Genomic DNA, 144179 nt, shown 5'->3' with positions numbered 1-144179 from the left:
AGAGTTCTATTATTATCCCCATTTTATAGATGGGGAGACTAAGGCAGTCAGTGATAAAGTGAGTTGCCCAAAGTCATATAGCAAGGTCACACATGAACTCAGATCTTCCTTACTTTAGGACACATGCCTAGCCACTGAGCCACCTAACTGCCCGTGAAGGAGTCCAAATTGGACAGCCTAGATCTCAGTGAAAAGGAGAATGAGTTATCTACTTTAAGGGGAGGTGACAGTGGCAGGGTTGACTGCTTGAGGAACAAGGAGGAAGTTGGGAACAGGGAAGGCACAGAATAATATTTTTAAAAATCAATAAATGCTAACTGTGTGACCATGGGCAAGTCATTTGCAAAAAAAAAAATCAATAAATGTTGAATAGAAGGATTGCTGAGGAACAGTGTAGACCTAAATCTAGAGTGGGTATCTTCAACATAGTTTTCAGACTCTGTCCAGCAACTTTTGGCAGCCAAAGAATAGAAGCAGAGAAATCAGTTAGTGGGAGTTACCTTGGGTTGAAGATGAGTAGGGTAACTGTGATGGAAGGTCAAGAAGGGACCAAATTCCGGTAGCAGTTGACTGGATGGAGTTAAGCCTGGAAAAGAGGTAAGTGGAGTACCAGGAAGAATCTGAAATAATGGGAAAAGATCTCAGAAGCAGCCTTTAGAAGATCCAAGGTCTTGGCATTCTTGTTCTCGATCCACTGCTTTTAAAGGGTGATTCATAGGAGACAGGTGAAGGTGACAAGTAGCTGGGGTCAGTGAGCAAATGCCCACGTCTGGGATCTTGGAGGTGGGACAGTTCTGGGAGCCGTCCACTATAAGGCGCAGTTGAAGCAAATGGATGTAGGGGTAGAACATTTGGTCTCTAAACTGACACAATCTAAGCAATGATATACCCCTTTCCACAAAAATGTAATATGGGTCACATTATGAATCATCAAATTTGAAACATGGGAAGTCCTTAGAAATCCCCTAGCCACTCAATTTATATTTTATATAGTATTATATATATATATGTATATATATATATATATATATATATATATATATATATATATGTGTGTGTGTTTGTGTATATATAGTATAAATGTATAATATATACTATAGTATTTTATATAGTATAATATTTCAACAGTTTTTTTTTTTTTGGGAGAGGCAATTGGGATTAGGTGACTTGTGCAGGGTCACAGTGTTAAGTCTCTGAGGTCTAATATGGACTCAGCTCCTCCTGACTACAAGGCAGGTGCACTATCCACTGTGCCATCTAGCTGCCCCCATAGATTTAAGTACATACTACATAGGGGTCACACACTGAGCCTAGTACCCTGGGGGAACAATAACAAATGTAAAAATGAAAAATGGCCCCTGTTCTCAAGGTGCTCATATGTTACTAGAGGAAAATAAAAATACACAAATTAGTATAAAATGGATGCAAAATTCTTACAGAACACCATCAACTAACAACTGAGAGGAAAGGCCACAAAAATACACAAATTTGTATAAAATGGATACAAAATTATTACAGAACACCATCAACTAACAACTGAGAGGAAAGGCCACAAAAATACACAAATTAGTATAAAATGGATACAAAATTCTTACAGAACACCATCAACTAACAACTGAGAGGAAAGGCCACAAAAATACACAAATTAGTATAAAATGGATACAAAATTCTTACAGAACACCATCAACTAACAACTGAGAGGAAAGGCCACAAAAATACACAAATTAGTATAAAATGGATACAAAATTCTTACAGAACACCATCAACTAACAACTGAGAGGAAAGGCCACAAAAATACACAAATTAGTATAAAATGGATGCAAAATTCTTACAGAACACCATCAACTAACAACTGAGAGGAAAGGCCACAAAAATACACAAATTAGTATAAAATGGATGCAAAATTCTTACAGAACACCATCAACTAACAACTGAGAGGAAAGGCCACAAAAATACACAAATTAGTATAAAATGGATGCAAAATTCTTACAGAACACCATCAACTAACAACTGAGAGGAAAGGCCACAAAAATACACAAATTAGTATAAAATGGATGCAAAATTCTTACAGAACACCATCAACTAACAACTGAGAGGAAAGGCCACAAAAATACACAAATTAGTATAAAATGGATACAAAATTCTTACAGAACACCATCAACTAACAACTGAGAGGAAAGGCCACAAAAATACACAAATTAGTATAAAATGGATACAAAATTCTTACAGAACACCATCAACTAACAACTGAGAGGAAAGGCCACAAAAATACACAAATTAGTATAAAATGGATACAAAATTCTTACAGAACACCATCAACTAACAACTGAGAGGAAAGGCCACAAAAATACACAAATTAGTATAAAATGGATGCAAAATTCTTACAGAACACCATCAACTAACAACTGAGAGGAAAGGCCACAAAAATACACAAATTAGTATAAAATGGATGCAAAATTCTTACAGAACACCATCAACTAACAACTGAGAGGAAAGGCCACAAAAATACACAAATTAGTATAAAATGGATACAAAATTCTTACAGAACACCATCAACTAACAACTGAGAGGAAAGGCCACAAAAATACACAAATTAGTATAAAATGGATACAAAATTCTTACAGAACACCATCAACTAACAACTGAGAGGAAAGGCCACAAAAATACACAAATTAGTATAAAATGGATACAAAATTCTTACAGAACACCATCAACTAACAACTGAGAGGAAAGGCCACAAAAATACACAAATTAGTATAAAATGGATGCAAAATTCTTACAGAACACCATCAACTAACAACTGAGAGGAAAGGCCACAAAAATACACAAATTAGTATAAAATGGATACAAAATTCTTACAGAACACCATCAACTAACAACTGAGAGGAAAGGCCACAAAAATACACAAATTAGTATAAAATGGATACAAAATTCTTACAGAACACCATCAACTAACAACTGAGAGGAAAGGCCACAAAAATACACAAATTAGTATAAAATGGATACAAAATTCTTACAGAACACCATCAACTAACAACTGAGAGGAAAGGCCACAAAAATACACAAATTAGTATAAAATGGATACAAAATTCTTACAGAACACCATCAACTAACAACTGAGAGGAAAGGCCACAAAAATACACAAATTAGTATAAAATGGATACAAAATTCTTACAGAACACCATCAACTAACAACTGAGAGGAAAGGCCACAAAAATACACAAATTAGTATAAAATGGATGCAAAATTCTTACAGAACACCATCAACTAACAACTGAGAGGAAAGGCCACAAAAATACACAAATTAGTATAAAATGGATGCAAAATTCTTACAGAACACCATCAACTAACAACTGAGAGGAAAGGCCACAAAAATACACAAATTAGTATAAAATGGATACAAAATTCTTACAGAACACCATCAACTAACAACTGAGAGGAAAGGCCACAAAAATACACAAATTAATATAAAATGGATACAAAATTCTTACAGAACACCATCAACTAACAACTGAGAGGAAAGGCCACAAAAATACACAAATTAGTATAAAATGGATGCAAAATTCTTACAGAACACCATCAACTAACAACTGAGAGGAAAGGCCACAAAAATACACAAATTAGTATAAAATGGATGCAAAATTCTTACAGAACACCATCAACTAACAACTGAGAGGAAAGGCCACAAAAATACACAAATTAGTATAAAATGGATACAAAATTCTTACAGAACACCATCAACTAACAACTGAGAGGAAAGGCCACAAAAATACACAAATTAGTATAAAATGGATACAAAATTCTTACAGAACACCATCAACTAACAACTGAGAGGAAAGGCCACAAAAATACACAAATTAGTATAAAATGGATGCAAAATTCTTACAGAACACCATCAACTAACAACTGAGAGGAAAGGCCACAAAAATACACAAATTAGTATAAAATGGATGCAAAATTCTTACAGAACACCATCAACTAACAACTGAGAGGAAAGGCCACAAAAATACACAAATTAGTATAAAATGGATACAAAATTCTTACAGAACACCATCAACTAACAACTGAGAGGAAAGGCCACAAAAATACACAAATTAGTATAAAATGGATGCAAAATTCTTACAGAACACCATCAACTAACAACTGAGAGGAAAGGCCACAAAAATACACAAATTAGTATAAAATGGATACAAAATTCTTACAGAACACCATCAACTAACAACTGAGAGGAAAGGCCACAAAAATACACAAATTAGTATAAAATGGATACAAAATTCTTACAGAACACCATCAACTAACAACTGAGAGGAAAGGCCACAAAAATACACAAATTAGTATAAAATGGATGCAAAATTCTTACAGAACACCATCAACTAACAACTGAGAGGAAAGGCCACAAAAATACACAAATTAGTATAAAATGGATGCAAAATTCTTACAGAACACCATCAACTAACAACTGAGACGAAAGGCCACAAAAATACACAAATTAGTATAAAATGGATACAAAATTCTTACAGAACACCATCAACTAACAACTGAGAGGAAAGGCCACAAAAATACACAAAATTAGTATAAAATGGATACAAAATTCTTACAGAACACCATCAACTAACAACTGAGAGGAAAGGCCACAAAAATACACAAATTAGTATAAAATGGATACAAAATTCTTACAGAACACCATCAACTAACAACTGAGACGAAAGGCCACAAAAATACACAAATTAGTATAAAATGGATACGAAATTCTTACAGAACACCATCAACTAACAACTGAGAGGAAAGGCCACAAAAATACACAAATTAGTATAAAATGGATGCAAAATTCTTACAGAACACCATCAACTAACAACTGACAGGAAAGGCCACAAAAATACACAAATTAGTATAAAATGGATGCAAAATTCTTACAGAACACCATCAACTAACAACTGAGAGGAAAGGCCACAAAAATACACAAATTAGTATAAAATGGATACAAAATTCTTACAGAACACCATCAACTAACAACTGAGATGAAAGGCCACAAAAATACACAAATTAGTATAAAATGGATGCAAAATTCTTACAGAACACCATCAACTAACAACTGAGAAGAAAGGCCACAAGGGGGAGGTGAAGGGGAGCACTCCAGGCATGAGACTCAGCCTGTGCAAAAGAACAGAGGTGGGAGATGGAATATTGAATGTGGGAACTAGCACGCAAATTCATTTACCCAACATGTAGAATGCGTGAAGAGAGTTATATGCTGAAGCCCTTGAGAAGTATATTGGAGCCAGATAGTAAAGGGCTTTGAATGCCAAACAAAGAAGCTTTTCTTTTATTCATAGAAGTACTAGGGAGTCACACAAGCCTGTTGAGCAAGGTAGTGACACAGTCATACCTTAGCAATATCAAAGTGTCAACTGTATGGAAGATGAGTTAGACACTGAAGAATCTAGATAAGGAAGGTTTGTTAAGATATAGCTCACACAAATCTGTACTATATGTTCTGTAAAAGGCTAACAAGTCAATCACAAATTAAATGTACAAATCTTATATATATATATGTATATATATATATATCATGTGTATGAAATGCTTTGAAAAGGTTTAAATATCATATAAAGAAGTAACAGTTCTTAATATGATTTTTGCAGCAAGATTAGCTCCCTACAATTATTATTATTATCAAAAGGAAAAATCGATCCCTCATGAATTTTGCTCTTAGAGATCACCCAGTAAACACGTGTCATTTCCCAGTTGCCATCAACTTGAAATTACTCCGAATTACTGATGGAAGCAAGGGATGCGATTGGTATTAGCCATACCAGAGACGTGGTTTTGAAACAGGCAAACTGACAAGGGAGAAGAAAGTCGTCAGCAGTAGAGAAAGTATCACCTGTTGCTGCCTCCTCCTGTCACTGAATGGTCACATTTGGGATGTGTCCTTGTGGTAAACAACAAGGAGACCCCCCAAATTAAATACAATTGGCCCAGGAGGCCCTAAATGAATTGCTCCAGTCCTGTAGACTGATGCTTAGAGTACAGTGGGGCGCTCCAATCTCAAGCTCTCCTTTTGCAGCCTTATTCAGGATAGTATTTTTCCTTTTATCACAAAATCTCCCAGGTAAAAGCCCCCAGGGACCAGTTCACAGCTCTTGATGACATCCCCTACAAGTGGCCATGCAGCCTTGGGTGATGTCCAGTTCCAGGGAAATCAGCCCTTCTTATAGAGGCTCATTAAACTTCAAGATACTTTTATATTAGGAAGTTTTTCCTTATATTGAGTTCCAGTTCTTCCTTCCAGGAACCAGGGAAAATAAGGTTGACTGATCCCTCTCCTGTTACCACAATCTGGAAGGCAGTAGGGAATGCTGGGAAACCTAGCAAGGGTGCTGGCCTTCCCCATCCACTCAGGTTGCTTAAAGCCCACCTGTCTAAAATGGCCTAGCCAAGACTTCTGGGTCACTTTTTCTAAACTGCCCTTCGTAGTCTAGAGCTTCCTGTGCGGTCAGAAAGGAGAGTAAGAGAACAAGGTGAAATCTCTGCAGCAGAGCACAGGAGCTCTGGGGAGTCTGGTTACCTGGGTAGCTTTCATTATGTCTCTTTGTCTGTGTCATATTTCCCTTGTTCCGTGTCTCTGGGGAGAAACTCCAAAGTTCGACCTCCTGGAAGGGGCCGCTGGTCTTTAACAACAAAGCCGACAACAAAGGGCTTGGACGGTCAACGCTGGATCACGAGCTCGGAAACTCCCGGGCCTCCAACACCTGACTTCTAAAGGGCTCTTTCCAATTTGGAAAACACCTAACAGACTTCACCTAAATGCATCCTCATGCAGTCCTGTGAGATAGATGCTACTATTGTTTTTATTCTCCTCTCAACCACCAGAGGGCAGTGCTGACCAGGTATCTGATACTATCCAGTTAAAAAATGCTAGAAATGACAGGGATTAGGTACCCATTAATCTCCTGATGGCTTTTTGGAGGGGTAGTTCTTTCCATTCTCTACCTCCATCCCCTTGTGGAGTGGTCACCCTCCTGCTTTTAGTCCAGGGGTATTGTGTATAGGATAATCTTGGTTCGTGGTTAGCTCCCCTCCACCATGGGAGGTTGGGGGGGGGTTAAGAGAGGAAGGTTACCTTCCCTCCATTTCCCTGGAACTCAAATAAATCCATGTCTTTATGGAGTTAATCACATAAATACAGCAGAACTGTAACCCCAGAAGAAAAAGAAAGGAAGAAAAAACCAAAAACCAAAAGAGAATCAGAAGGAAGTCAGACAAGAAAGGAGAATCCAGGAAAAGAAGGTTACATTTACTCCAAATATCCAGAAGCACCTCACTGACTGGGCCCCTGGGGAGATCTGGATCTCCTATATTTACTGATAACAGGAGAAATGGAACAGAGGAACAAAATGGGATCCAGGGAGGACTTACCCAGAATACGTCAGTGCTTGGGCCAGAGCTGATTAGCTAACACTCTCTACTTTCTGCAGCAACAGGAAGGAAAGATCTAAATTTAAGGCCCCAAGCTATTAGCTCTTCAAATTCCTGGATTGTCTTGGGGCTTCCTTACAAACAAGAGGGACTTATTCATTTAAGTCCCAGAACCATGGTCCTGAAAGTAATGGGCTTTTGGACTTGCCCATAGATTAAAAGATTGGGGTTTGAAGGAACCTTGTCTCTCAGTCCTGTCTAGCTATCAGAAGGCAGGGGGAAAGGCACCCAGAAAACCTCTCTCTATTCTCTATTTCTTCTCTATTCTAAATCCTTCTTGTTAGTCTTATCCTAGGTCATTTCTGCCCCAAAGCCATGCCAGCTCCCCCATTCTTTAGCTCTCAGACTCTTTCTGTGTTGTGTGTTTTAGCAGCCAAAACTTTGTGTGTGGACCCACCTTAAGCTTCCTCTGAATCTTTATGGGCAAGGTCAACAGGAAACATGAGATCAAAAGGTTATTAGTTATAATCTATATCTATATCTATATTATAATAATCTATATAATCATCTATAGATGAGGAAACTGAGGCTCCAGTTATATATAGAGATGAGGAAACTGAGGCTCCTATAGGTTTATTTATTTACTCATGGCAATCAAATTGATAAAGGTCAGAAGTGGGATATGAGCACAGTTTTCTTCTGGCTCCAAGGTCTTCTCTCTTTCAATTGGCCCATGTTGCCACTCCAAAAAAAAAAAAAAAGGACATTTGCATAATATTTTAAGAGTTATCAAGCATCTTTCCTTTGATTGCTTGAATATTATAACAACTCTGAGACCCATTTTTCAAATGAGACAATTTGGATTCAGAAAAAATAAATGATTTATTTGCCCCTTCCCTATTCTCTTAATTGGACCTATCCCTGAGGTCAGAGGACCTTTTCAACCTAAGAATGGGGAAATCGGGCATAGCCCTTCAAATATTTGGAAACATAGTGCTGGTCCTGGAGTCTGGAAGACCTGACTTCAGAAGTGACTTCAGATATTTACTAGCCATGTGACCCTGGGCGAGTCCCTTTACCCTGTTTGCCTCCATTTTCTCATCCGCAAAATGAGCTGAAGAAGGAAATGGCCAACCACTTCAATATTTCTGTCAAGAACACCCCAATGAGATCATGAAGAATCAGATACAACTAAAAGACTTAACAACAAGAAAGCTATAATGAGTTATATATGTGTATATGCACACACTTTATGTATGTAATTGAACTGAATAATGCCTACTCTTCCCCCACCCTTCTTCCCAGCATTCTTTTCTACAGAATAAATATCCCAAGTCCCTTCGCTTGTCTTTGTGATATCTGGTCACAGATTTCCTCACTGTTCTCGCGGCATTCCTCTTAAAGCACTTTGGTTTGTCCCTCCTAAAACATGAGGCACCTGATGGCATAATGGCTTTGGAGTTAGGAGGACCTGAGTTCAGATCTCATCTCTGATACCTACTGGCCATGTGACCCTCGGTTTAAGTCCCTCTGAACTTCAGTTTTCCCTTCTATAAAAAGAGGGGCTAAATAATACCTATAGTTCCCACGTCAGATCTGTGCATCTAAAACAAGATACTATATATAAAACATCTTACTGAGGGCACCAAATGCCAGCCATGTGTTCTGACCATTTTGATTCTGAAACCTAGCCATTTAATGCCCCACAGAGTGTCCAAAGAAGCCCATGCTCCATTCTATTTTCACTGGCAACTCTACCTGACACCTTACCTGTGATGTAACACCCATCTAGGCAAGAATCAAGAATAGTTTAAGAAGTCCTAATTGCTGTGTCTGGCACAAATGCAGAAGCCTTGGGTAGCGCAGGATGGTCAGTCATCATATAAGCCACAGCGAACTTTTATGGAATGAAGCCATTACGCATCCGAAAAATTAATTGAGAATCATAAGAATCAAAGAATCTTGGACTCGGAAGAGAATTCAGAGTTTATCTAGTTCAGCCTTCTGCCTCATCTAGGAATCTAGGATCCTAATGATGAAGAGGTACTACCTACACAATCGCCCGATTCCATCGTTGAATAGCACAAATATCTACCTTCCTGGAAATAGGCTTGTAGAACCACGCCATTTTCAAATCTTTTTCTTGGATACAGGCCTTACCTTCAGTATTTTGCACAGATTCTTTTAAAATCTGAATTCCTCCAAAGAGCTCCCTTTGTGGCCACAATTGGCCAGTGAGAAGAGAGGAAATGGAGGCATTGATTGTATGTGGCTTTCTAAAGGAATTCAAGATAAAGGGTATTACCTAATAGAGATGTTCAGATCAAGTGGTTCGTTTCTGGGTTTGTTTTTTATAGGGTAGACAAGATCTGGGGGTGTTTGCAGACGGTGGGGAAGGTGCCTGACGATAGGAGAAATCCAAGTCTGGTAGAGTGGGGAGGATAGAAGGGACAATCTGCTGGAGAAGTCAGGATAAATTGGGATCAACGATGCACGTAGAACAGTTTAAGAGTTTGCCTGAGTGAGAAGAAGGCCCCCCTCTTCGTGAGAGAGTGAAGTGAAGGGAGAAATAGTAGTGATAGATACTGTTAGAGACCATATCTAAGTGTGAAGGGGCAGGTCAATTCTCAGAAAACCCCCACATCTGGGACTCATAACACACTTGAAGGAATTGCAAAGCAGCCCATACTGACACAGATGTTGCTTGTGAGTTGGGAATGAAATAATTCAGAGGCAAGGGGGAAGAGGAGAGAGGACAGAGAATGCAACTATCTCTCGGTCTCGTATCGTTATCATCCTCTCACATGAAGGGATCTATTCTGCTGGTCAGGATCTGATCCCCAGCAGCCACTAGCAGGTTATTCCCATAACAGATAGCTAAATGGTATGTGACAAAGAGGGAAGATAAGAGAACTCTGTGAATGGCCTTCATTTTTTTCTTTTTTCCCCTTTTTACTGTTTTCTTTGTTTTACATGTACATTAAATTTTTAAATACACATTTATTTATGGATCATGTTAAGAGAGAAAAATTAGAACAAAAAGGAAAAACCATGAGAGAAAAAAAAACAGAAGAAAAAGAAAAAGTAAAGTGAACATAGCATGTGTTGATTTATATTCAGTCTCCATAGTTCTCTGGACCTGGACACAGTTGGCCACCTGCATATGGAACTATCTTTCACAGTTGATCATCACACAATCTCACTGTTACTGTGTGCAATGTTCTCTTAGCTCTGCTCACTTCACTCAGCATCAGTTCATCTAAGTGTCGCCAGGCTTTTCTGAAATCAGCTTTTTCATCACTTCTTATAGAACAGTAATATTCCATTACTTTCATATACCATAACTTGTTCAGCCATTCCCCAATTCCTGAGCATCTCCTCATTTTCCAATTCTTTGCCACCACAAAAAGAGGTGCTACAAACATTTTTGTACACGTGGGTCCTTTTCCCTCCTGTATGATTTCCTTGGGATATAGACTCAGTAGAAACACTGCTGGATCAAAGGGTATGTGCTTAGCATTGAGCTTGAGCAGACCATGGGACCGACCCAGTGGGGTCATTCTAATATTTTTACTGGGGCAGCTAGGGGGCGTCGCAGTGAATAGAGGACCAGGTTGGAGTCAAGAGGACTTGAGTCCAATTCCAGCCTTAGATACTTACTAGCTGTGAGACCCTGGGCAAGTCACTTACGGAATCATAAAATTTTAGAGTAAGAAGTATCTTATTGTGAGTCAATCTATTCCAGCCTCCTCTTTTTTACAGATTAAAAAAAACCCAGATTCAAATGGGTAAGGGATTTACCTAAGGTCACACAGCTAAGCCACGTTAGAAGCAGGACTAGAATCCAGGTTTCCTAATACCTAGTCCACCATTCTTGACACTATTTTCTACTATCCTCTTTCTCTAGCTAAGACTGGAAAAGAAGTAAGTCAAAGGAAACTGGATTTGAATCTATTTCAAGGAGAGATATAGTGTGAGAAGGTCAGTGTCTTAGCTTTCACACTGATTCCATGAGATGGATAAGAAACATTTTTGTATTAAAAAAAAAAAAAGAGGATGGAATCTAGCCACTACATGTGCTTAAAAACAAAGTATATTATGCCTCAAGACTTTAGTTCTAATCAGAACAGCCTGTTCTTGCTCTGTTTATCCATCTTTGTTGGGCCGTCGTCTCTGGGGCTGCCCGTCATTCTGCGAGGAATGCTATCAATAATGGGGGGGTTTGATGTCCAGCCCTTTGTTCATCAGGTCATCCTGTGAATACCATTCCTCGGATCCTCCGGGAGGACAGATCCAAATATGCATGACACAGGGCCAAGGTCTTACTGTACTCCACCTAATCACCTCCACCACCACCCCCAACTCCCACCAAGATGGCTTAGACTCAGACATGAGGAAGAAACCCACACTTGAGTTATGACCCTGGCCTCTCACGCCTAAGGCTACCCTGGCCTCCGCCTGTTGGGTGGCCATGAAATGTTACATTTCTGGAGAGGGATTGTAGCATGATACAAAGAATGTCGGCCCAGTGGGCAGGAGAGAGAGAGACTTGGCTCTGAACGTTTGTTCTGCCTCTTGCTAGTCTTGTGTTCCCAGACAAGTCAGGGAATCTCTCTGAGCCTTCATTTTCCCTATTTGTAAAATGGAGCCTTAAATTATTATAAGGAGAGTGTTTGTGAAATCTTAAGACACTAGAGAAATGGGAAGCATTATTCGGCTTGTAGCTTTGGAAGTTGAAGCTTCTGATGGCAGGATGCTGGTGGTCATTTTGATGGATCTTTCTGGTTTGAATGTGCTCAAGCCTTGCTCCATTCAGAGCTGTCCCCAAAGAGCTAGTCTTGTCTGTTTGCTAATGGAAAAACCCACTCACAGAGTACCTCTGTCCCAACACCCCCCTTCCCCAGATTTAGCAGAAATCCTGTTTCTGTCCTTTTAGGCCCAGCAGAGACTTTTTGGAGGAAGGGAGACTGCTGTAATGCGCCCACCTGTCTTTGTTAGCTTGAAAGCTCCTTGAGGTTTAGAGTACACCCTACTCTATACAGATAATTTTAAATTTTTTTTCATTTCCATTCATTTTTATTTCATTTAGTCTATTTTATACACTGGGGGGGGGGGAACATCTCTGGAGATGAACTTGGCCATCTTTGCTTTCTAGGGGACAAATATGACCTTTCCATGAGAACATGGTTCTGAAACATAGCAGCTTTTAGATCTTTTCCTCCATTTCTCCTACTCCCACCCCCTTCAAGCCTCAGCCTCTCAGCTGAGCCCCCAGCCCAACCCTTTCCAGAGGGGCCATCTAAGGGAATTCACCATAGTTTACAAAGTACACTGGGAGACAATGATTTGCAATGAGACGCAAATTCAGGATGGGGACTCCCTCACCCCCATACACTGCTGCACCATTTCCTCCCACCTGAAAGGGTCCCCTTGCTTGGAACTCTGGGATCAAGGTACAGGCCATTAAGAGGATCCACTGCAGCATCTGTCTTGCTTGGACTCTAGCCGCTCACTAGATGCGGAATGCTCTGCAGTTCGCTGGTGGAGGGCTCCTTCTCGGGGCAGAGTTTTGGGGACAAAGACCCAGAAGCAGGGTTGTGGTAGAAGATTCGGCTGTTGAGTTCAGAGGCCGAGTCAGAAGCTAAGGTGGCTGCTTTGCTCTCCAACACAGTGCCCCACTTCAGTGAAGGGAGACCCGGGGCCAGCAGGCCGTTGCTGTCAGAAAGGGGCCTAGGGATAGAGTACGGGCTGTAGCAAAATCTGGGTCTCACTGTGTTCAGGAAAGGGTGCCGGTGGACTGAGCTGGAAGCAGCCACAACAATGGAGGCAGCCATAGCTGCTGTCACATACGAATAAGGGTAGGGGAAGAGGCTTCCCAAGGGCGACATGGCCAGGCCCAGAGGCTAGGATGTGCTGCTGCAGAGGCCCCTAATAGTCCCTGGGCCACAGTTGCCATGGCCATGCTGGTGATTCCTGTGGAAGCTCCAGACACAGTGACCAACAGGGAACCCATATCAGCAGCCATGCTGGAGGAAGCACCCCCCCAATAGAAAACTGGCTGGGGTACAGGAGGAGGGGACGGCCATTGCCCAGGGGGCTAAAGAACTGTTGGCTAGCCAGACCTGGGGGGAATGCCAGGTTTGGAAGGTGAGCTGGACTCGAGTGCGATGAGCTGTCCATCTACACTGTGATGGGTTAAAGTCTCCTTCCCTGGGAGCACTCCTCAGGGACCTTTGGGACCCCTTTCTGGCCAGGGCTCTTTTGATCCTCACAGCCTGAGCTTCAGGTTCTGAGGAGATGGCAGCTGGGCTATGATGCGAATGTGGGGCGTTCTTTTCCAGCCAAACCCCTTCCCTGGCCCGATCCCAATCTCAATCCCAGTCCCGGTCCCAATCTCTATCTCGCTCTCTCTCTGATAAGAAGAGGTGGGCTTTAGAGAGTGAGGTGCCCTTGTCTTTAGAAAGCTCCTCCGATGTGGTGGTGGCTATTTCCCCCTTGTCGCTGGTCTGTCACTTCCTTGCTTTCAGCATTGCTCTCACCCTCGCTAGGGCACAGATCTTTGAGATTAGAGGTTCCAACTGTGGAGACAGTGGTTGGAGAAAAGGATTTTCCAAAGATTTGAAAGCTGTTTGCTCCCTGGAGGATTCCAGAGAATTTCTAATTAACCAACACCCAGTTTTCCAAGGTCACTTAAAAATTAGTAGTTTGTTACCCAAATATAAGGTATTGGATCAAAGGATATGAGTAGGCAGTTTTCTTTACTTATTTATTTATTTATTTATTAGTTTTAAACACTTACATTTATATGATACTGATTTCCACTTTCTCCTTCCCTCTTTCCTCTCCCCATGACAGCAATCAATCTGATATAGATTATACATGTACAGTCATATTAAACCTATTTCTGTCATATTATGAAAGAAGAATCAACAAAAGGGAAAAACCATGACAAAGGAAAAAAGTGAAAATAGTATGCATCAATCTGCTGGATACAGACAGCATTTTTCATCATTAGTTGTGTTGTTTTTCATCACGAGTTTTTTTGGAATTGTCTTAGATCATTGTATTGCTGAGAAGAGCAAAGTCCATCAAAGTTGATCATCACAATATTACTGTTACTATGTACAATGTTCTCCTGGTTCTGCTTGTTTCACTCAACATCAGTTCACATAAGTCTTTCCAGGATTTTCAAAATTTTCCTGTTTGTAATTTTTTACAAAACAATAATAATATTCCACCAATTTATATATCTCCATTTGTTCAGCCATTCCTCAATTAATGGGCATCCCCTCACCTTTCAACTCTGCCATCGAAAAGAGAGCTGCTATAAACATTTTTGTCCATGGGGGTCCTTATCCATTTTTATGATCTCTTTGTGATACAGGCCTAGCAGTGATGTTGTTGGATCAAAGGATATGCACTTTGGGTAGAGTTCCAAATTGGTCTCCACAATGGTTGTATCATGAACTGTTTCTTTTTTTTTTTTAATTAATTTTATAATTATAATTTTTTGACATTATATATGCATGAGTAATTTTCTTATAACATTATCCCTTGTATATTTTGTGTATTTTTCCAGATTTTCCTCTCTCTCCCTCTACTCCCTCCCCTAGATGACAGGCAATCTCATACATTTTACATGTGTTACAGTATAACCTAGATACAATACATATGTGTAAATACCATTTTCTTATTGCACATTAAGTATTGGATTCCGAAGGTATAAGTAACCTGGGTAGATAGACAGTAGTGTTAATATTTTACATTCACTTCCCAGTGTTCCTTCTCTGGGTGTAGTTATTTCTGTCCATCATTGATCAGCTGGAAGTGAGTTGGATCTTCTTTATGTGAACTGTTTTTTTTAAATGGAATATTAGTGTTAGGTTTAGAGTGTATGAGTGGGAGGGTGTTTTATGGTGATGAATTCATGTCTTGGATACAGCTGGGGAGAGAAAGAAGAAGTCAAAGCTAGGGGAAAAGAATTGGGGAGATGATTCAAGATAATAACTATAAGGACAACTGGATAGAGCATCAGCCATGGAGTCAAGAGGACCTGAGTTCAAATCCGATCTCAGACTAGCTGTGTGATCTTGAGTAAGTCACTTAACCCTAATTGCCTCCAACAAACAACCAAACAAACAAAAAGAGAAAAGAACAAGAGCTCAGTGCCACAGAGTCATTGAAGCTGATATAAGTTTTTCCCCTCAAAGCAGATGCTCAAGTGGAGCTCCTGCCAAGAAATACCTATCAGTGCTGACTCCCTGGCACCCTCTGATCTGAGAAGGCCTAGCTAACCCACCACTCTGCTTCTGAAGATCACATTACCCACAAATCTTTCCTGCGACTTTGCACATTCCCTTATCAGAGACCCTAGTGCCAAGGCATCCTGCTGATCCCAGCATTCAGATCAGCAATCCACATAGCAGATGTCAGCCAGGCTCCCTGGTGCAACAGGGACTTGAGGCCATGCCTGCCCTTTAAGAAAAGAAAAACAATTTTCACATGCACCTGTTCCAGTCTTCTTGAACCCACCCAACTTCCTGTGTTAACCCACCCTACATCTTCCTCTTATTTTACATTTCTCATGAAAGATTCAGAGATGCATACCAGATTAAAATGTGATGGGGAAATATTTCAGAAAACAAATAAAAATAGATTTAACATTAATTTGTAGTTTTCTAAGCCAAAACGTGGCCCACGGGGGATCTTTATGTATGGTTTGGTGGCCCCAGTTTCTATCTGAGTTTGACAGTGCCTTTCCAAAGAATGCTGGCATTAGAGAACAATACAAATATCCAACTTCTCAGCTAACCACATTGGGTCAGGCTTTTACTATAACAACTTTTTTTCAGGAGATATGTTTTGACTCCATAAAAAACCTTTTGAATAACAGATATTTAATCTATATCAGATTCCTACTATCTTGAGAAGGAGGGACATGAGAGAAAGGGCATGGAGAGAAAATTTTGGAACAGAGAGTTTATAAAGGTGAATATTGAAAACTCTTTGGAATAGGGGCAGCTGTGTGGCGCAGTGGATAGAGCACCAGCCCTGAAGTCAGGAGGACCTGAGTTCAAATTTGGTCTCAGGCATTTAACACTTCCTAGCTGTGTGACCTTGGGCAAGTCACTTAACTCCAATTGCCTCAAAAAAAATTTAAAAAAAAAACTCTTTGGAAAAGTAAACTACAAGTGAGGGAAAATAGAGATTAAAAAGTTTTTTTAAAAAACCCAAATAAAACTTTTGAAGAAACTATGGGCATGGTAAGGGGAGATGAGACTAGTTAGTTGGGAGAAGGAAAGGCTTAAGGAAGCCATGATTGCTCTCTTCAAGTATCTGAATGACTAGCACATGGAAAAAGGAATAGGCTTGTTCTGGAATATGATTGTCTAGTTCTTGCTTCCAAATTTCTAGTTAGATGAGGCTGATTTACTTCAGGGATGGACGGGTTCCCTCCTAGGAATGAGAATAGACTAGGGGACCATTAAGATCATTAATTTCCAAAGTTCTCTGGAACAGAATGCTTATCAGAAGAAGAATGGATAGGATCCCCTAGGTTAAAATGCTTCAGGGGAAGTTGGCTCAGGAAGGAAGGATAGGAATTATTTTCTTTTAATGCAGCAACCACTCACAGGCCCAATACTGATTGCAAATTTTTTTTAAAAAGTTTTAATTTGTTGCAATTTTCCAATCTAGTCCAGTTTGACCTTCCTTAAGCAGCCTGGTAGCCCTTCACTCCTGGCAGCGTATCATTTTAGTGCCAGATTTAATACGGGCATTGGATCAACTTTAACCCTACAGCTCACAACTCCCAAATTCTTTTTTTTTTATTATTAATTTTATAATTATAACATTTTTGACAGTACATATGCATGGGTAACTTTTTACAACATTATCCCTTACACTCCCTTCTGTTCTGAATTTCCTCTCCTTCCCTCTACCCCCTCCCCTAGATGACAGGCAGTCCCATACATGTTCAATGTGTTATAGTATATCCTAGATACAATATATGTATGCAGAACCTAATTTGTTGTTGTTGTTGCAAAGGAAGAATTGGATTCAGAAAGTAAAAATAACCTGGGAAGAAAAACAAAAATGTAAGTAGTCCACATTCATTTCCCAGTGTTCCTTCTCTAGGCGTAGCTGGTTCTGTCCATCATTGATCTATTGGATCTGCACAACTCCCAAATTCAAGTGATCCACTAGTCTCAGCTTCCTCCAAGAATAGGGATTACAAGCATATATCACTTTATCTGTCAAGGATACTCACAAGAAGATAAAAGATACAATTTTGATGAAGGAGAAGGGAAATTATCTAAAAAGAATACTGGATGCAGAGAGAGCTCACCAACTGATGAATTTAAATAAGAGTTCTACAGAAAGTGAAATTGAGAGCAGGAAAACAGACATGGTCTTTTAAAAATACTATTGGGTATGCTAAAGCTCAGAATGAATTGAGGCTGGTGAAGAAAGCCAAGGATAACATTTCATATCTACATTGAATCAAAAATGGAGATTCAAACACAGGATACTACCACTGCTCAGGTGGATGGAAGGAATAGTGATGAATAAGTCCAGAAGAAAAGAAGAGCTAAGTTTTCTCTGACAAGGAAAATGGTCTTTGGACTAGAAAGGGTAGAACAGAATGGGTGAGAAGGTGTTGGTAACCCGGTAGGGAAACTGTCAGATAGCACTTCGCTGTCCCTGATAAGTTCAAGTCACCTGGTCCAGATGGACTCCATCCTTGGGCCCTGAAACAAATGGCAAGTGTAACTGCTAAGACCTTTACAGGCATATTCGGTAGATCGTATTGAATGGGAGGAATGTCATAGGACTAAAGAAAGACGAGTAAATGCTATACCAATTTTTAAAAAAGGGAAGAGATGGAGACTTTGCATTATAGGCCTATGAACTTGACTTTGATTCTTGGCAAAATCATAGAATATCATATTAAAGATAGAATATTCTTTAACAGATGGTTGGTAAGCATCTAGAAAAGAAAGCAGTGAGCAAAAAGACCTAGTAGAACTTTATTAGAATCTGTCAGGTCCAGTCAAGCCAGATTTAGTTTATCTTCTTTTTTTGACATTGTCATTTCACATAGTCATTGGGACAATGCTAAAGCTTTAGTCAGCCTAGACTTTAGCAAAGCATTTTATAAAGTATCTCATATTAGTCTGTTTCAAGCATGGATAATGGGTCAAAATGCATGGAAGCAGAAAAGGTAGAGAGATGTGGGTTACAGAAAATCAAGATGGCTGAACTCATGCATGAATGGTTCAACATCAACTTTTTTTTTCTTTTAAATCTATATATTTTATGAGTTTTATTTTCAGTTCCAAATTCTCTCCCTCCTTCCATCTTCTCTCCCATCACTGGAAAAGAAGCAATATAATACCCATTATGCATATGAAGTCTTGCAAAAAAAAAAAAAAATCCAACTTTGAGAGAGATCCCCAGCGAAATTCCCTAAAAATCTGTACTTGGCCCTGTGTTGTTGAACATTCTTATCAGTAACTTAGATAAAAGCAGATGTGGCACGCTTATCAGATCTACAGCTGGCATCAAACTGGGAGGGATGGCTGACGTGCTGAACCACTGAGACAGGATCCAAAAAGATCTTGACTGATTGGAATTTGTAGCTGAATCCAGGAAAATGAAATTTAATAGGGATGAATAGAGTCTTATATGGGGGTTCAAAAATATCAATATCACAAATTCAATATGGGGGAAATGTGGCTAAAGAGCCATTTGAATGGAAAGGATCTAGGAGTCTCAGTAACCTTCAAGTTCAATATGAATCCACAATGGGATATGATAGCAAAGTGATTAAACCTTGAATTACATAAGAGAACTTTAGCAATAAGGAAGCAACAGATCCTCTGTGTTCTGTCCCAGTCAGACCTTACCTGGATCATCCTGTGCATTTCTGGATACTGCAGTCTGAGAAAGATAAGAATAAGCCACAAAACTTCCAGAAGAGGGCAATCTGAATAGTGACATTCTTTGAATCTTATGCCATAAGGCCTGTTGATGGAACATGGGATGCTTAGCTTGGGAAAAGAGAAGAATCAGAGGGCCAATGATATACACATATATCTATGTATACATGTGCATGTATGAAGGAAATGGTAAACCATTCCAATATCTTTGTCAAGAGATCTCAAAAGGGGTTACAAAGAGTTGGATATGATTAAAAATGACTACACAGGGAGGGAGGGAGGGAGGGAGGGAGGGAGGGAGAGAGAGAGAGAGAGAGAGAGAGAGAGAGAGAGAGAGAGAGAGAGAGAGAGAGAGAGAGAGAGAGAGAGAGAGAGAAAGAGAGAGAGAGAGAGAGAGAGAGAGAGAGAGAGAAAATAAGTGTGCATTTATTCAGAGCTCACTATGTGTCAATAACTATATTAAAGAAAGCAATATGGTCTTGCCCTCAAGGACCTTACATTCTAATGGGGGAAGACCTCTCACAAAGAAGAGTTGAAACTGGTAGAGGCAGAGTGCAAGGTTCCAATAGGGGAAAAATGGAAATGACGGACAGAGTTCAAGCAGGATTTTATTGAGGCAAGGTTGTGGTGTGAAGTCCTGTTTCCAGGTGATTATCTTCTAGTACTTGAAAGGCAGTCAGGTGAAGGAAGAATTAGAGATAGAGAATTACCCAAAAAGCAAGTTAAGACTGAGAAAGCACACAGGTCTTGAAGTAAAATAAGACTTGAGTTAAAATCCAATCTCAGATACTTCCTAGCTGCATGACCCTAATCAAGGCACTCTAATGTCTGTTTGCCTCGGTTTCCTCATCTGTAAAATGGGGATAATAATCGCACCTATCCCCCCATTGTTGTCTTTGGAAATAGTAGGTTCTCTCCCACTAGAGATCTTTAAGCAAGCTCTGAATGGCCATTTAATGGTGATCTTGTAGAGATTCTTTTTCACATATGGGTTGGAGTAGATGGTCACTAAGGTCTCTTCCAACTCTGAGCTTCCTTTGGAAGATTAGATCAAGTAAGAATCAAAACCCCCAAAGTATACAAAAATGGAAAATCAATCACAAAGTAGCGCCTAAGGCATTAAACAGAAAGATGCAGTGGGTGAAACATTTCTTTAGGGAATGTTCTTTATAATGATACTGTGTATTTTTTATTATCCTCTGCACTGGATCTGATGGGATCATTAATTGGTCAAAAACCATGGAGCTGACCAGGACCCACCAAGGACCGCTGCTCTCTCTGACTTTCAAATGACCTAATGCTATGGAAAGTGCTTGTGGGACTACAGTATTTTTCTTCTTTTTTCCAGAAATGTAATATTTTCCTGATGAAGTCAGGAGATGGTGAACTTTATCTAATCACAAGCTACAGTACATGAAGGGGAGTAGTCTGAAACAAGGCCAGGAAAATGAGTTGGGAGATTATGGAATATCTTCAATGTCAAGGTCTAGTCAAGTGCCATTCCACTTATAAATAGAAGACTGCCCTTGACTAGTTTCCATGTTGGTAGAAATGATTCTCCAGCTATCAATTTCTCTCTTTAACTCACATTCATGTTCAAGGAACAAGCAGCTTAATTGCCATTCAAAATAGTTTGTCCAATTACCAAAGTATTTGTATAAAATAATGACATTCAGTTCTTTGCATCTTATGCTTGTTAAATCCCTGCTAAAGTGCTTAAGATGTGTAAAGTTCTTTCATCAAAAGAAGGCAATGAAAGGTAGTAGATAGAGTCTTAGGGTTGGTGTAAAAAAAGACTGGTCTCAATTCTTGCTTCTGATGCTGTGTGACTCTAGGTGACCTCTCTGCACCTTGGACAAACCACTAGGCTTTACCTACTATGTCACGGACTGTCCTTCTCATAGCAACAGAGAATATACATCTTGTTATTCTCATTTATGAGGAAAATGAGGTTTAGAGAAGGTTAGATTTGACCTCATTCTTTCTTTCTACCATAATGGAGGGTGGGGAGCTAAGAAGTTTACACAAATAACTCTATTCCCAGTTAGGTGAGATTAAACAAGATTGGTAGATGTTAAAGGGAAGAATTATTACTAACTGGAACAGCCAGGGAAGATTTTGCTAAGGAAATTGGCCTGAACTAGGTCTTGAAGGAAGAACACTATTTCTATGGGCAGAGATGGAGAGGGAAGTCTATTTCAGATTTGGATAACTGGTTCGAATGCATGGAATCAGAAAAATCCAGGATTAAGCCAGAAGATGGTGAATTTCGTTTAATCAGAGGAGAGAGTACATGAAGAGGCATAGTCTGAAACAAGACTAGAAAAGTAAACTGGCAGCCAGATTATTAAATACCTTGAATGTCAATTCAAATGTCAAATGTCAAAAAAAAATCAAAATGTCAAATATCAAAATACCAAGAATGTTACACCAGCAAGCAAGGTACTTGTTTGATATTCAAGGTATTCCAGGATTTGGCTCCCAACTTATGTGGCTTGTTTGTTTGTTTGTTTGTTGCTTTTTGTGAAAGTCTAATAGAGCTTTCTACAAGTTGCCTCTATTCCATTGTGATCAAACCACTGACTTTTTGGGTAGCAGGGTTTTTGATTTCCGAGTAGGGTGCTACTGGAAATTGGATTGAGTTTCTGATCAAGGGACTCACTGTTAGAAGTGTAAATAAATCAACAAACAAGGAAGTAAAAAGGTCAGAGAGGTCCAGTCTTCTTGCACCATATATCACCATCCCTCCACGTATTCCCCAGGGGCATTGGTCTACTTACTGTTTGTCCCCCAAGAAACTATCTCCCAAGTCCAGATATTCTCATTGGTTGTCCCACCCGCCTGGATTACTCTGCCTCTTCATCTCCTTGTCCCAGTTTCTTTTAAGTCCCAGATAAAATCTCTCTTCCTTCAGGAAGCTGTTCTATCCTCCCTATTTCTAATGCCTTTCCTCTGTTGATATATTGTATAAATCCTCCAATATATTGTATTTGTTTGTATATAGTTGTTTGTCCGCTGTTTCTGCCTTGAGACTTTGAGCTCCCTCACAACAGGAATTGGGTATTTTTTTTGCCTTTTTCTGTATCCCTGATGTTTAGCACAGTACTAGGCACATAGTTGGTGCTTAATGAATGTTTACTGACTGACTAGCTGCCTGCTAAAGGGTCGATGATGCAACAAAGGTGCCTTAAAACAATAAATAAAGAGGCTCATTCCTTGTGCCCATCCTTATACTATGAACACATAGCTGAGTGGAGACAGGAAGGAGAGCAAGAGTCAGAAGAGAAGTCTTTGTACAAAAGTAGTGAGTGAGTCCTTGGAGATGCTGCTTACCTGGGATAGGTGTACCTAGAAGGTGCAGTGGATGGAGCATGGGGAGGGAGTCAAGAACACCTGAGTTCAAATCTGGCCAAAGATACTTAATAACTCTGTGACACTGGCAAAGTTAATGAACCCCTTTGCTTTATTTCCTCACCTGTAAAATGAGGATAATAATAGCACCTACCTTTCAGGGTTATTGTTAAGCATCAAACGAGATAAAAATTGTAAAAACAAACAAACAAACAAAAATTAGCACAGAGTTAGCATTCTATAAAAGTTAGCTATTATTTATTTTGGGGTTATGTGTCCATATTTGTTTCCCCTATTTTCTGTGTCTCTAAAGAGAATCTCCCATACTGGAACAATCTTACAAGCTTCTTGTCTGAAAATACCCAGAATATTCTTTAAAAAAAACAAATTAATTCTGATATTATGTAAACTATTTGGAAAAAATAAGTAAAGAATGCTAAAAAAAAAAAACTTAAAAATTAGTTGAAATAATTAACAACTTTAGTAAAGTTGCATGATATAAAACAAACCCACATAAATCATCAGCATTTCCATATATTACCAGCAAAGTCCAGCAGCAAGAGAGAAAGAAAAATTCTATTTAAAATAACTGTAACCAATATAAATACTTAGGTGTCTACTTGCCAAGACAAACCCAATTACAAAAAAACTTTTCTTTTTTTTATTATAACTTTTTATTGACAGTACATATTTTTTTACATACGTTATTTTTTACAACATTATCCCTTGCACTCCCTTCTGTTCTGACTTTTCCCTTCCCTCCCTCCACCCCCTCCCCTAGATGGCAGGCAGTCTTACACATGTTAAATATGTTATAGTATATCTTAGAGGCATTATATGTGTGCAGAACCGAACAGTTCTCTTCAAAACACTTTTCATCCAAATAAAGTCACATCTAAACAACTGGAAAAATATTAATTGTTCATAAGTAGACCAAGCCAATATAACAAAATGACAAATCTATCTAAATTATTCTACTTATTTAGTGTCATGCTAATCAAACTACCAAAAATTATTATATGGAGCTAAAAATAATTATAAAATTCATCTGGAAGAACAAAAGGTTAAGACTATTAAGGAATCAAAAAAGGAAGGTGGCCTAATAGTATCAGATCTCAAACTATATTACAAAGCAGTAATATCAGAACAATGTGGTACTGACTAAGAAATAGAGTGGCAAATCAGTGGAATAGATTAGGTACATATTGCCCATCTGTAAAAGACCATAGTCATCTAGTGTACAATAAAGGCAAAGATCCAAGCTCTTAGGACAAGAACTCACTACCTGACAAAAGCTGCTGGGAAAATTGCAAATCATTTTGGCAGAAAGTAGTTCTAGACCAACATTTCACACCGTATACTGAGATAAGATCAAAATGGGTACATGATTTAGCAATATAGGGTGATATGATAAGTAGATTGGGAGAGCATAGAATACTTTACCTGTCAGATATCTATGAATAAAGGAAACATTTATGATCAAATAAGAGATAACATTAAGGGATATAAAATGGATAATTTTGATTATCTTAAATTTAAAAGGTTTTGAGCAAACAAAAGCAAATGCAACGAAGATTAGAAGGAAAGCAGGAAACTGGGGAGGAGGAGATAGATTTTACAGCAAATTTCTCTGATAAATGCCTCATTCCTCAAATATATAGAGGACTGAATCAAATTTATAAGTCATCCCCATAATAGATAAGTGGTCAAAGGATGTGAACAGGAGGTTTTCATTAGAAATCGAAGCTGTATATAGTTATATGAGTAAAAAAATTGCTTCACATCACTCGATTAGAAAAATACAAATTAAAACAATTTGAAGGTACCATATCATACCAACACGACAGAAAACAAAAATATTAGATGATGAAGGGAGTGTGGAAAAATTGGGAGGCTAGTGCAACTGATTCTGGAGAACAATTAAACTATGCCCAAAGAGCTATAAAACTGTACAATTTGGCCCAGTAATGCCACTACTAGGTCTTTCTATTTCTATAAGAACTCAAAAGCAGACAGGAAAAGGATCAATGTGTACAAAAATATTTCTAACAGCTCTTTCTGTGGTGGTAAAGAATTGGAAATGGAGACGATGGCCATCAATTGAGGAAAGGCATGGTATATGATTGTGGTGGATTACAATTGTGCTATAAGAAATGATGAGCAGGGTGCTTTCAGAAAAACCTGGAAAGACTTACAAGAACTAATGCCAAGTTAAGTGAACAAAACCAGAAAAATAGTGTACACTGCACTGACAATATTGCATGATGACCAACTGCATTCCTAGGTATTCTCAGCAATACAATGATCCAAGACAATTTCAAAAGACTCACGATGAAAAAATTCAACTAGTATCCAGAGAAAGAAGTGATGAAGCCTGAATCAGAATTGAAGTATACTTTTTAAATTATAGCTTTTTATTTTCAAAATATATACATTGATCATTTTTGACATTCACCCCTACAAAACCCTGTGTTCTAATTTTTTTCCTCCCTCCCTCCACCCTCACCCCCAGTCAGCAAGTGACCATTGCAATATATGTTAAACGTGCAATTCCTCTATACATATTTCCACAAATATCATGCTGCTCCAGAAAAAATCAGATCAAAAAGGAAAAAAAAGAAATGAGACAAAATGCAAGCAAACAACAACAAAAAGAGTGAAATATTGCAAGCAGCCAGAAAGAAAACAATTCGTAAATCATGAAGGCACAGTCAGGATCACAGATTTAACAGCTTCTCCATTAAAGGATTATAGGGCTTAGAATATGATATTATAAAAGGCAAAGAAACTAAGATTACAACCAAGAATAACCTATGTAACAAAAATGAGTACAATTCTTCAGAGGGAAAGAGGGATATTTGATGAAATAGAGGAATTTCAAGCATTCCTGATGAAAAGACCAAAGCTGAATAAAAAATTTGGCTTGCAAATACAAAGCTCAAAAGAAGCATAAAAATGGTAAACATGAAAGAAATCATAAGGGATTCAATAAGGTTAAACTGTTTACTTTTCTATATGGGAAAATGATAATTGCAACTCCTAAGAATTATATAATTATTAGGACAATTAGAAGGTGTATGCATAGAAAGAGGGCATGGGCGTGAGTTGATTATAATGGGTTGATATTCAAAAAAATAAAAGTAAGGGGTAAGAAAAAGGAATGCACTAGGAGAAGGGAAGAAGGAAAAATACAGCAGGGTAAATTATCTCACAAAAAAAAGAGGCACAAAAGGAAGAGTTTTTTCTAGGACATTTATTTTAATACACATCACTTTATGAATCATGTTGGGAGAAAAAAATCAGAGCAAAAGGGAAAAAACCATGGGAGAGATTAAAAAAAAAAACATAAAAAAGAAGTGACTATAGCATGTGTTGATTTACATTCAGTCTTAGTTCTTTTTCTGGTTGCAGATGGCATTTTCTGTCCAAAGTCTATTAGGATTATTTTGGATCTCTGAACCACTGAGAAGAACCAAGTCTTTCAAAGTTGATCATCGCACGTTTTTGCTGTTATTGTGTACAATATTTTCCTGATTCTGTTTGTTTCTCTCAGCGTCAGTTCATGTAAATATTTCCAGGCCTTTCTAAAATCAGTTTGTTCATCATTTTTAATAGAATAATAATATTTACCACGACTTGTTCAGCCATTCCCCAACTGATGGGCATCTACTAATTTTCCAATTCTTTGCTATCACAAAAAGAGTTGCTACAAACATTTTTACACATGTAGGAAAAGGAAGAGTTTTTACAGTGGAGGAGAAGATGGGGGTAGGTGGGTAATGCTTAAACCTTACTCTCATTGAAACTGGTTCAAAAAAGGAATAACATACACCTCAGAAATAGAAATCTATCTTACCCTACAGGGAAGAATGAAGGGAAGGGGATAGAAGAAGAGGATGGGAACTGATAGAAGGTAGGGTGAATTAAGGAAGGTAGTAATTAGAAATAAAACAAACTTCTGAGGAAGGACAAGGTTAAAAAGAGAAAAAAGGATAAACAGGTGAGAATAAGATGGAGGAAAATATATAGTTAATAAAAATCATTGTGAATGTGAAGGGAATGAACTTATCCATAAAATAGAAATAAATAGCAGAATGGATTAAAAATTTTTAAAAGAATCCAAAAATATGCTTGTTTACAAGAAACGCGCTTGAAATAGAGAGACACACACACAGAGTAAAAATAAGGGTCTGGAGAAGAATCTATGCCTCAGCTGAGGTAAAACAAAACAAAACAAAACAAAACAAAACAGGGGTAGCAAACATTACTGACAAAGCAAAAGCAAAAATTGAACTAACTAAAAGAGATAAGCAGGAAAACAATATTTTGCTAAAAGCACAATGAAGTTATATAAATACTAAAGATTATAGCAACTAAATTCTTTTTTTTTTATTATTATATATATATATATATATATTTTATAATATTATCCCTTGTATTCATTTTTCCAAATTACCCCCCCTCCCTTTATTCCCTCCCCCCGACGACAGGCAATACCATACATTTTACATGTGTTACAATATAGTCTAAGTACAATACATGTGTGTGAATATCATTTTCTTGTTGCACAATAAACATTAGAATCCGAAGGTACATGCAACCTGGGCAGACAGATATTAGAGCTAACAATTTACATTCCCCTCCCAGTGTTTCTTCTCTGGGTGTATCTACCTCTGTCCATCATTGATCAACTGGAAGTGAGTTGGATCTTCTTTATGTTGAAGATTTCCACTTCCATCAGAATACATCCTCATACAGTATTGTTGTTGAAGTATACAGTGATCTTCTGGTTCTGCTCATTTCACTCAGCATCACTTGATTTAAGTCTCTCCAGGCCTCTCTGTATTCCTCCTGTTGGTCATTTCTTACAGAGCAATAATATTCCATAACCTTCATATACCACAATTTACCCAACCATTCTCCAACTGATGGACATCCATTCATCTTCCAGTTTCTAGCTACAACAAACAGAGCTGCCACAAACATTTTGGCACATATATGTCTCTTTCCGCTCTTTAGTATTTCTTTGGGATATAATCCCAGTAGTAGCGCTGCTGGGTCAAAGGGTATGCACAGTTTGATAACTTTTTGGGCATAATTCCAGATTGCTCTCCAGAATGGCTGGATTCTTTCACAACTCCACCAGCAATGTATTAGTGTCCCAATTTCCCCACATCCCCTCCAACATTTGTCATTATTTGTTCCTGTCATCTTAGCCAATCTGACAGGTGTGTAGTGGTATCTCAGAGTGGTCTTAATTTGCATTTCTCTGATCAGTAGTGATTTGGAACACTCTTTCATGTGAGTGGATATAGTTTCAATTTCTTCCTCTGAGAATTGTCTGCAACTAAATTCTTAAAGGAAATTTTAAGTGAGTTATTAGAGGAACTAGACAGTGGGGGACCTCAACTTTTCTCTCTCAGAACTAGATCTATCTAACCTGAAATAAATAAGAAAGAAGTTAAGGAGATGAGTAGAATTGGAGAAAACTGAACAGGAATAGAAAGGAGTATACTTTTTTCTCAGCTGTACATGACGCCTTCACAAAAATTGATCATGTATTTAGGGCAAAAAAACCTCATGAACAAATGAAGAAAAGCAGAAATATCAAATGTATCATTTTCAAATCACAATGCAATAAAAATTACATTCATTAAGGAGCTACAGAAACATAGAGTAAAAATTAATCAGAAACAAAATAATCTAATCCTAATGAATTGGGCTCACAATTAAAAAAACTAGAAATCTAGGAACAAATCAGAAATCCCCATTTGAACACTAAATTGGAAATCCTGAAAATCAAAGAAAAGATTTATAAAACTGAAAGTAAGAAAACCATGGAACTAATAAAACTAAGAATTGGTTTTATAAAAACAACAATGAAGAAAAAATGAGCAGAACCATTGTAACAGCAATATTACACACTTATTCCTATGAAAAACATTAGAAACCATAGGAATAAATGCAGTTTTCTTTACCATCCTTTTTTTGGTCTGCATTTTCTTTTGCAAACTAATATGGAAATACGATTTACATGACTGCACATGTATAATCTGCATCAAATTGCTTGCCTTTTCAAGGAGGGGATGGGAAGGGAGGAAAAGACTTTGGAACTCAAGTTTTTTTAAAAAAAACAAATGTTAAAATTTTTGTTTACACATAATTGAGAAAAATTAAAAATATGAAATAATTGTTTTTATATGTAATTCTGAAAAAAATAAAATTTTCAAAAAGAAATAGCATTTGGCAGATCAACAAAACAAAACATCCAGAATACACCAAAGGGCTAAGTATTAATGACTCTGTTTGACAGTTGGTGACAGCTATGTCCTTTACAAGATCTTATGAGTTATTTTCTACTTGCTCTGATGTGCCTATATCATGGAACTCTGGCAGGCAATGGTAGGGGATGTGCCTCCTATACCAAGTGGATATTTAGCTGAGTCATGAAAATGCTTAAGTACCAGTATCTGGCCAGGCAACAGGTTACCCTTCTGAACATCAGCTCCAGATACTATTTTCAGAAGAAAAATAATCCCTTCTTTCTCCACCTTCCACTTAGATACCAGGGGGTATCCTCAGACCTTGGGGTTGAGGTAAGATAATATTCCTTAGTATCCTCCAGCCTAGCCAATTCCAACCACCATTGAAAATGTTTAAATAATAACAATTCCTTCCCCTTTTCAGTAGGATACTCCCCATACCTTCCCCATTGCCCAGTTCTAAAATGCTCATCACTGCGCCCTCCACTGAGTCCACCTAGGCGCTGAATACCTCCCCTGTAATGAAGAAAAGGTTGATTTTATTATTAGGAAGGCCTGGGTTGAAATTTTGTTTCTGTCACACAGTAAACCCTGGATAAATTGTTTAAATTACCAGAACTCCAGGAAAATCTCTATAAAGCTTTAATTTAATGATAAATTGGCAGCCTCTATCAGCAGAGGGAATTTCCATATTGGGAGTTTCCCGCATTTATGAAATTCTCGGTCTGGACCTGCCCTCGCCCCAAAAAAGAAAAGAAAAACATTGGTACTACCAATTTCAGGGATATTATAAGAAAAGCCATTTCTAAGCCTCAGAGCATTACACAAATGTAAGCTGCTCTGGTGGTGGTAGTTATTATTCTGTCACTCTCTCCATCCCCACCCCCAAAGGACACCTGCTCCCCCAGACATCCCAATGGTTTCTCTGGCAATCACTCTGCTCTAGTGTCACCCTGCTCTTTTAAGGCATGTAGACTGGAGCACAGCAACACCCCACCCCCACCAATTCCTCCCAATGCCCAGCATTCAATCCTGCCACCACTTGGAATGAGGCTGGACTTTTTATTAGCATGGGTAATCTATCCTGTCTGGAAGGAAATTCCAAGAAGAGAATTGCTAAGCTTCCCTCCTCACTGACCTTCATAAGCATAGTAGCCTGCTTCACGGAAGGCCCTCAAAGCAACTTTTGCAAGATTTGCCTTAGTGATCAATTTATTTTTCAAAAGGTACAGGAGAAGAAGATGGAGATTCTTACCAATGGGGCAGAACTGATTATTAGTGCAAAAATGATGGCAGCTTTGTGGAGAAGTGACTATTATCTCCTCTTAGAGTCCAGTTTCTTAAACTGTGGGTTCCAACACCATATGGGATTTTTTTTAACTGAAGGAAATTATTATCAGTAAATGTTTGACTTTTCAAGGGAAAAAGGGGTCATCAGTGGAAAAAGTTTAAGAATCCCTTAGAGTTTGTGATACTGAAAGAGAAGAGAGGCAGGCATAATTTATTTTTGATTTGGGGAAAACATATTTCTTTTTTCTCTTGATTTCTTTCTTTTTTTAATAATATTTTATTTTTCCAACTACATAGAAAGATAGTTTTCAACATTCATTTTTGTAAGATTTCGAGTTCTAAATTTTTTCTCCCTGCCTCCCTTACCTCCCCTCTCCCCATGATAGCAAGCAATCTAACACACGTTATACAAGTACAATCATTTCAAACACATATTTGTTATGTTGTAAAACAAACAGAATCAAAACAAAAGGGAAAAAAAACAAGAGAAAAGAGATGAAAATACTATGTTTTGATCCACATTCAGTATCGATAGTTCTCTCTTTGGATGCAGCTGGCATTTTCTATCCCAAGTTATTGGAATTGTCTTGGATCAAGGTATTGCTGAGAAGAGCTAAGTCCATCACGGTTGATCTTCATATCATCTTTTTGTTGTTATGTATGATCTTCTCTTGGTTCTATTCACTTCACTTTGCATCAGTTCATGTAAGCCTCTTTAGGCTTTTCTGAAATCATCCTGCTGATAGTTTCTTATAGAACAATCATATTCTATAACATTCATATACCATAACTTATTCAGCCATTCTCCAATTGATGGGCATCCACTCAGTTTCCAGTTCCTTGCCACTACAAAAAGGGCTGCCACAAACATTTGTGTACATGTAGGCCCTTTTCTCTTTTTTATGATCTCTTTAGGACACAGGCCCAGTAGAGAAACTGCTGGATCAAAAGGGTATGCACAGTTTTATAGCCCTTTAGGCATAGATGGGAAAGCATATTTCATAAGATTTAGAGGATGAATAGGATCCCATTGATTAAAATTCTCTAGGAAAAGAGAATAATGTAAATATAGAGATAGTACAACCAAAGAAATGTGCATAGGATGCTAGCATAGAGAATGAATGACCAGGCTTGGTTCTGTAAAAAAGTATCAGGAGTGCTCGAGGCCAGAATGAACTGAGCCTGGTAAAATGCTGGCAAACAAGGGAGATTTTGGCCATGTTAAGAAAAATGGAGGGTCAGGAAAGGGAAAGGTCTTTGGCTTAGCTTGTTAGGATATTGGTAACTGACAACTGGGAGAGATGATCAAACTGCCCAGTGCTTACTTTGCCTCTGCTTTCTTGGCCAAGAAGAATGAATGACCTTTATATTGGAAATGACAGGACAGAAAAGGACTAACTTGGAGTTGATACCCACTAATAAGAAAGGAACTAGCTAAGGCCTTGATGAGTTCAAGTAACCTTGCTCAGATGAGCTATATCAGGAACTGACACATAGTAAATACTTAATATACACTTATTGACAGTATAGAGATGGTTGAGAAACATCTACAAATGGAAGTAGTGATCGCAAAGAGTTCACCAAGTCATTATAAACTAAACTTCTTTTTTGACAGGACTGCCAAACTCGTAGGTGGGAGAAATGCAATAGATATAGTTTACATAGGTCTTGACAAATCCTTTCATAAGCTACTTCATATTACTTCTGTGAAGAAGATAAAGAGACATAGACTGAGCTATAATTCAGCTGGATTGATTCAGAACTGGTCTCAAAGAATGGTATCTGAATGTCCATGTAACAGAAGGTCTCCAGTGGGGTACCCCCAGGGGTCACTTCTTGGCTCCACCCCATTTAACATATTTATTAATGGTTTGGATAAAAGGTACATAGGGCATAGTGACCATATTTGAAGGTGACACAGAGCTGGGAGGAGGCGCATTTAACACACTGAATGCTGCCATCAGAAACCAACAAAGATTTTGCCAGGCTAGAGACAAAGGTATATTTACAGGGTATGCTAGGAATGCCCAGGACCTTTCTGATGTCTCAAGGCATAGATATTCCATCTCATTTTAAAAGTCAAGTTTAATTGTTCATTTTTAAAATTAAGTTGTCAGTTTTAGGGGCATTTTGTTTTCCTGATAAATAAAAATAACATCCTTTGTAATCAATAAAATACATGTTTGCTTAAAAAAAAATAAATCCCTAGATTCTTACCCTAATGAAATGTCATACACACCTATGGTGAGAGCATTGGGTGAATTTAGTAAGATGAAATTCATTAAGGATAAAAGTACTTGGTTACGAAAAATCAACTTCACAAGTAGAAGTCACAAAAAACTGGCTAGATAAGACTTCATCTGAAAAAGATCTGGAGGTCTTAGTGAACCTAAAGGTCAATATGTGTCAGTAATGTCATATGGTGTCCAAAAAAAGCTAAAGAAATAGTAAACTCCATTAAGAGATATCTAGCTTCCTGGAATCAGGAAGATCTGTATTCTGCCCTTGTCAGACCTCATCTTGGGTACTGTGTTCAGTTCTAGGCACCAGGGTTCAAAAAAGACACTGTTAAGCTAATAGCCAGTAGAGGGCAACCAGGATGACAAAGGGCCTTGAATCCATGAATGTTGGCTGAAGAAAACTGGGATGCTTAATTAAGTTGGAGAAGAGAATATTTAAGTAGTTCAAAGGCTGTCATATGGAAGATGGATTAGACTTGTTTTACTCAGCCTAAGCAGGCAGCATCAGAAACAATGGGGAGAAGATGCAAAAAAGGAAAGTTTGAGCTTGATGTCAGGAAATGATTTTTAATTAGAGTTGCCCTCAAACAGAATGAGCTGCTGCCTTGATAGGTGGCGAGTTCCCTCCCAGGCAGCTAGGTAGCACAATAGATAGAATATCAGTCCTGGGACTGGGAAGATCATCGTGCAGATATGATCTCAGACACTTCCTAGCTGTGTGACCCTAGGCAAGTCACAATCTCTGCCTCAGTTTCCTCAACCGTAAATTTGTGATATAGTGACATCTACCTCCCAGAGTTGTTGAGAGAATCAAATGAAATTATATTTGTAGAATGCTTAGTATATAGTTCCTGGCATTTCATAGGTCCTTAATAAATGCTTCTTCCTTTTCCCTCTTTGCAAGTCTTCAAGAAGAGGATGAATGACCACTTGTCAAATACATTGTAGATGCTTTTTAGTATGGATTGGATTAGATGGTAACTGAACTCCCTTCCAACTCTGAAAATCTGTGATTCTGTAGAAAGGAAGTCTTTCTCCCCAGACTGTTAGTGTTCATAGTGAGCCTTTTGATTTAAACATACCATGGCTCTTTGTACTGAGAGATGACATTGACAATGGAGCGAGCTGGGCTTTCGTGTGTGATGGCAGCCAGCTGTGTGGTTAACATAGCAACAGGTCTGTCTGGCGAAGTCCAGGTATGCTGTAGCCAGAGTGGCCCATACATGCCAGTACTGTGACAGAGCTTTCAGTGTGGTTACTGATGGGTTGGAAACATCCTAATTTCTAATAAAATGAATTCTTTTTTATGTAGTTTATTTTTGTCTTTTCTCTAATTATGTGTAAACAAAATTATTTGTTTTTTAAAAGTTTGAGGTCCAAATTTTCTCCCTTTCCCCCCCTCCTTAAGAAGGCAAGAAATTTGATAGAGATTATAGTTGGGTATTCGAGCAAAACATATTTCTACATTAGCCACGTTGCAAAAGAAAACAGACAAAACACCAAGAAAGATAAAGAAAGTTGAAAAGAAAGTATCCTTCAATCTGTATTTAGACTCTATCAGTTCTTTCTCTAGAGATGGATAGAATTTTTTCATCAAAAGTCCTTTGGAACTGTCTTGGATTGTTGTAGTGCTAAGAATAACTAAGTCATTCACAGTTGATTATTGTTCAATATTGTTGCTACTATGCACAATGTTCTTGTGGTTCTGCTCACTTCACTTTGTATCAGTTCATGTAAGTATTCCCCCATTTTCCGGAAAGCATCCTAATAATCATTTCTTATTGCTAAACAGTATTCTATCACAATCATATCTCATACCATTCAATCATTCCCCAGTTGATGGGCATCTCTTTAATTTTCAATTCTTTGCCACCACAAAAAGAAGTATTATAAATATTTTGTACATATTGGTCCTTTTCCTTTTCCTTTGATCTCCTTAGGATGCAAATCTAGTAGTGGTATTGCTGGCTCAAAGAGTATGTACAATTTTATAGCTCTTTGGACATAGTTCCAAATTGCTCTTCAGAATGGTTGAATCAGTTCACAGCTTCACTAAGAGTGTATTAGTGTCCCTATTTTCCCACATACCCTCCAACATCTGTCATTTTAATTTTCTGTCATGGTAGCCAATCTGATAGGTGTGAGGTGGTACCTTAGAATTGTTTTAGTTTGCATTTCTCTAATCAATAGTGATTTATATTCTTTGATAACTTTTATGAAAATGTTTTGTATAATTTCACATATGCCTTCTCATTTGGGGGGATATAGGGAGAAAAGAAAGAGAATCTGGAACTCAAAGTTTTAAAAACCAACATAAAAAATTGTTTTACATATAACTGGGGAAAATAAAAATATCAAAACACAAAAACTAAAAAAATAATCATATATAACACTTTTTCATATGACCATACATAGCTTTGATTTCTTTGTCTGGAAACTGCTCAGCAGATTGAATTCTAAGTGATAAAGGTTAGGGTCATCACTAGCATAAACAGGAACGCCGGCATATGGGGAAATTTCAATTGTGGGTCAAGACTATGGTGATAACATAAAAGACCTTCTAAGTCTGTATTGTTTGCCAGGAGATGGAGGTGGCTCATCTCCTGGAGAGTCTAGACTGAGACCTCAAAGGGGCTGGGAGGAAAAGATGAGATCTGCGAGAGGGATGTCACGACAAAGAGACTGGAACAGTGACGGTCCTAGGTGTGACTGTGCCATGCAGGGTGGAGGTGGCCGAGGAATACGAAGTGAGGGAGAGAGATGGTAGTTGCCCTGCCTCACACCTGAATGTTGGCCCCATTGAGCAAAGCATCCTGTGCTAGCTGGTCTCCCTAATTCCTAGCCTAGGGCTCTTGCCACTACTCCAGGCTGCCTCAAAGCACTGATAATAGCCAAAGACTGAGAGACAGAAGCTATGGCAGAGACTTTAGGTAGAGAGAGAGCAACCAGAATTTTAAGGGAAGCTTTCCGGGAGCTGTTAAGATAGTTGTATTCCATTCACTAAAGGTACTGTGGCCGTGAACTTTTTAATGGGGCATAAGGAACCACTGTTAGAGTCATAAAGAGAACCCTTGGTCTCTATGGCCCAGATTTCCTAACCACATGCACTGCTATCTTTTACTGCTTAGAAATTGTAGGAATATAGTCCTGACCCTTGATCTTGATTTCCCAGAAGGGAGTGCCTCAGGCTACCCTGAGCAGAATCATCCTGGCCTCTACTGAAGAGCCCAACTCAATCAACCTCTCCTCTTGCCCTGTTGCCTAAGATACAAATAAGCCAGAATGAAATGAACTTCCTTGCCTCTTGTTTCTTCCCTAGGAAGTAAACTTGAACGTGAGCCCACACTGGCAAGTGTGGTTTTGGACTCACGTAGCTCCAGGATGGGAGGACCTCACTGGTGTCTCGTCATCCAAGAAGCTTCAGCCGGGATTCATAAAGTCCAGGATACTTTTCTAGGGACCAGATCACTTTGGGGACTGGCTTTGCTTAGGAACTCAGGAGTAGTCTAAATCAGAGGTGTCAAATTCTTTGGGCCAGAAGAACTAGAGCTAGCACAATTTCAGGAGAGTCAGTGGGTCAATGGTGTGATCAACCCACGAATGCCGGCCACCTGAGTGATGAGTAGATATATGGCAGACTGGACAAATTGACCACATAGGCCAAACATTCATTATACTTGGCCAAAGGCCTCCGAGCACAGGTCTAGCCAAGGGAGAAGGTGTTGTTGAGATGCCCACATTCAGCCTTGGTCCCCCATCTTCCATTTGTGAGTAAAACTACCTTCAGCAGCCACAGCAGGCCAGGACCCTGGTGCTCCTCCTGCAATTCTGGTTTCCCTAGGACTTGGAAGCTGGGCTTCACCTCCAAGGCCCTCAGTGTCCAGTTCCTTCAGAATCATCACATCAGCATGTAGGCTATTGGGGAGTATCGCCAAAAGTCTGGCCTCCACATAGGTGAAAAGCTCTGGGGCTTTGCACTGGGTTCAAGGCAGAGTATTCTTAATACACTTTCCCTCTTATTACAGCTACAGACAGATGATGCTCTTAGGAAGAAGGAGGAAAACCAGTCCTGAGAGGTGGCTTCATGCTGAGTTGCTCCTGGATTTTGTTGGTCTCCTCCATGCTGTTACACAGGTCACTCTCGGTGTCTATGGAGGAGTCAATAGTGCTCGGCTCCCAAAAGATCCAGAGATGATGGTTCTCACCATGATCTTCTTGCCTTCAATCAAAGATCGAGATGGCTCTTCTTGGCAGAGTCTGGTTGTCCAGCTTCTGAAGCCGGGCAGATTGCAGAACGCTATCCGTAATGCCAAGGTCAGGGCCACACCAGCCCCAAGACCTTCAGAGGGGGCACATCCTCTAGTCTGGGCTGAGAATGCTCTTTTTCTCCAGGTGAAACTTACTCAGATTCAGCCAGTAGTTCAGCAGGATGGAAATTCTGTTGATGCCGAGTCTGATGACTTCAATGCTGGGTAAACTTCAGCAAATGGAAATATGGGCAAGGTGACCACAGGGGCTTGGGGAGTGAGCCTAGGAACAAGTCACAGATCTCTGCTAGACCACAGCTGCTCCCATCTGCAGGTAGACAAACTGAACGTCATTGGACAGTGTTTAAGAAAATAAATAAAAGGAGCACTTAGATGGCACAGTGTATAAAGCACCATCTCTGGAGTTAGGAGAACCTGAGTTCAAATTCAATCTCATTTACTCCTTTGCAATAAACACAAATAAAATAAAACACAGGTAATGCTTTTTTGTCAATATGCAGCCAGCAGGGATCCATTTCTATTTAAATTTGGTGGGATTGCTTTACAGTACTTTGAGTTCAAATTAGTTCCCCAGTGCTGCTTTCTAGTACTGGGACACCCTACCTCACCCCCAAATAGCCTTGAAAAACCAAGCTTGGCTTGAAAGGGTCCTCTGTGGTCCCAGCATACTCTATGCCAAAGCTTCTTCTTTTTTTAAGCTTTAAAAAACCCTTTTAATATGTATCCATGAATATATCATCAAGGCCACCTGCTTTTGTTTATTTCCTATTCTTTTTCCCAAACAACTTCATATAACCAGTCTTCATTAGACAACACACTATATTTTTCTTCTTTTCTTTTTTTTAATTATGGCTTTTTATTGGCATGATAAATGCATGGGTAATTTTTCAGCATTGACCCTTGCAAAACCTTCTGTTCCAAATTTTCCTCTCCTTCCCCTCACCCCCCTCCCCAAGATTATGCCAAAACTTCTTAAACTGTGAGTTGCAACTCCATATTGGGTCATGTAACTGAATGTGGGGGTCACAAAAAATGTGACAATAGTAGAAGGTATCAAGTTTAATTCTTTACATTAAAAATAAGTGTTATTAGTTTGCAGATTTGCTTTCATCTTTAATAAATGGTAAAATACATGCATGCCAAAAATTGTTTTAAAATAAATTTCTGTATAATTTATTATCAGTAAGTTTTTTATTTGTATACCTATTTTATATAACGATATACCTGGAGTCGCATAAAAATTTCTCAAACAAAAAGGTCATGCATGGAAAAAGTTTAAAAAGCTCTGATTTATACTGAAGTAAGACCAGTTGCAGGAGCAGCAAAGTGAGATTGTTCATCCTTGCATGACAAAACCTTCTCTGTTTTCTCTTGCTCACTTTGATGGCCATTCTTCATAAAAAGGCCTTGGAGTTCATCCTCTATTTCCACTCTTCAGCAGGAATCTTTCCCTTAATCTTTCCTCTACCAAACAGGCTGAAAAGTCTTGACAATTAACCACATTTCAGTCTAAAATGCCTCATGGGATTTACTAATGCCCAAAAGATCACTGAAGTCACTAATCTCACATCATTTGGGTAACCAGCTGACTCAGTGTTCAAAAATGGGTTGTAACTTTATTACCTCTTCCCATAAAGGAAATCACAGAACAGGAAAATCTCAGCACATATACTTAACCCTCCCTCCATCTTTCATTAGCTATTGAAATCCTTGTATCGGAAACTCTGTAACATGAAAGGCCCAGCACAATTTGGGGTTTCACTCACTTTTTCTCACTCTTTTGGCTTCATAACTCTCACCAGGAAAGTGAGATAAAGGTATGTGTGATCCATCCCTGAGACGTAAGATTTCCACACATAAGGGAATTTCTCAGGCATCATCAGGGTCCTCCTCCCAGCAAGGACTTCTGGGTGTTGCTCCCACAAGAGTGATCCGGTTTTGTCATGGGTATTTTGGGGAAAATGTACCTTTAAATGTATCTTAAAATGGGGGGGGGGATATTCTAGTGCCAATATTTTGACTGTGTTATCTACTTAAATACATTTTCTTGGGGCTAATTATGTTTTCTGGCTGACGAGAAGAAGTAAACACGTCAGTGAGTACTTGTGAGTAAGGGTTTTGAATGGATTTGGACCCATAGAGTACCTTGAACCCGGAAAGCTTATTTGTGGGGTCCCACAATGTGTGAAGGAGAGTAAGGCAAGTAAAAAGGTAAAATATTAGATCTGCAGTTCAAGGACCTGAAGATCTGAGTTCAAATTTGACCTCAAACTGTGTGATACTGAATTCTGTAACCTTGGGCAAGACATCTTCTGTTTGCCTCAGTTTCTTCAACTAAAAATGGAGTAATAACAGCACCTACCTCTCTAAGTTGTTATGAAGATTAAAGGAATGTTTGTCAAGCATTTGGCACTGCGCCTGGTGCATACTATGCACTATATAAATTCTTATTCACTTTCCTTCCCCTAATATGAAATAAGACTGGAAAAGTAGGTTGGGGCCAGATTGTAGAGGTGAAACCAAAAAGTCTTACCTTTATCCATGAAGCAGTAGGTCACTGAAGAAGACTCTTGAGCAGGGATTTGACATAGTCAGACCCATGTCTTAGGATAATGAGTTTGACAGTTGTGTGGAAGATATATTAGAGATTTTCCTGTTGTGGTATTTCCTTTATAGGAAGAGGTATTAAAGTTACTACCTGCTTTTCAATACTAAATCAGCTGTTTATCAAAACTATGTGGGATTATTGACTTCAGTGATTTTTTGGGCATTAGTAAATCCCATAAGGCATTTTGGATTGAAATGTGGTTAATAGAATCCAAACAGTAGCATCTGAAGGGCCTCATCCTCTGTAGCACTCCATCTAAGTGTAGATTTTAATCCAGGCATTGATCCTTTTTCATTCATTTTTTTCTCAGTATTATTTTATATATAATTCTTTCTTATGTTCTGATGTGTACATGGCAATGTTGATTTTTTTTTCTTTTCTCATTTTAAATTTAAGTTTAAAATACACTTAAAAATTTACAAAAGAAAATTTTCCCCTGTGTCAATGGCTAGCTTACAAAAGAAAACTTTTCCCCAGTATCTATGGCTAGTCCATAAAGTCCACTGAGGAATTCTGGGGCTTAATAGAATCCAAAAAAGTAGTATCTGAAGGGCCTCATCCTATGTAGCACTTAGTCTAAGTATAAATTTTAATCCGGTGTTGATCCTTTTTCATTCACTTTTTCCCATTATTAAATTTGAATCTGGGTGTTGATCCTTTTTCATTCATTTTTCCCCATTATTATTTCATATAGAATCCTTTCTTATGTTCTGATGTGTACATGGCAATGTTAATTTTTTCTTTTTTCATTTTGAATTTAAGTTTAAAATACATTTTAAAATTTGCAAAACAAAATTTTCCCCGGTGTCAATGGCTATTCCATAAAGTCCATTGAGGAATTGTGGGACTTAATAGAATTCAAACCAGTAGCATCTGAAGCGCCTTATCCTCTGTAGGGAACTTCTCTTCTATTTGGAGTTCATGAAGGACACCTTCGGTGAGTGTCTTCTTATTCTAAACCTCACTAGATATCAATACTCAGAGGATCATTAAGCAAAGTCTTCTCCATGATTGCACTTGACATGCCAGTTAAGATTTATTCAGCATTCCCAAAATAGGAACTGTATTTATATAACTTGATTTTCCACTCTGAATCCAAGAGGATGCTACAACATACCCCTCTAGCTTCAAAGAGAAAAGAGCCTCTCTTTTTCATTCTTTAGTAACATAAGCACAACAGCTGTTTCAGCCGAGCAGCTGTTTACCAGAGGACTTTGCCCTCTGCTAGCCACAGATATGCTTTAAAGCCTGTTAAAACCAGGGCAGAGGGCAACCGGTCCCAGTTCTAGGATCAATAGTCCAGTGCATCACTTTGTTCATTTCCCCTCAGTCTTGGCTGATCACTTAGGTCTGAGTCTCTGGTCCCTGACCCCCATTTCTGTGCTTGGATTCCCCCCACTGTCTTGCCCTTTTGACCTGTCTAGACGTCTAAATATGATTCCAGACTTCCGTCCGCTCCGACTTGACATTTTTTTTCCTCAGATTTGGCTGGACGCTGATTTAGCTTCATTCTCTGGGATCCATAAGAACTGTGTGATCCCATTTATATTTATGGGGACTCATAGTTGTGATGTCTTGTTATCTCATCTCCATGCCTTTGTATTAATTGTCCCCCATGCCTGGAATGCATGACCTCCTCACCTCAGACTCCTGGGCAGCAGGTTTCCTCCAAGTTTTAGTGACTAGTAAATACTTAGTTTTTATTGCAGGATGGATATGATGTGGTACAACTCTTAGGAATATTGGGGGAATAACCCTCAGGCTACCTGGCCTTGGGAATGGTGAAGTAGAAACCCTAATAATAGTAACGACCCTAATACTTTTTTTAAAAGAATTATCAAGTCACTTTATCTGAAAATGGGTTGAGGTAACCCTGAATGAGTTATCTCATAAATGGCATAGCAAATTTTGTACAAAATATTTCCTATGTGCATTAGATCCTAAGTAATATCTCAGATAAAATTGATTTGCATATTTGTCAATATCTTTTTTGAAAAGTATAATTGAAATGTATATTGTCCCCATCTTCCTTTATCACACATTCAGCTTACAATTCTACAAACATGGTAATACCTTGAATTTCATTTGCTCTCATGTGCCCATTTTCTAACCAATATACAGTACCTCCATATGTTCCTACTATAGATGTATGTACAGTTGAATGAATAAAAAGAATGAACATTTGAAAGTCTTTGACCATGGGCATGTGGGTTAATATCTCTGCACCTCAATTTCCTTATATGCAAAATGAAGAGGTTGGATTACATGATTTCTGAGATGCCTTCCTGCTCTACCTGTACCTATTATCTTATTATATTCAGGCACTTTGGGTTATATAGTCTTTTTTTTAAAAAATATGGCTTTTTATTTACCAGATCTATTCATGGGTAATTTTACAGCATTGACAATTGCCAAACCTTTTGTTGTAATTTCCCCCCCTCCCCCAGATGGCAGGTTGACCGATACATGTTAAATATGTTAAAGTATAAATTAAGTACAATATAAGTATACATGTCCAAACAGTTGTTTTGCTGTACAAAAACAATTGGACTTTGAAATAGTGCACAATTAGCCTGTGAAGGAAATAAAAAGGGGCAAAATAGAGGGATTGGGAATTCTATGTAGTGGTTCACAGTCATCTCCCAGAGTTCTTTCACTGGGTGTAGCCGGTTCAGTTCATTACTGCTCTAAGGGAACTGATGTGGTTCATCTCATTGTTGAAAATGGCCTCATCCATCAGAGTTGAGACCCTAATACTTTTCAAGGAACCCAGGTCACCTGGCCTTGGGAATGATGTAGTCACCTTAGGATGTAATTATTGGGAGTAATGTGGGGAAAATGAAATTTATTGGAGAATGTGGTGAAAGAAAGAAAGCTGGGCCTGATGTCTTCACTCAGCTGTTCTCCAAAGATTTTTCTCATGCAAAAGTCTGAGCTTATATCTTGCACCTGGAGTCAAATGATGAGCACTTCCTAGTAGTTTCATGAGAGATGAACAGGGGTCCTTGTTAGCCCCATTACCAAACGTCCCACTGATCCTGTGAACCCCCGTCCCTTGATGTCAGTCACCCTGCTGTGTTCTGGGCTCCCTAAATCCCTATATATTTTACCTGCTTGCTCCCTGCTCTTTGGTACCTCCTTTGCTTTAATTGGCATTACGTTCACAATAAAAATCTACCTCTTGGTTTGGAGATAACCTAAGCCTCCCCAGTTCTTTTGCGACACCTGCATCACTGGTCCAGAATAGCTATATTCTGGGGTCCCACTGAACCCCGACAGACATACTGCCCTCTTCACTAAGCTCCTCTTTGCCAGTTCTGTCCTCTTGCTGTCCATATAGTATGGACATAATGGCTTCCAGGGATGGGGATTATTAAGATCGGGCTTCCTGTGGATGCCGTTGGTGAAGAGCCACCGCTCGGATCTCACTCCAGAAGAAATTCATTAAAATTGAGATGGGAGCAGTCATTTCACCCAGCCTCAGTCATTTCCACTTCTTTCCGAGGCTTCGTGTCTGGCATATCAGCAGAACCGGCTATTGTTAGTTAATTCTAAGTTGCAAGCGCGGTGTGGAAGTAGAATGAATGACATTTTCCCTTCTTTCCCTCTTGCTTTCTACCCGATTTCACTTCCTCCCTTCTTCTCCCTTCCCCCACTTCCAAAGAAATTGTGGAGGAAGATTAAAGGGCTTCCCCAGGGATTACACAGCTAATATATGTCTGTAATGGGACTTCATTTCAAGTCTTCCTGACTTCCAGTTCCCAACTCCCAATAAGCATCGTGGGATTTTAGTGCTGTGTAGGGGAAAGAACTCTGATCTGGGGGAGGAGGGGGCTGAAGGCGCAGCTTACACTGATAACTAACTAGCCATATAACTTGAAGCAAATTACTTCCTCATTCTGCTCCTCAGTTGGACTAAGACCCCTTCCAGTTCAGACATTTTATGGTAATGAAATGCTATAGAGGAGCTAAGACCGATAAGAGGAAGACTACCAACTTGGCTGTGTGAAGCTGTATATCACTCAGTGTATCGGGTTCATTTTAGTACGTTTTATTTTATTGCATTTTTAAACTGTTGGAGTACACGAAATAGCCAGTCTGGAAGTGGCCCAGAATGGACGGTTTTAAACACGAGTAAAGGGAGCATCGCTCTGATGCTTTGCTCCCCTCTAAACTTCGCTCCGATGCTTTGCTCCCTTCTAACTCAAGACAGTGAAGGAAAAGTCGGCTATCTCTAACCATGAAGAACCTTAAAGTGACGGCCAGATGGAGAACTACTGTACTCAGAATGGCTTTTTTTTTCTTCTTTATCTCATCTTCAGACACTTTCTATGCTCTTCTTCCCAGTTTAAACTGTCTGGAAGGTCTTTTGCGGTAAAGACCCTAGAGGAAATTGCTATTGTGGCTTTTCCCGCATAAAACGAAAAAGAGGAACTACCTCAAGGAAATCCCGGGGTTCTGAACTACATTTCCCAGGAGATCCCGTTTTGCCTCTAGTGCAGTTTAGAAAGTGAAGTTACCCACTCATCCCCGCCCCGCCCCGCCCCGCCCCGCTACATTGTACACTACAATTCCCAGCAGCTCTTGGGGCTTCCCGGGCCCTCCAAGACTGAAGAGGTTTCCCGGCAGCCATAGAGGCAAATTTTCCCAGCCAATCACGTAAGAGAAGAGAGACCGGGACAAGGAGGGGACCCTTTCCTGTCGCCTTAGTTTTAGTCCACCCAGCACCGCCCCCCCGATTCCCACCTCCTCCCTACTCCGTCCCCCCCCCCTTTCCAGCTGGTCACGTGACAGGACCCCCTTTGCGAACCCGTGGGAGGAGAGGAAAAGGAGAGGGAGGGGAGGAGAGGGAGGCTGGCGGGGTGGGGAAAGGGAGGAGGAAAGGGAAGGGGGTCGTGAGGGGGCGGAGTGAGGCCCCTGGCGCTGAGCAGCCTTGGCAACAGCAGTGGTGGCGGTGGCCGGGGCCGAGGTGCGTCAGGCAGCTGGAGCAGCCTTGGCTCCAGCTCGGGAGGCGAGGACACTCCTTTCTGTGGAGTTGAAGGAAGAGGCGGCAGCGGATCCCCGAGCTTCCTCAGCCTGACTCCTCGGCCTCCCTGCCCACAGGCCCCAGCTGCCCCTTTCGGGACCCACCGACGGACGGCCGGACACACGCGCGGGCAGCCTAGCGCCAAGGTGCGGAACGCTCGCTGTCAGGCCCAGGCCGGGGTGAGCGGGCTAGCTGGGCACCCACGTGCTTGCCCCCTTCTTTCACTCCTCTTTTTCTTTGCCTTCTTTCCTTTTTTCTTTTTCTCCTCTCTTTTTCCTCTTGCCCCCTTTTCTCCTCTCTGGTTTTCTCCCCCTTTCCATATTTTTCTCTCCTTCCTTTCTCGAGACCCCCTCTTCTTTTCCTTTCCTTTTCCCCCGTCTTTCTTCTTTCTTTTCCTCCATTTCCCAATTTCCCCTTTCTTCCTTTTCTTCTTTTCCTCCCTTTTAATTTCTTCATTCTCCTCTTTCCCACGTCTTCTCTTTTTCTTCCTTTCCTTCTTTTCCTCCGTCCTCCTTTCCCTTTGAGCTCTTCTAATCCCCTCCCCTCAGCCTCCCTACACCTGTCCTAGCCAATGTCCCCAGAAAAGGAAAAGGAAAGCTCAGAGGAAAAAGACATGAGAGGGGGTAGCTAAGGGTGGGTGGAAAGAATGCATTTTTCTTGACTTTGTAGTTTTCCTGGTCAGTCATCCTTGGGATCAGTTTGTATTTATTGGTGTGGGGATCAGCACAATTTCTTTAACCTGTTGCTTTTATGCTCAGACACGTTTGATTTTCTGGTGTTTCATAGATCATAAATGGGTAAGAAAAACGGAACAGGAAACCACTTTTTCATCCCGTGGAAAGGCTTTAGAGAAAGTTGTCCCTGGAATTCCACAAACTCCTAAGTATTCTAAATAGGGAAGCTCGGGCACTGGCTCCTGCTGTTTGTCCTCTCCTCCAATGTCTCTATTGAAAAATGGTTAGGGTTTATTCTGTTTTCCTTTTGAAGTTGCTTATTATATGATGGCATGCAAAGAGCCTTGGATTTATTAGTTCAAAGACCTTCCTTGGAGTCCTGGCTTTGCTATTTAATTCTGTGAGTCCCAATTTCTTCAAACACAAATTGAGAGGTCTTGGACTAAATGATCTCAAAGGCCTCTTCTAACTAAATTCTATGCTCCAATAATGTTTTGGGGGCAAACATTTTGCCAGATAACGTGCACAAAGCCTGTCACCTCTCTTCTAGAAGTTAAAATACTTCAAATCCATATGGAAAAACCTTTTTTTTTTCCTACTTACAGACTAGGAAATCTGCACTTAACTATAAATAAGAAAACAGCTTTTGAGTGTGAGCTTTTCCCTTACTTTGAGAGACTAAATTGTCCTTGAAATTAAGGGGAGATTTGAGAGAGAACTTTAAGAATGATTGCTATCTCATACCTCTTCTTACCCCAGTTACACTTTTATTTGTAGCCAGAAGTATACAATAACAAGGATAATCTGAATTTCTTGTCTTTAATTTGCTGTATGTTCAGGAAATCCAAACTATTTTCATATATCCCTAAGCAAACATGATTAGAAAGATCTAAAGTTGGAAGGGACGGTAGATAACTATCTCGTCCAGAATTAACATGACATCCTCAATAATTGGTCAAGCTTTTGCTTGAAGACCTTCAGGGAGGGGACATTTCCTACCTCTTGAGTCAAGCCTATTCCACTTTTGGATGGTTCTGATTGTTAGGAAGTTTCTCCTTATATGTCATTTCTGAATCTAACTCATGCCTTTGCTCCTAATTCTGCCCTTGTTGGTCAAGAAAAACTGGTCTTATCTTCTGTAGGACAGCTATCTCATTCCCCCTAAGCATTCTCTGCTTTAAATATCTGTTGTTTTTTCAACTATTTTCTACTGTACGCTCTTGGGACCTTTCACTCTTCTTATTGCCCCTTTCTGGGTGCTCTCCAGATTTCTAAAATGTGATACTTCTAACTGAATGTAATGCTCTAAATGTAGTGGGACTATGGCACAGTATGGTTAGACTGTCACCTTCCTAGGCTTGGATTATATCCCTTCTCTAATGTGGCCTCAGTTCCCATTGAGTTTTTTTTTTTGTTGCTGTATAAATGTGTTGAGAAGCACTATAGCATAGTGGATAAAGAATCAGTCTTGGAGTCGGGAGAATTTGGATCCAAGCCCTGATGCTGAAATAACAATCAATTAGAGCACATTTATTAAGCGCTTCCGATTAGCACTTATTTCCTGGAAAGACAAAAGTGAATTAGTCTCTGCCATCTAAGAACAGTCATACATACACAAATATACACACATACATATATATATATATGTGTGTGTGTGTATATATATACATATATATATATATATGTATATATATTACACACACACACACACACACACACACACACACACACATAGCAGTTAGATATACATCACATAGAGCACTGGGCCTGGTGTCAAGAAAACCCTGACTTCAAATCCGGGTTCAAACATACTAGCTATGTATTTCTGGGCAAGTCACTTTACCCTATTTATCTCAGTTTCCTCATAGGTAAATGAACTGGAGAAGGAAATGGTAAACCACCTCAGGACCTCTGCCAAAAAAAAACCCCAAGTGGGCTCACGAAGAGTCGGACAAGACTATAAAGACTGAACAATGACGATGTATACATACCTGTGTATGTGAACATATATGCATGCACATGTATACAACACATACAGAATATACACAAAATAAATTCAAGATAGTTTTGGTAGGAGTGTAGTAGCAGCTGTAGAGGTTTGGAAAAGTCTCATGAGGAAAGTAGTGATTCAACTGAGTTTTAAAGAAAACCAGAAGGTGCCTGAAGTGAGGAAGGAGTGAATTCTAAGTGTGAGAGACACAACCCAAAGGTGTGGAGATGAGAGATGTTCCGCACAAGTGGAACAGCAAATAGGTTAGTGTGGCTGGATAAACAACAAAGAGAGAGAAGTGAAATAGAAAGGTAGGAAGGAGCTGAGGCCGAATTGGACAGATCTTTAAACAGCAAGCAGAGGAGTTTGTATTTTATTCTTGAAACGACAGGAAGACACAGGAGTTTATTGGGGAGGGTCAGGAGATTGACATGCTTTCCAAATATGTGGAAGGTGGATTGGCATAGAGGTAGGTTTGAGTCAGGGAGACCAAAGAGAAAGCTGTTGCAGTCATTTAGGTCCCAGCTTCTTAAACTGGTTCATGTGACTAAATGTGTGTAGGGGGTGGGGTGGGGTGGGGTCACAAAATTCTGATTTCTCATCAGCAAATGTTTGATTTGTATATCCTGGGGTCATTCTCTCTGGCTCAAAGAGGTTGCCAGGGGAAAAAAGTTTACGCAGCTCTGGTCTAGGAAAGACAAAGGCTTGAACTTAGGTACTAGTTATGTGAGTGAGAAGGGGATGGATTTAGGGAAGGTTGTAGAAAAACAATAGTTGTTAAGTGATTGCATGAGTGAGAAGTGAGGATGACCCTGAAGTTATAAAACTGGGTAACAAGTATGGTGGTGCCTTTGACGTTAATAGGGAAATTTGGAAGAGGTGTAGGTTTTGAGGGAAGATGAGTTTTGTCTTATATGAATTGAATTTTAAATGCCTATAGGATATCTAATTGGAAATGTTTAGGAGGAAATCGGTGATGCAGGCTTGGAACTTTGGAGGGAGATTAAACAGAGTTGGATCGCATGATGTCTCCCAAAAACCTAGAGAAAAGACACCTTCTAGAAGAGGGTGATTAAGGGTATAAGAGGTTGATGAGGGGTCAAGAAGGACCCGAATTGAAAAAAGACCATCACATATGGTCTTTAGATCATTGGTCACTTTGGAGAGGGCAGTTTTGGCAAAATGTTGAAGTCAGAAGCCAAGATTGCTTTTTTCAGGGAATTTAGCTGACAAAGAGAGTAGAAGTACAAGATGATAGGATAGAATGTAATGAGGATTTTTTGCAAATGGGAGGGACTTGAATATATTTGTAAGCTGTGAGAAAGGAACCGATAGGGAAAGATTGAATATTAGAGAAGGTGAATGAAAGTAGAAGCATTTTACTGGAGGAGAAGAAGGGATAGAATCAAGGGTAAGTATAGAGTTAACTTTAATGAGAAGGACCACCTTTTTAAGACTGGTATGGAAGAGGTAAGAGTAAGATCATTATCTCAGGGGGTTGTGAGAGGAAGGGGAGAAGAGGGAGTTTTTGCTAGGGAATCTCAAATTTTTTTCCAAAAATTTTGAAGCGAGAGCCTAAGAGTGTATGTCAAGGGAGATGCTGTTAGAGGCTTGAGGTATGAAGGGAAGGCTGGAAATGCATGTGGGGAGCGTGGTGGAAAATCATTTTGTTGTTGCTGAGTTTGTTTCAATTGTGTCCGACTCTGTGATCCCATTGGAGGTTTTCTTAATAGAAATACTGGAGTGGTTTGCCATTTCTTTCTGCAGCTTATTTTATGAATGAGGAAACAGAGGCAAACAGGGTCGAGTCACTTGCCCAGGGTCACATACCTAGGAAGTTTCTGAGGCTGGATTTGAACCCAGGCTTTCCTGACTCCAAGCCCAGTGTTCTATCTACTGCAGTGTCACCTAGTTGACCGGAAAATCAGTTAGGGAAAAATAAAAGATTTCTTGCTGCATGGAAGCCTCCATGGAGATTAGATAACATAAGTTTGTAGTGTATCTAGTCAGCACAGCTGCAGGACTTTCTCTGGCTCTATTCAACAGCTCACAGTAGCTGTCAGTTAACTTCTCAGTGCTCCAGACAACTCTAAGTCTGTAAGTCACAGAGAATTGCTAATCTGTGACAAAATCACAGGTTGCCTTTTTTGCCTGACCCAATGATGTTACCATTTTTGAAACCATTTTGGGGGCTGCTTTCAGAATCAGTTTGAGCCACACTAGGAAAGTGGTTGAGCCCAAATTATTTTCCTGAGACTGAACACATTGTTCACCAGTCTTGGCTTTCTGTGATCTTAGGATCACATCTTTAGAGCTGGAAGGGACTTAATTCTTCAATTTACAGATAAGGAAACTGAGGGCTGGAGAGGTCAAATGGCATATCCAAAGTCACACCTGAGTGACAGAACTAGAATGTGAACCCAGGTCCCCTGACTCCAAATGTGGCATCTTTTCCACTATATCACATTGGCTCTGACCTTTGGGTTTTGTCAAAAACCAAATCCACTGTCAGGGGTAAAGATCTGCAACTGTTGAGTATATTCAGGAGATTATGCTGTACCTCATAGACTCTAGGAAGGTACAGAGATGTTTTTGAGGAAGATTATTAGAGCATTAGAATAAAGTGTGCTGTGGTGGCTGCTTAAAAAGAACAATGATCATCTGGATGTGCAAGTTGCAGAGAACTGTATAAAAAACATTATTGAGGAGTTGTATGGTCATTAGAGGAAGGGAGCCTGATTGATCAAAGCATAGCAGATGGACGGAGAAGGGGATGGAAGCAAGAAATGTTGGAGAGAAATGGAATTTGGCAAGTGATTTCCTGTGTGAGGAGAGTGGGGAGGATAGAGAAGTTTTGAAACTGGGGAATGAGGCCAGTGATAACCTAGACCTTAAGAGAGAAGTTGGGAGGAGTTGGAGGTGTTTAAAGTCAGTCCATAGTCTAGTGGAAAGGGCAGGGGACTTAAGAGCCAGAGGACTTGAATTGAAATCCCAGATATCCCACTAAGTGCCTCTGTGACCAATGAAAAGTTTGGACTAGACTTCTAAGACCCTTCTGGTTCTGATTTATAAAGCGTGTGAACCCTAGGAAGGCCTCTATTGGGCTGAGTAGTTTTCCTTTTTGTAAGATTTACAGAGGCAGGGACAAGAATCAAGGAAGATGAGAAGGTGTTGATTTCTACCAGTAGAGTAAAATGTTTCTGTCAATGAAATAATGGATTCTTTGAAACTGAATTTTTCAGTCTTATTATTTAACATTCATGCATGCTTCAGGTACTGTATTAAACTATTTGTTGGTGAGGATTATTGGTGGTGGTATTGGGTTTGGGCAAATAGCCAAATTGGAGTGGAAATCTACCCAAACCAAAGGGTTTCTTTAGATTCCTCATTTCACACACTTAATTGATTACATCCCATGCATTTTGTCAATTTTTCTAACTTATTCATAGGTGAAGAAAATAGTCTTTAAATCAGCCATGTGTGCTTTTAATTCCTTTTCAAGAATCTAGTTGTCACTAGTTCAAATCCATTATCTTGTAAGCCAGAGATATCAAAATACCCCATTGCAATCTACAACCCTCTCCAATGCCCATTGTGGTCTGAACCAGATTAAAGTGTTTGCGGAATATTTAATCAAATAAAAATATGTACAACATAGATAATGTTAATATATCATTTTCTAAGTCAGTCTGTGGCCCTCAAGATTCTTATGTAGTATTTTATACCCCTGTTTCTGTTTCAGTTTGATACTGCTAACTCTAACTCTAAATTAATTCTCAGGTCCACACAGATCCTTTTTTATAGCAAGGATCGTAGCATTTCAGACTGAGAAGGACCTTAAAGACCCTGGAATCCAAGCCTGCCTTTTCATAAATAAGAAAGCTGAGGACCAGGGAGGACAATATGTCATAAGAAGTAGAACTGGGATCCAAGCTCAGATTAGCTTCTAATATATTAATCCTGCATTCTCCATTTCATCCTGCTAAAGATTTCTTTTCTTCTCTGGATTTATCAGTCAGCAAACTTTTATTAAGAAATAGAATCAGGCTCTAGCGTTAAAAACATAAGTGATAAAATAATTCTTCCTCTCAAGGAGCTTACGTTCTAGTAGAGAAAATAACAAGTTCATATGGAAATATAGAAGGAATAAATATAAAAAGAATGCTAACAAAATTCAAGGTAGTTAAATATGTTATGCAGAGACAGAAAATCAAAAAGGTTTTGTATAGAAAGTAGTACTTAGACCATGCCTTGGAGGAAGAGAGAAATACTAGGAGGCAAGGATGAAGAGTGAAAATTTCTGGCATGGGAAATGCCAATATAAAGGCACAGGTAGGGGCGATAGGGTGCTGTGTGTGAGAAATGGAAAATTTGGCTGGACTATTAGAATACGAGAGGGGAAGTAATAGTACAGTGAAGCTGAAAAGATAGGTTGTGTCTAGGTTGTAGAGGCTTTAAAAAGCAGAGGAGTTTCTATTTCATCTTAGAGGTGATAGGGAGCCCCTGGAATTAAATGAATAAGGGAATGACATGATCAGATCTATGCTTAAGGAAAATCACTTTTTAACAGCTTTGTGAGGAATGGACTGGAGTAGGGAGAGACTTGAGGCAGGAAAGCCAATTAGAGGATTGCAAATGTCTGAGAGAGAGGTTATGAGGGCCTGGACGAGATGCTAGACAATGGTAGAGAGAAAGAAGGTAGATGAGTGAGATAACACGGAAGTAGAAATGGTAAGATCTGGCAATTGGTTGGATACATGTGAGATGAGAACGAGGATTTGATGAACCTGTGAGGCTGAAAGAACGCTGGTGGCATCAACAAAAATAGAGAAGTCTGGAAGAGGCATAGGGTTGTGGAACTAGACAATGAGTTTTGTTTGGGGCCCTTGGACTTTGAGATATCTTCAGGACATCCCTTTGGAAATGGAGGCTTGAAGCTCAGGGGAGAAATGGGAGCTGATTAGATAGATCGTCATCTGATGATAAAGCCATGAGAAATGATGAAATCACCAGAGAATGTAGAGAGAGAAGAGGGCCCAGGACAGACTTTTATATAACACCTAATCAGGGGCATGATATCGATGATGAACTAACCAGGGACACTTAGGAAAAGATACAGGAACAGGGTAGAAAAATCCAGAGAAGAGAGTCTTGGGGAGAAAATAGTGCTTTAGCAATGTCAGTGCAGCAGAGAGATCAAGAATGATGTCGACTGAAAAGTCATCAAATCTAGCAGGTCAGAGATCATTGACAGCCTTATGCTTGGAAGCTGCCATCTGAGCTGAGCTTCCATGTTTGTGTTCTGGGGAGGGGGGGACTGTCAGAAGTTTACCTTTGCAGGATTCCAGTTTATTCTTGAGGATTTTGAAAATCATAATTGGTTTCCAGAGTTCTCAGCTTATCCAGATGAGTTTAGAGTGCTAACAAAAGGGCAGTGTTGCTGGATTTAAAAAAAAAAAAAAAAAAAAAAAAAAAAAGAAATGTATCTATGTAGTACCTTTTCATTTCCTAGTTCCTTCCTTCTCTCCACTTCCTCCTCTCCATTTAAAAATGCTTCAAAGTAAATATTGCCTTTTAAAAACTTGGTGGGGGAAAAAAAAGACTCGATGAAATGATTAAGAATATAAGCATTTTCAAATTGTTTTTGAACAGAAATGAAAGAGGGAAGTCTAGTAAGACACTGTCTCAAGTCACTGAAAGAACATGTGATTATAATTCTAAGAGATCTCTTAAATGTCCAAAAACAGGAAATTTTCAGTATGGACAAAAGGTTTCACAGACCACAAATTCAAATAATTTCTGAATGTGAGGTGACATTATCAAAAGTTCTTCAAAAATATCAAAACAATAATGGGGGCCCTTGATTCTTTTGATGATTCTTAGGTAATTGTCTTCTCATTTCTGCCCTTTCTTCTAATTCTTTTTTAAAATAGGCTTTTATTGATGCTTTTTGTTTCTGCATTAGTAATTTCTGATGTAAAATAATTTCCCCATCTCCTTAGCCTAAAATTTGATCCTTTTGTGACAAAGAAAGACAAAGGTTAAATATAAATTACTGATGAGCATCTGACTTTGCAAACATTTTAGCCCTTGTAGTCTTTACTCTCCTGCATTTCTGCTGTTTCCTTAACAATACTCTCTTAGAGAATAACTTTCGGTCTTAAATATTTGTCAATTCCTATATGTTTATGTATCAGACTTATAGCAAAGACACTTGACACAAAGGTTTTTTCCTCCATCTAAAGGTTTCTTTTCTCATTCTGTCTGCACTGGTTTTGTTTGTGCGAGATATTTTAATGTTATATAATTGAAATTGTCTATTTTGTCTTCTCTGATCATTTCCCTCATATAGTTAAAAATTCTTCCCTTGCCTATAGCTATGAGATGTATTTCCTTTGTCATCTTTAATTTTTTAAAAATGATTTATCTTTTTATTTTTAGGTTGCTTATCTGTTCAGAGATTATTGGGGGATATAGCATAAGATGCTAATCTGTCAAACTGCTTCCCACTTTTCCCAACAGTTGTTGCCAAATAGGGAGTCCTTCCCTTGGTAATTTATGTTCTTGTATTTAGCAGACACTGGGCTATTGTTTTTAATTGTTTCTAGTTCTTGTTTTTTCTAGTCTCTTCCACCAATCTACTTTTCTGGTGTATGTTTTTAACCAGGACCAAAGCTTTTTTGGTGATTGCTGCTGTTTCAAAATGTAGTTTGAGGTTTGATCATGTTGCACTCCTTTTGTTCCCACTTCTAAAAGTTATTGAAATGAAAGACCTTTTGTTTTCAAACTGTGTGTTATTATTTTGTCCAGTTCCACAAAGTAACCCTTCGGTAATTTGGCATGGCACTAAATCTATAAATTGAATTAGTATCAATATTTTTACCATATTGGCAAGGTCCAATCATGAGTACTGAATATCTCTCTGATGATATGTCTTTATTCTAAAAAGTATTTTATAGTTTAATTTATACAAATGCTCAGTACAGTGTCTAATACATAGTAAGCGCTTCAATAAATATTATCAGTCTTCTATTTATCCTGTGTTTTGGTGGTGGATTTTTTTTTTTTGTCCAGACATATGGTTTCATCAGTATGAGGAACTCCCTTTGTAGAAATTTCCTGTCCTATTGGTGATCAGCAACTCCAAAATTGAACATGCTGCTTGCTTGAGCCACTGATTACTTCTGAACTGTAAGACTAGTCTATCCACTTTGCCAGTCTGTCTCTGTCTCAATAGTTCTCAGATTATCTTATACATTTTGTATTTATTTTGAATTCTCTTTCTCTTAGCATTTTTTCTAGGTTTTGTTATTCTACATAGAAATATCAATGATTCTTGAGACTTTATTCTGTATCTTGTTATTTTACTAAAGCCATTAATCTTCTCATTTATTTTCTTCACCTAGTTGCTGGGGTTTTCTAAGTAAACCATATGCAAATAGATATGATTTTCTCTCCTGATTGCTTCTGTTTATGCCTCTGATTTTCTCCTCTTGATTGCTCTGGCTAACATTTTAAAAAAAACTATTTTTTTCATTTAACAAGCATTAATTTTCTTTCACTGCCTATTCTCCCCAGTTGGAAAAAAAAAAGAAAAGAAAAGCCAAAACCTTTGTAACACAAATACTCTTAGTTAAGCAAAAAAGAAAAGTCTTGTATTGGCCATGTCCAAAGCATTCTTCATATTGAGTCTGTCACCTCTCTATTAGGAGGTGAATAACATGCTTCTTGAATCATGATTGGTCATTTCATTGATTAGATTTCTTATAAGTCTTTCAAAGTTGTTTGTCTTTACAGTGTTATTATTATTGTATAAATTGTTTTCCTAAATCTGCTCACAGAACTCTGCATCTATTCATGCAGATCTTCCTAAGTTTCTCTAAAAATATTTTTCATCATTTCTTATGGCAAAATAATATTTCCTTACAAATATGCCATCGTTTTTTCAGCCATTCCCTAATTGATGGGTACCCTTTTAATTTCATATTTTAAATTTTCTATTACCAAAAGATCTACAATATTTTTGTATGGATGGATCCTTTTCTTCTCTCTTTGATCTTTTTAGAATACAGTATAAGCCTAGTAGTGTTATATCTGGATCAAAAGATATGCATGTTAATGACTTTGGGAGCATAGTTCCAAATTACTTTCCAGAATGGCTTCACCAACAGTGAAATCATGTGTCTATTTTCCTATAGCTTTTCTAATATCATCATTTTCCTTTTTTGCCTCTCTTTGCCAGTCTGATGGCTGTGATCTGACTAGCATTTTTGAACAGTGTCAGATGATAGTGGGGAGAAAGAGCATCCTTAATTTTTCCATGTTTGTATTAGAGAAACTTCCATTGGTTCGTCATTGCCAGTATTGCTAGCTCTTGGCTTTAACTTTAGGCTTTTAATCCTATTAATGAAGGATCTTTCCATTTCTGTATTTTGGGGAGAGTTTTAATAGAAATGAATTCTGAATTTTGCTACAATATTTTTATGTAGTTCTTTATTTCTGAGATTCTCTATTCATGATCCAATTCGCATACAAAACCAAGTGCCAGTTTTTCTACAAAATTGTGTGTGCCATTTTGTGTTTATCAGCTTGATTCTTCTTCCTTATTAGATAACCAGTATATAGCTTTTGAAAATCATTGAGGGTTGATTGACTTTTCCTCTAAACTTCTCAGTATTTATTTCATGGTTCTTAGCTCAGTGCCTAGAAAAAAATACCCCCTTCCCCATCATCATGAACCAGATCAATAATGCTTTTACCTCCATAATGCTTTACCTGAACCCTAGACTTTCCAGTTGAAGGTGATTTTCTTTTACATTTCTAATAGTACATTATTGAGATCTTTTCCTAGCACTCATCTCCCTCTCCTCTGTATCACCAATCATTTCCATGTTTAATTGCCCATCACTTTGAGAATAGGGTGTTATTTGTAAATTAAGGTGAAAGGTTGGAATGGATTGGTGGAAGACCCACGTGATTTCAGCCTGGTAGAGAACCTTTACCAATGTAAATCTATAACTTAATGTCTTAATTGCCAAAACACTAATAATCTGGCGCTCTTCCAGGTTACTTTGGGTTTTAGATATCCTAGAGATACCATAAATACTTGTAGTGAATGTCCCAGAGCTTTCTATGTGGATGCCCCATGTCCCACTCTAATTAGTAGTGATGAATTAAATTTGTTCCCAGCAAAAGTTGCCATATGTTTGGGCCGCTGTCATATTTGCTGATATGGGCCAAAGGTAAATTAGGAGACATTTTGTCTCTTCTTTTGGTCTCATGACCAGGGTATATGACAGTAAATGTAGCTAGAGTCAGAGCTAGCAGCTGTAGAAGTTATAAGGCTTGAACAGGAGGAGGAGGAGGAGTTATAAGGCTATCTTGAATTAGAGAAATCTTTTGAAGTGTGTTCTTTCTCTAAAAATGAGCCTGTGTTGAAGTTTCCCATCTTTTTTTTTTTAACTTACTATTATTCATAGGCTTTTGCTGCTGTTTCCATGTCAGGGTTGGTAAATGGAGCTATTTCTTGGTTTCTGGATCTCTGGTACAGCTTCCTCTATGGTGAGAACTCCAGTCCAGCAAGCCTTTGTGACCTTGGACAAACAAGTGGACCCCCCTCCTCCTCAGCTTTCTCATTTATAACTTAAGGACTAGATGATCACCAGTATTTATTATTTCATACAAGGTATCACATGGACAAAAGCAAACATTATCATTGTCCTTCAACAGCCTCTATTCTACCTGAGGAATAGGATAGAAGAATAAGGGTAGCTGGCCTTGTTTCCTGATCTGCCATGCCCTTTCAGAATCGGTAATATTAGATGAATACAAGAGACTTCACAATCTCCCATTTTTGCCTGATTGCTTTAAAGGATTGCAAAATATTTTACATCTGTTATCTCATTTGATTCTCATAGTCTTAGATGTTTTATTGCCTCCATTTTGCAGATAAGGAAACTGAGACTCCAAGTCTAGGGACACACAACTAGTAATTATGAGAGGCAAGATTTGAATCTTTTTGTGGTTAACTCACTCTCAGACCCTTTACCAGTAGTATTCACCCATACTTGCATCACAGACAATATCAACAGGCTGTGTTATTGCTTCTCTGACCCAGACAGGCAAACATTGGTGCACTTTTCCATTTCTCATTCTTGTCGTGCATGTTTCTTGGACAGTAAAACTAGAAGCTTGAGAGAGATCCAGCCTTCTCCTTTAATATATCACCAATTTGAAGAAGCCTGGGTTTCTACATTTAAAAGCTTACTGCTTCATGCTTGCCTGGAGATCTTTTTGCTTTTTTGTTTTCCTAGGCTCATACTAACCTGACCAAATACTTTGCCCCTTTGGGTAATGGTAGGCTGGTCAAGGCTTAAGAATATTTCTTGTACTTGATGTCGGTACTGATTTTCTTTCTGCTGATGGAACTGTTACCTGTGGTAGTACCATATTCTGACTTTTCTCTGGTCCCCCTTGAGATCACGATATGAGTTGATCTCAGCACTACCTGTTGCATTACCAGTGCTGTAATGAGGAAATAGCTTTGTTAAACAAGACCCTTTTTTGTAATTGTTTGTCATGCCTCTGTGTGCAGAGGCCGCAAAGCATGGGTGCTTCAAATGTTTTCAATCCAGCATCCCAACAGTAAAAGACTTTTGAACATAATCCCACAACAGAGGTATCATATTAGTACACATTAGTAACATATTAGTCTAGTACTACATATATATATATATATATATATATATATATATATATATAAAATTTATATAACTTATAAACATGTATTACTAATAGGTTATATACATTATGAAACATACACAAAAATAGAAATTAAAAAGAATGAGATGAAAATTTTTAAATGTTTATTTCACTAATGACACAAAAATTCATTTTACTAATGGTTCAGAAATGATTTTCTTGTAAATATATAATAGAATTAATATTTCTCTTACTGAAAGCAATGCGATTCAATATGACACATTATTTTTTTAAAAAAATTTTTAAATCCTTATGTCCTTGAGGCAGTAAGGTGACCTTGTAAATATCTGTTCATAAATGGTTATTAAATGTGATCTTGCAGATGAATTGTTTTTAAGCTACTTTTTATTGAAAAACACCCAATACAACAAGCGAGTAATAGGTCATAAGTCACTGCCTTGAGAACTTTTCAGCAGGAGTCATATTTCTTTGTGTGTCACTGAACACAATCCAGCAATAACAAGCAGGAGTGAATGGCCTCTGATTCCAACTGAGGATTAAGTTTCCAGGATACATCCTTCCTTTTTTCTTAATGTGGTTCTGCTAATAGATAGCAGTATACCTTAATTTAGTTTCTGATAGCTATAAATGATTGATTGCAGGACATTCTCCTTCCTTTTTCTTGGTTCATAGTCTTTCCTTTCTTCAAACTCCTTTCCTCATCAAGGGGTACATGTTGATGTTCCTCTGAGTCCCCTAACTTCCCACTTTCTCAATCTGTTTAACTGCCATGACTCATTCTTCCACTCTGCCTCAGCCCTGCGCAGGGATGCTCATCACCCCTGATCTCACCATCACCCAGAAACGCACCCCTTCCATGTTCAGGAACTTTTCCTTCAAAAATGGCTTGCTATTTTTAAACTACTACTACCAAGATCTGATCCCCTCATCGTTCAGAAGTATGCCAGACCCTCATCCCTGCTCTCAATACACCCTCCTTGCTTCCCAGAAAAGCAGACAGTCACTGCTTGTCAAGGAGCTCACATTCTAATGGGAGAGATAACATGTAAAGGTGGTTTCAATTGTGAGACAATTGGAAAAAGTACCTTGGTCCTTAGGGTGCTGTGGCAAAGTGGATGGTAATGCACCTTCTTTAATGTCATTTCCTCTGATAAAATCTTATCTGTTTCTGATGTTGAACCATTTGGCAGTGCCAAGGCAGCTTGCTAGTACAGTGGGTAGAATGCTGGGCCTGTAATCAGGAAGATTCCTCAATTCAAATCTAGACCTAGACACTAGCCATATGACTCTGAGCAAGTCACTTCTGTCTTTCTCAGTTTCCTCAACTGTAAAGTGGGGATAATAATAGCACCTACCTCCTAGGATTGTTAAGGAGATCAAATGAGATATTTATGAAATGCTTGACACGAGTAGTTGGTACTTAATAAATGCCTGTTCCCTTTTTCCCCACCCTTACCCCTTACTCCCAAGGACTTTGATGTTGAGAACTTTCTTTTCTTGGTTGTTGAAGAGGTGGGGACCAGAGAATACGGAAAAGGGAAGAATAACTAATAATAAGTCGGAAAAGGCAGTTTGTAGCCAGGTAGTTAAGTATGTTAAATGCCAAGTGGAAGAGTGTATGTTCAAAACTTACTAGATTTTGCTGAACTGGTGGGGACAGGGGATGTCTGTTACTGGGTTCTGCTTTTGCTTTAGAAAAATAGCTTTGGCAGCTGTGTAGGGGATGGAGGAGTGTGGGGAGAGACTTGAGACAGAGACCAATTAGAAAAGGCTATTGCCATAACCACCAGCTGATCTGGGGGCAGGAGGTAGGAAAGATCATTATGATGATTTTCCCAGTGGCATCTGTGTAGCTGTTACTGTGGATGACTTGTGGCATTTGCTTTATAACTACACTAAATAGCCAAAGCCTAGGACAGAAGGGAGACGGTTAGGAGCCTTCACAGTGGAGGGGCCAAAGTTAGGGGAGTATTAAGAGAGAAGATATAAAGAGATAAGATATACCAGTTTTAGAGGCAGATCCCATTGGCTGTTGTGCACAGGGTGGGGTGGAATCCCCCTTCCCACCCTCCATTTGATCACACACCACTTGGCATCATGTCAGATCCCCACATCGAAGGTCTCTGATATCATCAATAGAGTGCAGGATGTGGAGTTGGGAAGAACCAGATTCAGATTCTGCTACTGACACTTCTGATCTGGGTGACCCTGGACAAATCACTTCACCTTTCTGAAGCCGCAGTTTAATCTGCACTATAATACCTGTGGCACCTGGTGAGATAATATGTGTGAAGTGCTTTGCAAACTTTAATGTGCTATATGAATGACACATTTATGCCATCATGCTTTCCTTACTATCGAAGCTGATGTGACAGAGGATTAAAAGGGATCCCAGAGGTCATCTAGTACAACTTCTGGGAAAATGCCCTCCCTAAAAGGCCTGACAAGGGACTGCCTTGTTTGAGCATCTCCAGGACCAGGAGCTTACGGACCCTCTCGGTTTGTGAAAAGCTTTAATTGTCAGTAAGTTCTTCATTGTTTGGGACTGAAATTTGTCTCCTCCTAATTTCTACCCATTGATTCTAGTTTTCATTGGGGCTACACTGAGCATTATTCTTCTTTCATATGTGTTGGAGTACACTGTCTCATCCCTTCCAAATCGGTCCCTTCAGTCATTGCTCATACTTTCCAGATCCTTCACCATCCCCTCTTTAGACAAATTCTGCTTTCTCATCTGGAAAAGAACAGAATATTATGGGAGGAGTATCACAAGGATAGTAGTAAGAAGGATCTAGCAGGACTCTAGTGGGTCCAGAGATCAGCCTGGTATTACATGCTCCAACCCCAAAGTGCAATGACAAAAGTGGACAATGGGCATTAGTTCCTCAGAGATAAGATGGCATGGGGTGAATGAGCAATTCAGAATGAGGTGGGCTATAGAAGAGGGATGAGAACCCAGTTCTGCAATTACTGATTTTTAGAACTGGAAGAGACCTTAAGAGAATATACAGGATTTGGAGTCAGAGATCAAGGATTTGGATCCTGCTTCTGCAGATCTCAGATTAGTCACTTCACTTCCCTGGGCCTCAGTTTCCTCATCTGTAAAATGAGGGACTTAGGCTAGATGGCCTCTAAAGTTCTTCTGACTCAGAATCATAGTGTACCTCATCTTGCAAGTCTGGCTTGCGTGAGATTTTAGTAAAACATTAATATCTAATTAGTTGGCACATCTATACTAGTAGGCCAGTAGGGTCTAACCTCTACAAATGCTGACTATGTGGCCAAAAGTCTGGGTTCACTTGGCTCCTTAAAGCTGAAATTGAGATTCATGTGATTTGAGCATACTAGTGATTAACAGAGTAGAACCTTGACCAGGTAGGAGGGAGAACAGTGAGGAGCTGGGGAAGGACAGTGGGGGGAAATTGTGGGATAGTTGGGTTTTTGGCAGCCTTAAATCATGCTTTGTAGGTGGTTTCTACTCTTAGTGTTGTTGGTCCTGGAACCCAGCCTGAAATCTTTCTATCTGGCAGGACAGTGTTGTCTCAGTCAAACTGACTGAGACAAAGGCCCTTTTGTCCCGTGTCTGTGTATTTCACCTACTAGTTTTAGAGCCTTCCTGTACATAACCAATGAGAGAGCGCTTAGAAACACACACATTTAAATCACTACTTGAATTAGCATCACTTTTTTCACAGTATGTCTCCTGTGGACCCTGAGAGAGAATAATTAGCTTTTTAAGTATCAACGTAACTTGTTTTCCCTTTAAAAATCTCCTTAAAGAGTTTACATTCCCTTGGATATACAACACATAAAACAGATAAGATGGTTTTGATGATAATACTGAAACAGTAGTCACTGGAAATTTTTTAGATGTCTTTTTCATATGAAATTGTTTTTTCTGCTCATGACATTTCTCTTATATTGAGAAGTGTTTATTTTTGCTTGATATGCACGTCATCTATGTTGAATAGTAATAGTAAATGTCTTAGTATTTGCTTTTATTTTTCTTTTCTTCTTAGTTTTAAGTCTTCAGATCAGAAAATACTTCTTTCAATATGATTATGATCATTCCTGTTTTCTTTGTTTCATGTGGTTTAGCTCGTTATAAAACTTATTTAACATAAATAGGAGAACTCACATGCCCCTTTCATATATAATTAAACTGTATTATTGCTTTCTTGCCATCAATTAAACACACACACACACACACACACACACACACACACACACACACACACAAATATACCCACAAAGCACACTTGTACTACATTTGTCTCTTTCAAAGGTATTCTTCAATTTTGCTGTAATAGTTTGTGAAACCTCTTTTTAGAACTATTAGTATTTTAATTAGTTACTCCCCAATATTTAGGACTTAAACTAAATAAAGCCATACTTAAACGATATGAAATGAAACTATTGAGAAAAATTTTTAATTGTCACCATCACCTTACTGCCATTTCTGGATATGGATTTGAGCTTTAGATAGTTAAACTTCTATAATTCATGTAATTGCTTCTTTGTGGTTTCTGATTTTTGTCTTCACTTTAAGAAAATATTTTTGTTTTTTCAAGCCAGCTTTCATACTTGCTCAACACATTGATTCAAATCAATTTGTTTCTAGGTAAGTGACATCAATATTTTGCTTTTAGGCATTTCTGAAACTGCTGGATTTACTTGCATTTTGTTGGAGGATAGTCCTTAAAATGAAATACTCTTTCTCTAGAAAATCAGATTTTGCTTAAAGAAAAACATACTAACCCCATTAGGTATTTGTTATGCAATAATCCTGATGTTATATAATAGCTAATTATTTTTTAAGTATCTACATAAGAGTCAACTTTTTGGTACTATTGCCAACTCCGATAAAATGAAACAATAAGTCAGAAAATAGTTGTTGAACTCTCCTTTATACTTAGTTCTACCCATGAGTCCTGAGGATTAGCCACTATTCATTTAATTGTCAGGTAAGAGGGAAGTTGGCATTAGGTTGATGGGAACCAACAAATTAAATCAGAGGCTGGAGCCATTTTAAAAGGACAGTGGAAAACTGTGGCAGGACATGCTGCCCTTTTCTCTACAGTCCAGAAGGGTTTGGGGACTAGTGGGAGAAACTGATTCTTCTCCTGTACGTGGCTTGTTGGCAGTACAGAGAGTCCAAGTGTCCATGTAATTATTTTTGAAAATGACTGTTCTTTTAAACCTCTCCTCATTGATAATCTTTTTAGCTCTAAATAATTCAAAGAGAAGTTTTTTTTTTAATTCCCAAAGATAATATTGATATTGCTTAAGCTCTGGCAGCTTTTCTCAAGTTTGAAAGGCTTTGAGTACAGACCTGGTGATGGATTGTCTGTCTGGCATCTGAGGATCAGCCAAGTTAAGTTTGGAAAAGCTCATCACCGGAAAGTTGGCTGTGAAAAGATTTTTGTTTTCAGCCACAGCAACTCAAGAAACTTTCTTCTAAGTGTTTAGGAGCTACCAAACGAAATGGTGGAAGGTTTCTTCTTAAAGATGAAACTGTGGATCGTTCAAGTAATAATATTGGTGATGATGAGAAGAGATAGCATTTTTATAGTGCAGAAGAGGTTAGCAAGGTATAGCCTGGGGGCCAAATCTAATCCTCAATCTGTTTTTATATGGCCCACATACTATGAATGACTTTTACAATTTTAAAATATGATAAAACTTTATTTCAAAATGTAAAAAAAAACCCAAACTATTCTTGTCTCATTAGCTATAAAAAAAAAAAGGCACCCACGAAAAGGGGGAGAGGGCACTGTCAATTTTCCAGTTCCCAATGTAGTAGTGCATCAAAGTTTGTATAATACTTTATATGTATTATCTTATTTGATGCTTATAAAAATCCTGTGAAAAGTATTTTATTTAAGAAAGCTAGTAATGTTAATTGTGGTGATGCTTACCAGAAACATTAATGGAACCCTTGCTTTCAAGGAGCTAACAGGGTACTTGGAGAGATAAAATATACACATGTGAATCTGAGAAGTATTCAAGTTGGTGTGCCCAAGTAATAAGTAAGCATTAAAAAGTGCAGCATGTGTGATATGTTTAGGAAGTAGGAGTAGGGAGAGATTAATGTGGACAGAAGTAGTTGAGGGAAGCATCATGGAATAGATGAGACAAAGTGGGCCTTGAAGGATTGTTAGGATTGTGATGAGCAGCCAGGTGGTACAGCGGATAGAGTTCTGGAGTTCAAATATGACTGTAGACACTTATTAGCAGTGTGACTCTGGGCGAGTCACTTAACCCTGTTTGCCTCAGTTTTCTCATCTGTCAAATGAGCTGGAGAAGGAAATGGCAAACACTCCAGGACCTTTGCCAAGAAAACTGCAAAGGAGGTCATGAAGAGTTGGACATGTGACTGGACAACAACAAGAGACGGCCCCGACTTAAATGGGAGGTTTGTAAGGTAGTGGGAGTTCAGATCTAATAGACAGGTTGTGGTCAAATTCTAGAGAGTCCTCAAAAGCAGGCAGATTTGATGTGCTAAGAATTACAGAGCAGCAACCAAGACTTTTGAGGAAAAAGACATGATGAGAGTAGTGATTAAATGAAGGTTGAATTAGAGAAAGGGTAGGCAGGAATCAGAGAAGTCAGTCAGCAGGCTATTGCAGTCATTCTTAGAGGAGATGAGGACTAGGAGAGTGACAAAAAGGGACAGAGATCTAGGCATGTGGAAGGAAGGAAATGCTAAGAATTAATAACTGAACATGAGAAGTAAAAGAGAAGAAAGAGTCAAAGATTATTCTAAGGTTTTAAGTCTTAGAAAGTAGGAATGGGATGGTGCCATTTATAGGAGAGAGGCATTTGGGAGTGGAAACCAATTAATTAAGTGGAAGAAAATGAGTTTGAGGTCATGTAACATCTGAGAAGAAATGGACTTTGGGTGAGGTGGCAAGTAACAGATTTAAAACAAATACAGGAGTAAGTCTTAGAGGGAGAATATCTATCTCATATATAGAGAGAGAGATAAGTAGAGAATGAGGAGAAAGGGAAAAAAGAACATTTGATAAATATCATTGTGTTTGGGCGTTTTTTTATCTTATAAGTCCCCACTCAGTATTTAGGGAAGAAATTATTTACAGAACAATTTTCAGCCCTTTTCTCTCAAAAAAAAAAAAAGGGGGGGGGGGCTGTTTTTGCATCTGCCACTATAAAGACCTATTCGGTCTAGTGCTGCAGGGGATAAAACTAAGACCAGAGACAGCAAATGAGAGAAACCCATTTCAGTTCTTTATAAGAAAAAACTTTCAATTAGAGCAGGTCCTGATAAATATCATAGGATCAGAGAGTTGTAGATTTAGACTTAGAAGGAATTTCAGAAACCACCTACTCCAGGGATTCTTAATTTGACTCTGTTAACTTTTATAAAATAGTCCTTTTTGATAACTATTTCAGTATAATTGATTTTCCTTTGTAATCCTACATGTTATTTTATGCATTTAAAGCCATTATTCTAAACATGAATCCATATGCTTTATCAGAGTGCCAGAAGGTGTCTGTAGTACAAAAAAGGTTTTTTTAGCTTTTTCATTTTCTAGATGAAGAAACCGAAACCGAGAAATTGAATGATTGTCCTATTGTTGTACAAGACTGTGAGCCTGCTTATTCATCAGCTCAGTTAGATGACCTTCTAGCACTAAATCTTCACAACAACTCTGTGAGATGCAGATGAGGAGACTGAGGCAGGCAGAGGTGAAGTGGTTTGGCCAGGGTCACACAGCTAGGAAGTGTCTGAGGTCAAATTGGAACTCAGGTCTTCCTTACTCCAGATTCAGTGCTCTGTGCACTGTGGTACCCACTGCCTCATGCATGCATAGTGAGAGAGAGGTTCAATTAATTACCCTCAAGCTCCCTTTTGACTGTGATTCTATATGTGAGTAAGCAAGGAAAGTCACTGTTGAATTCATAATAAAAAATGAAAATTCAAAAATCTTTTCAAATAAGATGTTAGTGCATAAGTTAAAAATAGGCTATTATGTAGAACTTTGCCCTTTCCTTGTTACTACTGCTGTTGACATGTTAACATTTAAAATGTTTTTGCCTCTATCTAAACTTTTACATGCAGACATTAAAAGTAATTTCCCTGGAATATACAAATTTAGGGGGAAATTCAACAAAAACTGTTCTTATGATATAGAGTCAGCAGTTCAATTCAGCAAACATTTTTTTTAATGTACTTGCTGGATGTAGTGGCTGGACGTGCCAAGTGATTGGCACAACCTGATCTCTTCTTGTTCTTATTTTAGACCTTTGTTCATACTCCGATATTAAGTCCCATGGTGATGAGTTGACTGATTCCACTTAAGTCTGCCTGTGTGTGGGTGTATGATGGGGGTGGGAGGAGGTAATATCTTTGGAGGGTGGCTTTTGGATATTTAAACTTAGTTAATATAATAACTAATGTCTTAGTTATATAGAAAATTGCTAGTTCATGTAGAAAACTTCCTAATTTGTTTTTCTTGTGCCTTCCTACTTCCTTTTTGTGTAATGGTGCCACAGATAGGAAAAAAATGTCATTCAGAATTCACACTAGTACTTTTACCTGAAAGCATGTAGGCTTGGGACTGACAGTCTTGTGGTTGGTAACTTGGATCTCAGGGGGTCATAAACCTTGGGTTTGACTCTCTTAGGCTCAGTAGGCGGGATGACATTAGGATGGTGCGTTCTGGTTCTGATCACAGTAGGCTTGGTAACCTTAGGGGTTATATATTTTTGTGGTGACTTTGAGCTCCATGCACTTGTAGATTGTGGGTTTGAAATTCTTAACCTTGAAGATTGTGTTGTTAAAGGCTTTGTTCACCTCTTCTTGGCTGCAGGCTGTCGTGGTAGGGTTAGTTTTTGCTACTATATGATATGTGCCAGTGGTATCATTGGGTGAAAGGGTATGCACACTTTAATGGCTTTTGGAGCATAGTTCCGAATTATTTTCTAGAGTGGCTAGACCAATTCACGGTTCTCCCAACCAGGAATATGTGTGCCTGTTTTCTCACAGCCCATCCAGTATTTGTCATTTTTACTAATCTGATGGGTCGGAGGTGGAACCCAATTTGCATTTCCATAATTACTATTGATCTGGAGCATTTTTTTCCTATGTCTGTTGCTAGCTTGGATTTTTTCCTTTAAAAATTCCCTGATCATATCTTTTCACCTTTTATCTAGTGGGAATGATTCTTATTGTTACAAATCTGGATCAGTTGCTTATATACTGAAATAATCAACTTTTTTAATTGATCTAGTTTGTAGTTAATTAATTTTGTGTAAAACATGGTTCTTTATCTCTGAACTTTAAGATCAGAAATTTTGCTGGCTTGTAATGTATTAACTTTAGATGTCCAGTTCTGATGATCGCTTTTCTGTTCTTGTGTAAAGGAAATCTCTTACCCTAAAGGAGGCAGGTAGTCATCAGGGACCCTCATCTAGAATGTTCCTAACACCATGCTATCCTTCAAGGATGTTTTGTTATCCAAAGAAGTCTGATCCACTATCTCTAACCTTGCAGGTGGACTCAAACAATGAAGACTTGTTAGTCAGAGAAGGGAAGGGGGTGGGGGTTGTTGGTAGCCCCTTATTCCCAATTCCCAATCAGTCATGTTGTCCCCTGTGCCTCAGCTCTGTAACCAGTAATATTGCTTTTGCCATTCATGATACTGAGCTCTTTTAACCAATTATAACTTGTTTCCTGCCTATGAAGTCCTCTTCTTTGTTCTGTCCTCCCCAAACTGTAAGAGAGCCAGCCTCCTCACAGGGGTCTTAGCTTTGCTAGGAAAGCCGAGATCTTATTTATTAGTAAATTCTCTCTTTACTAATAAATTGATCATGCTTAGAATTTTGGGCCTCAGTCTACCTTAATTTTAACTGATAAAATACTTTGTATATGAAATCTTTATCAGAAAAACTTGCTGCAAAGATTTTCTTGCAGTTACCCATTTCCCTTCTGATTTTAACTACATTGGTTTTGTTTGTACAAGTTTTAAAAACATTTTTACACAATCCATCTGTCTGTTTTATCTTCTGTGATCCTCTCTGTCATAAATTTTTCCTCTATCTGTAAATTAGAAAGATGAATTCTTCCTTGCTCCTCTTATTTCCTTGTGATATCACCTGTTATAACTAAGTTGTGCTTATTCTGAAGTAATCTTGATAGAGGATGTGAGATATTTGACCTTGGCTTCTTGATAGTGTTTCATTCATTTATGAGTATAGTTCTTGAACATGACCATCTTTAACTTGATCCTGGAGATCCAGAGATTGGAAGCAGATATTTTCTTAAAGCATTTACAAAGCACTTTTGCAGGTCCTTTGATAGAAATCAGTAGGTTCCCAGGCCACATTGCACATGTATAACCCAGTCAAGTATCTTGAACATCTTTGTCATTGGTCACAAGCATTTCTGTGACTACATTTCTCTAAGACCCTCACCAATATAGGAAAAGCCTCACTGCCTCAGAATCTTACTGCTTTTGGCCAAAGGTGGTTATGTGTCTTATAGAACTGGGATCTTCAAAATTAACTATGAAAATCAATAGAAAACAAAATTAAGGTGAATTTCTGAGTGTAAGAAAAGGTAATATGTTAGAGTTTGTTACAGAGAATCTGTTCCATGAGTCATGTGACCAATCTACTGGTAACGAGCTAAAAATCAAAGAATGTTAGAGCTGTGGTGGAACTCAAAAATCGCTCAGTCCAACCTCTTAATTTTACAGATGAGGAAGCTGCGACCCAAAGAGTTAAATGCTTTGCCCAAGGTTGCACAGCTGAATAAATAGTACATCACTGTCTGTTTGTTTTTTCAACTTTTGTACATGGCACAGAAAAAAAGAGCTCTGGATTAAAAGTCAGAGGGTTCAAATTCTGGCAGTATCATACTAGCTATGTGGTATTGAATGAATCACAACTTCTCTGGGCTTCATTTTCCTTTTTATAAAATGAGATGGTTCGTTAGATGACCTCCATGGTCCTGTTCAACTCTGAATATTTGATCCTGTGATATAGTCTGGCATAGCTTTGAGGGTTTATTTTATTTTATTTTTTAGGAAAGTAGTGTGGTTAGATCTAGTTTTTATATACATATTTGTCATGGACAGTAAATACTTCATCTCTTCTCTTACTGTTTTCAAGTAGATACTAATTAAAGTGACCCCCCCAGAAAACTTCTGACATAGTTCTGGGTACTTGGGGCCAAATAAAAGGTAGTATACTAAGAAGTTCTCTGTTAAGAATTCTACAAGAACAGGTACACAGGACGAGTCTAATATCTGCTTTTAATCATGGGAATGGCACACTTCAGAGGAGAGTGGTTGAAAGACCTATTTCAGTGCTGAAAAAGGTGAGGTCAGCTATATCAGGATTACTTTTGCTTATTCTAATTAATAAAACTTTTGAAATAGCTGCACTTAAAATCTGACTTGGGGACGCAGTGTGTTAATAGATGAAGTAGCCAGAGCTTATACAAGCCATGAGCTATTAGTTCTTGGGGAAAGACTAGACTAGCACTTGAAGCAGTCTCTGGTAGTTATAAACAATCCTTGCAGTTTTGCAGTTGGACAGACATCATTTTGACAGAACACAGCCTAATGAGATTGTCTGTAGGTTAGAAACATAATCTCATAGTAAGAGAATTTATACACTATTCTTTTCCGTAAGTGGAGAATGTTCTTTTTCATTTAGAATAAAATCTACTGTGATGGGTCAGAAGAAAAGTGTATAAGATGAAACAAATGAACAGTCTTAGTTCTGATAGTTGTTATTTTATTTTTTGAAAAAGCTAAAAGCCACAAAAAAGTAGAAATGAATAGTGATACATCACAGAATGTTTTCAAAACTAGTGGAAATATTAATACCTTTTCCCTACTTTTCCAAATTGCTTTTATTGGCGAGAAAAAAATATTAAGGTTTATTTGAAAATTGCTTGCCATCTAAAGTGGCCTGAAAATGTGAAAGCCTTTGTTTCACAAAGCATTATGTAACCTAAGTACTGCAAATCAGCCTAAGCTCATACAGTAAATTATAGGTTAACAGGCATTTAAATTATAAATGGAACTCTCATTTAATTGACTTTTTTTTTCAAGGATAGAAACCCCAAGCTCAGGAAAAGACAACCTCAGATGTGACCTGAAATTCTTTGATGCTCAATCTAAAAGTTGAGACAAAAGAAAAACCTTCAGAAATCACCTGGAAAGATTTAACTTCTATTTCAAATTTCATGCTATTCAGAGACTCTAGATATAATAATATTCTTGAATTTCACTTGAAATTCACTGGAAACATAAGAAAAACAAGGGGAAAAATACCTTTATATTTGGCCACAAACAGTTCTCAAGGTAAAATAAAAACATAGCAAATTAAAATTCAGTGCATGTGATTGAAAGAAATACAATCCCCCTTTGCCCATATAGGCATGCCTCTTAAACTGTTGTCCCAACCAACATCCTTTCACAATAACACTATTAATGCGTTACAATCAAGGGCTTCTCTTTAGTCCTCGAGCCAGCCCCAGGAGACCAGCCCAGCTCACCCCTGTTGATCAATTTGAGGTTTTGTTTTTTCTTTGTGTTATTAAATATTGCCAAGCAATGTTAGACACTTAGAAGAGCCAAGCCTTCCCTAGTAGTGGCCCTATTCACAATAAAGAGGCACCAAGTTGATTATTGATTGTTTTCCTTTCTAGAACACAAGAAAGAAGAGAAAAATAATGAAGTTTTAAAAAGCTCTTAGCCCAACTTGTGCAAGTTCAAAGCCACTTCCATTGGTTGTCCAACTCCTTTAGTCTCTTGAAGAAGAGAGGTCAGGAATTTGGCTACCAGAAATCTCCTCCCCCACACTCCTTTCCTTTTTTTCCCATCCTCTAGCTCTGATCATTTACCTTTCCCTTTCTACATGTTGTACTAGAGCTCAGTACTTTCCTGTTGACCTGTTTCTCTAGGGAGATGATTTTTACCTTCCTAAGCTGTGGACTAATTTTTTTTACTGTTTTAGAGAAAAGAAGGACAGGAAAGAGAAGCTTTCATTTTCTCTCTCTCTCTTTCTCTTAGAGAAACAGAAAGGAGGAGGAGGGGGAATGAGAGGGGAAAGGAAGAGGAAAGGAAAGGGGGGAGAAGGGGAGGGAGAAACTGTTTTTCTCCAAAAACAAAGAAGGCAGAGCAAAAGAAAAAGCAAGAGAGTCTTTAAAAAGAGTAACTTGCTCTGTTTCTCTTAGAGAAGTGGAAAGTAACTTTAGAGAGAGAAAGAATAGAAAACATTTCTGTGAGAAAAGCAGATAGGAAAACAAAGAGAAAAAGGAACAACTCTTCCTTTTTTCAGTCAGAGAGTGGGAAAGTTTAACTTTTCCTGTTTCTTATAGAGAAAGAAAAAGAATAGAGAAAAGAGAAAGAAAGAAGAAAGGTGGAAATGAACAGAGATAGAAACCCTTTTGTTTCTCTTTCTCTAAGAGAAACTGAGAAAAGAGGAAAAGAGAATGAAGGAAAGAAGAAAAGGAAGAGGAACCAGGAGGGGAGAGAATCAGTTTCTCTTTATCTCCTTCCTGTTCTCATCCCAGTCTCCTACTCTGATCATTTATCTTCTCTCTCCCACATGTTGTCCTTGGGCCCAGTACTTTTCTGGCAGCTTGTTCCTCTTTCGAGATGGATTCCACCTTCCGTAGCTGTGGACAAATTTTGGTGGTTGAGAAACAATGCCCAGATTCATGAGCCTTGTCATTTCCAGCCAGATCTTCAGCTAGAGGTTAGCAGATTCAAGAGAGAGTTCCTCTTCCCATGATGTCATGAGATTCTCTGCTGCTTGTCTTCTTGCCAGCCTTTAACCCTCTTGACTACCTCAGGGACCCCACTAATGACTTGGGTTGTCAGGTTTCCAAGCTGCAGGTCTGTTTGCATAGCCAAGTAGCTTAGCCTCATTATACTGTACTTTTCAAGGCTTTGTAATGACCCATTTTAAGCTTTTATTTAGTCCAACTTTTGGCTGTCTAATTTATTGATTACATTTTTAAAAAATAATCAATTCCTTGGTCAGATCTTAATCAGATTTTCATATATTGTTTGTTCAATCAATAAATGTAAAAAGCTTCTTTTCTGGTCTTTTGGAAACAGCAAAAATCGCTGGGTTGTAGCAGTCTTCATGCTCTCCTTGCATTTGAAAATATACAGTAGATGGAGCTGCTCCCTTTGAGAAAACTAAACCAATACAATTGAAACTTGTTTTTTATTCTATAATGCAGATTTTATTTAGAGGTCACATTAATCTAAAAAAAAAAAACCAACAACAAGGCACAGCTTTAAAATGCATACTGTATCTCTCCTAAAAATAAATCCTCTGGTACCAACTAACCTGTGAGGAATACACACACACACACACACACACACACACACACACACACACACACACATACACACACACACACACACACACACACACACACAAGAAAATAGTTTTTCAAAGAAAGATTGATTAAATCATTTTCTTGACAAAATTAAACCTGATTAAATAAAACCTATTCTTCTTTTTAAATGTTTTAACTTGAATAAATTTTATAGCATGTTAAACTCTGAAAATTTTCTTGATTTATTTTCTTTTTAAAATCTCTTATATTTCCCGCTATATCTGTTCCCCCCACGCTGACAGAGCCATTCTTTTTTTTTTCATAGTTTTTTTTTTTATTTTGACAAATGTATACATGCAAAGATAGTTTTCAACATTAACCTTTGCTAAAAGCTTGTGTTCCAAATTCTTCTCCCTCCCTCCTTCCCTCATTTTACCCCATCCCAAGACAGCAAATAATCTGATAGATGTTAAATACGTAAAATCCTTTTAAATATATTTCCATATTTGTCATGTGGTACAAGAAAAATCAGAGCAAAAAGGAAAAACTACGAGAAAGAAAAAGTAAACAAAGGTGAAAACAGTATGCTTCAAGCCACGTTCATTCTCCATAGTTCTCTTTCTGGATGTGGATGGCACTTTCTGTTCCAAATCTACTGGAATAGTCTTGAATCACTATATTGCTGAGAAGAGCTAAGTCTGTTTTAGTCGATTGTCACATAATCTTGCTGTTGTTATGTACAATGTTCTCTTGGTTCCGCTCACTTCACTTATCAATTCATGTAAGTCTTTCCAGACTTTTCTGTAAATCATCCTGCTGATCTAGAATAATAATATTCCAAAACATTTGTATATTATAACTTTATCCAGCTGTTCCCCACCTGATGGGCATCTACTCAGTTTCCACTTCCTTGCCATTACAAAAAGGGCTGCTACAAACATTTTTGCACATATGGGTCCCTTTCCCTTCTTTATGATCTTTTTGGGATACAAACCCAGTAGAGACACTGCTGGATCAAAGGTTATGTGCAGGTTGATAGCTCTTTGGGCATAGTTCCAAATTGGAGAGCCATTCTTTGTAACAGAAAAAAGCAGTTCAGCAAAACTAACCAGTACATTGAAAAAGTCAGTGGGATCTATGGCAAATGCTATGGCCATTTTAGTCACTTTCTTAGCGTAATTCCAAATTGCTTTCCAGAATTTTTGGACCAATTCACAATGCAACGATGCATTAGTGTGTCTGTTTTTCTATAATTATCTGTAATCTCCTCTTGCGCTGTGGCTGCCCATTTAAAGGACCCTTACAATTATCCAACATCGTTTCTTTTCTTTTCTTATCTGTGTTAATATTCTGGATATGAGGTAAAACCTTAGAGTTGTTTTTCTTATTAGTGATTTGGAGCAATATTTTTAATATTGCTATTGGTTTGCAGTTCTTTTGAGATGCATGGTAAACTTTTGATTCTTCCTTTATGCCCTAGTTATTTCACTATTCTATTTGTCTGCAAAAAAAAAATGGATATATGATTTTGAGACCTAATAAAATGTTTATCAAATACATGTGTTTCAGATAATACTTTGCAGTGATAGTCATTAAATTTCATGTATGTAGATATGAGTAAAACTTGGGTTTTTTAGGAACGTGCTAGACAATATATACTGTTTCTTGGGAAAAGAACACTTAGGAAGAGGTTACTTTAACAAAGTGGGGAGAATTATTAGCTGCAAGATTTAAATAGTTATTTCTCTGGTATTCAAAATTTTGGTGTCACTTTTTACTCTTTCCTCAACTTTCTACATCCGGTCCATACCTCTCTGATATGCCTAGCATCTGCCCTCCTCTTCTTTCCTATTGCTGCTTAATCAGGTGCTAGATCCATAATTACCACCTAGTTGGACTCTTGAAATAGCTTCTTAATATACTTTCCTTCCATTTTCTCCCCTGATTCATTCTGTCTTTTCTGTTTAAGCTGCCATGTTGCCTTTCCATATGAAGAGATATTTTGCTCAAAGCCCTTCAATGAATCCCTAATATCTACTGAGTAAAATTCAGATTGTTTTTCCTGGAAAATCCAAAATCTTTGATTGGTATTTTATCATACTGTTCCCTTCCACATGCTCAGTCCAAACTGGACTGCTTGCCCTCCCTTATATTTTATGTTTTCTCACCTCCATGCTTTTGCTTACTTTGTTCCCTATGCCTGGAACTTCCTTCCACTCAGCTTGTTAAAGTCTTGTCCATTCCTTAAGTCCAACTTAAGGCTAAGGTTTTTGGGAAGCCTCTCCTGATTCTTCTAGTCAGGGATGAGACCCTACCGTAAATAATGCTTTGCTTATAATACACTCATCTCAGGATCATAGATTGAGAACAAGGAAGAAAAGTCAAATCATATATGCTTCTATAAGCCTATATATATAAGAAAACTCTGACCCGTAGGTTAAATAACCTATCTCTAATCACAGAATTTCAAACTGTGGAGCTGAGATTTGAACTGAGATTTTCTTGACTATGTAGTGAACTCATGTATTATTTGGGACTGTATTTACTTATGTATGTGTCATTTTCTACTAGACTATAAGCTCCATGAGGGCAGGGACCTCATTTAAACATGATCGCATTTTTTCTCTCCCCGACCTCCAACAGAGGTTTTTACAAGTCTTTGTTGCAGTGAATTGGAAAATATATAACATACTAGTTCTGGTTATTATTGATACTTGGGTTTGATACACCAATTCACATGGATGCTTAAATGTTATCTTTTCTGTGAAATCTTCTAGGATGGCTTCAGCATCCACACCTAAATATAACTCCCGCTCCTTGGAGAATGATTCGATTAGGAGGGTAAGTATGGTGTCTCTGCTTGTTTTCATGTTGTGTTTATTAATTAGTTACTTGTATTTTTCTCCTGTTATTATTTGGAAATGAGACAAGCTGGTATGGTGGAGAGAATGGGAATGAAGTCTTAAAGACAGTCTTAAAAACAGGTCTAACATATGTTAACTATTTGATCCTGGACAAGGCTGTTAAATTTACTATGCCTCAGACAATTCTCTAGGATTTAATGACTAAGTCATAGATGACTGTATTGAAGGAAGGAGCTCCCTAAACTGGTGATTTTTTTTGTTTTATACTGAAATAACATATTTTATATTTATGAAGCCCTTTACACTTTTCAAAGCACTTTTTCTTAACTGTTTAGACACTTACCAAAGCCCTGTGAGGTAAGTGAGATGGGTCCTTCAGCCCTTATTTTACAGATGAACATATTGAGACTCAGAAAAGGTTAAGTGATTTGTCAAGAGGGCTGGACCTTGAGTCAGGAGAACCCAAGTTCAAATATGACCTCAGGTACCTCCTAGATAGGGCACTAAGAGGCGCTGAAATGGATAGAACATTGACCTGGGAGTCAGAAAGCCTCATTTTCCTCAGTTCAAATCTGGCCTCAGACACTTCCTAGCTTTGGGACCCTGGCAGGTCACTTAACCTCTGCCTGCCTCAGTTTCCTCATCTGTAAATAGGGACAGTGGTAGTACTTTCCAAACCTTGAAGCTCTTTATTATACTTGTTATAACAGAACAGGGCTAGAATTCAATATCTTTAAACAACATGATATTGGATCAATACTTAATTTACATAGTAACCCAGGGAAACAAACTAATTCTAATGCAGGGCAACTTTAATATACTAAAAAGGAAGTGTCACACACTCCTAAGTACTGCCTGAACCAAAGTAAGTTGCAGTTGCTAAATGCTTAACAGAATCAACAAGAATGTAATCTGACATAGATAAAACAATGACATTTTCTAACTTAGTCATTCAGCGGCCATCAGTGATCCTTGGCATATCTGGATTGAGAAACCTTGTTTCTATTGAGTTTGACACTAGTGTCCTAAAACAGAGGATCCCAGAAGCCTTGGTGCACTTTAACTTTATGATAGATTAAAACTGCACTCAGACTTTTGGGATGCTTTCTATATCCTATTTCATTCAGATCCTAGTTTCTGTTAGCCACATACTTTTACAGATGATCATTAATGCTTTCTCCAACTGGCCCAATCATTTGGTCCTCAAAAGGTCCACAGAACAGTTATGTTTCTCTGTTTCTTCTTAGTGAAATAAAGTATTAACTTCCAGTGTGAGTTTCTCCTTGGTTTCATGATTCATGACTTAGTTTTCTCTCTCTCTGTGTGTGTGTGTGTGTGTGTGTGTGTGTGTGTGTGTGTGTGTGTGTGTGTGGGTGGTGGGGGGGGGGGGGGGCACTGTAGCAAGACATTCCTGGCTTGAAGCTATGTGTAATATTCTCATTAAAATGTGCATTACAAACTTGCTGCAAACAAATTCAATTTAAAGTTTTCTATGGCTGGCCTGTAAACTTGCATCTAATCTGAAAGAAAACAGGTGGTTGGAGCCTCTTCTGGCATTCTCCCACTGAAGCCCCTCTCTGCAGGGGGTCGCCTGAACACTTCTGAAATTCACAGTGAGGCATTTATGGCATTTACACATGAATTAAAGAAATGCAAATTGGAAAATGACCAAAGGGAGGGAGAAGGAAGGGAGAGACTTACATGAAAAGCACCAAAGAGCCCCCCCAAAGCTTGATGGCTTATTAGGTGGGTTCTTGGACTTCATAAGTCACTGGGGAAACTAGGTGAGGATTATTGCTAAATTCCCAGGTCACCAGAGACCATTTTTCCCCCCTTGCATTCACATTATGTGAGTGTGCCAGGTCTTGTATATGAGCTAGAGCTTACTGGAGGAGCTAGCTTGACTTCTTACTCAATTACCTTTGGGAGAAATCATTTTAGCAAACTCTGAAACTTAATATTTATGATGAGCTGGACCTGAAAGAAGGCTGATGTGTCATGCCAGTGAGTTGAGACCACACTGAAATGAAAATTTCCTTCGATCATAAACTGTAAGATTGCTCTGATGAATGTTACATATTGCACGTGGAAAATGTGCCAGAACAGACTTGCCTGTTACGCTTAGGCTAACATTTTTCTGGGAATAAGAGGAAATCTAAAAAGTTTTTTGAAGTATTTTTAATGATTGGCTTTTACTCTTTGCGTCAGAATTGGAAATCAGGTTTTTACTGGCTGGGCAAAACTACTGTCTTTAATTTGAATAATTTATACAAGAAAAGTGGAATCATTTGACGGGCAAAGCCATTTTTTTGAAGAGTATTCCAATATTGTTTTAAAAACAGACCAGCGATTGCATAGCAAGTGACTGTTGATACTAAATATTTCTTATGTTTTTATTTGAGTGTGATTCACTAATTTTGCACTATTATTAATGTTCGTTTTTCTTCCATTTTTTTTTCTTTTTTTAAAAGGTGTATTTCTAGCTCAATTTGTATTTCTGAAATCTAAGGAACCTGTGCTAACCACTATAGTGTTTCTGATTTTCCTGTTTTATTTCAGAGCTCAAGAGATGGGTTCACTCGAGACCTCTGTGAAGAAATTCCTCGACTTCCAGGAGAAACTAGAATTACGGGTAAGGATTGTTAGAAATTGATGCGGTGTCCAGAAATATCAGATGACTCTGATCACTTAGGTCTTATCTTCTAAAGACTAAATTTAGACAAATAGGGCACTTCTATTCAGGGCTGTTAAGAGAGAACTTTATTTCTTTCATTGGCTCTTTGATGTTATATCTATTTCAAGAGCTTTGTGTTAACTTGATTATAATTGCTATTTTTCTGTGCCAAATACAGGATTGTTTAAGAAATTTGGTATTTATCTCTAGAAAGTTCTTTCTCTGAGCTAAAAACTGACTATTTATATGGTAGGTCCAACATAATATTAAGTTATATAGCCTCCAGATTTTTTTTTACTTAATAATTTTTATTATATATATATTTTTTATGATATTATCCCTTGTATTCATTTTTCCAAATTATCCCCCCTCCCTCTATTCCCTCCCCCCGATGACAGGCAATCCCATACATTTTACATGTGTTACAATATAGTCTAGGTACAATACATGTGTGTGAATATCATTTTCTTGTTGCACAATAAACATTAGAATCCGAAGGTACATGCAACCTGGGCAGACAGATATTAGTGCTAACAATTTACATTCACTTCCCAGTGTTTCTTCTCTGAGTGTAGCTACCTCTGTCCATCATTGATCACCTGGAAGTGAGTTGGATCTTCTTTATGTTGAAGATTTCCACTTCCATCAGAATACATCCTCATACAGTATTGTTGTTGAAGTGTACAGTGATCTTCTGGTTCTGCTCATCTCACTCAGCATCAGTTGATTTAAGTCTCTCCAGGCCTCTCTGTATTCCTCCTGTATAGCCTCCAGATTTTAAAATGTAAATATTTCTTTACTTGGCATAGTAAGTATACCTGCTGTAAATATTGATCTCCAAATTATTAAAATAAAAATCTAATATACTTAGCCACGACCTCTAATTAACCCCCAAATTAGAAAGTCAGGGTCTAGAAAGTAGCATTCTAAAAACCTGGTAGGTTTATAGATTAACAAATTGTATTTTGAAACTATCCTGTTTGAAAATGATTTTCCAGATAAGATGTTGCATATCATGTTTATTTCTTTCATGATGATTCAGGCTTAAAAGGATGCTACCTTCTTCATAATGGTCAGATCATTCAAATAGGAGACTACAGGAATATCCATGGGCTTTATCTGAGCCGAGTACTGATACCATAAGGTTTCAGTTCTTATAATATTCCTGTATCAGTTTCATACTCACTCCTATGACATCCTGTGTACTTACTAATTGTGGAAAGTTGTAGGAGGCATTTTTCCCTACTGGGAACTCTTTGGCTAGGGTACTTTTTCTTTATTCTTAAAAATAAATTCTGCTTTTGTTTTTTAACATAATTTACTGTCCACTAATGGCACTCCCTACCCCCATCCTCCACCTGTCCGATTAGAGAAGCCTTATTCTACCCCAAGAGACATTCTTATATCGCATGTGCTCGGCTATTCTGGTAACTTTTTCAACCTTGAAGTAGTAGTATCTTCCTAATTTTTGTCAAAACTTAAAAGTGTTCTACAAGCTATCCACTTAAGAGAAGAGCCTTGTTGGAGGGGGGCCAAGGATCCTGAAGCATAAATTCTAAATAATTTATCATATCATATTGCAAAACATATTAAGTCAACAAGTCAAATCAATATGTAGTGAGTCTGGGCAGTCTCAAGAAATAGTATTCATTGGATGTCCATCAATTGGAGAATGGTTGGGTAAATTGTGGTATATGGAGGTTATGGAATATTATTGCTCTGTAAGAAATGACCAGCAGGAGGAATACAGAGAGGCCTGGAGAGACTTACATCAACTGATGCTGAGTGAAATGAGCAGAACCAGAAGATCACTGTACACTTCAACAACAATACTGTATGAGGATGTATTCTGATGGAAGTGGAAATCTTCAACATAAAGAAGATCCAACTCACTTCCAGTTGATCAATGATGGACAGAAATAACTATACCCAGAGAAGGAACACTGGGAAGCGAATGTAAATTGTTAGCACTACTGTCTATCTACCCAGGTTACTTATACCTTTGGAAGCTAATAATTAATGTGCAACAAAAAAATGGTATTTACACACATATATTGTATCTAGGTTATATTGTAACACATGTAAAATGTATGGGATTACCTGCCATCGGGGGGAGGGAGTGGAGGGAGGGAGGGGATAATTTGGAAAAATGAATTTTAAAAAAAAAAAAAAAGAAATAGTATTCATGGCATGTTAATGCTGAAAAACATTTCATAATTTGAAGGCAATGTAGGAATTGTGTACTTGCTCTTTAGGACACATAACTCTAGCCAGTACTATTCAATACTGAAAAACAAAGTTTCTTAGGTATTGTTTTAAAAGGAAAATTATGGAGATGAAGTCTGAATTGCTGATACCATACATGGGATTAATGAAGTCGTTACAGGATTAGGTCCTTTATGGATCATTACCTTGGCCTAGTCCATGGCCATAATCCATACATACAGAATCTGATGCTTGCGAGGTTGTATTTTTGACTATAAATTTTTAAAAAGTGTGCAACTTGCCACTGAGGGAAAAGCACCACAAAATCTATATCCGTCTTATTGTCATTGTCCCGAGTGAAAGAATACATAATTGTCAATACCTTTTTTAGGAGGCAGGACCTTAAACTTGGTAACACTCTAAGGTTGTTATTTAAGTTACTGTGAAATAATCTTACTAGCTATTACTGGTTTTATGCTTAAGCAGAAAAGAGATATCAATTGTAAAAACTGAAAAGCTATTAAGTTATTCTGTAAATATAGTCAGCCTTCTAATTTATTCTTTATCCTACCACAGACTCAGTCACTATCCTCTATTACGTCTTTTTAGTACTTAAATGCTTAAACCACCATTGTAATATTAAATCAAAGCTCAGCAAGCCCAAATACTTAGATCCTTCCTTGCCTCAGGTGTCTTGATGTCTGTGGGAAAGTTCAATGAGATATTCCTTCTACCCTGAATGTGTCACATACTTATTTATTCTAATGCTTTATGCTTCCTTGGCATGATAATGTAAAAAACATTGCCAGTGTTTACTTTAACCTCTCTAGTTCTTACTTGGATACTTTTTTTTTAATTTCAATAGACAAAGAAGTAATTTATATATGTCCGTTCAATGGCCCCATCAAAGGACGAGTTTATATCACCAATTATCGCTTGTATTTAAGAAGCTTGGAAACGGTAAGTAGAACATAAGAATTTAAAGATGATTGTGAATGATTAAAAATTATACACTTTAATTTTCTTTTGTCATTAGGCTTACTGTGGTTCAAAAATGCATGCTACCCAGTATACTTGCTGCTCAAATATCAATGACTGGATTTATATCAAACAGTATGGAACCTGAAACTTTTACATGGAGGGAATATAGAAATATAGTTTGATGTTTGTAGGGGATAGGGAGCAAATAGTTTAAGAAGATCTAGAATAGGATTTCTTAACCTGGAGTCCATGAACTTGGTTTTAAATATTTTAATATCTGCATTTTTATATAATGTTTCCTTTGTAATACTCATTGTTTTAAGTGTCCTTAGTTTTACTATATTGCTAAAAGTCTCTGTGACACAAAAAAAGGTTAAAAGCCCTTGATCTACAGCGTGTTAACCCTACAAAACAGAGCTTATTAATTGTCTCTTCACCTTTAATTTGTATTCTTTAAAAAAGCATTAGTTGGGTTTGAAACCAGGGTAGCAATGGTTCTAGTTTAGTGTTTTCCATCCTTTTCATACATTGCAAATTTATAAATTTCCAAATTTGCCATTGCATATCAGAGAAAATCTTAATAGTCACCGGTGAAAATTGGTATGGTAGGAGGGGGTGAAGAATGTAAGGAAAAATATATTTGACTAATGACGGTGAAGGAAAAAGGGGGAGAAAGAGAGCAGGGTGGTTGTCACTTGGACTTCATCTGCAGGGCTTTCAGGTGTTATAGCTTGCCAGTGCTCAAAGCAAATGGATGGCAGTAAGAACTTAGTGATGGGAAATTCCAGGGCAAAGCAGGGATGGATGTGTAACATCTTTCAGGAGCTGTCTTAGTGGCAAGTTTTGAATGAGAGAGGAGCAGCCAGAGCAGTGGGGAAATTCTGACTTGCTACTTTCCACATGCTAGTTCTTTAGGACAACATTTACCTCTTTTTAAAGAATTTTTTTTAAGTTTTCATTGATTTTTTTTGGCATACCACCACATTTCTGAATTTATCCCCGTTTTCCCATCCAGTGAAATATCCTTTATAACAAGAATAAAAAGGGGGGCTGGGAAGCAGGTCAGCAAAACCAATCCATTTATCAACTGAATCTGACTATATATGTAATATTCCATACCCATAGTCTCTTACCTCTGGAGAGAATGGAGGGAGATATGCTTTTATTTCTTCTTTGGAGACACTTTTGGTCATTATTTCATAGCATTTGGTTTGTAGATTTGTTTCTTCTTTTTATGTAGCTATTTGTGTATGTTGTATTCTTGGATCTGCTTCTTTCATTTTAGTTTGTGTAAATCATCCCGTGCTTCTCTGAATTCTTTTACAGTCATTTCTTAAATCACAATGATAATTCTATTAGATTCACTTACCACGTTTTGTCAGCCATTCCCCAGTAAATGGGCATCTCCTTTGTTTTTAATACCTTGCTACCACAAAAAGTGCTGCTGCAAATGTTTTGAAATATATTGGGCCTTTCTTTACCTTCTTGGGGCATGTACCTGACTAAGTGATCTATTGGTTCAATATTATGGCATATCTCCTTTTTTTCTTTATGTAAAGTCCATTATCAGACTTTGGGCCTGTATGGCTACCCGAATGGAGACAAACTGCCCAACTCTGTACCTACTACTGCAAAAACCTGAAATTTGCTGGATAATGACCAAAATTTTTAATGGAAAACCATAGTAAAATAATTGTTCACTCAGAGCTACAGAGAAAGTCAGCCAAAAGCCCAGTAAACTCAGTGCTAGTACGTGCAACTTCCCAACTGCAACTAGACCAAATATAAGTATAGCTTGCAGGGTTCTGCATCTGGAAGCAGCAAGAGTGGAAGACTCCCCCAAGAAAATTCTAGAATGGGGATTTTGCTAGCCCTAGGGAATGACAGAGATTATCATGAGATGGCAATTCTCTGGACAGTCCATATGCCACTCGGACTCTAATGATCCCTCGTACTCTGTCCTAAGGCCAATAGAGGACCCTTAAGGTATAGTACTCTGAACTTCAAAGATCTATGATGCACAACCTCAGGAATTAAAAATCATTGTAGGATGCTTCTCAGATTGGCTAAAGTAACAGATTAAAAGATAATGACGAATATTGGAGGGGTTGTGGGAAAAGTGGGACACTGATACATTGTTGGTGGAGTTGTGAACAGATCCAGCCATACTGGAGAGCAATCTGGAACTATGCCCAAAGGTCTATAAAACTGTGCATAACCTTTGCTTCAGAAGTGTTTCTACTGGGCTTATATCCCAAAGAGATCTTAAAGTAGGGAAAGGGACCCACATGTGCAAAAATGTTTGTGGCAGCCCTTTTTATAATAGCAAAAAAACTGGAAACTGAGTGGATGCCCATCAGTTGGAGAATGGCTGAACAAGTTATATTATATGAAGGTTATGGAATATTATTGTTCTGTAAGAAATGACCAGCTGGATGATTTCAGAGAGACCTGGAGAGATTTACAGGAACTGATGCTGAGTGAAATGAGCAGAACCAGGAGAAAAAGAAAATAAATTGGTAAACCTTGCCCAAGTATTGAACTCCCAAAAAACTAGAATAGACCAAATAGAAATCAGTGATTCCATGATTCAACTAGGAATATTAGAAAAATATCAAAAGATTGCCAAAAAATGGCAAACTTGGAAAACAAATCAAGGAGATGTAATGTAAGAATTATAAACTAGGTCAAGAAGAGAGACAACCTAATCATTGAACTGCCTAAAACCATAACCAAAAAAAGTGCCTGGACACTGAATTTCAAGAAATCATGAAATAAAATTGCCTAGATCTATTCAAGTAAGAGGACAAAGTAAAATAGAATCTACTGGTCATTAAGAAATCCAAAAAGGAAAACTTAGCATAATGCTTGGCACATCGTAGATGCTTGATAAATGCTTATTGACTTGAAAATAGAGGATTTCCAAAAATTTCAGATGAAAAGATTAGAGATAAATAGAAAACTTGAAATACACAGGAATCAAGAGAAACATAACAAAAAGTCCTGTATTTCAAGGAATCACGAATGAAAGCTGTACAGATCTATTAGACCCAGGGGACAAAGTAAAGGTAGAAAGAATTCACCAATTATCTGCTGAAAAAAAAAACAGCCCAAAAGGAACAGTCCAGGATTAGCTAAGAACCAGAGTTCCTATATCAATATTAATACTTATATCTATATATCTCTATCTCTATCTCTGTCTCTATATACATATACATATACATACATACATACATATATATATATATATATATATATATATATATATATATATATGTTGCAGACCTCCAGAAAGAAGCAGTTCAGGGACCAAAGAATGAATCAGGATCACATAAGACCTTGCAGCTTCTTTTATAAACCAGAGATAATGCAGTATGATATTCCAAAAGGCAAAAGAGATAGGCTTATAACCAAAAACAACTTGCCTTGCAAGGCTGAGTATACTTTTACAGGGGAAAAAACAGCTCTTTAATAGAATAAACAACTTTCTTGCATTCCTAATTAAAAGACCAGAGTTGAGTGGGAACTTTGAAATGCAAACTCAAGAGAAACCTAGAATGATAATTGGAAAGGACTGTATGATGATGTAGTACTAGCATTCTAATAGGGGGAAAAGAAACAAGTGACCCTTCAGAACTTAAATGTATCTAAAAAGGAAAAATAGTAACAGGGGAAAAACCATAAATAAAACAAACTTCCTGTTCTTGAATGGGAGATTAACAGGAGGAGGGGGGGAGAAGTAGAATCTAGGAGTTTCCTAATTGTTTAAACAGTTTGAAAATGACTGAATGAATTGTGCTATAGAAATATAATGGAACATTATTATGTCATAAGAAATTGTGAAAGAAACAATTTCAGGAAAACTTGGGGTATGGAGTGATGCAGAGTAAACAAAAGCAGGAGAACGTTGTATACAAGGACAACAACATCGTGAAGAAAAATTACTGCAAAAGACTCAAGACCAATCACGTGTGTAATGAAGCATGTTACCCATCCCCTGACCGAAAGGTGATGGAGCAAAGGTATAGAAAGACTTATACATTTTTGGCCATTGCCCCTGTAGACATTCAATTTACTCTTACTATGTTGATATGATGTTGATCTTGAATTGCCCCAGGGGTATAGGCCTAGGCTACCACCTAATTTGTGACCCATGCAGAGCTAGGTTCCATAGTTGCCTCTGGGGTTTATAGAGTACTTTAGGTGAAGATCTAGTTCACACCATAGTATCAGGACTCCTCTGCTGGGGTATCGGTGGTCCTGGGTTGGGGTCAGGGACATCAGTTGGGAAAGACAGGGCTAATTCATTCCTGTGGCATCTCTGGACTTAAAGTAGATACACTGGAGATGGGCTTTGTAGTTGCATTTAGAACCGTGCGGATAATTCCCAAAGCCTCCTTGGCATTCATTAACAATAAAGAATTCTGAAATTCCTTTATTAAGCCATGATCAATTATTCTATCTCTCCCTATCTCTTTTCCCCTTTCCCTACCATTTCCCTTTAACCCCATAAACTTCAATCGTTCCCTATTGCCTTTAGGATCAAACATAATCTCCTTTGGCTTTAAAACTTTTTCTCAACCTAGCTCAATTTCCCTTTTCAATCTCATTATACACTACTCTCTTTCTTTCACACTTCAGTCCCACCAGATTGGCCTTGCTATTCCTCAAACACAGCATGCTGTCTCCAGTGCCATTTTCACTGCTTGCCCTAAGGCCTGGAATGTACTCCCTCTTTACCCCCCACCTCTTAGAATCTTCCCTATTCTTCAAAAATCAGCTCAGATGCCACCTTCTATCTGAAGCCTTCCTGAACCTCCTCTCTTTTCTAAAATTCTCTGATATATTGATAGTTTTTCCTCCCTATATATCTAGAAAGCAGGGACAGAGATTTTTTTATCCATAGTGTTCATCACAGTGCCTCACACATAGTAGGTGCTCAGTAAATGCTTGTGAAGGATTGACTGATTAGCAACTAGTGGCATAGATATTGTGGTTTTCTGGTAGTCCAATGGCACTATACCATTTATGTTCACATTAGCTTAAATCTAATCTTACTCCAAGTCGTCTTTGTAAAAATAAGATCCTTCTAGCTTGTTATATGTTTAATATTATGTGATATAGTATTATATTACACATATATGTTATATGTATATAATTAGACTGTGGATCATATAAATATCTGCTTACTTGAAAAAAGAACTTGAGATGGCTCATAAACTACTAGAAATGCAAAATATTGCTTTAAAGGATAAAATAGAATTTGAAAGAAACAAAGAGAGTATATACTTTCAGGCATCAGAACTGGACATTTTTAAATATTTGGGCAGTCAATATGGCTGTAAACTTTCTGGCTCCTTAGGCAAAGCAAATATATTTGGCTATAGTTTTTGTTTTCTGACAAAAGAATGGATGTAAATTCATTTACAGAGACAGAATTTTTTTCCTGACACTAAAGTCAAACAAATTTATTGTTTGAATTCTTATATGAAGATTATGGAGTAACATAATGAGCAGATACCTTCAGTTGTAGTTTTACAAAAGATAAACAAGTGCTATTCAACTGTCAGATTCTCTTATGGCCTTGCTATGTGCATCATCATATTATAACTTATCAAAAGGATTTGTGCAAGGACTTGAGATACATTGGTTGGCTTTCTATTGATAAAATAGGGATAAAACTTAGAGAAGCTAAGGCCAAATATAAATAATGTGCCCATTGAACTGCAACTTTCAAATATTAAATATCTTAATCTTTGGATAGGTGCCGGATCGTCCAACACATGCCAGTGGCACTTATAACTTACATTGTTCATTGCAGTGAGAGCTCTGAATTTGGTAGCAGTTTCAGGTAGATTTGTGTTCTTTCTCAGATCAACTCTCATCAGCACCAACAAGTAGCTTTAAATCTTCTGAAGATTACCATTTCAATTCATTCTCCTTCTCAACTGAGTTTGGTATCTGTTTTCACTTTGTTTTACGGAAGCAACAGAGAAACCCTAGTGAAGCACTTGGCCATACAACATGTTTAGAAGCATGTGTTATACTCACTTGCTTTCCAGCCTCAAGGTTTGGCTCCTTTAAGAAATGAATATAATAAGATTTTCTATCTCTTGTTTTTTAATGATGACATAGTTATTATTCTTATGAAGTTTTATTTTCTTCTACTCAAAATTATATTCAACTCCTTTACATACTTAATCATATTCATAGCATTTTAGTGCCAGAAGGGACCTTAGAGATCATTTAAATGTTTAATAATATTTAGTCAGAGAGAAGGCAAAGATAATTTTCTTATTCCTAAAATTTCCAGTTTGTCTTTGTAAGTTCATTTAAGCAGAACATAGCACAAACTAGCATTCTTATACTGGTGGACCAGTAGATAATCTGTAATTGCAATTCCCTATACTCAATACCCATTCCTTTAAGTAGGCAGTTGAGCTCAGGCTCGGAAAATAAAAATAAGTATGTCTAGATTTAATCTCCAGAACACATTACTACTCAGATCACCACTGACTCTGGAGCAGCATGGGGCTACATCATAAAGCTATATGCTGGATACTTGGGGAATACAGAGTTGCCATATGGGCCCCTGCTTGTCTTTCTCAGAAAGGTTAGTATCCAAGGCCACACCTAACATAAAGCTAAGGAGAAAATAACAGCAGATAGTATACCACAGGTAGGCCCCGCCTCCCTGGCGGCTTCTCTTAAGCCTAGTTCTTCATGAACCTCTCAAAATATTGGTTGGTTTGACCCTTGTCCAGCAGAACTGACAAGTGTTGGCTTCAGGGTGGGCCTTACTTAAATATTTTACCTTCTCTGACTCATATAGAGAGTCTCTGGTTTGTAGCCCAATTGTTTTCCTCTGCCTTAGTGCAGAAACTAGAAACATGTCTACTCCTTTAGAATCCTTTTTTTCTGTTCTGTCTTGGGTCAGTGTTATTTTGTTTTCTTTAAGTGGTACAAAGAGCATCATAGTTATCTTCTGTAGTTTTTGCTTTTGCATTCTGACATAAATGTTGATGATAGAGTGGTGAATTTTTACTTAGCATGGAAGTATTTTTTCTTAAATAACATTTAGGAAGTTGAGAAATAAAATTGAATATCTAGAAAATTGCATAGAACTCTGTAAATCTCAACATGGCATAGACATTCTTACTGAACCTGCCTGATGTTTTTTCATTTAACAGTAGGCAAAAGTTTCTTTTTTCTTTTGAAATTCATGTGGTAATTTTTCCTTGTGCCATGTAATAACCAGAAAATGTTTCTTTACAAGTATAATCCAAAACACTAATGTTATCTTTGGTAAAGCAGATTGATCTGAACAAATAAAACCTTAGTGTTTGCATTTATTCTTTTACTTCTGAAACTCTTCTATTCTAGGCTTCTATTTCTAGACAGCTATTAAAAGTTGTGTTTAACTTTTATTAAAAAAATATTAGTTTTAATATTCATCCATTTGGCAGATGTTTATTAGGTGCCCTACTGTGAATTTTGCATAATTTAGCTATTTGAAACTGACCATTTAAAAACTTTGCTTTGTGTTCCAAAAAAGGTGATCAATTTGCAAGAAAAAATTGTATAATGCTTCAGTTTTATAAGAAATAGATAGAGGTACTGATTACAAATGAGTCTTTAGAAATATAGGTCATTAATTCTTGATTTTTTTTTCCAAACAGGCTCAGCTACAGATGTGCATTTTCTAGCATTAATGGTTGCTGGCTTAAAGATTTGAGTTAATAAAGAAAAAATGTAGAAAGTGTAAACAAGAGTTCAAAAATATAATTTAAGTAAAAATGTGAAGGTTATAGAATAAGGCATCAGATTATGGATTAGATATAGATCATAAAATTCAAGAGGCAAAAGGAACCTTAGAAGTAGTAATGGAATCCAATCTCATCTCTTCTTTTTCCAGATTTAGAACTGAAACCCACAGGTTGAATGATCTGCTGATGATCACAAATCTTGATAATAGCAGAGCATACTCAGACCTTCAGTTTTTTCTTGAAAAATCAACAGTGGATGAAGGGAATTCTAGGAAGTTGGTAGCATAAAGCAGGACATTATCTGGTTCTCCCCAAGTTCCCCCTCAAATCACTTAAAATAATGTCTCAAAGTAAATTTTAGATTGATAGGAATAAATAGTCTAGATAAGGCAATCACTCAGCTTAAGACAATTCGATAGAATGTTAGGAAAGAGCTGACCTACGAATTGGTGGTCTGACTAGGAGGAAAGTGTGTCAACAAAGTGCAAGCCCTGATGGGGGAGGCATAGCTGTGTCACCTCTGTCACCACAGTGACAATATCGGGGTTGCAGCTGATTGGGACAGGGAGGGCAGGGTGTTTACTAATAATGGACTGGGGCCCAGACTTACTGACTGGACAGAGTCTCAGGTTGTGTTTGCAGGTGAGAAGGAACCAGCACAGCCAGTGAGTGTGGTGACAGAGGGGCAGAGTCCCTGCTCACAGTTCTAAGAGAAAGAGGATTGGTTGTGGTCACTCACAGGAGAGCAGATTCTCTGGATTCAGTTCCAAGGCAGAGTGGTAAACTGATGCTTGTGGCAGGGAGAGAGTAGAGGCTGATGGTGCATTTCCTGGATTTCAGGGAGTGAGAGCATCTGTGTTGGTGGTTGTGCTGGGGCCCTGGTTGTGGCTTAAAGTACTTGAGGTCATTCATAAACCAAGATATAAACTGAAAGAGCAATGATCATTGCCTGGTCTTGGATCATAGCACATTGGAGGAACCAAAAAGTCACAGACAACCCCCCTCCCATTTCTCCAGCTAGAACTCTGAAAACAATAGCACAAAAACTCAAAGCCTGAGACATTATTTCCCCACACTCTGATAGGAGAGCCTGACCATAATGTAAACTTCACAGCCAAAAAATAGGTTGTTAAAAAAAATGAATAAACAACAGAAAAAGAACCTGACCATAGGTAGTTACTATGGTGGCAGAGAAAATTGGACTTTAAACTCAGAAGATGACAGTGAAGTAAAACAATCACTTGTAAAACTTCAAAGAAAAATGTAAAATGGTCAAAAGTCCAGTAAGAGTTCTTGGAAGAGCTTCAAATGCTCTTTAAAAATCAAATAAGAGAAATAGAGAAAAATTGGCAAAGGAAATAAGATTAATGTAAGAAAGTCAATAAAATTATAAAAGAAAACTAGTTATCAAATGACATCCAAAAATTTTCTAAAGAAAATGCCTCCTTAAAAATTAGAATTGAGTAGAAGTTAGTGATTTCATAAAACATCCAAAAACAATAAAATCAAAAGAAGGAAAAAAAAAACCAGATCAGAGAGAGACAGTATAAGAATTGTTGGACTTCTGGAAAGTCATGATCAAAAAGAGTCTAAACACTTTTCTTCAAAAAAATTTTAAGAAAAATTGCCCTGAAGTTTTAGAACTAGAAGGTTAAATAGAAATTGAAAAAAAAAATCTACCAATCATCAGCTGAAAAATATCCCAAAATGAAAACCTATAAGAACATTATAGCTAATTTTCAAAACTTCAAAAGTCAAGGAAAAAATATTATAAGCAAACAGAAAGAAACAATTTAAATATTGTGGAGCTATAGTTGGGATAACACAAGATTTAGCAGCTTCTACTTAAAAGCCAAAAGAGCATAGAATAAGATATTCCAAAAAAGCAAAGGAGCTAGGTTTGTAACCAAGAATAACCTAACCAACAAAGCAGAGTGTAATCCTGCAAGGGGAAAAATAAATCTTTAATGAATTAAAGGATATTCAGACATTCTTTTTCTTTGGGGAAGAGAATCGAGGTAATTGGGATTAAATGACTTGCGCTAAAACATGTTAAGTGTCTCAGTCCAGATTTGAACAAAACACTTGTCTGTCAACAAATTGTAGTATATGAATGAAGTGTTGCTATTCTGTTAATAAAAGATGAAAATGATAAAAACCAAAAGCTATTGGGTCTTTTCCCAGAGTGATCAAGGAAAAGGGAAGGAACCTACATGATTTAAAATATTTATGGCAACTTTCTTTGTGATGGCAAAAAACTGGAAATTGAGGAGGTACCCATCAATTGGGGCATGACTGAATAAGTTGTGGTTAAATAATAAGATTGTAATTTAAAAACTACTATGCTGTAAGAAAGCAGGTTGATTTTAGAAAAATATGGAAAGACTTGTAGAAAATAATACAAAGTAAAACAAGCAAAACCAAGAGAATGTTTTGTACAGGAATAGCAATGACCAATATGAAGATTCAAATCAACTGTAAACAATCACTGCTATCTACTTCCAGAGAAAGAACTGATATATGGAAGTACATATTGTGTGGTTCCAGATAGATAAATAATTCAGAGAAATTGATGGGCTTCAAAAAAATCTGTTCCATGTGAGGTTTTAGACTCTGGGAGACTGTTTTTAGAGATTTAGGCATATAAGTCTATTTTAATCCTTGCTGTTTATGTATATTCTATTGTGTCACACTTTTATCTATACAATTTTAAAATTTCAAGGTAAGAAATTCTGCAGTATACTGCCTGTGAAGTTTTGATAGATTCATGATTTTTTTGAGGATAGGATGGTGGGGATGTGATTTCATTAATGTAGAAAACTTCTGGTAAGGACAGTTTCTGCCAGTGCAGATCAACAACTAATTTATACAACAGAGTTATAAAGATTTGCCTAGGATTCAGAGATGTGTAGTTGACTTCTTGATTTTTAACAAAAATCTTTACTTTTGTATTTGTGTCTCTTTTAGGATTCTGGAGCATTACTGGACATTCCTTTGGGTGTCATTGCAAGGGTTGAAAAAATGGGAGGAGCTTCAAGCCGAGGAGAGAATTCCTACGGACTGGACATTACTTGCAAAGTAAGACATTTAACACTTTTGTTATGAAGCAAGGAATAAATGATATCAAACAAACAAAAAAAGCTCTAGAAATTGAAACACCTATATGAACCTAAGATTTTGAAAATGTTTTTCCATTCAAATGTTCACCTCCTTCCTTAATTGTATCACATTCTCAAGATGTAGTTTTCCATCGTTGTTAAGAGCAACATTTTACACAAGACATGTGCCTACTTTTGTTGCCACACCTAGAGGAAAAAGAAAAATATATCCTGCTTTCCCTTGCCTCTTCCCCCAAAAAAGGTCTGCTTACTCTTATGCTAACAAATATAATACTAAAGAGATGTAATAAGAATACTAATTAAAAGGACTAATCAAAGAACTAGTACCCAGATCTCTCAACTTCTAGCCCAGTGATTCTAGATAGGTTTTCTAATTTTCATAGTGAATATAAATCCCAGTTTGTGGGGTTTTAGTGCTAATTTGGTGCTCTGTTTTGGAGAGTGAAAAAATTTAATGATCCTGTCCAGAGCAGAAACAGATCTATTTTTTTTTATCCTATTTCTTTTATTATTGTTAGCTGCTACCTACCACTTTGATCTGCTTCTTAAGTCAACACTATATATTCCCTGTGACTTGATCACCTAGAACATGGAGAGTAATTAATGATTTGTCCTTATTGGTGGAAAAAAAGTACTTTCCTTCTTTTTTCACTGTATTTGGAAATCCACTGATAAACAAGCTTTCATCTCTAATTGAAGCTGGGTTTGGGTGAACAAAGGAAACTTTTAATAGTTTAATTTGAGGTTTCAGTTCTTTCAGTATACTGGGAATATTTTCTGCATCCTTAGTGTCAGTAGAGTTCAAAAAGTTCAAAAACTCTAAACTTTTAACAATGTTTTTTTTAGGAGCATGTAGGATTCCATTCTTTTAGTGTTCCCAGAGAGACACTTGAGCTTTTCTCATCATATTCAGAGGAAGGTGAATATTAAATTGATTTTGCTGGTAACTTTTAACAGAGTTGGAGTGATTAGACCATTCATTGGAACCATAAACACTTGAAAATAATTGTTAATAAAATAATCTAGAAATTGATCAGATTTTTGAAGCTGAATAGTTATGTATAATTGTTAGGAAGTTCTTTTATGTCTTATAGATATAAAAAAACAAGTTATTGACAGTTTAAAAAATTGAAATGCTTCTATTTAGAGTACTGGAGCTGCTCAAAACCCTTCACTCTTAGGAGTACTTATATAATCAACCATTATAGTTGCAGCTGTTGACAAAAAACTAGCTTTGAAAAAGTACATTTCTTCCTCCATCTGTCTTGTGCTTTGATTTATGGATAGACAACTAGTATTCTGATTTTTTAAACTATGCTTTAAGTTAATACTTCCATAACTCATTAGGAAGTGAGTAATTCAGCTGTATTAAACAGAAATTGTGTTTAAATGGTCATGCTTTTTAAAAATTATATAGAATAATAGAATTGAAAGGGTTCTGTGTAGAAATTTATCTATATAATAAGCTTGATCATGTTGAATCATTGATAAAAATTTTGGAACCTGGTCTTAATTATCTTCTGCTATATGTATTTTCCCCTAATGGATGCCTGAATTTATTTACTTGATATTTAATGATCTTGGCAAAAATAAAAGTTAGCCAGTATTAAAAGAATGGAAACACTAATTAAAAATCATAACTTACTTTGTGTATTTTTGGGTTCCTGCATGTGGTAGAACATTTGTTAATCCTTGACTTAAAAATGAAGGAGTATAAGAACTGTAAGCTAGGTTGGTTTCCTGAACAGTCTAGCCTAATCTCCACATATCTAGTCCAGCACAGAACCTAAGAATTGACTTATGAAGATCAAGAAATCCAATGAGAAAAAATATCCAAAAAATAACCTGGAAAACAGGCCTGGGAGATGACTTAATCACCAAATTTTCTAAAAAACATTATTTTCAAAAAAATTTTTTTAAAGCTTTTTATTTTCAAAACTTATGCATAGTTTTCAATATTTACCCTTGCAAAACCTTGTGTTCCAAATTTTTCCCTCCCTTCCCCCTATCTTCCCTAGAAAGAAAGTAATCCAATATATTCTTCTATACATATTTCCAAAATTATCTTGCTGCATAAGAAAAATCAGATCAAAAAGAGAAAAAAAAACAAGAAAGAAAAAACAAAGCACAAGCAAACAGCAACAAAAAAAGTGAAAATACTATATGCGATCCACATTCAGTCTTCACAGTTCTTTCTCTGAGTGCAGATGGCTCTCTCTATCACAGACCATTAAAAAAAAAACTGTTGTTTTTTTTTTTTTTTAATATATATATATATATATATATTTTATAATATTATCCCTTGTATTCATTTTTCCAAATTACCCCCCCTCCCTTATTCCCTCCCCCCGACGACAGGCAATACCATACATTTTACATGTGTTACAATATAGTCTAAGTACAATACATGTGTGTGAATATCATTTTCTTGTTGCACAATAAACATTAGAATCCGAAGGTACATGCAACCTGGGCAGACAGATATTAGTGCTAACAATTTACATTCCCCTCCCAGTGTTTCTTCTCTGGGTGTATCTACCTCTGTCCATCATTGATCAACTGGAAGTGAGTTGGATCTTCTTTATGTTGAAGATTTCCACTTCCATCAGAATACAACCTCATACAGTATCGTTGTTGAAGTATACAGTGATCTTCTGGTTCTGCTCATTTCACTCAGCATCAGTTGATTTAAGTCTCTCCAACCCTCTCTGTATTCCTCCTGCTGGTCATTTCTTACTGAGCAATAATATTCCATAACTTTCATATACCACAATTTACCCAACCATTCTCCAACTGATGGACATCCATTCATCTTCCAGTTTCTAGCTACAACAAAAAGAGCTGCCACAAACATTTTGGCACATATATGTCTCTTTCCGCTCTTTAGTATTTCTTTGGGATATAATCCCAGTAGTAGCGCTGCTGGGTCAAAGGGTATGCACAGTTTGATAACTTTTTGGGCATAATTCCAGATTGCTCTCCAGAATGGCTGGATTCTTTCACAACTCCACCAGCAATGTATTAGTGTCCCAATTTCCCCACATCCCCTCCAACATTTGTCATTATTTGTTCCTGTCATCTTAGCCAATCTGACAGGTGTGTAGTGGTATCTCAGAGTGGTCTTAATTTGCATTTCTCTGATCAGTAGTGATTTGGAACACTCTTTCATGTGAGTGGATATAGTTTCAATTTCTTCCTCTGAGAATTGTCTGTTCATATCCTTTGACCATTTATCAATTGGAGAATGGTTTGGTTTCTTATAAATTATGGTCAGTTCTCTATATATTTTGGAAATGAGACCTTTGTCAGAACCTTTGTTTTTAAAAATATTTTCCCAATTTGTTACTTCCCTTCTAATCTTGTTTGCATTAGTATTATTTGTACAGAAACTTTTTAGTTTGATGTAATCAAAATCTTCTATTTTGTGATCAATAATGATCTCTAGTTCTCCTCTGGTCATAAATTCCTTCCTCCTCCACAAGTCTGAGAGGTAGATTATCCTCTGTTCCTCTAATCTATTTATTATCTCCCTCTTTATGCCTAAATCATGGACCCATTTTGATCTTATCTTGGTATATGGTGTTAAGTGTGGATCCATATCTAATTTCTGCCATACTAATTTCCAGTTTTCCCAACAAAAACTGTTGTTTTTAAAAGCCTAGACTCTATATTTTAAAGTAAAAACTGTCCCAACCTATTGGAAACAGAGGTCAAAATGAAGATTGTGAAAACCCATCAATCACCACCTTAAAGAAACACCAAAAGTCCTAAGAATAGACAAGATTCAGAGGAATCTTGTTTATCTAAGGAAAAAATATTACAGGCATCCAGAATGAAGCTACTCAAGTTCAAAGAACCACATTCAGTATCGCACAAGACCTAGCAGTTTCTTCTTAAACCAGAGGAGATCATGGAATATAATATTCTAGAACGCAAAAGAGAATGGCTTACAATCAAGATTAATTTGCCCTGCAAAGCAGAGTATACTTGTATAAGGGAAAAAATAAGCCTTTAATGAAATAAAAGATTTCAAGCATTCCTAATGAAAAGTCCAAAGCTGAATAAGAACTTTGAAATGAAAACACAAAAGTCAAGTGAAACCAAGAGTGGCAGATGTTTATTTGAGCAGTTGCAAGGGGGCTTTACAAGGACAAGATGTTAACATTCTTCTAATAGAAGCAGCAAGCATCCCATTAATATCATAGTTCTAATCATTAGAGCTAGTAATCCTGGCAGTGATAGAACCATTACAAATGGGTACTCTTTCTTTCTACTATTATTTGACAGTGTTCAAAATGATAGCTAGGTCACACACATCAGAATGTCAAAGAAGACCAAAAAAGGATATGACAAATGTTGGAGAGACTATATAGAGAATAGACACATATGTTATTGACCTGTTGGTGAAGCCATGATTTGATTTAGCCATAACAATTTGAATTTATGCCCCAAAAGTCAATGAACTGTGTATATCATTAGACCCCATTACTATGCTTCTGTCCCAAAGGGATCAAATGAAAAGGAAAGGAATCCATATATTAAAAAAATATTTTAGTAGCACTTTTTTGTAGCAAAGATGTGAAAACTAAAGAGATTCCCCTCACTTGAGAAATGGCTAAACACATTTGGTCTAGGAATGTAATGAATTAAAATGCAATGTCAGAAATGATGAAAGAGGTGATTTTAGAGAATCCTATTCCCAAAAGAATATAAATTTTGGTTGCTGAAATCTCCCAAGTTATCTTGGGGTGTACTGACTAGATTCTTTTTAAAGAACCATTCCTTAAACTCAGATCACTATGGCTCTCATTGATTGGTCCCCTGTTGGTCGTTGTCTGGGCCCTGATTTGCTCTAAGTGAATATAGATTGCAATTGTTTCTGTTTTGACCAAGAACCCTGAAAGTCTTCCCCTAACAGGTTGATTTTTTTTTTACTAGGTAAAAGAAACGATTCTTTGGCTCAATTCTTACCTAGCCTTAATCAGTGAATGACTGTTGCCCGAGTTAAACCGAGACCTATTGAAGCCCTTAGTTTAAAAAAGCCAAGGACTCCCATTGTATCCAGGACCATCTCCAGTCTGATCTATATCTGGCCACTGGACCCAGATGGCTCTGTAGCAGAAAGTGAAGCAGGTGACTTTGCACTACCCTCCCTCACTTAAATCCAATTCATCTGCATGTCATGGCATCACCTTCCTGATGTCATAGTCTTCTTTGAGAACTAAGATCAAACAATAACAAGTAAAACTTATGTGAACTAATATGGAACCAGAAGAACAGTTTCTTTGACATTGTAAAGAATAACAACTTTGAATTGTTTTATTCTCATCAAAGTCACGACCAATCGTGATTCCAAGTGATCTCTAATGAAGGTTATCCTGACAGAAGGGTAATGAACTTATTAAGATAAAGAAACATACATTTTAAAAAATATGGCCATCATATCATCTGATTTTGCCTGAGTATGGCTGTTTGGTTTTAATTCAGTTTTATTTTCAGATCTTCATTGTTTCCATCTTACCTACTTTTGTTTTTCCCCATTAAAAAAAAATAAGAAAAGCAAAACCCTTGTTATATGTAGTCAAGCAAAAAAAAATAATCCTGTATTATCTAGATCCAAAAATAAAGCCTCAGTCTGCATATTGAATCCATCACTTCTCTATCAAGAGATGGGTAACATGTTTTATTATGAGTCCTTTAGCATATTAATTGGCCATTGTGTTGATCAGTCCTTAAATCTTTCATAGTCATTTCTCCTTACAATACTTTTGTAATATTATTATATTGAGTAGAATTGTATAAATTGTTTATCTGATATACTCACTTCATCTTATACCAGTTTATACAAATTTTCCTTGGTTTCTCTGATATCATCTCCTTCATCACTTTTTAATACACAATAGTATTCCATCCCATTCTGGTACCATAACTTGTCCAGCTGTACATCATTTGGTGTTCACCCCATCAGTTTCCAGTTATTTGCCACTGAAAATAGCTCCTACTAATATTTTTTGTACTTATGGGTCCTTTCCCTTCTTCTGATCTCTTTCGGAATATAGACCTAGTAGTGATACTTATGGGTCAAAGAGCATACACAGATCAATAACTTTGAAGGTATAGTTCCAAATAGCTTTTCAGAATGATTGGATCAATTTATCCCACCACCAGTACATTAATATATCCATTTTCCCACAACCCATCCATCTTTTGTCACGTTCCTTTTTCATCAACTTTGCCAGTCCAATAGGTATGAGCTGGAATCCCACAGTTGTTTTAATTTTCTTTTCCCTAAATAGTAGTAATTTAGAGCATTTTTTCATATGGGTATTGACAGCTTGGATATCTTCCTCTGAAAATGGCTTATTTCTATCCTTTGACCATTTAGCACTTGGGAAATAGCTTTTATTCTTATAAATTTGAAACTATTTCCTATATATTTTAAGCCATTCCTTATATATTCTTTTATTAATTTAATTAAATTTTATTTTAGCTTCAAAGGTCAACATCCTTCTCCCTCCTGTACCTTTCCCATCTCCCTCCCTCCCACAGAAAAGCAAGAAAAAACAAAATCCTCATTGTAAACATGTAGTAAAGTAGTACTTAATTTCTAATTGGCCATATCTAAAAAAAAGTCTCAGTCTTTGCTATTACGATAACTTCTCTAACACAGTTAAGTATAAGTTGCACGTTTCATCATAATTCAGGAATTGTGATTGATCATTACATTAATCAAAGTTCCCAAGTTTTCTTTTTGTATATAATAGTTTTAAGCATCCAGGATCTGACTTCTCACCTTCTCACCCCTAACCTCTTATCCTCATTGAGAATATAAGAAAAACAACCCATAACATACATGAACACTATTTGTGTGTATAATTTCCACTTTGGCCATAATTCCCTATATACTCTAATAAGATCTTTATGAGGTTTTATTCACAAAACTTATGAGTGACACCGTTTTCAGAGAAAGTTGGTGGAAGAAAAATACATGTTTAACTTCTAATTTTAGCTGCATTGGTTTTGTTTATGCAAAAAAAATAATTTTATCAATGAAAATTGTCCGTTTTACTTCCTGAATTCTTCTTATGGCCATGAACTTCTCCATGATCCATAAATCTAGGAGGTATTTTCTTTGTTGCTTTTCTAATTTATGGTGTTATCCTTTATGTTATATACATATTTAGAGCTTTTCTTGGTACACACAGTGTAAGATGTTGATATGTACCTTGATTTTGTCAGGCTGCTTTCCAATTTTCCCAACAGGTTTTGTCATATAATGAGTTCTTATCCCAGTAGCTGAAGTGTTTGGATTACAACAGAATACACATTCTATTATGTGTGCTTGATCTACTGAACAGCCTATCTATTGTCCATTACCAAATTGTTTTTATGATGATTGTTTTGTTGTATAATTTGAGATCTGGTTCTGCTAGGCCCCCTTCTTGTCTACTTTTTTGTCCATTAACTTTCTTAATATTCTTGACTTTTTTTAAAACTCCAAATAATTTTGGGTTTTCTCTGCTCTAAAAAATAACCTTTTAGTAGTTTAATTAGTATGGCACTAAATAAGTAAACTAATTGGGGTATTATTATCATTTTTATTTTTTCATTATCCTACCCCTGAACAATTAATTATTCGCTAATTATTTAGATCTGTCTTTATTTGTGTAAATAGTATTTCATAATTGTGTTCATATAGTTCTAGTGTGTCTTGGCAGGTAGGCTTCTAAATATTTTATCCATTCTGCAGTTCTTTTAAGTGAAATTTCTCTCTTTATCCTCTTCTTGCTAAATTTTGTTGGTAGTACACAGAAATGTTGATTATATGTGTAGATTTATCTTGTATCCTAAAACTTTGCTAAAGTTGTTATTTAATTTAGTTTTTTAGTTGATTTGAGGGTTTTCTATGAAACCATTCTACCCTCTGCAAAAAATGTGATTATTTGCTTTCTTTGTCAGTATTTATATGTTTACCCTTTCTCTTGTCTTATATCTAGCATTTCTAGTACTATATTAAATAGGAATGGAGTAGAAATTGATAGAAATGGATTGGAAATTAATTGTCATCTGAATCTTAGTGGAAAAGCCTCCAGTTTAGTTCTGTTACTGATTATGCTGACTTTTAATTTTGGATGGATACTCCTTATCCTATTTAAGAAATGATTTATTCCTAGTGTTTTGACCAAGAACAGGTGTTGTATTTTGTCAAAATCATATTTTTATTATTGTTTTTAATGTGGTCAGTTATATTTATAGTTGTCCTAATATTAAATTAGCCATTACATTCCTAGTCATAGTACATAATCTTTGTGATATGCTGCTGTCGTCTCTTTGCTAATAGTTTATTTAAAATTTTTTGCATCATTATTTATTAGGGATTTTGGACTAGAATATGCTTGTTTATGGTAAGTTTTTTTTCCCTCTTTTTTATAACTAAGAGATAGGGCTTTCATGGAGATAGGACCTAACAGCAGTGATTTTCCCCTCCTTAACCTCCCTCTGCCTCAAGAAAAGAGCCACTGGTATTTTCTAATGTACAGAAGAGCATTTATATATAATGCACAGAAGCATAGATAAGCAAATTGCTTTGAAGATAACGTGCTGAAATATATGCTTTAAAAACAATCTCTATGGATAGAGATTCATAGTTTCAGGTACAATTGTCTTTTATTGTCTACTTGGTATTATAGAAATACTTTTGGGGGAGGATTTATGTTCATAATTTTAAAAATGCTTATTTTTAAAATGAGGGGTTAGAAGTTTCCAAGAAGTTTTTTGAATTATTTGATGTTAGAATGCCTCAAGAAAAACAAAGTGCTATTAGGAACATTCAGTAATGTTACTAATTATGTAATTCTAAGTCGTTATCTATTTTCAAGTTAAATTTGAGTAATGGTAATTCTTATCCACGGGAAAAGTACAGTGTGACCTTCCTCCTGGAATCAAAGGTAAAGAGATTCAAAGAATGTCTCTCCATTATCTAGATTATCATGGAGAATTAAGTGTTCTTTTCCAAATGAGATGAAGGGCTTCAGTGTAAAAACAAAAAAGAAATAGGATCTAAAGAGGCAAAGGGGACTTCTCTTCAATGTCAGGAAGTTAGAGAATGGAAGAATGAATCACAGAAGGAAAGGAGAGGACTGCCAAGCTTGCAAAGCTAAATAATATCCAGGAAACTATCCTGAATATGAGGGAATTGAACCCACTGAAGGGGAAGCAGCTACTTGGCCATCAAGGAATGTCACTCTGAGAGACAGTTTGGTAGAGTGGAAAGAGGCAGAGGTTTTGGGTTTGAATCTTGGTCCTGCCACTTTTCAGCTGTATGACCTTGAGCAAGTTGGATTGGATGATGTGGAAGGGGCTCTTCCAGCTCTAAGGTCAGGATCCTGTAATAGGTGACATTAGATGAGAGATTGTCCACTATGGCTTAGAGGAAGAAACAGACAAGCATCGGTGGTTGTGACTCCTTGACACAACAGTAGAGAGCTCCGCTATTCTCCTGGCAGGTGCACCCACAGCAACACGGGGAACCTCCCAAGACTTGTCAGACCTGATGATGATTACCTTTTCTGGGGTATGGGCAGAAACTATAATGCCAAAAGGGAACATGAAAGCATTGCTGCTGCTCGAGAAAACAAGGCCCTTAAGGGCAAAGGTTGTCTTTTCATCACTGCTGCTGTTGCTACTGATTGGAGAAAAATGATTCAGAAGGACAAGAGATTTGGGTTGTGAAGAGGTTAAAAACATATCTGAGAACAGATTTGAAATATCTGAACTATGGCCTAATATCTAAGAATAATGCAGAAAAGGACCTAACCAGAACTGAGGGGGTATGTGTGTGTGGGGGGGGGGAATGTATTTGCTTGGGATCTTGAGAACCATATAATATTATCATATTATATCATATAATCATATAAACTGAAAGGCAAGGATAGAAGAAAAACAGCTAAATGCTAGCCAGCTAGATCTTCCCAAGAAAATGCCACAGAAACTAGCTACAATGTAGGAAGATTAGCAGTAGCTAACTCAAAAAAGAATTTGAGGCTAAAGCCCTGAGCCTCAGATTTCTTTTTTTTTTAAATGTGCAAAGTATTGTTTTTAAAAAATGAGTTGGAGAGCTTCTAACTGAGGAAAGTGAGTTTGACCTCAGGTTCTCTAATTCCAAATATGTTGTTCTGCTACCATACCAACAGGTAATAGCAGTATGGCATTGTATATTAAGAATACATACTCAGGGCAGCTACTTGGTGCAGTGGATAGAGCATCAGCCATGAAGTCAGTAGGACCGGAGTTCATATCTGGTCTCAGACACTTAACACTTCCTAGCTGTGTGACCCTGGGTAAATCACTTAACCCCAATTCCCTCAGGGGGGAAAAAAAAAAAAAAAACATTGATGAAATTCAGGAGTCAGAGGAGGAAGCATGGAAGAGAGAGGATTTAGAAGATAAAAGAAGTCAGAGTCTATAATACACCGAAAATATGGACAAGAGTTTAAGCAAGAAAGCTAGGAGACAAAACTGATGTAATATGGGTAGGCTGTCAGTTAGCCATGTTGTCTCATGAAGGTCTCTGTCCTCAGCTAGAAAGGACTAGAGGTAACACCATTCAAATCCAGGTCTTTCTGACTCATATTTAAGCACTCTAGCCATTGTAGGATTTGGTCTCTTATTAAACCACCCTGCCTTTCTCTCCCTGAGAAAAAGGAGGGAAGAGGAAGGAAAAGGCACAAAGAGAGTGGAAATCAGGGCTTAATTCTGCTCTATATTTTAGACTTTAGAAGATTAGATTTCAGAAAGTTGGAGGGAAAGAGAAGAGAAGGAAAAGAGAATTGAGAGAGGGAAAAAATAGGTAGGATCCAATGGATTAAAATTCTCCAGAATAAATTAGGCTGGGGGCTAGGAAAGTCAAGACTGAAATTCTGAAGGTAGTAATAGAAAACAATTTTTAATGGGGGTGAGGAGCAGTTGTCTAAGGAGACTGATATGGAACCAGGAATACATTGTGCACGAAAACAGCAAGAGTACAATGATCACCTCTGAAAGACTTGGTTCTTCTCTGTGGTTCAGTGATCCAAAGCAATCCCAATAGACTTTGGACAGAAAATGCCATCTGCATGCAGAAAAAAAGAACTATGGAGATTGAATGTAAATCATCAACACATGCTATGCTCACTTCTTTTTTCTGTTTTTTTTTCTCCCATGGTTTTTCCTTTTTGCTCTGATTTTTCTCTCCCAACATGATTCATAAAGCAATGTGCATTAAAAATAAATATTTTTTTAAAAAGAGAGACGGATGTGCTCATGCAAAGGGAGCCCCAACCATCTGGGAATTTGAAAAGCTGCAGAAGATCAAAGCAAAGGCAGGTGATAGCATAGCACAGTATAATAAAAAATAGTCAGGAGCACTGACTCCTAGAACAAATTGAAGCTGATGACAAAAGCTAAAGACAGAACAGGATTTAGAAAAGATGCAAAGAGAGTGATAGAGCTGCTTTTTTGGTGTGTCCAAAAGAACCAGCTTTCCATTGGTTAGGAAGGAACACAGTTGGGTAAGAGGGAGTTAGTTCCCACACTAAGTGAGGAGATAGTGTAAGAGGCTCAAGCTCAGATGGCCAGTCAGCATCTTTTAAGCACCAGATCTTGCGCCACACACCACCCCAAGTGCCAAGGAAGTCAGAGACAAAAGCTCCTGTTCTAATGGGCAAGACAGGATGTACTCTATAGCTATATATAGGTACAAGAAATGGCATAGATTTGATCTAATATGATCTTAGAAGGACAGGAAGACCCTTTGAGGGTACAAGGAAATATTTCCTTGCAGAAAGTAGCATTTGAGCTTAATTTTGAAGTAATGTGTGTGAGGAGGGAAGACATTTCAGGCAGGACTGACATGCAGTACAAAGACACAGAATCTGGAGATGGAGGAACAACATCCAAGAGTAACATGTGAGAATCCTAGAAAGGCAGGCAGGGCCTGGCTTGTGAAGCACTTTAAATGTTAAGCAGTGGCTATTTGATCCTAGGGAGCAATAAGCAACCACTCAGGTTTATTGAGTAGTGAGGTGTTATGATCACACCTGGATTTTAGGGAAGTCACTGGCCGCACCAGGAAAGATAGATTAGACTGAGAAGAGACTTAAGGAAGGAGGACTAAATAGGAGACTGTAGCTGGAGGCTGGACAGATGTCTAGAGTCCAGGTGAGAGGGTCATAGTAGGCTCTGAACTGAGGTAGTAGCTGTGTGAATGGAGAAAAGGGAAATAAAAGCAGACATGTTCTAGAGAAAGAAATGACAAGATTTGGCAGACAATTGGATTGTAAGATAAGAGTGAGGAGTCAAGAATGAAAATAAGGTTTTGAACCTGGGGAACTGGAAGTATGAATAATTTATAAAAGTAAATTTATACCTATTGAATTGCCCCCTTAAAATAACAACTTAGAAACTAATTTTTGGATTTTTCACATTCTACTTAAAGAAAATTTTCTTGTTCATTAAGAGTTTAAGTTTCTACAAGATATTGGGTTTTAGTTTTAGTTAAGATACAATTCAGTTCTCTTAAGCATAACTGGCAAAGGAGCATGGGAAGAAAAGCTCATACTTTAAAAGACATTTAAAATGTTTGTGTATTTTAACATGCATTTGATGACTTTGATATCTAGCCTTTTTAAAAGTAAAAACAAATGATTCCTAATTACTCGAGATAAATTATTTTATGTCCAATGAAGAATCATAACTGTCCCCCGAGGGCTATCAAACTGTGCATACCCTTTGATCCGGCAGTATTTGTATTGGGCCTGTATTCCAAAGAGATAATAGGGAAAGGGACCCACATGTGCAAACATGTTTGTATCCCCCATTTTTTGTAGTGATAAGGAACTGGAAACTGAGTGGATGCCCATCATGGTAGGGAATGAATCAATAAGTTATGGTATTGAAAATAATAGGATATTATTGTTCTATGAGAAACGAAGAGAAGGCTAATTTCAGAAAAGCCTGGAAAGTTCATTACATGAACTAATGCTGAGTGAAATGATCAGAACCAGAAGAACATTGTACACAGCAGCAACAAGATTATAATCGACTAAGACAGACTTGGCTCTTCTCAGCAATACAGTGATCCAAGACAATTCCAATAGAATTGGGATGGAACATGCCATCCTCATCCAGCAACAAAACAATGAAGACTGAATGAGGATCGAAGCATAGGACTTTCACCTTTTTTAGTTTGTTTTCATTCCTGTGGGGTTTTTTTTCCCTCTTGGTCTCATGTTTCTTGTACAAAATGCCAAAAATGGAAATATGTTTAAAAGGATTGTACATATTTAACCTCTGTCTTGAGGAAGGTAAGAGAGGGAGGGAGAGAGAAAAATTTGGACCACAAGGTTTTACAAAAATGGATGTTGAAAACTATCTCTACATGTATTTGGAAAAATAAAATGCTATTAATAAGAAACAATGAAGAATCATAAACTGTTTAAATTTTTTTTTAATTGCAATCACTGTGGCGATGAGGAAGGGTGGTGGTGGGAAGAAATCCTAGTCCACCCCCTCCTGAGGCACCACAGGGTTCCAGTTGGCCCCAGGTCTTCTGCTTCTGCAAGTCTCCTCCCTGCTGTCTAGTTAAATTCAGTGATTTCAAAGATTCATAAGACAAGGGATTTTTTTTTAATTAAAACTTTTGCCTTCTCTTTGAAGGTACTATTTTTGTGGATAAACCCCATTAAGAAGACCGTTTTTTCTTCTCTTCTCACTTTTTAAATTTTGTACAGTCTGGCTTCTGAACTCATCATTCAACTCAAGCTGCTGTCCCAAAGTGAATGGCTTTTTCTTGGACCTCACCCTTCTTGACCTTTCTGTAGTTGTTGACACTGTTGATGACCCTCTTCCCTAATGTCTAGTTTTTGTGACACTCATCTCCCCTGGCTCTCCTTTTGCCTGGCTGACTGCTTCTAGGTCTGCTTTGCTGACTCTTCATCCAAGTCATCTCCACTAACTATGAGTGGCTCCAAGGCTCTCCCATGGACCCTCTTCTCTTCTCCCTCTGTTCTTTTGCATCTGATGATCTCACCCGCGGATTCAGCTGTCATCTCTATACAGATGACACTCAGATCTATTTGTCTAGCCCTCAGCCTTCTTTTGACTTCCAGTCTCCCATCCACAACTGAACACTTGAAATCACATGTGGTATAAATACCTTAACCTCAAGTTGTCCAATGCTAAATTTATTATCTTTCCCCTAAAACCTTTCCCTCTTTTTTTTTTCAAATTAGACCAAAGCTTTTATTTATTCATTTCTTGCATTTAAAATATTCTTCAATGACATCTTTGGCCTGAGATTCCTTGCCATAGTCCTTAACAACCACGCAACTGCAGCCAACCACTTTACGGGTTTTCCCTCTCTATCAATTTTACAGAGGCCTACCCATTCACTCAGCTTCTTGTTGTCATCAACCTTGATCAAGTTGATTTGGTGTTCAGCACACAGGGCCTCAACCAACTTTACATACATAGGTTCATGACAGTTGGAAGCAAGGACACAAAGATGGGCTTGGTGCTTGTCCAGGGCTTTGGCAGCTTCACGAATTCCATGAGCTAAGCCATCGTGGATGAGTGCGGTCGTCAGCACTTCTTGTAGAGCAGTGTTAATGTCCATTACACCTCCAGCAGCAATGCCTTCCTCGGCCATGGAAGCGGTTCACGGGTGAAGCTAGATCTTGAAAACACCCGCGAGCCTCAGCCTCCTGCTCAACTCAGCGGCAACAGGGAAAGAGCACCTTTCCCTCTTTCTAATCTTCTAGCCCCACCAATTTCACAATCTAGGTGTCATTGTCTACTACTCACTCTCACCCTCCACGTTCAGTCATTTCCTAAGTCCTGCAGTGCTTCTACCTTCTTAACATCTCTCATATGTCTATCTGTCTCTCCCTGTCTGTGTGTCCTCTGTCTGTCCCCGTTTGTCTGTCCCCCTCTGTCTCCCCTGTCTGTGTGTCCCCCTGTCCATCATTGTGTGTCCCCTCTGTCTGTCTGTGTGTTCCCTCTGTCTGTGTGTCCTCTCTGTCTGTGTGTCCCCCTCTATCTGTGTGTCCCCTGTCTGTCTGTGTCCCCTCCATCTGTCTGTGTCCTCTCTGTGCGTCCTCCCCTGTCTGTGTGTCCCCTCTATCTGCCTGTGTCCCCCATCTGTGTGTCCCCTTTGTCTGTGTATCCCCATCTGTCTGTGTGTCCCTTCTGTCTGTGTGTCCCCTCTGTTTGTGTGTCTCCCTGTCTGTCTGTGTGTCCCCTCCATCTGTCTGTGTGTCCCCTCCGTCTGTTTGTGTGTCCCCTCTGTCTGTTTGTGTGTCCCCCTCTGTCTGTGTGTTCCCTTTGTCTGTCTGTGTATCCCTTCTGTCTGTGTGTCCCCCATTTGTCTGTGTGTGTCTCCTCTGTGTGTCCCCTCTGTCTGTCTGTGTATCCCCCATTTGTGTGTCCCCTCTGTCTGTGTGTCCCCTGTCTGCCTGGGTGTCCCCTCTGTCTGTGTGTCCCCCTCTGTGTGTGCCCTCTGTCTGTGTGTCCTGTCTGTGTCCCCTCTGTCTGTCTGCGTGTCCCCCTCTGTCTGTCTGTGTATCCCCCCTGTCTGTGTGTCCCCCTTGAGACCCATGACTAGTCTGTTGCCTTCCTTTCCCAGTAGTTAGCACAGTATCTGTCACATTTTGTTTATTGTTTAGTTAGTTCAATCATATCTAATTCTTAGTGACCCCATTTGGTGTTTTCTTAGTAGAGATCCTAGTGTGGTTGGCCATGTCCTTCTCCAGCTCATTTTACAGATGAGGAAGCTGAGGCAAACAGGGTGAAGTGACTTGCCTCAGGTTGCAGCCAGTAAGTGCCAAAGCCAGATTTGAACTCAGGTCTTCCTGATTCCAAGCCTGATACTCTACTGATCACCTGGCACACAGAAGGTGTTTCATAAATGTTTGTTTACGGTACTATATAATCAAACAGTCATATACTCACATAGAATAATTGTACTTTTGATATTCAGTCAATTAAAGATTTTTAAATTAATTTGGATATTTTTACTTAGTATGACTATATCTAAGGTTATGATGGTAATTTTTTTTTAATCTTCCCTTTAGGATATGAGAAATTTGAGATTTGCTTTGAAGCAGGAAGGTCATAGCAGAAGAGACATATTTGAAATCCTCACAAAATATGCCTTTCCACGGTCTCATGGTTTGGTAAGCTAATGTTTTTCCCCTGAAGTTCTAGAGTGTGTGTTTCATTATTTTATTTTTATCTCGTTTCATTCAACAAGCATTTATTTGAATAAACGAATAAATAAACAAGTAAAGCAGACAAGCATTTATGAAAGGCTTGGGGTGTTCTGGGTACTATGGTAGGTGCTATGGGATCCAAAGCCAGAAAATGATGTCGTCTCTGTCCTCAAGGAGCTAATGTTCTTTTGGGGAAAACATCTTCTACAGAGAAAAGTAAATACAAAATTAACACAAAATCATTTCCTGAGGCTACGGCCTAGTATTATCTGGCATGGCTCGAGATAGCTCTCATATGGAAGATGGTGCTCGAGAGGACGACCAAAGACAATGACAAGCCCAGAGGACAGCCAGTTCAAAGGCATAGAGATAGCAGAGAGAATGGAGTGGATAAAAACCGGCTCCTCAACCTGTTGGAGTGGAGCAGATAGTGTGTAAGGGACAGGAGTGAGTAGTAAGCCTGAACAGAGAGGTCAAGCCTGGAAATTCCAAACAAAGGGATACACACTGTATTCTGGTCAAAAAGGAAATTTTGAAGAGGTCCTACCCAGGCAGGCATGTGCTAACTCAGCCCAGTTTGTGCCCCTGTATAGAGTCCGGATCAGTGAGAAAGGAGAGGGGAGGAGGGTCTGAGCTAGCCTGCTGGCCACGTAGATGAAGAAAAAGGGTTATGTCCCAAGTGAGAGGTAGAACTGAGACCCCAATAGACCTTTGGAGACTGCTGGAGTTTATTTAAAGACAGGGTTAGAATTGCTCAGGTTACACTTGCTTTTGGACCCACAGAAAGAGCATCTGGAAACTTAAAAAAAGCTCAATTCCAAGTCAAGTCATGAATTGAATGGATTATGGGTGTTTTTCTTCTGAGCCACCCTGTGGCCCCTCCTGCTTCCCTTTGCAGGCAAACATTCAGTCTGTTCGCTCTATGCCTTGAACTTGGAATTGAGCTTTATTTACCTTCCACTTAGAATGGGCTACCAAAGAAGAGTTTGGATGTGCTGTAAGTGAATTCACTGGCCTGATCTCATTCTTAAGTCAGTCAGTTTCTAAATAAAGTTTTAATGTATATTTCATATTTTCAAAATAACATTGATTGATTTGCTTTCATTTTCTTTTCTTAATGTTATTGTGAATTCTTGTAAGTAGATTATTGCAAAATTTTTATTTTTATTAAGTGTCACATACATATATAATGCATATCTTTTCAAATGTCATTTCATATCAACATGTTTTGTAATCAAAAAGGGGAAGTTTTCACCTCCAACCCTCAGTTTCCTCCTCTACCAAAGGGAGGAAATTGAACACGATGGTCTCTAAGATTCCTTCTAACCCCAGATCTGTCTGATGTATCACACAGCATAATCAAATATAGCAGAATGCTTTAGAAAATAATTAGAAATCTCTATAGTTCTTTTAGCAACTTTGACTTTTTGTTTAATTTCTTCAGCAAAAAAATTTGGCTACTGAACCAGGGTAGAGGCAAGAGCACTCTGCTGGGAATCAGGAAATCTGGGTTCTGGTCCCAGCTCTGCCACTGACAAGCCATAATACCATTGGGGCGAGATACTGGATCATTTCCCTCACTGGAGCAAGGGGAAATCTTGTACCAGTTTTATAAGGTTATTAAAGAGACATATTGGAGTGCTTTAAGCTTTTTCAAAGAAAAGTGCTGCTCTGTAAAGCTGCTTATTCCTATTGACACAGCCATGAGCATGTTTTGAAAAAGTATGAATTGAAAACTTATAGGACATGAGAGTGTAGAAGATAAGAATGTACCTTAAAAAATGCCAAATATCGAAAAGAAATTAGAATAATCAGAATTTCTTGAGATCATTTCTTTCTGTAGTCATTCTTCCACTTCAGTAAATGGTTCATTTAAACTGTTCCTCCAGTTTCTATTAGGTTTCCCCGGATGGTTTGAGATATTTTGGTGTAAGTTGCTTAAGTTTTATAAAACTTTCTGGATAATTGTCTCTTTTCTTCTGACTTATATCACTGAAACTAGTTCGGAATTTCCCCTATTCCACAAAAGTTTTCCTCTACCTTAACTTGATGTGGAGGTGACATCCTGGGTTCCCAGTGACTACACTGGCAGAGTAGTCACCCATATAAAGCTAGAAAAGCTTCCATTATAGGCCCAGAAGTAGATCTGTGTGCTGTCTGTTATCCTGTAGCCAGGACCAGTATGGCTCAATTCTGAAGGGCTCATCACTAGAAAGTTGATCACCAAGTGATGAACTTTAAGAAATAGTTTCATGAGTTATAGTTTAAAAAAAGAAATCTGATAATAAGGCCTTGGGTGGTAGAGGGGTTGTACTCCTGCTGTATGGTAAAGGACATACCCTTCCACTGGTGAAGTTATGGTCCTCAGAGGTAGGTTAATATAGGTCACGATTTTTAAAACACTTTTAAATTGATAATAATAAATAATAATAAACTTGCCAGCTTCAGTTTTGAGACAACAGCACTTTATTTTAAATATTTTTGCTGTGGAAACCAAAAACATTCTAAATAATAGTTTGGTGAATCAGGAAAAGAACAGAATCATTTAATAAGTAAAATCTTTCTGGACAAAATTCAACATTATTTCCAGGTGTTTTTAATGCTACTCTCCCTACCCCCCCCCATTATTGTTCATTCATTTCTCCTATAAACCTGGTCTAAAAAAAATAACACGTTTAAATATTGCATTATCTGAAAATGTCTGTAGAAATTTGAGGGGAAAAAATTAAAATTATAGAATGTGTTATTAAGATATCATTAGTTCCCTTGCCATCGACAGTAAGTGCTTTGCCCTTGTCTTTTCCTAGCCTTTATTTGCTTTTTTGAATGAAGAAAAATTTCCTGAAAATGGGTGGATGGTCTATAATCCAATTGAAGAATATAGAAGGCAGGTAAGTTGATAAGTACTGTGCCATGATTCCCATATAGCAAATTACAAAAAAAAAAATAATAGTAAATTAAAATAAAAATACACATTGTAATGATCTGTAATTGGTCATGTTCTTTGGAAAGCAGAAATATCCTAATGAGCTTCTGAATTATAACAGAATAATATTATCGAAATTGCAGATAGCATATACTGTACTGTTCAGTTTATTCTGTGATTACTCATACCTTTAGCCTCACATCTTCCCAAGGTCTTAGTTCTCACTTCACCAGGGACCATATTGATTCCATTTCTTTATTTTCCTCTCTACACAATTGAAGAAGATCTTTGCTTTGTGTATAAAATAAATGATTGGCCACTATTATAGATGAGTCTTTGGCACAGCTACTTTATAGTTCATTTTTTATTTCTGCATTAAATTCTTTAGTTTGAGAGACTAACTTTTCTTTCTATACATTAGCAGCAGTTGGTGGCTAATGTAGGCCTTTTCCATACAAACTTGTGAGATTTAAATTGCCTTCCTGAAATTGCTTGCTCTCATAGCTGCTTTATCCAAAGGAAGGTTTGATGAAAGTACATTTTTTTTTTATTCATTTTTCCAAATTATCCCCTCCCTCCCTCCCCTCCCTCCCCCCGATGGCAGGTAATCCCATACATTTTACATGTGTTACAATATAACCTAGATACAATATATGTGTGTAAATACCTTTTTCTTGTTGCACATTAATTATTAGCTTCCGAAGGTATAAGTAACCTGGGTAGATAGACAGTAGTGCTAACAATTTACATGCGCTTCCCAGTGTTCCTTCTCTGGGTGTAGTTATTTCTGTCCATCATTGATCAACTGGAAGTGAGTTGGATCTTCTTTATGTTGAAGATTTCCACTTCCATCAGAATACATCCTCATACAGTATTGTTGTTGAAGTGTATAGTGATCTCCTGGTTCTGCTCATTTCACTCAGCATCAGTTGATGTAAGTCTCTCCAAGCCTCTCTGTATTCCTCCTGCTGCTCATTTCTTACAGAGCAATAATATTCCATAACCTTCATATACCACAATTTACCCAACCATTCTCCAGTTGATGGACATCCATTCAACTTCCAGTTTCTAGCTACAACAAAAAGAGCTGCCACAAACATTTTGGCACATACAGGTCCCTTTCCGCTCTTTAGTATTTCTTTGGGATATAATCCCAATAACAGCAATGCTGGGTCAAAGGGTATGCACAGTTTGATAACTTTTGGGGCATAGTTCCAAATTGCTCTCCAGAATGGCTGGATTCTTTCACAACTCCACCAACAATGTATCAGTGTCCCAGTTTTCCCACATCCCCTCCAACATTCATCATTATTTGTTCCTGTCATCTTAGCCAATCTGACAGGTGTGTAGTGGTATCTCAGAGTTGTCTTAATTTGCATTTCTCTGATCAGTTTGGAACACTCTTTCATATGAGTGGAAATAGTTTCAATTTCATCACCTGAGAATTGTCTGTTCATATCCCTTGACCATTTATCAATTGGAGAATGGTGATGAAAGTACATTATTAGCACTAACAATAAGCTCAGGCTTTTCAGTAGTGCTCCAAGCACATTATGAGCATTAGTGTCATGAACCTCACCCCAACTCTCTGAGCTTAGAATTTGGTACTGAGTCTAGGTTCCTGAAGATTTTATCATTGCGATTTTATAGCTTATGAAACAACAATGACTGATGTAACAGACTAGGAGAAGGTGACACCCTGGTGCTGTGGAAAGGGTGCCAGGCTTGGGGTCCAAGGGAGGGAGTTTGAATCCCACCCTCATCCCTTGTCAGCTGTATACCCTTAGTCAACTGCTCCCCATCACCCTCATTTGTAAAATGGCCTTTAAAGGTCCCTTCTAACTTAAATCTACAAACTCATAAGCATAGAATAATGAAAAGACAAGTGACATTCTCCCACTTGCATCAGGTTTGGACCAAGATCTCTCCTGAGTACACGTCCAACCCTCTTTTCCCAACTCCCTGGTGTCTTACATATTGTCAAGAGATAGACCTCGGACTAAAGGTTGCCTTTGGTACTTCCTTAGCTAAGTGACTATAAGGAAAGGTCTTTTCACTTCTGAGCCTCAATTACTTTGTCAGAGGAGAATAATACTACTTCTGACAGCCTACTCCAGAGGGTTGTTGTGGGGGAAATGCTTTGTAAATCTTTATGTGTCGGAGAAATGGGACACTTGTGTGTTACAGTAGAACCCTAACCTGATGCTGATATGGGGAATAAGCCCTGCATCCATGTAGTTCCTTAAAAGTTTTAGTAAAGAGAGGACTGGGATGTCCTGCTATAAAGAAGAGTTATGATTTTGACCCTTCATAGAACCAAATCTGGAATGTCTAGAGCAATGTACTGTCTCATGATACTTTCTCATTTTCCTAATCGTAACTACATAATTTTAAAAATTATTTGGAGCTGTCGGAGAAGTTTCAAAAATCAAGCCTAAATGTTTTGTATTTGGGTTTTTTCATTGTTTACAATCTTTTGAAATGAAAACTTGGTCTGACTGAAGGAAAATTTCAACCTAAGGACCTTAAAAACAAAACAAAACAAAAACAAACAAACAAACAAAAAACTATGTATTCCTTGGTTTTTTCTAGTTTGGACACTGGATCATCACTTGGTTTGGCATCAGATCCAATGTGCTGGAATTTTGTATTTGAGTGTTAGGTTCTGAAAAGAGTCTGTGAGAGGCATTTATTAGATCCCATAAAAAGGAATTCAATTTGAAATTGACTTACATGATGATTTGTTCTTTCACTCGCAATTTCTGTCTCGACTGGATCGATTTGATGTCAAAGAGGAAACTTTGTTCAGACACATACAACACTTGGACTATTTTTACTTTATTTTTAATTGCCCCAAACTAAGATTTTTTTTCACTTGGAACAACATAGTGCTAGGTTCCAAGATTGTATGCATATATGAAGTGGCAAAAGGATTTGGTGTTGGACAGCTGTTCTGTTCAATCTTTTGGTTTTTTTCTTACTCTCTGCTGGGCTAAGGAGTGTCCAGACTCGGCCCCTCTTGGATCTTGGTTTCTAGGCCCAGATCTCAGGAAAAGGCACAGCTTCCAGCCCCCAAATAGATTCCCTCACTAACTACTTCTTGTGGGTGTAGAAAAAAGTGAAGGAACAAAGGGAAGGAATAGTCCAGCCCCCTTCAGAATTTGAATTTGATGCTGAAATTTATCAGGGTTAAGTTGTAGGGGGGAGTACCATAGGTATCATAGCACCACATTTATAGTCTCTTCAGTTTGCAAGTCAGTGCATTTCCCATACAGCCACAGACTGTAATCAATCCCAAACAACTTTAAGACTCATAGTAGGTGGCAAAATGAGTCTCCCCAAAGGAGTTTCCCTGTATATTTTTCTTGATAGATTTACCCTAGAAATTTTGAATAGACTGGAAAATCTATACCCTTTTGGAAGAAGGAGCAGGAACTTGCTGATTCTCATCTCTACCCTCAAATTGAACACAAAGGCTTTCATTTGGTGGGGAAAGGAAAATATGAGTTTCATTGCTATTATTTAGTCTTAATGTTATATGTAATATGTAAGTAGAAAATAGTAATTTAATGTGAACAGAGAGGCCTCAAATTCAAGGGAACCTCTGCAACTAAAAATCTGCTTATGTCAACCATAAGTGTTTTTCTCCTGTCCTTAACTTTTCTAATTGTCATTGGTGTAGCTTTTCTATGTTAAATCAGTAGGTTATCGCCACCATGTGTTCAGTGCTGAGTACAAAACTAACTCCAAACGAGCAAAATAGTCCCAGAAATGAACTGTGGCCTGGAAGTTAAATTTGAAATTAAATCAAACCTAAAATAATGGAATTTTCTCTTGTTATTTGTTTTAAGGGATTGCCCAATGGCCAGTGGAGAGTATCTTTTGTCAATAAACGCTTTGAAATGTGTGAAACTTATCCTTCTATTCTGGTGGTACCATATCATTCCACAGACGATGATCTCAGGAGAGTTGCAACTTTTAGATCCCGTAATAGAATTCCGGTGAGTCCACCCTAACAAATATAACTTTTATCAAAAAATAACTTTTATTAACTATTTGAGTGTTCCACACTACTCGTGTTCTTGTGACCTAAATGATCTTTGATTTTGGCAAAAGTGTTATATTTTGAAATCTTACTAATTCCAACCCTACTAGTTTAGAACTTGTGATCATTTAAATGTAAGATTGCATATTATCTGGTCTCTAACATGTGTTCTCATCGGGATGCTAGGTAAGTCACTTAAGCTCTCGGACAATTCTGAGGGATTTATAAGTTTGCAGAACAGTTGTAGAACTGTTGGTAGAAGGAGTTTATGTACAACATTGAAATCACAAATCCAAAACCAAAAAAATTCCTATATTGTAGTGCTTATGAATTGATATTGATCTGTACTCTTCCTTATTATCTTACTAGCTACTTTTAAACGGCAGGGGCAGATTAGAGTTAGGGTGGACAGGGTTCCTTCTGCTATACTTGATGGATCACGAAGATCACAGAATTTGAGAATTGGAAAGAAGCTCAGCAGATATCTACTTCAACCACATTCAGAAGGTAATCCCCATTAAAACACATCAAGCTTCAAGCAGGGAAACTCATCACCTCTCAAGGCAGTTCATTCCATTCCTGATGTTACACTTAAAGTTGTCTCTTTGCATCTTTAATCCATTATTTCTGGGAACCAAACAGAGGAAGTCTAATCGTCCTTCACGTGACTACCCTTGATTTACTTGAAAATAGCTCTCAAGTCTTTCCTGAATAGTCTCTTTTCTAGGCTAAATATCCCCATTTGCTTTCATCAGTCTTTTGTGTTATTATAGACTCAATAATCTTTCCCATCCCAGTTGCCTCCTTCCTTCATAACCCCCATCTTTTCAATAACTTTCTTAAATTTCAGTTGCAGAGACCAGAATTGAACACTGTACTCAAAATGAGATCTGACAAAGACAATGTTGTGGGATTATCACTGAATTATTATTAGAAGCTGTTGCCTATCTTATTGTACCCCAAGATTATTTTAGCTTTTTGACTGCCACATCACACTGCTGGTTTGGGTTTGTGATTTCATTGCTGTACATAAGTTCTTGCTCCCAATAGAATCCTGCAACTGTTCTGCAACTCACAATCCCAGAAAATTTTCTGAGAGCTTCAGTGACTTCCCCAGGATCTCACCGAGATCATGGAAAAACTCCTAGATCTTTTTCAGAGTAACTGCTAACTATGCCCCCCCATCACACACTTGTGACTTGAATTTTTTTTTAATATCCAAATGATAAGACTGGAAGATAAGATAATTGAACTTCATTCATAGATTCAGCCCAGTGTTCTAGTCTCTCAAGATTTTTTTGGACTCTTACTCGTCCAATGTGTTAGATCTTAGTTTTATGTCAGCTGCAGATTTGATAAACATGCCATCTGTGACTAAAGTCATTGATAAGTTCCCTAGGATGCTTCCTGGAGACCTTCTGTTCATAAGTACTCTGAGTCAGGCCATCCAACCAATTCTGACCCCATCTACTTCTGTTCTCATCTAATCCACGACTCTCCATCTTTTCTTTTTTTTTGATAATATTTTATTTTTCCAATAATATGGAAAGACAATTTTTAACATTTTTACAAAATTTTGAGTTCCAACTTTTTCTCCTCTTCTTCTCCCCTCCTCTCCCCCTCCACACTTTTTTTTTTGTGCTGAGGCAATTGGGGTTAAGTGAATTATCCAGGGCCACACAGCTAGGAAATTAAGTGTCTGAGATCAGATTTGAACTCAGGTCCTCCTGACTTCAAGGCTGGTGCTCTATCCACTGCACCACCTAACTGCATCCCCTCTCCTCTTTTTAAAACAAGAAGTAATTTAATATAGGTTACATATATGTAATCATCTCCCTCTTCTTCAGAAACAGTCTGAAATACTTTAGCAAAAGCTTTGCATAAGTCTGAGCAAACTATATTCATGGCATTCCTTTCATCTACCAGTTTTATAATGCTGTTCCCCCTCAAAAGCGAATTAAAGTTAGTCTGGTACGACCCATTCTTGATGAAAGCACCATGTAGGCTCTTTATTGTTTTGTTTAATATATGAAGTCATCCAAAACATTTTCGCACTTTAAACAAGAAGAAGGAGAAGGAGCAGGACAAAAATGTGCTCCAGTCTAAATTTAGAGTCTATCTGAAATTTGAATGGCTACAATTTTTCATTAGGAATCCTTTGGAATTGTTATTGAACAGAATGTTTTAGAGTTGATCATTTTTACAATGATCATATTGCTGCTACTGTGTTCCCTTAATTCTGCTCACTTCATTCTCCATTAGTTTATATGTCTTCCCAGGTTTTTCTGAAACCATCCCCTTCATTATTTATTTCTTATTGCACAAGAGTATTCCATCACATTCACATACCACAACTTGTTCAGCCATTCCCCAATGGATGGGCGTCTTCTAGTTTCCAACACGTTGCTACCTCAGAAAGAGCTACTGCGAATGCTTTTGAACATATGGATTGCCCTTTTCCTTTTTCTTCAGTTTTTTTGGCACATCGACCTAATAACAGCGTTGTGCTGGGTAAAAGGGATGCAAAGTTTTTATAGCCTTTTGAGCATCGGATCCAAATTATTTTCCAGAATGGTTGGACTAGTTCATAGCTCCGCTAGTAGGTGTTATTAGGGTCCTTATTTTCCCATATCCCCTCCAACCATGCTGGATTTTTGTAATCACCATTTCCTTTTCCAGATATTCAAAAGCTATCTCTAGAGTTTTTCCAGGCTCAAAATCAAGCTCACCGGCCCACAGTTTACAGATTCTTGTCTCTTTGCTTTTTTGAAAACTGAATTAGCATTTCCCCTCCTCTGATCTTATAGTACCTACCCTTCCCGCTTTCTATATTTCAGATATTGACAGTAGCTCATTGGGTTGACCCCTGGGGAGCAATTTTTTTTATCTTAAAAGGTTTGTTGATACTCTGAGATGTGCTGTGTACGTAATATTTTTATTGTGTTGACATTTTGAATTATTTATCCGTCTGCAAATTTCCAGGTCTTATCAGTCAGAGAAATCTATTCTGAAATTGGTAGCTTTTTCAAAAGGAAGACTTAAGAAATTAAGAGTTCTTTAGGCCTGCTGTTAACATCTGAGTCTAGCAGCTCGTGTGCTTTAAAGAATACTTATGGGATACAATTATGGAATGTAGACCTAATGTGAATTATTTCTTAAATTAATTTCTCCTTCTTGGTATCTGTACATGTCTTAATCAACAAGCATTGAGATCTGCCTGCTCTGCTAGTACCTAGCACAGGGCACAGTGCAAGGTGCTGGGCTTAGAAAAAGAAAAGCAAAACTGTCCCTGGGAGTCTTACATTCTAACAGAGTAGACAACATATAGATATGTAGGAATATATAAAACATAAAGTAAGGGAAGATGGCACTAATAGCTTGGAGGACTAGAAAGTCTTTCTATAAGAGTTTCATTTGAACTGAATCTTGAAGGAAAGCAGGAATTCCAAGAGCAGAATTAAGGATTAGGAGCATTTGAGACATTGACAATGGCCAGTACAAAGTCACGGAGAAGAGAAACGAGTTGTGTGAGCAACAATAGTTAGGGTAGCTAAAGGGAAGTACTATTAGAGGGCTGAAAAAGTAGGAATAGATCAGGTTTTAAAGAATTGTAAATACCAAAGAGAAGAGTTGATATTTCATAGGGAGCTAATGTAGTATGTTATAGGGTGATACAGTCAGGGCTGTACTTCAGGGAAGTTACTTTGGCAACTGTGTGGAGGATAGTTTAGAGTAGAGAGAAAGTTGAATCAGGGGAACCAAATGGAAGGCTATTGCCTAGGACAGATGAGATTGAATAAGGGCTTGAACTAGAAGAGTTTATGAGAGAAGAATTAATGAGATAGGAGATATAAGCAAGAGAAGTTGTGGAGATTGGAACAACATGATTTGGCAATTGATTGACTTTGTGGGATGAATAAAGAGCCAAGGATTGGTGCTGAAGTTTTAGCCCTAGTGACCAGGTTCATGGTGCCCCTCAGCAGAAACAGGGAAGTTTGGGGGAGGGTTTGGTTTGGGGAGGAAAGATTAAGAATTTTTTTTCTGGATAAGTTGGAGTTGAGGTGCCATGGCACATTGTTGGCATTGCTCAACTGGAATGTAGGGGAGAAGCTAAACTGGATATATAGATGTGGGGGGTCATTTACATAGACGTGATAATGGAACACATAGGAAGTGATGAGGTCACCAAGTAAGAGCGAGGCAAGAAAAGAAGGCCCAGGTCAGAGCCTTGGTGTGTATTCAGTTAGACGGTGTGCAATGCATGAAGATCCAGGAATGGAGACTTCGGAACTAAGTGGTAGAAGAAGAGCCAGTGGACAGCAGTATCAAAAACTGCAGAAGACTGAGGATTTGAGAAAAGGCTGTTGGTTTTAGCAAATGAGTAAGCATTAGTAACGTTGCCCAGAGCAGTTGCAGTTCAGTAAGCAGATTAGAAGCCAGATTGTAGAAGAGGGTGAGAGGAGAGGAAGTAGAAGTGATCAATGTAGCCAGCTTTTTCTAGGAGTTTGGCTAAGAAAGGAAGATGGATATGGATGAATATGGAGATATATATATAGATAGATAGATAGATAGATAGATAGATATACATATATATCTATCTATCTATCTATATATATATATACATATACAGATGTATGTCTACATATATACAGATATGTCTATCTATATAAATATATATTATATATATTAAATATATTATACAGATGTATGTCTACACGCATACATCTGAACACACAGATATATATGTAAAGGATGGCATAGCTAGGATCCAGGGGGGGGGTTTCAAATATGAGGGGGGAATTGGCCATGTTTGTATGTAATAAGGAACCAGAAGAGATAGAAGACAAAGCAGATGGAGGAATTGACTGTAGGAGTAATTTGCTGCCACCGGAGCATGCACATGGCTGCGGGCAGATGGCAGGAAGGCTTGAGGGGATGGCTCCATGACTTGATAGGATGTGGAGGGGAAATGGGCGGGAGGGAGGGGTTTTCTTTACAGTTTTTCCCTAGTGCCTGGCATGTAGAAAATATTTTAAAAAAATATCCAGTAGACCGACTGGCATGTGAGGCCAGCTCCTAGACAGTTAATGTGGTACTCCTGCTTGCATTTGCCTAGTCACCAGGCACCTGGGTTATTGAAAAGAAATCGTTCTTTTTGTGTCCTCTTCTGCATCTCCCCTCCCAGCCTTTTGTGCACAAGGGCCATCTTTTTAACAGATCAGTATTAAACTAGTGGAAAATGGTGTCAAGGGATTGTGAGATGAGGGAGCTCGAGCTGAATGCCCTTTCCTTCTCAGGTTACCTTGTATCTTGTCCGTATGTAGTCGGTAGATACCCTATTTGTTTATGTGCTGTCATTTCTATTGGAATGGAAATTTCTTGGGGCAGGTAGTGGCATTATAATGATAGAGTGCCAGACCTGGAGTTAGGAAGACCCGAGTTCAAATACTAGCTGGCTGATCCTGGGCAAGTCACTTTACCCTGTTTGTCTTAGTTGCTTCCTCTATAAAATGAACTGCAGAAGGAAATGGCAAAGGATTCTAGTATCTGTATGAACAAAATCCCAATTGGGGCCACAGAGAATCAGAGATGACCAGAAATGACCACCGCAACAACGTAAGTTTCTTGAGGTCAGGGGCTGCTTGTTTTCGATCTCTGTAGCTTAGCATTTAGCATGGTGCCTGCTGTACCCAAAGGGCTTAATAAAATATTTGTTGATTGATGAAAGTAGGAGAGGAGATTCTCAACTGAGGAACTAAGAGGATAATGGACAATGAAAACTAAACTGACCGTATTTGAAGAGGTACACAGTTCTTGGCTCTGATTACAACACTGTCTTGCTACAGCCAAGGTCGCGGAGTCAGCCTTCACAGTCTCGTTGGTTTTGTTCTTCCCCACCTTGCCCAAGCTTGGATGCCTCACTACACTGGACCGTGTAATCACAAAATGCCCTAGGGTATAGCCCTAACTCTTACTAGAAAAATAGTACATCAAAAAAAAAAAAAAAGAAAGAAAAGAAAAGAAAAATAGTACATCCCTTTTTGGTGGCATTTACATACACATTTTTGGATGTGAAAGACAAACCAGATTATACTAGAAGGTTATTAGCTTGCATTTGTTCCCCAAGATATTGTCTAACAGAAGCTTGTTGTTGTCAGCCAGGCCTTCCTCCCAAGGTTTTCTTCTTAGTGAGGCTTTATCCTAGAGTGCTCAGAAGCAGTTCCCTGACTTCATCCTCACAGATCCTGGCTCTTTGCCTTTCTCACTGAGTTGCCATCATTATAAACTTAGAAGCCCAAGCCAGAGACTTTCCTCTTCCTTTTTGGAAGTTGGCTTTTGTTGGTTCTGGTGAGAAATCCTATCTTTATAAAGATGACTTTGGATCTTACGCTTTATAGTTTTATTTAAACTCCAATTTCTTGACAGACCCAGAAAATGTGTGTACCTTCAATTATGGGTCTAACAAAATTAATTCTAGGTATCATTTGATATTTGATTTTTAAAGGTGCCTCTTAGAAAGAAAGAAAGCAGAAAGTGAAATTAGAATTATGGTATAACAAAACCAAATTACTAATATAATATACGATAACACTTCATTTATCTCATAGCCAGAGAAAATGAGTTATTCAACATAACTGATTTATTCTTTTTAAATGTTGAAATCTTTACTATTTGGATGTGGATATTTCTAAAACATATTCCTCTTCCTTGTTCTCATTGCTGTGAACATAAAATAACTATTCCTTTGAGTTCTTCCTTCAAATGATACCAAATACGTATCAAGGACCTTAAGCTAAATTGCCCAAGACTTCTGTGCATGCTTTTCAAATTTTTTCCTTCTTTTTCATAATTTTTCTGTTCCTTCCTTCCTTCCCTGTCAGAAGTGTTCCTTCTTGCTGTTGTCAGCAGACTGCTTCTAAGACTTTCCCTTAGTGCCCTCTTATTCCCCAGTTTCCTGCTTCTAATCTGATAGGAACTAAGAAACCAAATCACTTGTTTATTAGTATGTTTAAAATGAGAGTAAAGAATCTCAGAATAAAAGACTGAGGAATTTTCCCTGGAAAAAAAAAAAAGGAGCCTACACATTACTGCTGAAAATCAGAAAGTCATCATGTGTTCAGAGAGAGATCTTTTGATTGCCATTTCTCACATACATACACCAGCAGCCTCCCTATCCCAGTCCAGATTCCTTCTGGGCCCCTTGAAGTATTCTAAATGGTTGTTGGCCAGAAGGGACTTGCCGAGTTTGTATAGAAAATAATTTTCTATTTATTTTTCCTGAGGCAATTGGGATCAAGTGACTTGCCTAGGACCACACAACTAGGAAGTATCGAGTGTCTGAGGCCAGATATGAACTCAGGTGCTCCTGACTTCAGCACTGCTGCTCTATGCACTGCACCACCTAGCTGCCCCTAGCAAATAATTTTCAAAACTACTTCTCTGTGAATATGATAGCTTCAGAGGTACAATAAAAATGTCTTTTTAAGTGATGAAATCTATTTTTAATCAATGTAATTCAACCTAATCATACTATGTGATATTTTCAGAAGTGTTCTTGGAGTGCTATGGAGGGAGGAAAGAACCATAAAATTGAATGTAAATAATAATAGTTTTTGGCGGATTGATATGCTTTCCTTCACAGTGGTATACATTTTATTGGCGTGCTTCTCAGTGGCTGACAGTGTCTGAACTTTTCCTAGGTGCTGTCCTGGATTCATCCAGAAAATAAGAATGTCATCATGCGCTGCAGTCAGCCTCTTGTTGGCATGGGTGGTAAAAGGAATAAAGATGATGAAAAGTATCTTGATATTATCAGGGAGGCTAATGGACAGATTTCCAAACTTGCGATCTTTGATGCAAGACCCAGTGTGAATGCAGTAGCCAACAAGGTAAGCATATTAGTTAATGACCTGATTGGAATTGGTTTGGTTTTTCTTAAATAGAAAGTATTTTATAGGTGAGTGTTATTTTTTATTAATTAAAATTAATAAAGCTCAGAGACTGCATTAGTCAGAACTGGAAAAAAAATCATAGTAATCATAGAATACTCCATCTACAACTGAAAGGAACCAAGGCCGCAGTCCAATCTTCTCATTTTTTAGATGAGGAAACTGAGGCTGTGGTGGTAAGGATCATTAAGTCCAGCTCCCTCGATTTACAGCAGAGAAAATGGGGAGGGTCAAAGGGTAAAAGTGAAAGTCAATACTAAACTGAAATAAAAACATTTTTGTTTGTTTAAGGGGATAGTTTGGACCACAGAATGGATTTTGGTAAAATTAGTTTTGTGTGATATGTTATATTGTAGTCTAGCCATTTAAATAGCAGTCAGTACATTCTAAGGCAGCTAGAATAGCCTAGCTTTGTACTTCAGGACATTTGAACACACTACTGCTGTGACAGGGTATAAAGCTTTACTCAAAGCTATCAAAAGATAAAATTATTATAAATCCTAATCTTATATACCTCCATTCTCTGTGTGTATGTAGTAGTAGTATCTCAGTTCTCTGGCCTGTTTGAAGATATGTGTCATATAAAAGGATTTTCCACATGACTGAAGCTTACCCTTTTAAGTGTTAGTCTTTTTTATTTTAAATGTTTTTGATACAAACCTTATAAGATGGAACACTTTTCTACCCCCTTATGTGGAGGTTCCTGAAAACAAATTGAACATTATCTTGATAGCTAAGGAAGAATATCCATTATTGCTTGCATTGGGCACCCTTGGGACCCATTGAGATGTGAAAGGCTATTTGCCCCCTACACTAAATGGCTCCAGGTTGAATGGGAGTGGTTGGTTTTTTAGCTCCCTGTCTACCTTTGATAGTTCTTGTCATGGGCGGAGGGAGGCCTCCCTCCTTCTGATATCTATAGAGCTGTCAGCTATCATTTCTTACTACTCTCCTTTTGCCTAGGGATACCTAAAGTGTATCTCTATTTGTTTATAATGCAGAGGGCAACCACCTTGCCAGGTAGACTCCTGAGCATTGGCTTTGGAGGGAGAGGTTTGACCTCTGGTTCTACTGCTTATCTGTGAGATCTTAGGCAAGTTATTTAACCTTGCTGGGCCTCAGTTCCCTCATCTGGCAATGAAGGAGTTGCACTAGCTGAACTCCACAGTCTATGATCCCGTGATAGTGTCTGGAATGAAACAAGACTCTGTAAAGCTTTCAGTGCTTCTGTAAGTGTTGCCTCCTTACCCATTAATCATGAAAGATCTGATCCCAGGTAAGCTCCTCAGCATGTTTCTGGCTGCCTGTCTGTGCTATCATGAATTCAGATAATATTAGGATTAGTACAAATCCAATGCAATTTAAAAGGAGATACCTACTGCTGGAAGAAAAACCCATAATGCCCTTCGAAGCCAAATGTGGACTTGTTGGATTGGCCCCAGTTCTACAATATAGACTTTCTGTTCCTTTCCGCCAGGATTAGTTAACAGAGTTAGTGGCATATATAAAATTATACTTTATTTCCATGGAAATCTTTTTAAAATATCAAGGTATTCGAAAGGTAGTTGTAAACTTTGAAAGCCATATTTGAATTTGTGGAACAAGTCAGTCTTATCTCTATCCAAATTCAATTCTGTCTGCATCTGTACTTAGTAAAACTATATCACTCTCCATGAATGCTGAAATAGTAAAGTTGGTAGTGACTATTTACAAATTTGGGTTCAAGTCATGACCCTGGCACTCGCCACCTAGATGAATTTGATACACTCATGACCTGAAGGGCCCGACATCTCATCACTCACTTGGCTGCAGCACTCCAGGACTCCTGACTTTGGCTACAATGCCTCCAATGCAGACTTTCCCTGACCCCTTGGTCTTCAGGTTCCTCATCTTCCTCTGTCATGTTATAAGCTCCTTAAGGGCAAGAATTGCCTTTTTTCTCCAGATTTCTATTCCCGGTGCTTAGCATGTTGTATTGATTGGCAATATCTCCATCTGTCCACATCATCACCACATGCTTCACTCTCATGTTCTCAAACTCGACCACCCTCAAATGCTCCATTTCAAATCTACCTTCCCCTTCCACTCTGCTCTCTAGAATGCCTTCTCCATAATTAATAAACTTCTTTTCATCTGAAACCATTTCCTTTCTCATTCCCTCCATCTTCTAGCACTCACTAAGATCCAGCTTCCACTTGTTGAGGAAAAGGTGACCATACCTGGCCATCCTTTCGAAAGTGGTTGTGCTTTCACCCATATCTCAGACCCATTGGTTGTAGTGGGGAGTCAGAAGACTCCACGCTCCCCATTGCCTTCCTTCTACCATCATCATCATCCGTCTCCTTCTTTGAGGTTCATTCAATCCAGTCGATATTCTGGATGTTTGATGCCTGACTTAGTCTCCTTCCTCCTTCTTGTCTCTCCTTTCCCCTCTCCCCCTCCTTATGGCCACTGCATCATTTCCCTCCAAGAGTTAGAAATAGACAGGAAAGAGAACTTTTATGTGACATCTGTAATGTGACTGTCCTTTTTCAATCATGTTTTCTTGGCAAACAGCCTTACTAATGCCTTCTTGCTCACCCTTTAATAGTCACCTTGAGTTAGTGTATACTTTCCATCTTTACTAGCCTTTGGTGGAGATGACTGTTCCTTCAAAGTTTTCAAGCCTTTTCCCTAGGATGTGCCGAAACGCAGACCACTGTTTTCTTTAAACAGATGGACACTATGGTTTTTACACATAAATCATTGTTCCTTTTCACAATGGCAGGATGATCCAATACTAAGTGGAACAGATTTTAAAATGAGAAGCCATAGTAATAAACCAGCTTTCCTCTCCTCTCCTAAGTATTTAATGCTGACCAAAAAGAAGACTTTAGTTACATTGTTTAAAAAATCATTTGGAATATAAAATCAGGCATATTTATTTCTCCCTCCTTGTCACAGAGTGTATTCTCTTTCCATGAGTAATTCACTTTAATTTTTTACCTGTGTATAAATTGTGTAGAAGGTAGACCTTTCAAGGCCTGCCCCATTTACTTCAATTCAATTGTAAAAGATGTGTGATTATAAAGCACTTTGAAAACATTGTATATTTTTTCTTTCTTAGGCAACAGGGGGAGGATATGAAAGTGATGATGTCTATCACAATGCAGAAATTTTCTTCCTGGATATTCACAATATTCATGTCATGAGAGAATCCTTAAGAAAACTGAAGGATATCGTTTATCCTAATGTAGAAGAATCTCATTGGCTATCAAGTTTGGAGTCAACTCATTGGCTAGAACATGTCAAAGTAAGTCCACTTTGAAAATTAAAGTCAGGGACTTTTAAATTTATGTTATTGTCAACTAATTTGTGAAATGTTTATATTTGGAGTAATGGACATTCGAATTTGTTACCGCTGTTCATTTATTGAATACAGCCTAGTATGGCACTGAATTGGCAGTACATGTTAATCCTGGAAATTGGCTGCCTGATCGATACTTTCTGGAAGTGAGAGACATGGTTTAAATAAAGGAAGTAGCCCTGATGAATCTGGATTCAGGTGTTTCTTTAATTGAGACTCTCCCACACGCATTCTAATGAGCTTCATCGTGCTTTTAGGGCACCGATAAGCTTATTATACATTCTCTGGTGTATTATGCTTATATTGTTTCTTTAAAAACATTCTCTTTAGCTTAGGATCATGATATTTGATAAGAAAGGGGGGGGGGGATTTCCAAGAAGGAAGGCTCTAATGGGATTTAGTGATTGATTGGAGGTAGGGAGAGAAGGAAAGGAAAACTAAGGTTTTAAGACTAAGTGGTAAGAATGATAAAACCTCATTAACAACAGTTTGATTTTACACTTGACTTTTTCCTTGACTGGTCCTAGATTAATGTGGTTTTATTGAGGTACTACAGTCAAAGGAAAAATACTGGGCTTGTCACATGACCATTAGAATTTTGAGAGTTCTTTTCCTATAGACTATAGAACTGATCAGTTGTAATGATAACACAAACATTTGAATGGACTGACTCAAGACTTGTCTGGCCAGCTGCGTGGTACCACTAGGGCAATGGGCATTTTTTACCACTTGGTTCCATTGTAGATAGCCCAGTCTTTTCTAGTCACTGAGGTGAGGCCTTTATCATGTTTTGGTTCTGGAGTTCCTTGTGATTAGTATGGTGTTATCTGTATATAACATGAGGAGAACCCTATAGGGAGGGAATCCTTTTCTGTGTGATCTCTGGGCCTACATCTCCCCTGCCACTGGTGACTACCTTTGGGAGGAGAGCCTTTAGGGCTGCATTTTATTCTGATGAGTCAGAGGAGTTTTTTTAAGCTCAATGAACAATAAACTCAATGGAATCTTATATTCTTGCCACTTGTGTGCCAGCTTATTGTGGAAAATCCTTTGTGAAAGGCCTGCCTATTTCCTCTTCAGACTATTGACAGAGGTTTTCGAGAGATGAGAAATTGGCACTTGGTGGTATTTTCTTGGTCACCCTTTTTGCCCATCATTTTTTCCTTTCTTTTGCAGCCTCTTAGCTATTCAACTTGCTTGTTAAATCATCTCTTCTTGAGCAGAGATGTTCTCTGCAAATTTTGCTGTCCTCCCTCTAGAAAAATGTCAGTGGATCCGGCCTGCTTCCCTTCTCTTCTTTGTCTTTCTAGTTCCAAGAACATGGAATCCAGTGTGATTGGACTTGGAGGCCACTTTACTCCAAATTCTCTGGAGTCATTTTCCTCAATTTTTTGTTCACTATTCCTTCACATAATCTCCTTCATGTTCATAAATACATCCATGTAAGCAAATTCAGTAGGAATTTTTCCACTTCTTGAGTGAATTTAGATTGGAGAAAACCAGCTGATTCTAGATGTCCAAATCTTCCATGCTTAGAAATTTCTCTGTTCCAGAAATAATTTTTTTTAAATAGAGGTTTTGCTGATATTTAAAAATAAATTTTAATCACAGAAATATTTTTCTTCATCTTAATTATCAGCATTTTTTTAAAGTGTTTTGTTTTGTTTTGTTTTTTGCTTAACAGTTTGTCTTAACAGGAGCTATTCAAGTTGCAGATAAAGTGGCCTCTGGGAGAAGCTCAGTATTGGTGCATTGCAGTGATGGATGGGATAGAACCGCACAACTCACATCTCTAGCCATGTTAATGTTAGACAGCTACTACCGGACCATTATAGGATTTGAAGTATTGATACAAAAAGAGTGGATAAGCTTTGGACACAAATTTGCATCGGTAATTTTGTTGTTGTATTAGAGTTTAAATGTTACAGATGTCTATGATGGAAAAATTAGCTGTTTGAAGCATGCATTTTCTTTGTCTGTGAAGTATTAAAATTTTACATCTTTTGAAAATGCACAGCTCCTTGGATTACTAAAAAGTGTTTCTAAAACCATGTTTTGCCATTTTAAAAAGTTTTTTTAGTGTTGGAAATCTTTTGAAAGCACATTAAAGGAAAAGAGCTGCTTTCTGTAGTTTCCAAATTATGAAACTTTGTAGTTAGTTTAATTCACCAAACTTAATTTATTAAGTGCCTATTATTAGTTAGGCTCATGCTAATTTTTTAATCATCTTTTACATATATATTTTTTTTTTGATGCTTCATCTGTATCCCATAAGAGACCAAAACTTAATTGGAAAGAAAGTGGTGAAGAAATATGTTTGGTTTTTGTTTTTAAGGGCAGAGGGACATTCCTTTGTCCATGATCATAGAATTATATATCTAATTCTACTATCTGATCCAAGTCCCTTATTTTCTAGATGGAAAAAAAGTCATACTAGAGACAGGATTTAAACTCTAACCTTGTGATTCCTTATTGGATACTCTTTTCACTGACCATGCTGACCATCTGGTTCAAAGTTATACCACCTAAGCATTGGTACCTTGGTAACTGTGAAAATCATCTGAACTCTTTTCGGTTTTTTGTATTCCTAAAACATTTCTGTTAAATAACTTGTTCCTTTTTATTCACAAGTGTCCTTTACCTAAATGTAGCCCACTTAGATTCAGGTAAAAATAATAGATGTTCTTGTAATAACAACACACAAAATACTTTTATGGTACTGCAGAATATCCAGGTTTGAAATTCTTATATAGTGGAGTGCACACACTGAATTTCTAGCATTTCAAAAGCCTGGACCGCTTGCCTTTTTCTATGTCATATACCGATTTGTAAGCCTCCATAGCCATCCTCCGATCTTTTGTCATGGTGTAGAAGAATGACCATACTGGCACTGGGATGTGCTGCAGACCAGGCTGGTGGCAGGAGGATGATGCTTTTGGTCACAACAACTCTTGAATTCTAAGTGATGGGGGGGGGGGGGGCTTTGGGAGCCATATCGGCAAAGGGAGTAGCAATAACAGTGAAATAGAAATCCTGGAAGTGCCAAAGTATTTGTGTGCTGTATCTCTGATTCATAACTCAGGTGCTGCTTAAACTAAGGAAGGCAAATCAGGGTGCCAACCTGCTTCCTTGAAATTCTATTCAAATAAGTAATTTCTGTGGATATTAGGACTGCCCTTGGGTGGAATCCTGGCCATATTGAGATAGCTTCGTAATGGGTGACTCTCTTGCTGATTGGCTGTGTATGTGACCTCACAGGCCCTATGTAAGCCCACTGCAGGCAGCAGGCGCTCTCTTTAACCTGGCGCTCTTCACCCTGGCTCCCTAGCCTGGGTGGCCAAGCCAAGATGGGTAGCCAAAAGAGGTAAGGATTTTGGTAGTGAACACGTGGGTCTTCTGACCAGGTGTTCACTCGGGAACCAACAAGTCAGGGCATCAGTTAGGGCATTATGTGAGTAGGTATAATAAAGGCTTTTAAGATTAAAAAAAAAAAAAAAAAAGAAATTCTATTCAAATACCTTTCCTTGTCTCATTTCAGAGAATAGGTCATGGGGAGAAAAATTACGCTGACACTGACCGCTCTCCCATTTTTCTGCAATTCATGGATTGTGTATGGCAAATGTCTAAACAGGTACTGCACATATCAAGTTGAAGAATGTTTCATTATATAGATGTATCATTGTATCATGTAAAAGTATCATTACTCAAATACATAAAGTAGAGAGCATAAGAAAACGTGTCATAAAATGCAAGATTATGTGGGGTACTCTGGAAATGCTCTGGAATTTAGAGAAGAGAAAGGTCAGTTTGAATTAGACAAGTTTCAGCAAGTTTCTTAGTGGGGGAGGGGGGAAGGATGGGACTGGAGCAGTGTTGTTGAACGATGAATGGGATCTCAGTAGGTCAAAAAGAGGAGGGAGTAGAGTATCCCAGACAGGGGAACTGACGGACCATGATAAAAATGGTTTAGATCTGCAGGGTAGATTATAACAGGGATAGACTTCTTAGAACTGTCAGTCATCTACTTGAAATTACCCAGTGATTTTCATGGAATGTAGAAGGAAGGTTTGTAGGACAAATATCTCATCGTCAGGTACTGTGTCTGCCCCTCTAGGGTGGATGGAGGAAATAAATAGCAGTGCATCTTTTGGGAGACCAGGGCTTGATATTCTGCCATTTTGAACAAATCTATCCCAGTAAAAGACATGACAGAAGCCAAAAGTATTTGATAGGTACATGGCAAGGATTGGAAGAGGTAATGTTTGGAGTTGCCCTTTTTGGCTAATTACGGTCCTGCTGTTGTCTTTATGGTCTGATAACAGTTGAAGCAATTTTTTAGGACACAGAGTGAAAGAGGGAGGGGAAAAGAAGCATTCCCAAAGCAATCAGGATACAGACCAGCTTCCAGTATGTGACATATGTGCCTCTAGGGGGTACGAGATGTCTAAAGTCAGCCTTGCTCTGGATGGAAGGCCTTTCAGCATGCACAGCATTTGCATGTGGCGATAGTACTGTGCTCAGACTCTGGTCAAGTGTTTCCTACACGCCAGGCGCAGCACTAAACAATATACAAAGAAAAAAACAAGTAACCCAGTCTCTGTCCTTAGGGGGCTCACCAAACCTAGTGATTTTCTTGCATCTTCTCTTCAAAATAAATGCTTGTTACCCAGATGAGGAAAAACACCAGTATTGCTTTACTTGCAAATTATGTAATCCTTTAAAAAAAACCCTAAAACTTTTTGTATCTCCCACCTCAGTACTTGTTTTTTTTTTAATTGTCAGAGCCACAATGAACAACCCCCTACATTGCCTTCCCACCCCCAACATAGATGTGAATGAAGTTTCCCTGAAAGTTTTGAGATTAGTGCCAGTACTTGGGAGTCGAGAGGAGCTTTACCTGTAGACTGGCTTAAGAGTAGTTCAAATAAAAGCACCCATGGTAAAGAAAACAACCACAAAAATAGAAATGCTCATTTTATAATTGATCATTTTTAAAGTTACCTTATTTTTTGATCTGTTCTCTGTGTATGTTCTACCAGTTTCCTACAGCTTTTGAATTCAATGAACAATTCTTGGTTACCATTCTGGATAATCTGTACAGTTGTCGATTTGGTACCTTCTTATTCAACAGTGAATATGCTCGAGAAAAAGAGGTGGGTAAAGTCCAGTTCCATATGACAAACATTTCTTCATCTTCTAATACAAACTCTCTGGTTTATGTGAAGTCTGCCATGACAGTGAATGATTTGAAGGAAGCTGAAGATTCTTTTGGCTGCTTTTTGTATTTAATGCCATTTTGCCACTCACATTCAAGCTAATGCCCACAAAGAACATAGCCTTAAGGCCTATCGTGGTAGTGAAGTGCAAGCTCTGGCAAGTCAGCTTAAGTCCACAGTATTTATTAAGTGTGTTCTCTGTGCCAGGCACTGTGCTGAGCACTGGAGATACAAGGGCGAGCAGAAAGAAAAATAGTCCCTGCCTGCCTTCCAGAAGCTTGTATTCTAATGAGAGAAGAAAGCACATGATGAAAGCTTAAAGGAGGGTAGGGAGAATGAGGAGTGGAAGGAGGGAGAAAAGATCCCTGGCAGAGTCCTGAAGAGGAACGAATGCATGACTGGCATGGGCATTTTCCTTAAAATAAAGTTTTTGGGAGGAACCATCCAATCAGAGGAATGGACCACAGGGGCGTAATGTATGGATCGTGTGAGAAGTCCAAGGGTGGGGTGAACTCCAGGGTGACTTCTGGGGTATGGAAGAAAAGGTTCAGAGTCAGGCATGAAACCTGGAGAGGAAAAATCGGTACAAAATAGGTGAATCTTTAAAAAGAGACATCTTCAATTTATTATGTCCAAAATTGACTTCATTGTCTCTCCTTTAGTTTTCCCTCCCCACAACTTCCCTATTACCAGAGAGAATACCACCATCCTCCCAGTCACCCAGACTTATAGTCTCTGTGTCATTCTTCTCCTCATGCTCTCTCATCTCCCAAATGCATTTCTGTTGCCAAATTCTCTCATTTCTACCTTTCTAACATCTGTCACATCTGGCCCCTTTGCCACTCTGTGCCTCACATGTGGAACAATGGCCTTCCTGCCACAAGCAAGCTTTCCCCCACTCTAGCCCATCCTTTACTCTTCTGTCAGTGAGCTTCCAAAAGGGCAGATCTAACCTCGAAACCCACCTCCCACTTAATAAACTCTAGTGAGCTCCCTGTCACTTAAGGGCTCAAAAAGAAAATCCACTATTTGGCATTTAAAACCCTTCAAACACAACCTGCCCCCCCCTTTTGGTCTTCCTACACCTCCACCCACCGACAGCTTCTAATAGCACTCCGTGACACTGGTCTCCTTGCCGCTCCTCCCACAAGACCCCTCTCTTTTCAGCCCTGGTGTCTGGAATGTTTCCTCTCTTCATCTTTGCCTCCAGCCTTCCTTCACGGCCTAGCTACAAGCCGACCTCAGACAGGAAACCTTGCCCAATTCCCCTTAATCCCAGTGCCTCCCCTGTCTTTTTCCTATCTATCCTGTCTATCGCTTCTTTGTACAAAGCCGTTTGCATGTTGACTCGTTGGAAACACTGTCTTTTTTTGCCTTTCTTTGTATCCCCAGCACTTCTTGCAATTCCTGGCACATAGTAGGCACCTAATAAATATTTATTGGCTGCAGGAATAGAATATATGTCTTTTGTAGCTGCCCAAGAAGTAATTTTATATTTTGTATTTTTATTTATTGTTTATGTATTTTTTTCTATACTACGTTTATTTCTTAAGCTTTCTTTTCTTTCTCTCATAACTAGTATTTGGGGGCAGCTAGGTGGCGCAGTGGAAAGAGCACCAGCCCTGAAGTCAGGAGGACCTGAGTTCAAATCTGGCCCCAGACACCCTGGGCAAGTCACTTGACCCCAACAGCTCAGTAAAAAACAAACAAACAACAAAAAATAACTAGTATTTGATAGAAATAATCAATTTGGAAACTTGTTTTATAAGATAACAGACTTCTAGATTTTTAAAATGAACATTCAGTTATGTGGATGGCATTTCCAGATCCTTGGATGTTAGTTCTGTGTGGATAAACCATCCGGCAGTTAAAAAATGCCTTCCCTTTTTACACAGAAGATGAAAACTTCATTGGCTTTACAAAAACAAAAATGAATTACCTGCTTTGAACACTTTTAAGTTAGGAAATAATAGCTGTCTGATCACTTCGAAGAAAAGGACCGATCTATATGTGACCCACATTTTTGGTTAGTCCAGAAACATTTCTTCTCGGTCGCCAGGCCACTGAGCGTCTTTCTTAAGCTCCCCAAAAAGGATTCTTACCAACAATGGTGATGGGCTTCCCATGGAGCCCGGACCATTGGAGAGAGTGTTGGGCTCAGAGTTTGAAGAACTGGAAGTTCATCCTGCATAAGTCATCTCACCCTTAGGGACTTGTTTCCTCATGTAGCAAATGAGGGAGTTGCACTCAGTGACTAATAATAATAATAATAATAGCTCGTAATTGTAGAGTGCTCTAAGGTTTGTCAAGTATTTAACATGTGCAAATTGGGTTGATCCTCACGACTACCCTTTGAAGTCAGTGTTGTTTTCATCCCCATTTTATAGAAGAAGAAACTGAGATTTAGAGAGATTAAGAAACTTACCCATCGCAAGAAACTAAGTAACATTTGTAATATGGTGCTTACTGTGGACCAGGTACTGTGCTTTGTGCTTTACAGATATTCTGATCCTCACGACAGCAATGACAACACTGGGAGATAGGTACTGTTATTATCCCCCTTTTACAGATGAGAAAACAGAGGCAAAACAGGTTAAATGACTTGGCCAGGGTCACACAGTTAATAAGCACCGAGTCCTCCCGACTTCCAACCCTGACTCTCATCGGCTTGGCCGTGCCAACTCCTGCCTCTAATTGTGTTTCTGTGAGCTTTGCTATCTTCCTTGCAATTAAGAGAGGTCCAGATGGATCACCCCTCTAGAAACAAGCGCAGCCTGAGATGCTGCTCACCTGTTGGGATGTCTCTGTTCTCACCCAGGCTTTCTGGTTTTCTTCTTTCTACAGAAAGTCACGATGAAAACTCTATCTTTATGGTCAATGATAAACAGTGATAAAGGAAAGTACAGAAACCCTTTTTATACTAAGGAATTGAACCGAGCTTTATACCCAGTTGCCAGCATGCGCCATTTGGAGCTCTGGGTGAATTATTATATCAGATGGAACACCAGGATGAGGCAACAGGTAAGTGAAGTGAAATTATTACCAAGGCAGTGACGTTTTAGATCAGTAATTCTTTTCCATCTTAGATCATGCTGCTGGGAATGTTTTTGAATCTCATGACCAAAACTCCCAAGCCCAAAAGAGGTACTTGGAAGTGAGTTCTCCTTTGTTGGAGTTTATTTAGATTAGTAGCTTCAATACATTTAAAAGCCAACCTAGACACTATGATATTTTATGAACTTCCTACCATCGACAGAAGTTTGGAAGTTGCTGAATTGTGTTTGTACAGTAACTTCCTTTAGCATCATAAAATTGACAGCTGTCACTTAGACAATACTACATTGCTGTACCTTAGAGGCCAAAATGAGAAAATGAAATAGTCCCTTTCCCCATTCAGGTCTTGCTATATCAACATGAGAATTATTTCTTTTTATCAGGGTCCTTCACTCCAGAAGGATAACTGACTGGTTATTGAACCGCAAGGCTTCTTTGGCCACTTACCGACCATAATTAAAAGCTGTGTGTGTGTGTGTGTGTGTGTGTGTGTGTGTGTGTGTGTGTGTGTGTGTGTGTGTGTGTGTGTGTGTGTGTGTGTGTTTGTTTAGTGAAAAGCCCTGCATCTCATTTTGAGCCCATGGAACCTACCATTTACTAAACAGCCTGGTATCCCTTCACTTAGCTATTTGGTCTGAGCATTACAAGTACTTGGTATTCTTCTGCTTAATTTTTTCCCTGAAGTTTTGGTGGGGAGATTTAGGAACATGCTGTCTCCAACAGCCCAACCTTTACAATCCAGCCTTTGGGAAGAAACATGCTTTTATTGAGACAGGAGTTTTTGGGCACCAGCAGATTCCCTTTTCTGTGTGCTGTCTCCTATATTGTTTCTCCCATTCAGGCAGCTGGTAAGATGCCAGTCAGGGTCCTGTTTTCTCTCATCGGTATGTTGCCAGTTTCAAGCTGGCACTTGTGCTTTAAGGTCTCTGATGCTTGCATGAAAAAGGCTCCTGCTGCTTAGTGATGTGTATTCTTTTGGGAAGCATGAGATTCCCGGGTCCAAGAACATTGGCTGGCTGAATCTGTGATTTCAGAAGCACATGGAGAGAATTTACTTAGCAAGAGTTTGTGTTTCCAATAGCAAATAAAGAAGGAAATACTTTTCCAGTGTTACCGGATTTTTTAATTTAACTGCAATTACGGAAAATGTTTTCCTTAATAATACCCCATAGCTACAACACTGCACTTGTCTCATAAAATCTGGCTTCCCTCTGTTTATTTTGACCTTTTTTGCCACCAGCAATTAGAAGTAATAGGTCAGTGCTTTCTGAAGAGATTGTCGGCTGCCTTTTCATTTGGGCAATAAGAAGGTCTCCTTGAAAATCAGAGGAATTAAAATCAACTCATTTGTGACCAGATAAAGGGAGAAATAATCAATGAAGAATTGCATTTGAAAACCCATCTTGAAAAGGACAAGTAGAATCTATTTCCTTTATAGCCACATAAGCTCAGAGTAATTGAAGACTTGATGTAATTGAGCTTGGATGGATAGCCATGTTCTTCATTTGGAAGACAACAGAGGAATAAAAGAAGTCAATCATCTGGATGATTTACCACAATGGGGCGCATCCTCATAGCTTTACATCCAGGAGCTCGTGCCTGGGCTTTTTTCATAGGATTTGTTGAGATCAAAAGACCTTAAAATTTAATTGTAACGCAGTTTTGCACTGCACTTAGGGATTAGTCGGGAAGCCAAGTAGTCAGCAAGCTGTGATCTAGCTGATAAACAGACAAGGATGGAGCACCTAAAGGGTGCATGGTGTGTGGCCAAAGGTCACGATATTTAGATGGAGGAAAACATCTAAATAGATGCTCCATGGCGGTGGATCTCAAAGTACTGGAGTCTGGGAACCACTGTAACATGATCAGTAGCTCTTTAGTGCCTCGGCTTTTCTTTAACCCCCTAAAACAATTGAAAATCAAAAAACCCGGACAGAATTCCCAAATAGACTGGTGGTGTTTTTGGTAGAGCCCCAGTACACTTTTTCAGTTTTCTCATTAACTAGAAGCAGAATATTCCCAATAGAATCAAAAATAGCCATTTTATCATATTAGGAGCGTCAGCGCTATGATGGACTAGCCTCTCGCCCCTCACCCCTCACCTCACACCTCTTGATGTTCTTTATCCCTCACCCCCTGCCTTCACCTCTGCCCTGCCCCTTGCCTTTAGTTTGCCAGTGATTCTCACACTGTCCTTTGACTGCTTTGGACACAATTTTTTTGGGTGGGCATGGTTTGGACCTGATTAGTTCAAGAAAAAGACAAAACAATCCAGCAGATAGTAGCAAGCTGAACAGCATGGGATTGAGTCGTGTTTAATTACTAGAAAAATTAAAAGGAAAACATATGGACATACATCAGTGTGCTGTTGTCTGCTGGCTGAACTCATAATGGGTATCTTCAGAATTTGAAGTGAATGGGGACAAACAGATTGAGAAATGGAATTTTGCTATTTGATCATCTTTGTTGAAATGTATCGATCTCAAGGCAAATTCAGTTAATCAAGTGTCATTTTGCAGTATGGTCAAAATAAAGAGTGGCCCTTTTGTGTGTGTCTCTCCAGCAGCCAAACCCAGTGGAGCAGCGTTACATGGAGCTTTTGGCGTTACGGGATGAATATGTGAAGAGGCTGGAAGAAATGAAAATGACCAATTCTGCCAAGCTCCCCAGCTCCTCGGCTTCCTCTTCGGCCACCTCGCAAATGATGCCCCACGTCCAAACTCCCTTTTAAAGGGAGAACCCCCGCGCTAGTTTAGATCTCCCATCCTAAAAGAGGAATTTTTGAATGCTTCCGATTTGCACATTTTTCTTAGGGTTTTGTTTTTTCTTTCTTTCTTTCTTTCTTTCTTTCTTTCTTTCTTTCTTTCTTTCTTTCTTTCTTTCTTTCTTTCTTTCTTTCTTTCTTTCGAGCGCATCCACATAGAGCTTGAACTAGCGCAGTCCTAACCTCTTAAACATGTGCCTTTCATAGTCTACCATTGGAGGGAGGTGCAGCGTTCTCGCAGCCATCGGAATGCTAGGAAGAGTTTTGAGAAAAAAAAAGTAATGCAATTAGTTTTTTTAATTGTTTATATTAACATAACTGTAGTTTACATCTTAAATGCTATGGATACAATCTACTTTATGTATTTAAACAAAGCTTCAGTGTTTTGAATTAGAGGTTAAAAAGTTAGAAATAGATTTTTTTTCTGAATTTATTCTAACAGTTTGTATTACTTTACATTGTCTAAAATGCAACCAGATATAAAAGATGCTAGTGTTAATGCCAATATAAAACTCAAACTTGCTTAGTGTAGGTCTCCAGAAGTAAGATGTTTTAAATAATGGCCAAATTCTTTACCATTGCAAATGATGCATTTAGGAAAAGTTATTGTAGGTGAGAGTTTTTCCTCATTTTGGAAATGAAACTTTGTCTTTGACATATTTAAATTCACCCCATGGCAAACTTATGGAAGGATGGAGAAAAAAGTCGCATGGTCTGGGCAAGTATGGATGTGGCAGGAGCTGCATTGTTGGGAGGAACAACCCCATCAGTGCCATTCCAGGTCCAATTGGGTATATTTAAGAGAGGTTTATTTTTTCCAAGAAAACATCTTTCTGGTAGGCCTCAGTTAAATATGAGAAAACACTTATAATAAGCTTTCCAAGCATTTTAAAAATATCTTCTGTTCGAGAAGTTGTCTAAATAGGGACTGGTTTTCAATTTGGAACAAAACCTCTTTATAGCCTCGTTGTAAATGTCACCGCTGTGCTGCTCTTGTCAATATTTTCTGAAAATCTGTGCCTGGCCAGAGCAGCCTGCATAGGAACCAAAGTTTTGATCGAGCATCTCTCCTGTGGGTTTTTGCTGCATTGTAAATCTAAGGTGACTCTCCATGGGTACATTTTATGTGAGGATGTGTGTCCTTCTTGAGAGGATTGTGAGAACTTTCAGTTTAAATGGTTTTTCCAGCGATGACATAAAACTGATTCTACAATCTCTTACTTGAAGCATTTGGCAATTTTGCTTTTTTTTGGGTATGCCTTTCAGTGCTATTAAATGCAATTTAAGAAGCACAAACCTTTCTCTTTGCTATTTGAACTAATTCATATGGTAAACCTATTTTGGGAAGCATTTAGGCTATTCAGATACATTCAATATGTTTTACAGTAATTTGTAAAGAACTATTTATAGCTGATGTGATTATATTTTCAAGTAGTTATCTAAGCAAGAAGAAACTTATCTTTGTAAATTATTGTATAGGCCGTAGCTGTATGGGTCTACCAAATAAGCCATTCAGAGTGCAGTGGTGTAATATACACATAATGTAAGTATAGAAACGGCTTTCGACTTGATCACGCTTTTTTCTTTTTTAAACACTGTAACACTGTAAATAGTTCATGCGTTGCATTTTAACCACACGTTTTAGTCCCATAAAAATTAAGCATTATTAGCTTAATAGGACTTTGGGATGTGTTATAAAAACTTTTTCACTGCAATAATAATTGAACACCTGCTATGATCAATGTATTGTACTAAAAAGATTGCACTATATTTTCAGGGAAGTAACTATTTGTATTATGTTCTAAATTCCCAGGATTTCTACCTATAATTTCCTCTTTCTATGTTTTGTATGCTTTTCATTGTATTTCAGTAGCAGTGTTCTGAGGTTCTTCAAAAGCTCTCTAAGTATTAGTTAACGGGCATTTAAGTAAGTGCATTAATTCAGTGAGCAAGGAGACTCAAATATGTTTTCTGCTTGAGCGACTTCTGCATATGTAACTTTATAATACAGATTTGAAAGCATAATTGCCTTTACTCTGGATTTTGTTTTTAAAGTTCTATGATGGAGATAGAGAGCGAAGCTTCATGGGGAAAAGAACAGTAAATTGTATGAGAGAAATTATAAAGCTGAATATGATTGTTTTATTTAGTCAATACTTTATGAGAATAAACTCAACCAGAGTGAAACTCGTTAAGGCAAGACTTGCAACTAATGGTCTTGCAGTTTTGTGACATTAAGCAGATCCCCTTAAGACATCCAGAAGCCAGATGAGATTGCATCCTTTCTTTTGATGAAGTAATTCATTCCAAGACTGCCTGGAAAAACTTGTTCATTTGGATCATGCATCAGAAAGCAAAAATGTAATGGGTTAAATTTTCATTTGTCTTTAAAGTGAAATTGGCTATCATTCAATAAAAGGCTATGAAAATCCAATGTTTTGTGTTCTTTTAAAGCTATGAGCATCTTCAAATACCCTCTGAATGGCAGCACAGTCTGTATGCATCTATGAAACTCCTTTTGTCTATATGCCATTTTAACGCTTCAGTCGGGATTTTTTTATTTCACCGTTTTTGTTTCACCATTTTAAATTATATAGATAACTTCAAATAGTTTTCTGTAATCTAACAGTTATTTCTCTGCTGTATCTTTTTATAAGACAATTAACTGTACTTAGCAGTAGCATGAATATTCACCTAAATTCTTATTTTCATAGACATCTTCATTTTAAAAGGTGATACTTAAAGTAAGCAGAATCTTTGGAATCTCCAATCTAATTCCTTTCCTTTTTATATTTGAGAAGTAGAGAGTGTGGTGGAGTTTAAAAAAAAAAAAAAGTGCTAGATTTAGTGACCTGGGTTCAAGTTTCTGTTCTGCTTATTATGGGATTTGGGGAAAGTTTCTCCACCCCCTCCTGGGAGTTAACACTCACTCATCTCAATGACCTTTCCATTCCTAAAATTTGAAGATCAAGACAATGTATAATTAGAACAGTTGCTTTATCAATTTCTCCCTTTTAGTACTTACACTTTGGGCCAAGTCTCTTTCCTTTCTGTATCTTTTTGTTCATTATTGAAACTTTCTAAGAATATGAATGGCAGGAGTTCTCTTTACTCGGGAGTTCCCCTGTAATACTAAAATAAAGATCCAGACTTCCTCCCTTCCTGAGAGAGTATCATAGAGATGTCATTGGAATTGGAGCTGGAGTTGGAAAGAGACGAGTATCAGAGATGTTAAGCATCTCACAAAATAGAATATGGTGAAAGAGGGGAATTGGAACCCAGATGCTTTGACTTTGGAAATCCAGTGTTTTTCCCCCGTAAATATTGATATTGCTCTCCTCTACCTGCCACTCCCCTAATTTTGAATGTTATCTGTTTCTTGAATGTTTTGAAGGCAGAGGATTTTATTTGCTCACTGATAGCACATAGAAAAGTCCTCAACATTTATTTTTAAGCATATTGCAGAATTATAAAGCACATCATGATGATCTCTTTTAGTTTGATGGTTTGGTTTGATGGTTTTTTTCCATGTAGACATGAGATCCTTTTTGTGGTTCCTTTTTCTATATCATTCTGGTCGATGATACAGGCACTTCGATGAACATGTTAGCAAAATGATGCCATGAAAAAGTGGTCCTGTAGAAAGAAAAAATCTTGAAATTATGAGAATATGATAGTGAAATCAGGTAGAAAGAAAAGAGTGAAAATGTTGTCTAAAGTTGGGAATCTTAAACTGCCTAATCATGAATGCATATTGAGTGGGAAATGACTAAAAGATTGAAGAAGATTTCTTCCACTGAGTTTTTTAAGTTTGTAATGGCATGGCAGTGTGAAGAGATGGCTGTATTTAGAGTCAAGAGCCCTGGATTCGAATCCTGTCTCAGATGCTTCTGAGCTAGGGAACTCTGGAGAAGTCCCTTAATCTCGACCCCAGTTGCCTCCTCTGTAAAATGAGGGGTTGGACTCAGTAGCCTCCATGGTCCTTTCCATTTCTAAGTCTGGGACAGATACTGTTATCTCTTAGACAAAATGCCCCTCTTGTAAATAGACCATCGAGTTCCTCTGTGGTTTTTTGTCCAGACAAGCATATCATGTGGTCATGCAGGGGGTCTTCACTATGTGTCCCTTTCTGATAACAATGATAATGGTGTGAGATATAAAAGAAAAAGAGGAAATAATGGGAATAGGAATGCTCCAATAATGTTCGAGAATAATAATAGAATAGGTCCTTGTCCCAGAACCATTCCTATCTGAATTCTACCCCAAAAAGGTGAGAACATGATGATTAATAACAGCAATAGCTAAGAGTTATATAGGATTTTAATGATTGCAAAGCACTTTACTTCTCTTTTTATTTTGATCTTCACAACTCTATTATCCCCCTTTTAAAGATGAGGAAACAGGCCCAGAACTGGAAGCACAGCTGTCTTGACTCCAAGGCTAGTTTTCTGGCCTCTTTCTTAGGAGTACAGCCTGGAGTAGCAGATAAATGAATATTGGCTGATTATCAAATCAATAGCCTTTCTGGCTGGTGGAGATTTTGCTAATTTGTGCAGTACAAAAACAAGGCCACAAGATGGTGCTTGCCTCAGTGAAAGTGTAGCTTGCTGAGTAAGGGAAGGACTGACAGGAACAGGATTTCTTGTCTTCATTGATGTAATCTAAAGAACTTATTTTTAAATTTCAAGACCCACAGAGACTTGGGGGAGAGGGGAATCTAAATATATGTATTTATTTTTATTTTACAAAGGGTCGTTTTGGGTTGGGTTTTTTGTTTGTTTGTTTGTTTGTTTGTTTTTTAACTTTAATTGAACCTTATTACAAAGTTGTTCAATGAAATCTTTCTTTCTGGAGCCAGGGTTCTTAACCTGGGGTGTAGGGCCTTCCTAGATTGTGGTACCTAATGCTGAACACTCTTCCACATATGGTCTGTGTAGGGCACAATCCATCGGGACTATCACCTCCCATGTTCTGGATCCCATGCCTCTCAACAAGCATGGAGCGTCTACTGTGTCCAACGCATTTTGTTAGGTATTGGAGAAAGACAAAAAGAAAATGATCCCTGCCCCCAGTTAATTCACATTTTAGCAGGAATATAAAATACATAAAGAATCAAAAGTATTATTAAGAGGGAGAGGACACTAGTCTCATAGAATTAGGGAAGATATGATACCAGGAGGTGATACCTGAATTGAGCTCAGGCATGAGGATTTGTGATTTCTTGGTAATTAGCTATTATTTTGGATATGAAAGACGGATCACTTCTAAGATTTAATAGACAAAAATTCATCACTCACTGAGACCAACCTGGCAGTGAACTTTTCAGGACCTGCTAGAACTTGTACTTCCTGGTTACCTCCAAGCCACAAGGCTTGTGGGCTCCAACAAAAGACCAAGTGGCTATAAGTCACCTCTGAATAGAAGGCTCCCTGGCATCTTGCCCCTGGTAACTTTGTATGCTTGCATCCTATGGGAACCGGAATTTCTCCCTTTCTGACTGTGGCCCTGGAAACTCTTTTGCTTCTCTACTAGCATCCCTCTTTTATGTAGTGTCTTCATAACACAGCTATCTCTTACAATTCAAGGCCATTAGGGCAGTGAGGTGGTACGATGAGTGGAATGCACCAGGCCAGGAATCAGAAAGACCAGCATTCAAACTTGACCTCTAATACTAGCTGTGTGACCCTGGGTAAGCCACTAACCTCTACCTGCATAAACCTGAAGAAGGAAATGGCAAACCACTCCATATCTTTGCCAAGTAAACCCCATGGACAATATAAAAATGATGAAAGGTACAACACTAGAAGATGGGGCATGAAGAATCGGACATGACTGAACCATAACAACAACGTATGTATAGATACAGGTATCAAAGTGGACAAATTGGAAGCAAGGTCTCATTTAATTAAGCCTGAGTCACACTGAGTAGACTTTTATAGTTGCTTCTTTCTACCTGTGTTACTGTCCCCAGTCTACATAACTGAGTCTTACTTAAATGACTTGTTAAGGGCATTTCTTGAGAGAAGAGTAAAAGTCAAAGAAAGACAGAGCACCCTCCTACCACCAAACCAGAAGTGCAGAGTAGAAGGGCATGTAAAGGGTTGGGAAGTGGGGAAGAGGGTGGCTCAGAAGAGGAATACGTGCTAAAAACAGCTATTCCCTTTCTTTAAAATTTTTTTAATGTGGAAGAAATGGAGAAAATAACTTCTGCTCCTGAGTTTTCACAGTTCTTCTAAGCTTTCTAAATATGTCAAACATAATTTTATGAGTAAATTATCACAAATATTCATTGAGTGTCTCTTACATTGTAAGGTCAGAGCAGCAATATGGTACGGTTCAGTAATGTTAAATTCAGATAGAAACAGGGCCGCTAATTAGTACATAAGGACTCCTGTAGGCCACATGTTGACTTAGTTTTTAAATGTTATTTAAATATTTTTGTATTTTAACAATTTCCCAATTATATTTTAATGTGGTTTTGTCTGACACTGTTGCACCTGGCCTGTTTTACATTTCTGATGTAGTTGATAAAGGACAAGCTGGGTCACGGAAATCTTCCTTTAAATCCTGTCTCATTAATCTACTTATCTGGTGCCATACCAATCCCAAGAAATTATTTTACAGAGCTAGAAAAAATAATAACAAAGTTCACCTGAAAGAACAAAAGGTCAAGAATTTCAAGGTAATTAATGAAAAAAATGCAAACGAAAGTGACCTAGCTGTGCCAGACCTAAAACTGTATTATAAAGCAGCAGTCATCAAATCCATTTGGTATTGGCTAAGAAATAGAGTAGTCAATTGGTGGAATAGGTTAGGTTCACAGGACAAAATAATCAATGACCATAGTAATCTACTGTTGGACAAATCCATAGACCTCAGCTTTTGGGATAAGAACTCA

At 38.0% G+C, this 144179-nt stretch overlaps 1 protein-coding gene and 2 pseudogenes across 2 annotated transcripts; 1 reads left to right on the top strand and 2 right to left on the bottom strand.

The window, feature by feature from the left end:
• Nucleotides 1-12882: 12882 nt before the first annotated feature.
• LOC141549006 (T-box transcription factor TBX3 pseudogene) lies at nucleotides 12883-19337 on the bottom strand (annotated as a pseudogene).
• Nucleotides 19338-44300: 24963 nt separating this feature from the next.
• MTM1 (myotubularin 1) lies at nucleotides 44301-139715 on the top strand. 2 transcript variants are annotated; one of them, XM_074278509.1, is made up of 15 exons: nucleotides 44301-44553; nucleotides 74903-74966; nucleotides 77549-77621; nucleotides 80734-80828; nucleotides 91583-91693; nucleotides 107844-107945; nucleotides 110789-110872; nucleotides 114759-114908; nucleotides 122653-122841; nucleotides 126008-126193; nucleotides 127932-128138; nucleotides 129786-129878; nucleotides 131287-131400; nucleotides 134308-134484; nucleotides 137081-139715. In XM_074278509.1, exons 2-15 carry the CDS (start codon nucleotides 74904-74906, stop codon nucleotides 137246-137248), a joined length of 1812 nt encoding a protein of 603 aa, XP_074134610.1. In that variant the 5' UTR covers nucleotides 44301-44553; nucleotide 74903; the 3' UTR covers nucleotides 137249-139715. The 2 variants fall into 2 exon arrangements, with proteins under 2 accessions (XP_074134610.1, XP_074134612.1); XM_074278511.1 differs by having other exon boundaries at nucleotides 44466-44586.
• On the bottom strand, nucleotides 105985-106475 carry LOC141548471 (small ribosomal subunit protein eS12-like; annotated as a pseudogene).
• Nucleotides 139716-144179: the final 4464 nt, after the last annotated feature.

The sequence above is a fragment of the Sminthopsis crassicaudata genome, chromosome X, assembly GCF_048593235.1.
Source record: "Sminthopsis crassicaudata isolate SCR6 chromosome X, ASM4859323v1, whole genome shotgun sequence".
Classification (NCBI taxonomy): domain Eukaryota; kingdom Metazoa; phylum Chordata; class Mammalia; order Dasyuromorphia; family Dasyuridae; genus Sminthopsis; species Sminthopsis crassicaudata.
This window is presented reverse-complemented; position numbering and strand designations above follow the sequence as displayed.

What these genes read in the sequence shown, in the direction of transcription:
- MTM1 (XM_074278509.1), top strand. Translation starts at nt 74,904, where the DNA reads ATGGCTTCAGCATCCACACCTAAATATAACTCCCGCTCCTTGGAGAAT. An exon ending in ATTTAAGAAGCTTGGAAACG is followed by an intron (nt 80,829 to 91,582) that starts GTAAGTAGAACA and finishes TGTCTCTTTTAG; the next exon opens with GATTCTGGAGCATTACTGGA. An exon ending in TATGGCAAATGTCTAAACAG is followed by an intron (nt 129,879 to 131,286) that starts GTACTGCACATA and finishes ATGTTCTACCAG; the next exon opens with TTTCCTACAGCTTTTGAATT.